Source organism: Mytilus galloprovincialis, chromosome 5, assembly GCF_965363235.1.
Source record: "Mytilus galloprovincialis chromosome 5, xbMytGall1.hap1.1, whole genome shotgun sequence".
NCBI lineage: Eukaryota > Metazoa > Mollusca > Bivalvia > Mytilida > Mytilidae > Mytilus > Mytilus galloprovincialis.
In genome coordinates, this window is record NC_134842.1 from 16,610,142 (window position 1) to 16,754,011 (window position 143,870).

The 143,870-nt window shown below is 31.6% G+C and overlaps 4 protein-coding genes and 1 long non-coding RNA gene across 11 annotated transcripts in view; all 5 read left to right on the plus strand.

Moving 5' to 3' along the window:
• The window catches only part of LOC143074353 (uncharacterized), a 9,955-nt gene extending 7,459 nt beyond the window's left edge, over positions 1–2,496 (plus strand). Inside the window, exons 4-5 of the long non-coding RNA XR_012977816.1 lie at positions 888–1,193; positions 2,268–2,496. This is a non-coding gene — a long non-coding RNA (uncharacterized LOC143074353). The remainder of the gene's footprint in view (positions 1–887; positions 1,194–2,267) is intronic.
• A 4,593-nt stretch (positions 2,497–7,089) lies between these two features.
• LOC143074354 (uncharacterized) lies at positions 7,090–11,734 on the plus strand. 2 transcript variants are annotated; one of them, XM_076249845.1, is made up of 5 exons: positions 7,090–7,412; positions 9,033–9,529; positions 9,814–9,948; positions 10,411–10,502; positions 11,405–11,734. In XM_076249845.1, exons 1-5 carry the CDS (start codon positions 7,322–7,324, stop codon positions 11,460–11,462), a joined length of 873 nt encoding a protein of 290 aa, XP_076105960.1. In that variant the 5' UTR covers positions 7,090–7,321; the 3' UTR covers positions 11,463–11,734. The 2 variants fall into 2 exon arrangements, with proteins under 2 accessions (XP_076105960.1, XP_076105959.1); XM_076249844.1 differs by having other exon boundaries at positions 7,091–7,412; positions 10,408–10,502.
• A 14,274-nt stretch (positions 11,735–26,008) lies between these two features.
• Positions 26,009–38,279, plus strand: LOC143074355 (neural cell adhesion molecule 1-like). Its single transcript, XM_076249846.1, has 9 exons — positions 26,009–26,067; positions 27,178–27,232; positions 27,879–28,006; positions 29,355–29,475; positions 30,898–31,004; positions 33,712–33,785; positions 34,577–34,882; positions 35,972–36,256; positions 38,138–38,279. Exons 1-9 carry the CDS (start codon positions 26,024–26,026, stop codon positions 38,182–38,184), a joined length of 1,167 nt encoding a protein of 388 aa, XP_076105961.1. The 5' UTR covers positions 26,009–26,023; the 3' UTR covers positions 38,185–38,279.
• Positions 38,280–43,901: 5,622 nt separating this feature from the next.
• On the plus strand, positions 43,902–55,172 carry LOC143075276 (uncharacterized). The gene is made up of 10 exons (XM_076250644.1): positions 43,902–44,033; positions 45,973–46,059; positions 46,938–47,044; positions 47,957–48,089; positions 49,095–49,225; positions 49,549–49,628; positions 50,999–51,307; positions 53,411–53,922; positions 54,399–54,493; positions 54,992–55,172. The coding sequence occupies exons 2-10, from the start codon at positions 46,030–46,032 to the stop codon at positions 55,047–55,049; spliced, it is 1,455 nt and encodes a 484-aa protein (XP_076106759.1). The 5' UTR covers positions 43,902–44,033; positions 45,973–46,029; the 3' UTR covers positions 55,050–55,172.
• A 6,825-nt stretch (positions 55,173–61,997) lies between these two features.
• LOC143075277 (cell adhesion molecule DSCAM-like) lies at positions 61,998–105,839 on the plus strand. Of its 6 annotated transcripts, XM_076250645.1 has the most exons (29): positions 62,002–62,184; positions 67,641–67,742; positions 68,551–68,651; positions 68,904–69,033; positions 69,889–70,007; positions 77,063–77,133; positions 78,669–78,977; positions 79,764–80,045; positions 80,351–80,623; positions 81,516–81,800; positions 82,364–82,657; positions 82,782–83,062; positions 83,635–83,738; positions 84,422–84,460; positions 86,370–86,411; positions 87,793–87,828; positions 89,885–89,923; positions 93,058–93,096; positions 96,055–96,093; positions 97,014–97,052; positions 97,563–97,601; positions 98,573–98,605; positions 100,419–100,457; positions 101,094–101,132; positions 102,217–102,252; positions 102,806–102,844; positions 103,558–103,596; positions 104,426–104,464; positions 105,438–105,839. In XM_076250645.1, exons 2-29 carry the CDS (start codon positions 67,713–67,715, stop codon positions 105,493–105,495), a joined length of 2,913 nt encoding a protein of 970 aa, XP_076106760.1. In that variant the 5' UTR covers positions 62,002–62,184; positions 67,641–67,712; the 3' UTR covers positions 105,496–105,839. The 6 variants fall into 6 exon arrangements, with proteins under 6 accessions (XP_076106765.1, XP_076106763.1, XP_076106762.1 ...); XM_076250648.1 differs by lacking the exon at positions 103,558–103,596 and having other exon boundaries at positions 61,999–62,184; XM_076250647.1 differs by lacking the exon at positions 102,806–102,844 and having other exon boundaries at positions 62,000–62,184.
• The last annotated feature ends 38,031 nt before the right edge of the window (positions 105,840–143,870 follow it).

Sequence of the window (143,870 nt, forward strand, 5' to 3'; positions counted from 1 at the left end):
AACCGTTTCACAAATGATATCGGATATGTTCCATACGTCTTAACTACAATCCCCTCCCCTTTCATAAATGTGACCTACCGAAATATACTATTTACCGGAGTTGTTATCTCATAAGAACACGACGGTGCCACATGTGGAGCAGGATCTGCTTACCCTTCCGGATCACCTGAGATCATCCCTAGTTTTTGGTAGGGTTCGTGTTGTTTATTCTTTAGATTTATATGTCGTGTCAAGTGACTATTGTTTGTCTGTTTGTCCTTTTCATTTTTAGCTATGGCGTTGTCAGTTTATCTTCGATTTGTAAGTTTGACTGTCCCGCTGGTTTCTTCCGTCCCTCTTTGATATATGTTTTTGTGATTCTTTGTTAAATATTTGTATGTTTTTGTTGTGATAATGTGACACGGTGATTACTGTTGTACACCAATTTTCACAGTTTTAACTTAAAGTTTTTTTTTGTTCACGCATCGTTGTAAATATTATGAAACTTCATGCCACTGTCATACAAGTGAGAGGTTTAGCGCTATACAACCAGGTTCAAAAATTTGAAAATGTCTGTACCAATTCAATTATTGTCCATTCATTGGATGTGTTTTATCATTTGATTTTGCCATTTGATTAAGGACTTTCCGTTTTGAATTTTCATCGAAGTTCAATGTTTATTGGGATTTTACTTTTATACATATGTGTCAAACATATTAATGTCAAGTAAGACATTATTCGAAATCCGACAAATCTTAATCTGAATATATTCGCAAATGCAAATGTCATTATCCGTCAGTTAAAATATAAACTACATTTGATCTTGTATATTCTTACAGTACTATGTGTGGTATACACAACAGATATACGCTTTTATCTTTGTATTTAATTAATTCTCTGATTTACAGATCCTCAAGCTCCTACTGTAACAGTTCCTCATTCTTGGACAGGTGCGATTGGAGAAATAATTTCAATTCCTTGCAATATTTCACAACTGGATGAATATACAAGTATTCAATGGTTAAAACACAATGGAAGTGTAAATAACACAATTCCGATTCTTGAAAGTGGCAGATTCAGCGGTGGTACATTCAAATCACCAGGTCTTAAAATAGTTTCAGCACAACAACAAGACGAAGGAAATTATTCATGCCACGCAAAAAACTTTAAGAAGGAGGGGTCTAGCCATTTTGTTTGTTTGAGAATTTTTGAACGTAAATATTTATCATTATTTTAAATTGCAAGTGTAATTTTCATTGCATTTAAGTTTTTTGAGCAGACGTTACGTTTTTTATATACTTTTTGTGTACATTTCAAAAATAATATAACCATAGTGCGACTTTACGTGTACATATACATCATTAATATCCAAACGAGTACGTGTAAAACAAATTTTTTTAACCCGGTATGCTACCATTGACCATGTGAAATTTTAAAATTGTTTGTATATACATTGAACGACAAATATATGTGACGTATAAAATTTTCTGACGTCAGACACGTGAATCAATGAATGTGTTTGTAGATAGATATTTTTGTATTCTGTTGAATTGTTCCTTTTAAAATTATTACACGATGATGACTGCTGTACCCAATATATATTATGTCTGTTTAGTTTTAGTTCACTGGGAAGTTAAAATATTGAATAGTTAATAAAAAAAGAAGATATATTTACGTATGCAAATACTATATGGACTAATAATATTGTATTTGAATATAAACTAAATTAGTAAATAAAAAAAAAAACAAAAATGTATTATAATTGGAGATAATTTCACAGATTATAAATATAAGATTAAAAAATTACTGTGACAATTTAATATTATTCCGAGGATTAACTATCACAGCAGAAGAAATAAATCGTTACATATGCACACTGCCACAACCATCTGCGTTTATGGGAATAACGTAAAAATACTACAAAGATGGAAGAAAAACTCATTATTTGCATTAATCTCATGGTGTCTCTGTATATACACATTTCGAAAACCGTGTTATTTTGGAAATTATACATATAAAAAGCGAATACTACTCCTCGAAAAAGGATTATACAGCCATTTCAAAAAAGATCATGTGATTCAGATTTACAAATGAGGATACTCAACATAGCTTGTGTTGACAACATTCCTTTATGTTAAGTATCGACTAATATAAAATTACCACATAGTTAACCGAATACACACAAAACCAAATGTATTATCAACATTATACTTAATAAAAAACTGATTATCATATTTCGAATTCGCATGGTAATGACTGTTTATCAGATGTAAGCTTTTTATTCATAGATCCAAGTGTAAACATTACTTACATTGATCCTGTAGTAGAGGGAACAAACGTCACCATCCAGTGTTATGTTTCCCCTTCGTCTGAAGTAATAAATATCACTTGGGACAGGAATAACAGTACATTAGATATTCAAGGTAATGATCGTTATGATGGTGGAACTATTTCCTCACCATCCTTGGAGATATACTTCGTTCAGGAAAACGACGATGGAAACTACACTTGCAAGGCGGTGAATCCGGTAGGAATTGGTAAAAGTTTACCAATAAGATTGCAAGTTCTACGAGGCAAGTATTATGTACTTTCTAATAGTATTTATAATGTATATATAAAAAGGGAAAAGCGAAAATATTTGACTGATATTTTCTGCGGAGAACATGAGACTGGCATCAATCGAAATCAAATATTTAAGGTGACAGATTTTATCCGCATTAGAAAGAAAATCACAATCTCATTACAAATTAGTATTACAATAATGATGTACGTACAAAAGAGAAAACTACAATTGTTCATACAAATTCAGGAGATTAATTATAGACAATAGGCAGTGATAGAAATCAACTGAAATATTTTTTACTCCTTTTTTTACTTCAAAAATAAGGTTTCAACGTTAAAATACGTTTATTTAAATTTGCAAATGACTGCCAATTGACACAAATATTCATTTAACTCATTTTTATTCTGAAATATTATTTTTTGAGTTGTTCTCAAATGATATATCTTTGTAAAGAAAGGACATACAATCGGAAAACCTTCTTAAAGAGATTTAAGAAAATGCCAATGCATAAAGTAAACTATTAATAAATGATTGTTTATTATTGTTATTTTAAAGGGCACTAGTTGCCAAACTTATGTTCACCGATTTGACTCAAATTCCAAAATTTGATTTATAACAATGTATTTACTTATATGTAATATAAGTATTGTTTATACAAACAGAAAAGCCATTTCAATTTACAAGTAATTAATTTTATGATAAAGATGCTGACATCATGGATGCAATTAATTAACATACACAGACCCCTTGTTATATCTTGAGGTTGATTAGTCTAACATTTGACACTTTGAAGTTACAATTGGAATCTCACTAGGAGGCACACTAATCTTTTCTTAATCAGATACATGTCACAAACAATCACTGTAGGAGAGGAAAGCAGGATATGATACCAGATCTCTTTAATACTGATTACACAATAAATAGTATATTATTTGAGGGTTAGAAGGTCAGTCTCCTCCCCCTGGATGTTAGATGTACCCAATCTGTGTGTAAAGCCAATTGCATGGTCTTTGTATAATCAGTTTCTTGGTTCATAGCAGCCTGACTAGTTGATGGAATTTTACAGTGCTATTATTCAATTTACCTCCCACCTTCCCCTTCCTAACACCTTCAATTTTGTTTCATGACATGAGAAACAACTCAGCTTAAACCAGTGATATATATTTTTCTTTATTTCATTTTTCCCTAATGGAATTTTATCACTGGTCATTTCTAAAATTTCATTCATCCCCAAGCATTTCGGGGACAAATTTTATCAAATTTATTCCAGTGCCAGTTTGATAGACCCCTGCTACTTCCCTAGTACATGGGCTATCCCCCAGGCACACCCTTGCACTACCTTGCTGCCGATGAAACGCATAGTCTCATCACCTAAGTGTAGAACCCTCGCTTCACATTCCCCGGCTGGCGCATTGTCGGGCAGGCAGGTTCTTCCTTACACTGAAGGTTGCAAGCTGACTTGCTCAGGCAGGAACTCAAAATTCCGTTTGTATGCTGAGTGTTTCTCAAGGGCCAAAATTATATGATTTTTTAATAAATATTATTATTTATTCTAACTGTCTTTCTGCTTTAAGCCAGTATGATTTGCTGAGACTATGTTTTGGTTTACACACAGAAACCCCTTATATTTGCCTTGTTTGCAGTTTGTTTTGGAGCAGTTATTTGGTCTTTTTTGCTCATTTATGTGGGCTAGCTATCAAATTACCATGCTGACTTTAATGGAGATTTGCTATATCAGGATCCCTCAACAGTTACACAAACAAAAGATTACACAACTTCCTACTGAAACTACAGAAATAATATTCCCACTATGAGACTACAAGAAATATATAATAAGAGTCTACAAGAAAATACAATAGAACATTACAAGAAACTACAATATGAGACCACAAGAAAATACAATATGAGATAGCAGAATACAAACACCTTTGAAGTTTTGTATAAATACAACATTTATCCAAATAATAATAAGTCTAAAATAAATAATTTTGACAGAGCATGGGGTCGATTATAATTATACACACACAGTTCATGCGTTATCCATCTCTAGCTAAGGGGTTAAATTAAAGTTTACATGAATACGGATTTAATGTGGTCTAATTATTTCCTTGCGAGTGAATATTACATTATCTATGTTTCTTCGCTTATAGTGACAAAACTGAACAATGATGGCAGCTAAAAGCGAATTATTATTTCACTATTTTACTTTCAATATTGATTGACTAATATATCATACATAAAATTATATTTTAGACTCGTAGCTTATGTCCATTTAACAAAGTGAATACTAGTATTGTGAATTGCACTTCTGAGACAGTTCAATCTATCATGTATATTGACTACGCGAGATAACCTTTGATAGCCATTTTACACGAAACCCATAGGTAAAACGAATAACAGCATGGATATAAAATAAAGATAAACTGCATGTTTTAAAAAAATTATTTTCTGACCATTTAAGCTTTTTAAATTGTATGTATACAACATTCTACAATAGGAGGCTCGTATGATTTGCTTGTGTACTTTTTTTTGCATCTTGTGTACAAATTTTTGCATTTTTATTTGATGTAAAAGTATTTTTTTTCGTGCAATTGTATGTCCCTAGTTAAACCAAAAAGAAAAGTAGAATAACAAAAATACCAAACTCAGAAGAAAATTCATCACGGAAAATATGTTATTTGCAAAGGCAACAGTAGTATACCGTTGTTTGAAATTCATAAATCGATTTTGAAAAAAACAAATCTGGGTTACGAACTAAAACTGAGAAAAACACATCAAATATAAGAGGAGAACTACGACACAACAGAAACACAACATTAAAATGTATCACACACAGAAACGAACTATCAAATAACAATTGCCATTTTCCTGACTTGGTATAGGACATTTCAATAAAGAAAATGGTGGGTTGAACCTGGTTTTGTGGCATGCCAAACCTCCCACTTTTATGGCAATGTTAAAATCATATGAAACGAGTGACCGTTGAAAAATAATGTTATTCCAATTCTTGAACCAATGCATACAAACATCACAAACTTAGACTTCTATGCACGATTTTATCTTTTTTTTCGAAAAGATTTCGTATAATGATCGTCAATTTTGTTTTTAATCAGTCAGTGTTGTTGTGAAAATATGGCAGGTAAATAAAGTTCGTGTTTTGAAGCCGAAGTTTAACGTTGTCAACAATCAACAAAAAAGCATGGATAATGAGAACGTGCACATGTACAATCAGATAAAAGTTTATTTTAAGGACATCCACGCGTATTGCGCTCACCGGTTTTTTTACGAGATGTGCCACACTGAGGTCACTTTGCATACGGAAAATATGTCGGGAAATGGCTTGGAAGGAAGCAATTAAAATAAACTTCTTCTAAATATGAACAAATGTAAGAACTTTCTTCAGAAAAAAGTATATGTACATAAGTTTTTTAATGAAAACGATCAATTGAGTTATGAAAATACTTCGCATTATTTTTTTCAATTTGAGGTTTTTTATGACTTTAAATATAACATTAAATGACAACATTACATGATAGGACTACTATACAAATAAATGGGAAAATTATAGGACAAATAGCAAAATTAAAAATTCAAGCATATCAAACGTTTGGAACACAGCTGTCATGAAAAAAGTACGCAAGAAAGTTATACGAGCCTCTTATTGTAGAATGTTGTATGCATACAATTTAAAATGCTTAAATGGTCAGAAAATAATTGTGTCATATTCCTGACCTGTAACAGTTACCGGTGTTTCCTTTAGTAGAAAATGGTGGATTAAATCTGGTTTTATAGCTTAATAAATCTCGCACGTGTATGACAGTCATAACAAATCAACTTTATTGACAACAATGTGTGAGCATTTATACAAGTATCTTCCCTTATTCAGCTAGTATACATGTGTAACCTTAAAGCACATTTAAAATGATAAATAGATACATTTACATCAAATTAAAATGCAAAAAATTTGGATGACCGATTTATGCATTGTCATGAAAAAAGTACGCAAGAAAGTTATACGAGCCTCTTATTGTAGAATGTTGTATACATACAATTTAAAATGCTTAAATGGTCAGAAAATAATTGTGTCATATTCCTGACCTGTAACAGTTACCGGTGTTTCCTTTAGTAGAAAATGGTGGATTAAATCTAGTTTTATAGCTTAGTAAATCTCTCACGTGTATGACAGTCATAACAAATCAACTTTATTGACAACAATGTGTGAGCATTTATACAAGTATCTCCCCTTATACAGCTAGTATACATGTGTAACCTTAAAGCACATTTAAAATGGTAAATAGATAGGTTGTTTGTCAATAAAGAATTCTAATAAACAGTTCATTTGAGTAAATAGAAATAAGCAGATGCTGCAAAGTTAATAGGGGTCTAAGCCGTTAATGTCAACACTTTCATATATAAAGTGTGTAGTGGAACTGAAAGCCAAATCTTCATGACACTCACAGGATTACATTCGATAATATTTTATAGTAACACTTCATACATTTGTACCGGTTTTGAGATTCAGTTATTCTTTCCCTATAGTATGTCATTTCAACATTCTTAACAGATATACCCAAAGTGCATATATCGAGAATAGAAGCTGTAACCGTAGGAGAGAATGTCATTATCCCGTGTAATATCTCGTCTGTGTCTGAACTGACTAAAGTTGTTTGGTATAAAGATAGCATTGCATTCAACTTGAATGCAAATCGTACCGAAGAAGATAATAGATTTAGTAAGGGAACACTACAAGATCCTTCGTTGACTATTTATTCGGTACAGATGACGGACGAAGGTAACTACACTTGTAATGCAACAAATGCTGCAGAACAAACTGGATGGAACAAGCCAGTTCCTCTTACAGTATTTGAAGGTACGTACAATCTACGTAGTGATAATTTATATGAATTATCGTAAGTCTTGTGCTAGGACATTTCATAGGCTGAATAAAACAACGAAAACCGAAATGAATAGTTTCAGAACTGTAACCTAAGTATAAGTATATTTACATAGTTTATAATGTTTCTGTAACCAGTTTTAACAACTACTAGGTCGATGTCATTGCTGTTGGACGTTTTATCTCCAAAGTATAACAAGTTTGGTAGATATTAACTGTCATTCATATGTTATCTCTGTTAATTTTCTGTTTCTAAAATGAAAACAAAATCACCGATCAAAAGAATATTTAAAAACTTACTATTGTATCACTTTTATATTCTTTAAGATGTTGTAAATTTAACATAACCGTTTATATAAGGATATCCAGTTTTAAATATTTTTACGGTATTCTTTACGTACAGCTTAAACTTCAATACAAATTATTTGTATCTATAAAAGAAATTAGTATAATTTACCGGTAATAGACAATCTGTTCATCGAAATCTGAAATGCCTCTGCATACACACAAAAACAGTAATTTATAATTAGGAACAAACACGATAAATCGTCTCTTTTGCTGCAAATTCTATTATTTTCCTAGTTAAAACTGAGGTATCTTAATCTAGAAAATAATGATTATGGTAAAACAGATATCATATTCCACAGCTTTCTAATCATTGAGCTTTGCTGCTTTAAAGAATGCAATTAAACCAGAAGTGTCAAGGGATAAATCAAAGTCATCCTTCCATGATCACGAACGGCATCATTAGCCGTTCAACGTTATCGAATTTCTGTTTCACATCTGACGACAGCTATGTTCTTATTGTCCTACCTTAATCATGTCCTCTTCTAAAATGTGACCTACCGAATTATATCTAGTATCTGGCAATTACCTACATGACCAACATCACGGATGTCACATCAGAATCAGGATATGTTTACCCTTCTGGATCACATGAGATCATCCTCAGTTTTATTTGGGTTCGTGTTGCTCTTTTTTAAGCTGATTAAGGTTTTGTTACTGATACTTGTCTTTTGATCGTTTTTCGTTCTTTGTAATGGAATTTTCAGGATCATTTTCAACTTAATAGTATTTATTTTTTAATCTCTTTTATTGCTGTTTATATTAGATTTATATAAAAAAAGTTATAAGATTACACGTTATAACTATGATGCGTCCGAACCGCTTTTGGGAATAACCTTCACCAGGAACCAAAAGCCGATTATTTGAAAATCAAGTAATATAAGGACAGAAAACGTGGGAGAGCTATACACCAGAAAAGATTCAAAAATAGCAAATCCCATTTTCGGTCGACTTTGCCTGACTTGAAATCGTAGTTACATTATGACGTCGAAATTTATAAACGGTCAAACTAAAAGTTAGTTTTGTTTATGTTTAGTGTAACAGTTCGAAAAAAATAAAAGAACAAATTATACCAAATTCAAAGGAAAAAAACCGCAACAAAAACAACTGTTATAGTGACTCAGTACATGCATTTCGAATTTTGAATGAAACAACACTGTTTTAACAGAACGATAAATATAAGTCGATTGCTTTATTTCGTAGTTGTGAATATTTGAAATGTTCTTTACACTTTATTCTTCATTTATAAAGCTACAACAGAGAGTTTGCCTACAACGGATCTGATTTTCACTACGTCTGAATTATCAACGCCCTCTTCCGACATAATTTCAACTGATTTCATTTCCCCAACGTCTGATTTAACAACGCTCATTTCCGACACAATGCCCTCAACAATCGAAACAACAAATCCAAACACCGTGTCATCAAGTGTTCAAACCACCATTGCAACCAATTCAGCAAACGTGCCATCAACAATCGAAACAACAAAGCCGAGCACCGTGCCATCAAGTATTAAACCACTTGCAACCACTTCAACACACGTGCCATCAACAAAATATTCTTACAGCTCTTCAACAAGGAAACCGTTTGATACAGCTTCTTCAACATTGACTCCAACAAGGAAATCGACCACTACACTATTTAATTCAAATCCAACTAATACAGTAACGTCTACAGTACGACCAACAACGAAACATATGTCAGTGTCTTCAAGTTACAACCTACCAAAACATACAACTGAGTCAAAAGTAAGTGAATTGCATACATAAATATTTTAACTTACTATGTTTGTTTTTTCTTTAGTTCATTTTAATATTCTTGCAATCTCACTACACAACTTAAAACAACTAAATCATTTCTGCATTTTGAATATTTATCCGTTAGAATTGTAACTGTGTTAGTCACATTTTTTTTATGGATGAATACATATTTATATAAGTATTATTTTCGTCACCTTGTTAAAAAAAATATCAATATAATGTACGATATATATTTATATTCAATATTCTATGAGTTTTGCATATTTCAACAGCCACCAACACAAATTTCCTACAGCTCTTCAACAGTTAAAACGTCTACTACAACTTCTTCAACAGTGGACATATCTACTAAAACTTCTTCCACAAGTGACTCTCCCGTCACATCGGCAAGTGCAGTTGGATCAGCAGTAAGTGAATTGCATAATAAGAAAGACTCAGAAATACGACAAAAACCCACACCTGACACAAAAAACATAAGTTTAATATATATCTCTCAAAAAATTAAACATTCAAACATACTACGGAACATAATTTTCAACAATCAATGTTATTATTTAAGTACAACTACAGCACTGAAAATGAACTTGCAGCTTTATATTATAAAGTTATAACTTTCAAGATCAGGCTATCTTGAAGTGAAATAAATAATTATTTGGGTGTGTATGTTTTTTTATATATATGTCGATAAATATTACAGGAAACATATAAACTTACCATACTTTAAAATCATTACAACATTCAAATTATTCTTGTACTGTAACGACATACTTTCTATAGACTAAATCACATCTGAATATTCTGTGATATATTTATATTGATATATAACTTAAATACTCTTTGACTTACATTTTGTCTATCTTCAACAGCAGAATAGTGAGAATCTAAATGCTTGGGTAATAACAACAACAGTGATTTGTGTAGTGGAATTCATTGTCATTGTATTAGTGATATATATAATGTGGTAAGTTGTGTAGCTGAATGGTTTTGTGTTAAAAAAAATCAAAAATGTTTCTCGCTTGGTAATAAGTAGTTAAACGTTTGTTGTAACCTACTATAGTCTAGGATTATTTTGCATGTATATAAGACAAGGCGAAAGATACCAGAGGGACAGTCAAACTCATAAATCGAAAATAAACTGACAACGCAATGGCTTAGAAATAAACAGACAAACAGATAAATAATAGTTCGCAAGACACAACATAGAAAACTAAAGACTAAGGAATACGTAACATACCAAAAAAGGGTGATCTCAGGTACTACACCTGAAGGGTAAGCAGATCCTGCTCCACACTTGGCACCAATAAGTTGTGTAAATATACATTGTAATCAATGTGCCTGAATAAGTATAGATACCAGTACTGTAGCACATGTTTGAATAGCCTGTATAACTTGATTTTCTTTATTTAAATTGAGTGCACAGGCGAATTATTGATAATTTGCTACTAATTAACTGAAGAAAAAAATAAATTCACAGGAACGCCAATGTTTAATTTTTTATACTGATTTTATACGCCTGTACTAGTTGCATTTTTTTTCTGTGAATAACATTTGCCAAGTGGTATTGTTTTGACAAGAACATGGCCAATTGAATACATGAATTTATAAAAAAAAAAAATCTAACATTTTATTAAATTTTTCTTTCTAAATTCCTAAACTCTCGAACAAAAATCCAGGAATTTATCAATATTTAACTTTTTTGTTGTGTTTGTATTTAATGTGTATTAAGAGAAAACGTCTTTCAACGTGTTTCATATGGTTAGCAAATAAAAAAAAATTGAACAAATAAACATGATTTGCTTCAAAGATAGCAATAATAATTTGCAATCACTAATCATACTGATGAAAGTAACTTCTTTTCTAAAGGCTTCGAAAACAACGACGCTTAGCCATGCAGTATGAAAAGGAAGAAACAGCCTTTTAGGAAAGTAAAATATTGCTGCATGATTTAATCTGCTGCTTTAAGCAGATCCTTGTACAAACGTAAAAGTGGAAAGATCTACATTGTGACATTAACAGTTTGATGATTTTGTGAACTTTCTTTTTAGAAATTTGCTATTTGTTTTATGTGTGTCAATTTTTGCAAGTATTTTGTTATATTTTCTAAGTTATTATTTTTGTATTCAACATGTAAATTTATTTGAATGCATCTATACTATTAATAAAAAAGGGACAATAAAATAATATTAAAATGAACTTAGTGGTGCTCTATGCAATCCATTTCCTGTAATAAACTTCACCGAGACTCCCGACATATTTTTCAATGTAAACTCTTAAGTTTGGAAAGAAAAGAGGCTAAACACAATACCCAAAATGGCAAAGGCAGGTTTTAGATAGTTGGGTATTGGCTGCCAAATTCATTGTCACCGATTTGACAAGAGTTCTAATATTTGAGTTATAAAAAAGTAAAACATATATCTAGATTATAAAAAAAATCTAAAATATACAATTTAAAATTTTCAAGGCATAGATAAAGGCAACAGTAGTATACCGCTGTTCAAACTCATAAATCCATGGACAAAAAACAAAATCGGGGTAACAAACTAAAACTGAGGGAAACGCATAAATATAAGAGGAGAACAATGACACAACACTACAATGTAACTAACACACACAGAAACGGAGCAAGCATCAGACAAAATCCCACGATAAGTAATAGTAAAAGTTCAATGATAAGTTAATATTGATATTAAAAGGCCTCCGAACAAAAAGGGGTGTTCAGATCCCCGAGCCCGAAGGGCGAGGGGATTTGAACAGCCCTTTTTGTGAGGAGGTCTTTTTAATGTCAATATTAACTTAATCATTGAACTTTTACTGACTTACAAACCGTCAAAAACATATGAAAAGTACATAAAAAGCACTTGCAGAAACCTAATTCCCCTGAACTGGACGAGTCTAAATATGCCAAACTTAAATGATAGTTAAACAGTGCTCAGACTGATACATACAATTAACAGTTACCAAATTAAAATGAAAACGGACCAATTTAATGCCATTACATCATAGAATTATTTATTTATGATAAAAAAAAAAATAGCATCTAAATAACACCAAATGATAGTTTTACAAAAATAGGGGGTAAATTTATATTTTTTAGCCAACTTTTCAAAATATCGATTTCTTATTTAATTAATCAGCAATCAAAACCCCCGTACAGACCTCATTTATAACTGACCAATGAATATTATGCCCAACAACTTCATGCTATATATACTTGATGTTTTCGATCTGTCAGTAATCATGAAATAGAATCGTAAAGATCAGACCTTAGAAAACAGTAAGTAAACTCTTCCAACAATTAGCTTTTTAAACAGCTTGTTTAAGAACTTTTAATCGGACAGTCCTAGATGCATAAGGTCCTTCACAATATTTATCCGGCAAATGTTCCTTTTGTTTCTGATTTGGTAATTTTCCTACATTAAGATACATGCGAATGCAGAATAATTAGTTTTGTCTATTCAGTCCAATTAATTAATAGATCTTGCTTTATTTGTGTGGTTTTTTTTTTAAATAAGAACTATGCGTGCAAACTTCAATGAATAAAACCGTATTGAACTAGGTTTCACTGTCCCGATCAAAACGTGTTGGGTGAGATATATTCGCAAGTTCAATATATTATATGAAAACAAACACTTTAATTTAGTCGTCCGTTATTCCCTTTTCGTGTCTAAATGAAGCAAAAACACCCGAAAAAAACTTTTATCTTTCTTAGTTTTATCCTTGCCCGACAAAAAAAAATCATATGTTATAAATCGTATTTAAACATTAGATAAGAACAATAGTAAAAAAATATCTAGAACTTTTGAATAAGCAGTCATTTATGTGATAAACTGAAGAGACCCCCCCCCCCCCCCCCAAAAAAAAAGGAAAAAAAAACAACATAAAAATTTAAATGAAAATTGTAAATTATGGCATTTTACAAGATCTTGTCTTTGTGTGCCAAGTACTAGTACTGTAACAGAGATATTAATCAAATTGATTGATGGTTGTTTGCTTTAAGTCCAGTAGCAAATAGTTTATGCCTGTTAATGACTATAACACATAAATTTCAAATACAATAGGTAGGTCGTACAATAGGTGCAAGAGTTTTTAATTTGATTCATAAAATCTACCCTGAAGTCGATCATCCATGTTTACGTGTAGTTTACAATATCATTTCACGCATCCAATTTAGGTTAGATACTTTTAGCTCGCTTTAGTAACTGTGAGAATTCTGTGAAACTGTATTGTGTATTGTACTTTAGTTTTTGGTATGATATTCTGTACTTCCGATCACTACTGCTCTCCTGGTTGGTCTCGTGTGGGGTGTTCGCCTCGAGAGCGGGAGGTCATTAAATTTGTTCGAATCTCGAACGGGTCAAACAAAGACGTTAATTAAATTCGTATTCCATTTCAACGCTTAACACGTGGCATCATAAAAGTAAGAGCACAGACTGGCCGGCTCAGCGTCGGAAATGTGTCCTGGTCGGGTGACTTTTCTTCCTGCGAACTAATATCTTGTGAACTTACACGATAAAAAAAAGACTCAGCTTGTCAGTCTAGTAAAAAACGGGGTTAATGCTCTTATTATATTTCACGTAATCGTCCTGAATATTAACTTTATTCGCCGCTGGTCGTCATTCATTATCATTATTTATTTTACCGTTTAATCATACAGTGTAGTGTTTTTCTTTTGCTACATGTAGTATATATTAAAACTTCTTAAATTTTCACCAATCAAAATTAAAAAATGGCAGGTGAATTGTTTCAAAACACTTGTGATTGTTGGGATTATTATCTTTCACGGTAATTAATAGTAAATCAAATGTGCCTTTTCGGATATATAATATTTGACAGAAAATATTGAATTAGCTCCGTATAACTATTATTTAGTCATGGGTGGCGGTTTTGAGCTTATTATTCTGTATACGGAATGTTCTATAAAAAAAAGACCGAATGTTGACTCTAAATATTTTTATTTATCTGTCTTTGGGTTGCTGTCGCATTAATGTATACCTTTATCTCCTTTTATTCAAAACCAAGATTTGATTGGGTATAGAAATATTTACATCTCTAGACCTCTCCCGTTCCACAGTATACCCTTTCTAAATGGGTGCGTTCGTTTGGCTTATTGGTTATATAAATACACAGCTTTGTCCGATCAAAATATAATAGGAATGTATATCAGATGCCTGGTGCAGTGAGAATTCCACGTTATCTTTACCTTAAAAAAAAAAACATCAGAGGGAAAGACAATCTACACGCGAGTTAAATGATTGAAATGTGTAAACAACAAGAAAAGTCAGCTTAATCTTTTTAAATAATTATAAGTCGCATGGCTGATTTTAACAACATTTTTGTGACTTTTGCTAGAACAATAGTAGATGAAAAAAAAATATAACAAAACCGATCAGCAAGACAATATAAAAAGAAATGAAACGCTCAAAATAAGTTGAATCTTTTTTTATAAATTGTTGCCAACCTTTTTTTTTATCATTCCCCCCCCCCCCCTTTTATGACAACTATTATACCAGTCTGAGATATAAATAAACTTCAAACAGCAAATGTTGTCACCTAGACGAGGGAGCCGTCATTGTATGCTTCAATATATGAGTTATTGCCACTCAATGAAGATTGTTTTTCTGATGTAGTCCCTCCCCTGTAAGTTTTGCTGGAAATTATACAATGTAACCCCTGGTGTGAACTATGACAACGTTTTTTTAATATTAAAGAAAAAAAGATTAAATGCAAAGAGAAAAATGATGGAAGAAATGCTAAGATTTACGCATAAAAATTCAAATGTAAATAAAAATGAAATATATAAAAATTGGAAAACTGTTTGAGACTATAATCAACTGAGGACAAATTATTATAAATCACTACGTGAATCTGATTAATTTATTGCTCCTTTGTGTCCAGTGGCAAATATGTCATGCATATTCACGACTAGATTCAAAGTGGATCAATTTGAAGCAAATGTTTACAAATTTAGAGTGGCACATTTTACAATAAGGCAGAGCGTTCGCTAGAGGTAAAACGTATGCCGTACTAGAATAGATTTGAACCATAATGATCGAACTCGTTAAGTTAAGTAAGCCCTCCTTCTTTTTTTTCTCCACGATAGACGAATGTCATATACAAAACGTCATGAATTTACAAACAATAACGGCCACTATAAGTAAATGAGATATGGACTTTTTTATAAATTAATTCCTACATCTCCCGGTTCGGGACAGGTTATTTACTTACACAAAATACCGCCTGATTATTGATCGAAGATATTTAAGCAACCAGAAGCACTTGACAAATTCTTGAAATAGTAAATTAAGGTATTTTGTAGGGTGTTTTTCCCAATCCTATTTCGGACCCCCTGATTTAAAGAGGGCGTATCTAATTAGTCATGTCCGATTAACTTTAAGTAAATTGAACCTCAACTTAAAGACCTACATCGGGTAAATAAGTTCGAGGTACAATAAGTAGACAATAGAAATCCTTTGTGAAATACGATCGTCCCAGGTATCTTAGAAAATAAATTTGCGTTGAATAACAAGGAAAAATGCACGAGCAGGTTTGTAATAACAAATATAACATCAAAACCAAATACATGAATTTGGGATAGACAAGTACCGTGACACGTCTTATCGCAATGTCAATTTACACTAAAAAATAAGAGAAAACAAACGACGCAACGTTAAATTGTAACACACACAGAAACGAACTATAATATAACAATGGCCATATTCCTGACTTGGTACAGGACATTTCCAAAGGAAAAAAATGGTGGGTTGAACCTGGTTTTGTGGCATGCCAAACCTCGCATTTTAATGGTAATGTTAAATATAACATAAAAATGACAACATAATATTACAGCACTACAATACAAATAAATATGAAAACGTATTAGACAAAGAAACACATGATTAATGAATAACAAAAAGCATCAGGTTTAAAATTTAATACGCCAAAAACGCGCCTCGTCCACACAAGACTCACCAGTGACGCCCAGATATAAAAGATCGAAAGCGAAAAAAAGTACAAAGTTGTACAGCACTGAAGATCAAAAGTTGAAAAAGGTTGTGTCAAATACGGCTAAGTTTTTATGCTTGGGATAAGAACATCCTTATTATTTAGAACAATTAATGCTATTGCAAACAGTAAATTTTATCAAATGAATATAACAGATATACATAATGAAACTGAAGTATTAACTCATTACATAAAACAAACACGAATACATAATGAATGACCAACACAGAATAGACACACCCGACTCAGTCCAGGCCTCAACGCAGTAAATTATGCAAACGACGTCACATACGATGGTATAAAGGCATTAAAAATTACGTCACATACGATGGTGAAAAGGCATTAAAAATTACGTGACATTTGAATATATGAAATTTCTGAAACAGCAGAAAAATTACGTCACATATGAAAAACTATATCTCAAAAGTAAGATAGAATTAGGATTGATTAAAGATTAAAATAGAACTAAATACTGATATTGCATTGAAACACAATGCATATTGCAATACTTATTAATAGCAATTAACTATGATATATATATATATATATGTGCAGTTTGTTATGAATCCAACTTCAAACGTAAATTATCGTACAGATTATGTTGACCAAAATTAAATCTAATAAATGACGGCGGTGATTTATTTTTGTTTCCATAACACATAAATAGAAAAGATAGCATAAATCATCGTTTTATGTGTATTTTAGTCTGAACGCCATCTAATTAACTATCGAAGTGACATCCGAAGACTGACAACAGTCATGCATATAACCGATATAAACATAAATATAGATATCAATAAATAGCGAACTTGTGCAGTAGGATTTTTTACAGTTCAAAATGTTAAATGTACTTATGTCATTGGTTGCAATAAATTACATTGATTTCCAAGTGTAATAAAAATCGATAATTTCACATGTGAAATAAACGTGGTAATTTCACTCCTATGACGTCAGGCAACAGTAGGCGTTGTCTAGACGTCGATAACGTCGGATTAAACAAATTGTGAATGCGTAGGAAAAAAATTAGTTCCTTAAATTTTCTACATTAATTTCATAAAAAAATATCAATATGCCAATGTCATAAAAAGAATAATTAATCAAACTAGGATTGAAATATCGAATAAATGTTCTTCTCAAAGACCGAACAACACTGATAATTAGCTCATGCGCTACGCGCATTCGTAAATTAATATGTTGTTCGGTCACTCGTTCAATATTTTCCTCTATTTGCATTCTTCGATTAGTTATTATTTAAATTCGGCCAAATCACTTACATTATTTAATACGTGTGTCTAATTTTTCTCGTATGTAACACTAAGTTAGTCCCCTTCTACAAAATATGGATGGCAATGACAAGGACTGTTTATAAGGGATTTCATCGGCACTAGATTTTGTCAGATCTGTTGTCATTATCACTCGATACGTCTGTGGCATACTTTTCTACAACAGTAATAGCTTTTTATTTTTTTTTACGAGTACATATAAGGGTGTCACAGACTCAATTAAACCATGTAGCGTGATAATGTGGTGTTCAGTAACAATCAACTCTCTATCATTAACAGAAATATAAAAGCACGAACATTGAAAAGTAAAATAAACACAAATATTGAACGTCCATGAAATTAAAACTATAAGTCCTTTACCAAATGTCAAAATCAAGCTCATAACATCAAACGAATGGAATCAACTGACAAATTCCTTATGTGAAAAAAATTTCCTTCTGCAAATATGTTGGATTAAACCTGGTTGTGTATCTATCTAAACATGTAACTTGTATGACAGTTGCATATAATTCGACAATGACGACAATGTGTTACCTAATAAAACAGACAGAATAGGTAAACAGTCAATACTGTGTTATAATCTTAATCCCTTTATAAAAGTTCAAACATCAAATTTACGGAAAACAACTTTTTCCTGATTTGGTACAGACATTTTCTTATGTGAATGATGGTTTGAAAGCTAGTCAAACCTCTCACAAGACAAAAGACAAAAAAAAAAAGAATACTATAACACGTTGTTAAGATTTTAAACAATGTCAGTATATATAGCTAACATCTAAGATCAAAGATCATTGTTTACTATTTGTGAAGATGAAACTGAAACAAAGTCTAGGTAATTTCCAATTAACTTTTTTACAAAAAGGACGTGACGTTTTTTTTTCACATATTCCTGGCTCCTCAACTTTCTCCTCAGACACTGATGACGTATTTCCAAAGTAGCAGCTGCAAGCTCTTGAATAAGGTGGGAAATGTATATCCCATATGTAGGTGAGGTTGGTATATTGCTATTAAGGTGGTATGGGAGTCTAAAATAAAAATGATAGAATTTGTTCATACTTTGCCAAAACGTTGTATCTATTGATACATGTTGAAAAATATAATAAAAATGATAGGTCACCGCGCATTTTTTCAAGCTACAGGACGGGACAAAATGACACATTTTGTATGGATTATACAGAAAAAAACACCATTTTGTGATTAGAAACTAAACAAAATGATAGAATTATTAAATACTTCAGGAAAAGATAGCTTTCAGACACTGCTTTGAGAATACCAAAAGAAAAGATAGGGTCACCGTACGTTTATTCTGGCTAAAATACAAAATAGGAAAATTCCTTACAGAATCCTTCAGAAAATGCACTTTTTTAGAGTTACCTCCCCTTAAAATGCCAATTTAAAAAAAAAATAAAAACAACCAAAAAAAATTAACATTTGCAAAAATATCAATATTTAGAAGTTATATTCTTATAAATTGGTACTTTTAAATGAAAATGTACATTAAACATCTCTATTCCCTGCTTCAAATTTTGCTAACTTGATGGAAAATCTGGACCTTTGATTCTCTGTTTTTTACAATCCAAGATGGAGGAAGACACCCATACCACCTTAAGGGTGAGGAAATTGATCATTTCAAAATTAAAATCGTTTGTCATAGATTATTGTACTGGGATGACCATGTATGTTGGAACCTTTTATTTCAATATTTCAAATATTTGTTTAAACAATCGCCGAGATTGAGATAAAGTGAACCGGTCTAATTAAATAAAACGTCTTTGTTACACCAAACACTTTGCTTGTGTTTCTGACCGTTTCTACTGTGTCTTTATTTTACGGTGACATACATTTCGATCCTTCATGTCGTGCATCCCACTTCCCAGGGTATATTTTTTGTATTTATCTATACTTATATTCCTTCCTAAATAGGCATTCACTTAGAAAAAAGTAATTTATCAATCAATAAAACACATGAAAATAGATATGAAATCGTCATAGACAAAACAAAAAAATGTATTCGCCAGATGCACATTTCGTCTACAAAGACTTATCGGTTACACGGGAATAAAAAGTTAAAAAGGTCACACAAAGTACGAAGTTGAAGACCATTAAGGACTCAAATTCAAAAAGTTTTGTAAATAGAGCTCTTATAATTTAATCCTGGGGTAGAAACTCCTCAGTTTTTTTAATAATTCTTCGTTTTATGAATACTAATCCGTATGAACAAATCAGTATGAACAAACAAATGATACATGTTTGTAATTAATATCGACACAGAAGTACTTTCTATTGGGTCTGTAATTGTTTAGTGATACCATCCAGGAGGTAACTTCATCACCGGTTGCATCGACACAGTGATTGTTATAAAATCATCATAGATTGATTAATTGTTGGTTGCATTACGCCGCATTATCACAACAAGGCTAAATCGTGGCGAGAGCTCATTCGAATATTTTATTACAATTTTAATCAGCATAGATAACAGACTTACAAATTAAGAATATCAAACGGAATTCATCAGTGACGCTTGAATACAACAAAAGATCAAAAGTACTCAATGTCGAAAAGCATTGCGGACCCAAAAATCTGAAATAGCTGGAGAATTATAAGTTGTTGAAATCATTTGGCTGTTACTGCTTGAACACATATGGAAGATGCATCACAAAGTCAACATGTATATTTTGTCAAGCATTCCAATTTTGCAAAAATCCTACATTATTCTCTTTGAAATTTGATGGTTTTTTTTTCAATATTTCTATTGTTATGTGTGTTGTAATATCCTTTTATAATACTTGATATAATTTGTTGAACTTTGCATCTTTTGTTAGATTAGTATGTTTTATTTTGTTCAATTGTTCATGAAATTTGTCTTGCTTATAATATTACAGCTTTCTTTTTTATTGTAAGTTCATTTTAAGGATGTATTCTTTTGACATTTCAGTCTCGTTCAGTCTCATTGAAATCTCGTTCTGGAATTATTTCCAAAACATGTGATATAAGTGGACAATAGCAATGAATTTGATAATTATAATAATCAAACTTAACTCTGTGAAAGAATTGTGCATTTCCAATAAGAAGTTTTTGAATAATGAAATTTTCAAATTTTATTACTAATCAAGTCAATCTTTTTTAGTGAAATTTTGAGAAAAATTGGTGAGGGATACACAAAATGATTTTACCAGAAATATAAACATCCTGTGTAATTTTTTCCACAAGTTTCATAGATATGTATTTTTTTTCAATCATTTATAACCAGGAACTTGAAAAATATGCATTTTGTTCTTTAAACAGAGAAAAATCACAAATTTAAAAAATTTACAACATGGTAAATTCGACACGAAAAAGCATCAAAATATGATAAACTTTCTTATATTAACACCTACCTATAGTTTTTTGCAGGTGAATTTATTCAGATTGGCCCCTTCATCTTTATACATGTAGAGAGTATGAAAAGAAGTGTAATTGTGGAACTGGGATTTTTTCACGATAATAGCCCAAAAATGGGTAAAACTTTTGTGATGAAAACTGGAAAACTCATCAAAATTGGGTACTTTCAGAGGGCCGTAGCAAAAAAAAAAGAAGTGCACCACCATATGAATTTTTTCTTTACCAATTATTTGTTTACAGTCATATAAACCCAAAAAATCAGGTTTAGAAAAAAAGTTTAATTCTAGAAATTTTTGGCTCCTCAGAGGTGTACATCCTTAACTAATAAATTAATCAAAATGATATGTAATTTAATAAATATCTTATATCCCTTATTTAGTTTAAAATCTTTGACTAGAATATATTTAACATTTCTAATATGTCTTATGTTGATAAACATTTTCCGTTCTCAATTTTATCTTTTTGTTTTAATAAAAAGTAATCAATTTTTTCTTTATTTTTTTGAAACTCATGTTCACCACAAAATCTACAATTTTTTTTTTTTTTTCAAATTGTTATCAACAGGTACCAAGATTATAATCTAGTACACCAGACGTGCGTTTCGTTACAGAAGACCAACCCGTGACGCTCAGATCAAAATAATTATAATGCCAAAGAAGTACAAAGTTGAACATGTTGAAGAGCATTTATGACCCAAAATTCCAAAACTTTGTTCCGAATACGCTAATTATATATAAGGTAAAGTGATGAAATGTTGCAATTTTATCAAGTTCACAATATTAGTATAGTTATTCATTGCGCCTATTGTTATTATACAAACATCAATTGAAAATATTTTGTTGGCGTTCAAGGAATAGGTACCATATAATATGTTGACCTTAATGGAAGATTAGTGTTTGGTGTGACTATTAGTTGTCACTTTTGTGCTGAAACGCGTACTATGAACCACAGAATAACTTATTTTGTAAAAATATTTCTGTCCTCTATTACTGTATACCTTACCACAAAACTATCCTTATTTACCTTTATTGATTAACAGCACATCTTTTATTCTATTGGATTCGTATTTACATTATGTCATAGATCATATTTGTTCGTAATGTTTTGTTAACTTATCTTTCTATGTTGTAATGTTACACTATTGTTTCATGTAGGGTGACGGGTGATACGTATTAACAAATTCAAACCCATATGCGTGATATTTAAATCGTTAATATGAACTTTCAAAATAAGGACGACGCAAAAGGAGTAGGTCCGGTAAAGATCGATTTTGGCCTCAAATTTCAGATTCATCTGACGAAAGATTTTGACCACATTTCAAACACTTCAAAGTGTCTATTTCATTTAAATCAATTAGTGTATGTGAAACATTTGAACTGATTTAGTCATTAAAAACGATCCGATTCAAGCTCAAATATGAAAAATCAGCCAAATATGCCGAAAAATGTCACTTTTCGGATGGTTTTTGTAAAAAATGAAAGTGACCGCATCCGTGTTTATCCTCAACCTTTATATGTGTTATGTATTATCATAAAATACAACTTTCATTTCAATATTAAGGATGAACACGAATGCGGCAACTTTCGTTTTACACGAAAACCGTCTAAAATTTAACTAAAATGCTAGAATTGTGAAGAATTCAGTAATTTAGCATGACTTTAAGGTGCCAGTACCCGATATATGTTCATTGTATAGTCAAAAATAGCACATATGTTTGTAGCAGAAGCACCCTTCTGTTCAATAAATAACTAAAAGTTTACATTATATCAATTTTGTAAAACTGCTATATTTTGAGGCCAAAAAGGGGTCTTACCGGACCTACTCCTTTCTTAAAAAAGAAAAGGCTAAGGCTTCCACTATACAGGAGGGTTTTTTAAATGATGTAAAAATGCAAAATGGTAGGTCTGTGTGACATAAAAGAACACCGAGAATTGCAGAGTAGACAGTTCAAAGTTTAATAGTTTTAAAAAGGTTGACAACTGAAGTACCCTCCAACTACTTTCTGCGACTGAAGTGTTGTTTGCAGATTATTACGTTTAAACTTATATATCAAGCAACAAAATATTTTAATACATTTCTTACAACGCGTGTAGTAATAAGTTTGGCAGGTATGGTGAATGACTCAATTCGAATACAAACTATAAAGAAAACATCAACTTTCTATTTAGGTCTATTGGCATATCTGTAGTACCTAGTTTCCGCATTTAATCGCCTTCATTTGAAGTATTTATATTTGAGTCATCTTTAGATCATTTTAAAAACACACTTTAAACAATTAGAATGTTTTTATTTTATAAAAAAAACATTCTTGTACACTTAACAACATGATATGGTTGAAATGAGATAAACGAGACAGTGAAGAATAATGGTAACTGAAATTGTGTGTAAACTGTACACAAATTGATCAATAACCCACAATTTTTACTTTTACAATGTTACCGGAGCGTCCAAAAGTAGTACATCAAACACAAGTAAATCAGAATTCAATATCTAATCAGAAAGATAATGGCTCATACTTCGTCATCTTCAACGTAGTTAATACCGTCATAATACTGACTACTCTGTCACTGTTTGTGTGCGCTGGCATACTTACAGAAAGAAAATTTGTGGTGTACAAAACGTTTATGCATAATGCAAAATTAAAACATGGGATTTGAATGTAAGGAGCATGCAGTATTCTCTTGAACAAGTCAAGACTTCATTAGCAGTCTTCGAGGCAATATAAGGTATTCCAGTCTCTTTCATGAGTAAACTAACTCTTTTCTTATGCTGGTCGGACAAAATAGTTGTTGACTCGGTCAAAAAGAGTGAACTTTGGTATGTCTTGCTAATTTGTCTAGTGGAACAAGTTTGTTTGTACATCAATCATACCTTCCTCGTTTTTAAAATTTGTATCAGGTGGTTCTTTCTTCTTTCCTCTGGTGTTGGCTTTTATCATTTTTGTAGCATGGTTTCTAGTGATTCCAGAATTAAGGGAGAATACAAACATGATGAAGTTTATACTTGAATATATAAAAAAGAAGATGTGGTATGATTGCCAATGAGACAACTACCCACAAAAGACCAAAATGACACAGACATTAACAAATATAGGTCACCGCACGGCCTTCAACAATAAGCACAGCCCATACCGTATAGTCAGCTATAATAGGCCCGAAAAGACAATGTAAAACAATTCAAACGAGAAAACTAACGGCCTTATTTATGTAAAAAATGAACGAAAAACAAATATGTGACATATAAACAAACGACAACCACTGAATTACAGGCTCCTGACTTGGGACAGGCACATACATAAATAATGTGGCGGGGTTAAACATGTTAGCGGGATCCCAACCCTCCCCCTAACCTGGGACAGTGGTATAACAGTACAACATAAGAACGAACTATAAAAATCAGTTGAAAAAGGCTTAACTCATCAGATGGACAAAAATACAAGTGGACGTGGCCGGGTACTTATACATCCCGACACAAAAAGACACAATGAACAGATCTGCGAGTACATGCAGTTATCTGACAGCTAGTTCAAAGCCACTAACAACTAATAAAAAAATCATGCATCTAAGACTGACCTGTCAATCCGTACACATCCAACATCCATAGGATTTAGTGTAAAGACGTCATAAACAGCCAGAGAAAAACATGACCATGTATCGACAGATTGTAGATCCATGAATATGTATATGTTTATAACATACTAGTAATATTTAGTTAGCTTTTAATTTACTGATAACAAAATCAATATTTATACCAATAAAAACAATATCCAATGATCTTATTACAGTGTTGAATAGGTAACCTTTTAAAATAAGTTTATTTAAAGGAGCGACAAGTTTACATGGATCATTTCTAAATTTCCGGAGTCGTCCACACAAAAATCATGGACTGAAAGTTAGAAGATATGTTTTTTGGTGACGCAATACCTTTTAATTATTTAACTAAGTTCTCTAAAAATTTAGATACATGATCTGTTAATGCAGAGTACGATGAAACTGTCAAAGAGCACGATCAATATTATTAGAGCATGACAGTGAAAGGTATGAAAGAAAATCTCACCAATGCATTGGAAAACCACCGGTCTAATCTAAATAAACAAATGTGTACGAGAAACACCTATGAACCCCTTTGACAAACGACAATCACTCAACAACAGGCACTCCTACTAAACTTTATATGTTCCATTGCATTCACAATAAAAAATTTCATTAAAACATTTTCTATGTGGTAAGCTTTTCTTGTTTTATTTTGTTTGCACACCCAAAGTCTAATTATGCTTCCCAGTCAAGTTGTCATTAATGTTAAGATCGTTTTAACTGATGTATGTTCCTCGTCATTGTTTTTATTCACTTACAAATAAAATCATTATATATACCAGGATTACATTTTGTATTTACGCCAGACGTACGATTTGTCTACAAAAGACTCATCAGTGACGCTCGAATCCACAAAAGTTAAAAACCCCAAATAAAGTACGAAGTTGACGCGCATTGAGGACCAAAATTCCTGAACGTTTTGCCAAATACAGATAAGTTATTCTATTCCTGGGGTAAAAAAGTCTTAATATTTCAAAAATTCAAAAGTTTTGTAAACAGTAAATTTATAAATATGACCACATAAATGATAATTCATGTCAGCATAGAAGTGCTGACTACTGGGCTGGTGATACATGTACCCTTGAGGAATTAAGACTCCACCAGCAGTGATTCAGAACAAAGTGCATATCTAATGCGGAAGTTGGGAGCAAATATGTTTGTGATGACGATGATGTGAATTAAAACCCGTGTATTGTACTTGTTATCTTAACATCTATCGGTGCATGATAAAGATATCAGATCCTTCTCACAGACACAGACGTCAAAGGTAAGACTTGTGATTCTGTATACGGATAAAAAGGTTTCATAACATAAGATTGATGAGATTGACAATTGAAAAATACGAAAAGAAAATATTGTTCAGTAGTCAAACCATTGATATTAAGGATAGGTATGGTATCAAGTTCTTTTTTTTTTATTTATTGCAAATTACATTTATTGAGATGCAACCATTGATATTAAGGATAGGTATGGTATCAAGTTCTTTTTTTTATTTATTGCAAATTACATTTATTGAGATGCAGTTTCATAACTTTATCATAGACATAAGAAGATTTGGTATGAGTTTCAATGAGACAACTCTGAATGTATATTTGTGCAGAGACAAGAACTAATGAGTATAAGCTACGAAGTTTCACTTCAATGGTAAAAATGTAAACTTTGCTTATACACCTTAACGAAAAAAGTCAAGAATGTATTATTATATGTATTGCAAATAAACTAGGAATAAAACCTACGCCTTTTCTATTTTGTTCGTACAGAAACTGGGTTATTAACCTGAGGTCAAGCAAGAGTAAATTATGTTATTTCAATAATCACCATGATGTTTAATCTTATACTAAGCAATCGGTACTAAGAAACACTAAAATGAACTTTGAGATTTTATTTAGAAACTTTTTGTCCAAGGTAGGTTGTCTTTCTGATATTGTTTAACATCTCACCCCTTATTTTATTGATGTTGTATTTAGTACATTGCGCCATAGATCAAATTTATCCGTTCAATGAATAGATATAAAAAGATGTGGATCGAGTGCCAATGAAACAACTCTGAAATCAAGTCACAATTTATAGAGGTAACCATTTATAGAGGTAACCATTATAGATCGAAGTACGGTCTTCAACGCGGAGCCTTGGCATACAATTTATGAAAGACTGTTGCCTGTGAACACAGAAAAATTAAAGATAAACAACCAATGTGCATTTGAAGAAAACAGAATATCGATGTTAAAGGTCATCATTAACATATAAGCAGACAAATGAGTCGCCAATTTTTTTTTTTAAATCTTCTAATTATTAAATATTAGTCTTTTCACCTTTTTATTTAAACTTTATAATTTTGTGGATTTTAGATGAATACATAAACTATTTATATTGCCAGATATTCCAGAGTCATAGCATATGGAATGGATTTAATTATTATTATAGTCCTGTTGGTATGTTATGAAATTGTACTAGCTATATTATGGTTAATATCCACATTTTTGTATTAGGAAATGTGAATTCTCAGCTGACAACAATATCGAAATAAAATAATTAAAAAAATAAATAATAAAGAACAAAACAACTCATAGAGCCAATTCATATTCTTCATGTGCGGTAACGAATATAAATCATAGATTGAATTCATTATTTATACAGACAAGTACTCAGGTGGAATAACTTAAATAGAGAAATAAAAATCACTTCTTATGATATATGTATGACATCATGTTAGAGTTAACTGCCAACATGTCCTTTATGACTGAAATGTTTCCGATGTGACACTGTAAGTAACATCAGAATATATTGACTAAATAATAAAATAACAACAGTTAAAAAGAGAAAAAAAATGTGAACTTTCATAAGCATCTCAAACTCTGAATTATATGTGAAACTTATTTACAAACACGTACAATGTTTTCCCTTGTTTGAACTTTACGATTTTTAAATTATCTGTCTGTAAAATCTGTAAATCGAAAAACCGATGATATTTATATGATAAAGAATTTATTCACATGTTCCCCTTTCTTTTTGATAATGGGTTCTCATTTTAAAAAAGGCCATTTATGACAGGAATAAATTTTTTTCATTTTTTAACAGGGAAGTTCAACAAAATGCCTGGTAAATGGGAATGGCATGTTTACGATTGATCTAAAAGTAATGAATTCTACTTGTGACGGAAAAAGTTGTGATGGTTATGAATTTAAAATATGCTATGCTCAAAATGGGTGAGTAGTATAGATTCTGCGTACTGACGTTGTTTATCATCTTAAAGTGTTCTATTTTTTGTCTTTATTAATATTACTTTTACTGTTTGGTCTGTTATAGGTGATATCTAAAAATCGTGGCTCTGTACTTATGCATCCCATCATTGTGTTGTTTGTGTTATCTGATTATCTTTCAGTTTTGCTTTATTTTGTCCGTGTGACTTTTTATGTATTTTCGTTGATAATTATGACGTGGCTCTATACTTAAACATCCCCCTATTGTTTTATTGTTATATTATAATTTTTGTATCCTGGTCTTTCATATTTGCTAATGCTTTGTCTATATGCTATATCAAAGAAATTCTTCTAGACCTACCCGAAGACATCATTATACCTTGTTCATTGTTGGTTACATTACGGCAACATTTACATACATGTGTTGAGATCTCATAAACATGTTTAACCCCGCCGCAATTTTGCGCCTGTCCCAAGTCAGGAGCCTCTGGCCTTTGTTAGTCTTGTATGATTTTAAATTTTAGTTTCTTGTGTATAATTCGGAGTTTAGTATGACGTCCATTATCACTGTACTATTATGCATATTTTAGGGGCCAGCTGAAGGACACCTACGGATGCGGGAATTCTCGCTACATTGAAGACCCATTGGTTGCCTTCGGCTGTTGTTTGCTCTATGGTCGGGTGGTTGTCGTTTTGACATATTCACCATTTCCTTTCTCAATTTTATGTAGTTTCTTACATTCACGTAATTTGGACATCTGGTCATTGATTGTAAGAAATTTACATCAACGACGGCCATTCTACATCGCCTTATTTTATGTCATGTTTAGTTACAATAAAATCATTATATATATTTATTTTAGAAATCCAGTGATTTCATTGACGTCATATGTCTCCTGAAACTTTTTTTACCTAATCTTCCCGCTTAGTCGTACATTATAATCAGGCTCGACAATTGTAATAGTTATCAAAAGTACCAGGATTATAATTTAGTACGCCAGACGCGCGTTTCGTCTACATAAGACTCATCAGTGACGCTCAAATCGAAATATTGATAAAGCCAAACATGTACAAAGTTGAAGAGCATTGAGGATCCAAAATTCCAAAAAGTTGTGCCAAATACGGCTAAGGTAATCTATGCCTGGAATAAGAAAATCCTTAGTTTTTCGAAAAATTCAAACTTTTGTAAACAGGAAATTTATAAAAATGACCACATTATTGATATTCATGTCAACACCGAACCGTCGCTAAAATAATATAATTATGTCTTAATTATTCATACCGTTTGATGTTTTCTCTTTTGTTATAGATTTTGTAAACAATACAGACAACAACTATTTCTTAATATTTATAGGGAAACACTACATTCAAAATGTTTAGAGTTATATGATACCTTATCGATCAATTATGAGCCAGCTTTCTACCAAAGATTCGACACTGAATTGAAGCCTTTATATGGTATAGATTTAACAGCCGTGAGTATCAGATAGCTGATAATGATGTTTTTTTATTATCTTGTATTTAAACCATAAGGAATATTCAAACTCATAACACGAGAACATACTGACAATGTAATAGCTAAGAAAAAGAAAGATGATTAACTTAGAGACATATACTAGAATACAAAACCCTTCGTAGAACACTAAATCTGAGCAACACGAACCCCATAAAAACTTGTGGTGAGCGCAGGTTATAAGTACGGTAAACAAACAGACCCTGCTTCATTTGTTGCACCCGTTGTGGCGCTCACGTAACTTAAAACCCGGTGATTTGTCTCATTCGAGAAGAAAAGGACGAGATTTGGGCTACGGCACTTGGAACATACCCGTAGACATCCATAACATAATATTCTTTAAATGTTAGTACTTGTCAAAGTTTTTTTATTATTGTTTTTAATATATTCATGAAATAAGAACGAATTACATCAATTGTTAGTGTTATTTTATACATTGAAATCAATCAATCTTCCAAATTGTAGAGTTTAATCACTTCTTACATTTTTTTTATGAACATATGCAATCTATAGCATATCTTTATTATTTTATATTTTGCAATATCCTTTATCGTTCCACTTGAATCAGTTTCCAAATGACTGTCTGATTGATTTATTTAATTATGAGAAACGTACAATAAGATAATCAGATTTTAGATAGATCAGTAGAAGAAAAGGTTACAAAACACTCTTCGTTTTGTAGAAGAAAAGTCCTATTCCTTTTGATGTCTGTATTGGATTTTTGATTTAGTTTTTTTCTTATAGAATTTGTTAACCTCTGTAGTATCAATTACCAACCTACTAGAACTACTATTTCTCCTTTCCATGATTGCAACTTATTTTATCTCACATTTATGTGTAAATAGTTATCAAATGTAACAGTATTATAATTTAGTACGCCATTCGCGCGTTTCGTCTACATAAGACTCATCAATGACGCTCAAATCAAAATATTTATAAAGCCAAACAAGTACAAAGCCGAAGAGCATTAATGATCCAAATTTCCAAAGAGTTGTGCCAAATACGGCTAAGGTAATCAATCTATGCCTGGGATAAGAAAATCTTTAGTTTTTCGAAAAACTCAAAGTTTTGTAAACAGGAAATTTATTAAAATTACCACATTATTGATATTCATGTCAACACAGACATGTTGACTACTGGGCTGGTGATATCTTCGGGGACGCAACGTCCACCAGCAGTGGCATTGACTCAGTAGTGTAAATAGTTATCAAAGGTACCAGTATTATAATTTAGTACGCCAGACGCGCGTTTCATCTACATAAGACTCACCAGTACGCAATTCAACAAAAGCGAAAATATTTCGAGACATGATACAAACACTTAAAACAATTGTCTGTATCATTCAAGTTCTTTAAATTGTGAATAATTGATATTATCTTTTCAGCTACCTTACACATTCATTCTATATTTTAACGACGAAGCTTTGTACGATAGCAATATTAGACCTCAGAACGGAACAACTATGGTTTTGACGTTTCAGTCAGATAGAAGGTAATACATAGTGAACAACTGTGAAGTAAATTGATCTAAAAAAAATAGCTGTTCTATATTTGAATCCTTGTTGATTGTATTATAAAAAGGAAAATGCGGTATGAACCTCAATGTAACAATTATGCATCAAAGTCATAATGTTTTAAACGTTAACAACTATAAGTCAAAGTGCGGCCTTCAACACGTAGCTTTGGTTCAAAACGATCATTTAAGTAAAAAACTGACTAGTGTGAAACATTTCAAAGAATTCGAGTAAGTGAGAAAGTTATTTATTAAGTACATTTTATTAAGAGTCGGGCATGATATTTACAAATTACCACAGTAAACATGAGCTCTATAGAGCTCTTAACCGACTTAAATTAAATATTTAATAACAAATAACAAATTATAAGCACAGACTTCCGAAGAACACCATGTTGAAATTCAATGTTTGAACTGATCTTAAATTGAGAGTCTTCGTACATGATTAGGCATGGTGTTCCACATCTTTGCTGCCTAAAAGCTAAAACATGTTTTGCCATACCTTGTAGTTCTTTGTTGTGGTAAATCAACTATAAGTTTATATCTAAAATTATATAAGTTATCTTTAAAATTTAATATATTGAGTAATAACTCTTGACTGGATTTTGTCATAATTTTGTTAGTTTCTAATGCCATGGTTCTCATGCGTTTGATTTCATGTGTTGGTAGTTTAGATTGTTCGAGTAATTGTTCATATGATTCATTGTAGTCATTGTAGAGGAATCTGAGCGCTTGTTCGTGCATTGTACACATATTTTTGGTGTTGCGCTGGCTAAAAAAAATGCCATAAGATTGGGCAGTAACTGAGGTTTGACATGATGAAAGAACGGTAAATTGTCATTTTTGCCAGTTTGTGTGATCAAATTCTTTTCAGAACGTTTACCTGTCTGGCTATTCTTTTCAGATGTTAGATATATGTTTGTAAAAGTCGAGGATAAAATCAATGGTTGCTCAAAGTTATTTTACTTCGTCATCGCATTTGATAATGTTTCCGTTTAGGTTGAAGACTATGTTGGTTTTATGTGTTTTACTACCAATCGCTATGGCTTGAAAATTTTCTGGATTAGCCTGCATTTTATTTTGTGAGAAACTTAAATTAGCGAACCACTGTCTTCCTCCAACTATCGAAGAAAAACCTATGATCCACACCAACAAATGGCAACCACTGAACTTCAGGCTGCTAACTTATTGCGTTTAACGTTTAAGTTTGTCCAAATACATGTCACAATGTGTAAAACGTAAACCCCTATAGTTTAAAGTATGGCCATCAACACGGAACCTTGGCTCACACCGAACAGCAAGCTATTAGGGACCCAAAATGACTACTGTAAACGAATTCAAACAGGAAAACCAACGGTCTAATCTATATAAAAGACGAGAAACATAAAACACATCGTTCAAACCTGTGATTGTGTTTGGATAACAGCCGCTAGTCAGAATATTACATGTGAAGACAGTCGGTATGATAAATTCGTTACACGGTGTACTAGTGAACTAATTCGATATATAAGGGGTCAGTAAATACATGGAATTTACTGACCTCATATATATCGTTTTAGGTCACTAACACACAATGTAACTAATAATATGATTAAAGAGTTTTGTTAAAGAATTGAATGTACTATTTTTTACATACCAAACTGTAAGTAATTCATTTTTATCGAAATGCAACCATAAACTTACGACAACAAAAATCACTAAATAGAAAAAAAATCCGCCATATTTCTAAATTATGTTTAATTGTTCTTATGGTTGAAGCTGGTGGATAAATGTATGCGAAATTTTAGAAAGGGTAAATACTTCTCCTCGTCAAGAGAATCTAAAGTTGTGACATAGTTTAGATATTTATTATATTAGGCATGATTATGTAATTCATTGCAGATAAGATTAATATCTATCGTAAAGTATCGCATGATACAACCACAGAAATGATCAGTATGATAATAAGTATTAACAAGAGACACCTCCTTGACAGATCCATCAATTGGATCACCAGTGAAGGTGTTAAACGACTGAAACTACTATAAATATCAGCACAACAATGTTCAATCTGCTTGTTCTTCCCTCGCCAGGATTCGAACTCAGGAACAGCTGTATACTACTGTTGCCTTCATTATTTACACAGTTGGGATATCGAAATATCGAGAAAACTACGCCTGCACTATGTTCACTCGACTAGCTAGGCTGAACAACATTCGGTATATATATATATATATATATATATAAGTACGTCTGAGTCAGTGACAACTCTACAACAGATGTATCCATCGGATCGCCATCAATGATGGTGATACATGGCTGTGTACATAATGTATATACAACTCGTCTAAACATCAACCCAACAATGTTAGATCTGTAAATTTTTGGTTCTTCCCTCGCCGGGATTCGAACCCATGCACGATATCACAGTAGCATGGGTTCGAATCCCGGCGAGGGAAGAACCAAAAGTTTGCGAAAGCAAATTTACAGATCTAACATTGTTGGGTTGATGTTTAGACGAGTTGTATATATATATATACACACACACAATCCATCTTTAACTTTGTTAATTATTGCATGAGGTTAAAGGGAGAGTTTCATATTTCGTAATCAGTTGCATTATTGCTCTGATCAAATAGACTATTCCATGCAGATTCTAAGGGTCAAGCTACAGTTTTCTGTATTAGACTATGTTTTTCTCTTTCAGTTTCATACAAATAAGTTTAACATCAGAGTGTTTTGACGTACGACATTGTACTGGTTTTCTGTGTAACAAATGTTGTAAGTTATAAGTTATTATTGTATGTTATTATGATAAATCAACATAAGGGGATGTAGCATGAATGCAAATAAGACACCTAACTATCGGTCAGAAAAGAGCGAAAGTGGATGTATCAAAGCGCTATTCGGCCCTCAACAACGAGTTAAACCGATACAGTATTGTAAACTATATGATGTTCAATTACCTCTCGCTTGAGATAAAATTGTTTGAAAATGTTTAAGATGGAACAGGAACATATGAGTATTGACATAATGTTAAACAGGTTATACAATGTAACTGAGAATTATAAACAATGGAGTAAAATGTGATTCATATTATCAAACATTCACTACTTCATTCATTTTGTTGTCTCTTCAAAATGATGGTATTAACATAACATATATGTATGTCTAATATATATTTATAATTGAATGGTTATGTTAAAAAATTAAGATAACAATTTCTGCATTTCAAACTGTAGGTATAGAATTTTTATCATAATGTTACTGAATAGTTAAAACAATAAAGCATCACTTAAACGTAGGAATCGGACATAGTCTCTAAACTATATTTAATTATTTATATGGTTGACGCTGGTGAATGATTGTATTCGAACTTTAAGAAAGGGTATTCAATCGGTACTCTTCGTTTGTCGCCATTTTTATTCGTTTATGAATATTTGAAATGATGAATAAGATATATTGTGGGGTAATTTGATAATAAGTATGCGATATCTTTTTGAGATCTGTGTGCAAAATATAAAAGGTATTTGCCAACTCATATTGACCTTCGTATATTTGTTTGATTTCAGTTACCGAACCACCTATTGTAACAGTACCTGACTCTAAGACAGGTTCAATAGGAGGGAACCTAACCATTCCATGCAATGTTTCTGAACTGAACAGTGATACCGTAATCAGATGGTTTAAAAATGACGGAAGTTTTAGTACCCCAATAAATATTCGTGAAAGAGAAAGATTCTTCGGTGGAACAAACAAATCACCTGATCTTATAATAATATCAGTTCAAAAGGAAGACGAGGGAAACTATATATGTCAAGCAATAAATTTAGAATTCGAAGGGTCAAGTCAACCTGTCTATCTGAGTATTTTGGAATGTATGTATTAATTTTCTTACTTCTAATTAGAATGTGTAGTTGTTACTAGGCGTATCTTTATTGAAACACCCCTAAACTTGTAAAATTTGATGAACTTTAATAAATAGTATCCAAAACCATATACTGTATTTGGAATTTTTGTTCTCAATGCTCTTCAACTTCGTACTTTATTTGGCCTTTTAAACATTTTTGGATTCGAGCGTCACTGATGAATCTTTTGTAGACGAAACGCGCGTCTGGCGTATATATTAAATTTAGTCCTGGTATCTATGATGAGTTTATATACTATTTAGAAGCTAAACAAAGTATATGCATATTATTATTATATGTGTTCGGTGTGAGCCAAGGCTCCGTGTTGAAGGCCGTACCTTGACCTATGATTGTTTACTTCTATAAATTATTATTTGGATGGAGAGTTGTCTCATTGGCACTAATACCTCATCTTCCTATACCAAAGTAAAGGCACGCCAAAATTAATTACATTAATTAATCGTACGTTAAGATACTGTCCTTACGGCATGAGAATACATTAAGAGTTAAAACATATATAAGCATGGTTTTTACACAAAGCCTTTGGTGTATTGCGAAGATCCACTTTAAAACATTATGGTTGCAGAGTCAAGTGACGCAGATATTTTGCATCAATGAAATGTGTTTTTCATAGTAAGCAATAATGCATAGAACAAAAACGTAACATTTAGTTTTTAATAGAATAGGGCATCTCATTTGCTTTACGTGAGAGTAAAGCTAGATATCACAGTATATGAAAGTGAGTTAGCAACCCCATCACAAAATTAATTAAAAGAATTTACGAGGTTAATTTTTTTATTCTTATTTTCGTAAAATTATTCAACCTGATAATAGAAACACATTTTAGTATACCGGAATATGGAAAATAGTATATACTTTTTCTAAATAACCCAGTTTCATACAGAAAGATCGTTATTCTAAAAAAAAGAAATTCTCACAGTATACCACTTACAATTATAAACAAATTAGGATTATGTACCTATAAATAAATAGATTTTGAATCTGAATTTGATTTAATGAATTTCAATTTCAAGTTTGAAATGTTATTTTCATTAATAGATCCTGTTGTAAACGTACCTAACATTGAACCAGCAATAGAGGGAACTAACATCACCATACCCTGTTATGTATCTCCTACGTCTGAAGTGACTAGAATAACTTGGTACAAAAATAACAGTATATTATATATTTATGGTAACGATCGATTCAGTGGTGGAACTATTTCCGCACCTTCTTTGAAGATATACTTTGTTGAAGAAAACGACGAAGGAAACTATACTTGCCAGGCGATGAATCCAGTAGGATTTGGCAAAAGTGTACCCACATTCTTGCAAGTTCTCCCAGGTAACAGCGGTTGTGCATTTTATAAATCATATATCAAACACTTCGGTGTTGACATGAATATCAATAATGTGGTCATTTAAATAAATGTCCTGTTACAAAACTGAAATTTTGAGTCCAGTGGGACTGGGGTATTATGCAGACGAAACGCGCGTCTGGCGTACTAAATTATAATTCTGGTACCTTTGATAACTATTAACGTCACAATGAATAAGAGAAAAGGTATGAATGAAATGTTCATCAAATAATAACTATAATTAAGACAGATAACAACAATCATATCTATATCTAAAAGAATAAAAGTATAACAAAAATATTGAACTCCAATGAAAATGCAAAAATAGGAAATCCATAAAAACAGACAGTATCAAACGCCATCAATCAAAGTAATAAATAAAAACAGACAGTATCAAAGGTCTTCAATCAAAGGAATAAAAAAAACCAGACAGTATCAAACGCCATCAATCAAAGGAATAAATAAAAACAGACAGTATCAAAGGTCTTCAATCAAAGGAATAAAAAAAACCAGACAGTATCAAACGCCATCAATCAAAGAAATAAATAAAAACAGACAGTATCAAAGGTCTTCAATCAAAGGAATAAAAAAAACCAGACAGTATCAGACGCCATCAATCAAAGGAATAAATAAAAACCAAAACAATATAACAGGCTTGATAAAGACATTTTTCGAAGACAATGGTGGCTAAAACCTGGTTTTATATTTAGCGAAACCTCATATTTGTACGACAAATATTTATCGTCCCGTTATATTGCCAAAGAGTTAGGGATTCCAAAACAGACACAATGTGGCTCGGATTGTGACCCAACATTCAAAACAGAATAACATCAGAGACATAAGTTTAACGTTTTTTACCTTTAAAACAGTACTATCCTGACAATGTCGAAAAACAAATAATTTGGTAATACTTTTCAAACTAAAGATGAATTTGACAACTTTATATTTGGTCTACAACATGAATGTGGTGATGTGTTACGTCAGAGCGCTCTTATGATCTGTTCTTAATTCTTCGTTCTGATATTTTACAGTTCTATCTAATATTCTAAGATAATGTTAAGTGAAAACAATGAGTCCCTTTTTTGTGTTGATACATAACATATACAAGTACACACCCGTGATATCGCGGGTCCGTGACTGAATTAAAGTATATAACTATGCCTAAGCCTTATTTTAGTAATTGGTATTGTCATCTGATAAAGTCATGTCGATTATAAGATACACATTTTTCTCTGCTTTCAAATCTTTCTGTTTGAACCCGTCGACCTGGAACTTATCAATTATTGGAAATATTAATTATTTGGAAAACAAAAGGTCCAGGCTATCCAGAAATGGGTATTTTTTTAATCAACAGCATTGTCCTATATTAGTTATCTTAGAAAGTCTTGCTGATTGCTGAATAAAGCTACAATAGGGAATAATTTGACAATGATTGAATTTAGTAGTGTCAGCCCTTTGAGTATGATCCGTGTATATAGCAAAATCCTAAATACACCGTTTGGTGGTGCGCCTGTCAAATGCGGAACGTACAGATAAGGTAATAGCTAACAGGTGAATATACTATTGGTATCGGTATCGGATTAGACCCGGAACTTGTTAATTATTGGCAATATTAATTATGTGGAAAACAAAAGGGTCTGGAGTGGTGTAATTTTTAATCTACACCATTGTCCTATATTAGTTATATATAAAGTTGAATTCTTTGATTTGTCGTTTTTACCCGATGACGGCTGACAAATTGGACCTCGTAATTTTAGTATTATAGATAAGGATATTTCTTACAACATTTTGTTCACTATGTTTCGTAGATGTAATACTTCATTTCGTTAGATATATTAAACTATTCATATTTCATATGATTGCTGTAGACAAACCAAAAGTACATCTTCAAAGAATTGAACCTGTCGTCATTTGAAGCAATATAATTGTTCGATGTTACATTTCATCTGTTTCTATATTAATATCAGTCACCTTGGTTAACAACAATGTAACCATTTACACCTCAAATGCTTCCAATGTAATAACAATATTTGGTAAAGATACTGAAATAAAAGATTAACAGTTTACAGCAATGAGCAGCTGCTTGGTATTATTGATTTATATGTATACATCAAACTGCATTCAAAAGTTTGTTTATAGATGAGCCGGATTTTAACTTCTACATTTTTTCTATATTTTACACGAATTTTCCTAAATGAAATGGTTTCGCATTCATTTGGTGGCATGTATTTGTCGTGAATGTATTGCTTGATTTAAACTATGATATTTTTCATATGACTTCTGTAGACAAACCAAAAGTACATCTTCAAAGAATTGAACCTGTCGTCATTGGAAGCAATATAACTGTTCGATGTTACATTTCATCTGTTTCTACATTAATGTCAGTCATCTTGGTTAACAATAATGTAACAATTTACACCTCAAATGCTTCAAAGTTGGGGAAAATATTTGGTAATGAATCCAAGATGTATGTTTCTCTGACAATTTGCTTAGTGAAAAAAGAACACGAGGGAACAGTTATATGCCGAGCACATAACACAGCAGGATATGATGGATATAGTCAACCATTTCAACTAATAGTTCACGAAGGTAAACTTGAATATTATTATATTTGCAACAATTGTTTTGAAAAAAAAATAAATCTGAAATTATGAAAAATATATTTGACAGTCTTCAGAATATTAATAGAGAAAAATTATTTTAGATGGTAGGGGAATTGGATCCCAAATTTGATTTAGCCAAGGTATTGACGATAATTACTTCAGCAGTTTTATATGTTCGCAATATAGATAATTTTTACTTCGTTTTCGTTTGTTTAAACTGTTGGTTACCAATGTTATATTGGAGAACAGCTAATTTGGATATTAAAAAATAGTATTTAAAAAAAAAAAAAAAAAAAAGTTTAAACGAACGCCTTACTTTAAGTTGTTTCGTGTCCTATGAGATTTGAACACCAGTACCTTAATTCAATGATAAGAAAACTAAATAATTTCCTTGCAAATAATGTGAACTGCACAAGCTAATATAGTATAAATTATTGTATACGCGAGATAACTCTTGATAGACATTTCATACAGAACATATTGGGTAAACGAAAAGTAGTATCAGAAAGTTCGAAATAAAAAATAAGATAAACTGCATCTTCGACCAAATTCTTTCTGACCATTTAGTCTAATTTAAGCATTCTAATGTTTATGTAAATTATAGAAGATTGTATAAAGCTCAAATAAATACATGCTTACTTTTTCATAATGCATTACGCTCTGGTTACTTAAAATTATATATCAATAGGGTATGTGATATTGTTTCTATTTTGTTTTGTACATGTTCATACTTAATCATTTTTATCATGCATATACTAGTTATACCATTTAGGGCGCTTTGATCGATATTAGTAGCTGTAAATATTGAAGAAAAGGTTACTACATCATGTAAAACTTCATCTGTATTTTTACTGACGAAATCATTTCGTTCTAAAATGACCTTGACTTGAAGTTGTATCACAATGGCAATAAAGATGATGATAGATTGAGGAGCGGAACACTTTAATCTCGTCGTTGAATATTTATGCGGTTAAAAAAAGATGAAGGGAGCAATACTTGTGATGCAACTAATGCTGCAGAAAAAAACTGGATGGAGCAAATCTGTACCGGTAAATGTTGCTGAAGGTAAGTATAATTTTTTATCAAATTTGTTTAACGAAGCAATGCCTACATTGAATTATCGCAAGCTTTATACATTTCATATATCGAAGAAGCACCTAAGATTACCCTATTTTTTCAGATAACAATAATAACAATCACAATATCATTACAAAACTAATAAAAGATAACAAACTCACAAATTAAGTACGGAACACGCTCATTTTTTCTTCAAAAGACTTTATGAGTGACGCTTGGATAGAAAGAAAGGTCAAATGATGTTCAATGTTAAAGATCATTGCAGACTCAAAATTCAAAAATCGTTTGAGATATAGAACTTAATTTATTTCGGGGTCGGTAAATTCTTAGCATTTCGTCAAATTCAAAGTTAATATATAAATATAACGATATCAATAATAATGTCTCAACACGGAAGTTGTGACAACTGGGCTGGTGTTACTATTGTGGAGGAACCTCCATCAGTAGTGACATCGACCCGGTAACTTTAAATCAAGTCATCGTAAATAGCAACACGCCCGTTTTGTCCTTAAACAAAGGAGTGTTAAGATATTTGATGTATTGTCGCTTTTCTTTTGTTCCTTATAGGAGTGCCCACAATCAAAGGTAAAATAAATCAATACTTGAACAGGTGACTTTCAATTAAACGGTATTAGACGTGAACAGCATAGTATGAATGGTGTATGATGCTTTTTCTAATGGACTTCAATTAAATTATAATCAATCACAATGTTGTTTACAATTGGTAGATAAGTGCAGAAAGACTAGTATGGGGCAGATGATACGTTTGGGAACAACGAAACTATTATCCCAGTTGTACATACACTTAAACGATATGTTTATCAGATAAGTTATACAATGTAATGCATAAGAAAACATCGCAATCATGCATTCCACCATTAGTTTGTTTGCATAGATAAATTCTTTTTTTTTTCTACAATTTTCTACCTTGAACACGTAAATACGAAACATTATTTTTGACAACAAAATTATGATAGATTAAAAAGTAAGAAAAACTATTTCAATTTAAAGGTGAATGATGATTATTATAGGTCTTTCCATATCTTAACGGAGCAAGACCAGATACGTCAACGGCTAAGACTATTACATTATTGACTGCATCACCGTTGAATATCCAGAATGATTTGCAAGACTACTCTCAGTAAAGACCCGTCGAAATTACATTTAATTGATTAATTCAACAACACTTACCGTTATCTTCAGGATATTTTTTCGTTAAATAATCAAGAATTTTCTCAATATACTGCTGAAATTTATCCCATGGAACTTACTTTAAATAAATCAAATTTATACCGTCATAACTGTCCTTTCCTGGATTTTGATATTTTGGTTTTAAACGGGAAACTCCACAGTAAAAATTACGACAAAAGGGACGATTTTTCGTTCCCTATTGTTAATTTTCCAATTTTAGTTGGGGATATTCCTTTGGTACCATCTGACGATGTTTATATTTCACAGCTCGTTCGCTATACCCGTGTCTGTTGTGACGATTATGATTTTAACGAACGCAATCTATGTATTACTGGTAAATTATTAAACCAGGGATATTGTTACAATAAATTACTTAAAACCTTTACTACATTTTTCCATAGATATAAAAATTTGGTTTTGAATACAATTGAGAATGGAAATGGGGAATGTGTCAAATAATCCCCGCACCCGAAGGCGTCCTTCAGCTGGCCCCTAAACAAATAGATATACTTGTTCAGTGATAATGAACGCCATACTAAACTCCAAATTGTACACAAGAAACTAAAATTAAAAATAATACAAGACTAACAAAGGTCAGAGGCTCCTAACTTGGGACAGGCACAAAAATGCGGCGGGGTTAAACATGTTTATGAGATCTCAACCCTCCCATATACCTCTAGCCAATGCAGATAAGTAAACGCATAACGATTCGCAAATTAAAATTCAGCTGAAGAGAAGTCCGAGTCTGATGACAGAAGATGTAACCTAAGAAAATAAACCAAATGACAGTAATACATAAATAACATCAGACTACTAGCAGTAAACTGACATGCCAGCTCCAGACTTCAATTAAACTGATTGAAAGATTATGTCTTCATCATATGAATATCAGGCACAATCCTTCCCGTGAGGGGTTTAGTATCATACCATCATAACATATATGAGAAGAACATAACCCGTGTCATGCCAACAACTGGGTTTTAAATAAATGTGTTTAGTTCCGATGCAAAGACCCTATAAGTGAATCAATATTTACGCCAATATATGCAATCTTTAATGACCTGACAACAGTATCGTAACTATATATTTTCTTTATAATTCTATTTAAAGGTTTTGTTAGCTTCTGAGGTGAATACTGACATTTTTGTGCTTTATAAAGAATATTTCCATAAAATATTGGATGTGAAATACCTGAACGTATAAGAAGTCTGCATGTTGAGTTATATTTACGAATGGTGTCCTTATACCGATGATAAAATTTAGTAAAAGTTCTGACAAGTTTGTGATATCGAAAACCCTGGTGTAATAATTTTTCAGTAATACATAAATTTCTTTCGTTAAAATCTAAAACATTGAAGTTAGGTTGTTCCTGTAGAAAACTTATTTCAAACGGGATAGCACATCCAATTTTTACGGAAATGTTGTTAACCGTGCCAGGTTTTTAGAAATGATCCTTGTAAAGTGGTGGCTCCTTTAAATAAACTTATTCTAAAAGGTTATCAACTCAACGCTGTAATAAGATCATTGAATATTATTTTTATTGGTATATTTATTGATTTTGTTATCAGTAAATTTAAAGCAAACTAAATAATACTAGTATGTTATATACATATACAAATTCATGGATCTACAATCTGTCGATACATGTTACTTGGCATTGCGCAAGGTCATGTTTTTTCTCTGTCTGTTTATGACGTCTTTACACTAAATCCAATGGATGTTGGATGTGTACGGATTGATAGTTTAGTCTTAGATGCATGATTATTTTTAATTAGTTGTTAGTGGCTTTGAACTAGCTTTCAGATAACTACGAGTACTCTGAGATCTGTTCCTAGTGTCTTTTTGTTGTCGGGATGTACAAGTACCCGGCCACGTCCACTTGTATTTTTCTCCATCTAATGAGTTAAGCCTTTTTCAACTTATTTGTAAAGTTCGTTTTTATGTTGTTCTTTTATACCACTGTCCCAGGTTAGGGGGAGGGTTGGGATCCCGCTAACATATTAAACCCCGCCACATTATTTATGTATGTGCCTGTCCCAAGTCAGGAACCCGTAATTCAGTGGTTGTCGTTTGTTTATATGTTACATATTTGTCTTTCGTTCATTTTATATACAAATAAGGCCGTTAGTTTTCTCGTTTGAATTGTTTTACATTGTCATATCGGGGTCTTTTGTAGCTGACTATGTGGTTTGGGCTTTGCGCATTGTTAAAGGCCGTACGGTGACCTATAGTTGTTAATGTCTGTGTAATGTTGGTCTCTTGTGGATAGTTGTCTCATTGGCAATCATACTACATCTTCTTTTTTTATATATACATAGCAGGCTAATAATATAATACGCCAGATGAGCGTTCATCGACTATAAATATATTAATTCTAAAACAAGACCAACTATGACATAAAAAAAAAGTGTTTAGAAGACGAAAAAAATATTAATAATACCATAATCGACATATCGAAAAAAGCTTGAAAATATCTGCTGATGTTTGAGGGTTATCTTTTAAGATCGACCGATTTGAAATTGTTATAAGTTGTAACGTAATAGACTTCGTTGAAATGACTTGTGACAGATGTATATTACAATATAAATTCCTGATAGCCTGCATGGTATTCATTGCCTTGACCTTCGTAAAATAAGTACCGACAAAGATATAACTTTATGTGTTATCTGTAAGAAATAAAATCCCAAAATAATATAGATGATAAATTGCACTTCGGTTTTAATATACATTTTATGCGTTCATATGCGGCTCGCACAAAGTGCAAAGATATGAAGGTCAGAAGATAAGAGAAGAACCAATGTCAAGAATGATCGTGTTATCATAACGATTGTATTTTGAACAAGATAAATAATTTATAATCAGACTGATTAAAACAAACAAGACAATTTGCAAGGTAAGAAAATATTATTTGTAATTTATTCATGTTTTAATTTAAAATTAGTAATGGAAATTAAGAATGTACAAAAAGACAACAACCTACACAAAGAGCAGGAAATAGCTGACGGTTACCAATGGCTCTTCACATGTTCAATACATCGAGAATAATTCCACAACCGGAGGCGTGCTTCAGCTGGCCCCTAAGCAAACATATGTACTAGTTCAGTGATAATGGACGTTTTACTTAACTCAAAAACATTTAAAGACACTAAAATTAAAAATCATTTATGTCTAATAAAGGCCAAAAGCTCTTGACTTGGTACAGGCGCAAAAATGCGGCGGGGTTAAACATGTTTTTTTTATATCTCAATCCTCCATCTTTACTGTTTATTTTAACAACAACGTTAGTTTCAAGAGTTGAGTATTTTAATGACTACTTTGATTGAGCAATTAACCCCAAGCATTTAATTAAGTATTCAAAATTACCATAGACAATTAAAATTGAACAGACTCCGAAGATTGAAATATACACAATAATTTCCTAAAAAAAGAACCCACTGGCAATTAACGTTCAGTAACTAAACATTCTCGGTTCTTTATGTCTTTTGTTATTTTGTAAACTGATGTTTTGATTTGAATCAATCTAATGAGTCAATCATGTATGTGATTGATTTGTTCTATTGTTGGGCTGTTACAACATCGTTTGAGTGTGTAGCGGTTTCATGCATGTTTTACCCCGCCAGATACTGTATTTGCCAGAACTACGACAGAAACCTGTATTTCAGTTGTTGTAGAATGTCTCTGTATGTAATATTAGTATTTTGTTAATTGAATTCAATATATATATGTATCATGCCATTGAAGTATATTTTTGGTCATAAACTGAACTGTCAATACTTAATTTCATTAACAATCAACCTATTCAATTTGTAAATTAAGCATTCTAATAGGCGGTTATAACAACAATTATAATGTGATTGAATATTTCCCGATAAATTCTATTGATGAATATACAATCACATATTTGGCTGTTTGTTTTCATTACATTACAGAGACATGATTTTCTATCTAGATTATGACCTCATATTATGTCTACTCCATTGTAATCTTACCACGAAAAACTACTTCGATAGCCTTTTTCCTACGGGTATCCTTTTGAATAACAGGGTATATAAGCACTTAATTCCATGAACTGACTACATATGTAGCAGCATGCAGTTGGGATTTATCTAGAACTGATTCTACAGTTTAGACCTAAAACAATCATTTTTTGACATTTTTAATTACATGTACAACTCGCAGTTGACGCGATATGTCACAGCTTGTGTATCCTGTGATAATTTCCGTTATCGATGGTTACAGCTTACAATAAAAGTATTGCATCAAGGGTTTCAAATGGTAAAGTTGAGGTCATTCTTTAAATATTTTATAGACAACATCATAACTACAACATGTATCAAAATTTATCGGTTCATAAATAATGATAGTCTGTTTGTGACATTTTGAGTGATGGAGGATTTGGTTGACGCATGAATAACAGGATACGCTTTACCCTTCGACGGATGCACCAAATCTGTTGTTTCTTTGGGTTCAAATCACAGATGTTATTTGTACCGTCATTTGTAAGGGATTTGACCTTTGGTATAATATTGTCAGATATACATACAACAAAATGACAGTTTGATACAATGGACGTAAAATAGCGATATTACGTCATGACTATATAACTGGTACAGGTATGTGTTTGGAAATAAGGCTCATAATCGGTGCAAATTTCTTTCTTTAACTCGTATTTAAATTTGCCAGTCCTTATCATGCTCTTTTATTTGGTTTGAAATTCTGCACAAAAAGTTTGAATATTTTATTCGACCTGCCCGGATGCACTGATAAAATATTAGTTTAAAGATGGCATTCTGGATGACGATGATTTTGTACAATATTTATCATTATTATAGGGTTGAAGATTCAGAATGGTACAATGATGCGATGCCAATCTCTAAAAAATAGGAAAGATGAGTTTGATACAGTACATGCTAATACTGGTAATACTAAAATTGAGAATGGAAATGGAGAATGTGCCAAAGAGACAACAACCCGACCATTGAAAAAAAAACAACAGCAGAAGGTCATCAACGGGTCTTCAATGTAGCGAGAAATTCCCTCACCCAGAGGCGTCCCTCAGCCGGCCCCTAAACAAATATATACCAGTTCAGTGATAATGAACGACATACTAATTTCCAAATTGTACACAAGAAACTAAAAATAAAATAATACAAGACTAACAAAGGCCAGAGGCTCCTGACTTCGGATGCAAAAATGCGGCGGGGTTAAACATGTTTGTAATATCTCAACCCTCCCCTATACCTCTAGCCAATGTAGAAAAGTAAACGCATAACAATACGCACATTAAAAATACTGCATTGTTAGAAAGCTAAAATAAAAAATAAAAAAATTCTGCCCTTCGAATCATTCAAAATCGTTCTCAATTGCAATCGAAAATTGTTTTTCCTACATTTTTAAATAAACGGTAATTTATCGTCGTTATTTAGCACAGATTAATTACATATTGAATTGTTGGCAGATAGGGAACCACAATGAATTGTATTATTGACAGATATTAAACCAATCAACCGATACTCGACAATATTAGGCAATGACTGCAAGTATCAGTGCAGTACAGTTAAGTGTACATGTCCATCTGTCCATCTGTATCAATTTATGAAATACACGCGACGTCATTCATATAACATGTACAACCGAACAACTATCCATTTTTTATGAGTAATATATTTATCACGGAACAAAAAAAGTAAAACGATATTTTACAAATAAAGTACTTTCTTTTTATTTAAATGTTTATTTGTATAGTGCAGAAACTTAATTATTCAGAAAACTATTAAAAACTATTTTTTTTAAACAGGTAAAGTTGGCAGGAATTGGAGCATACTTCATTAATCTAAAAGTGATGAATTTTCCATGCAACGCAACACAATGTAAATCAATGAAGATATGTTACTCTTATGATAAGTGAGCATTTATTAAAGTCCTATGAAACGAGTGACTGGCGAAACAAAATGTTTTTCAAATCTTGAACCAATGCATGTGTATCTTATAAACTTAGTCTTCTGTGCACAATTTTATGTTTTTTCATCAAACATATCGTATAATCGTCAACTTGTTTTCTCTTAGTCTGTTATGATGTGACAATATGGCAGCTGATTAATTGTCCTGTTTTGAAGCCGTAGTTTACCGATTGCTACCTTATAGAAAACAATCAAAAAGAAGCATAGATATTGAGCACGTTTATATCATGTACAAGCAGACAATAGTCTATTTCAATTACAGACCCATGCGTATTGCGATCACCGGGTTTTTTACGAGAGGGTCACGCTTAGGTCACTTACACACAGATAATATGTCGACTAAGTCTTCCTGGAAGCAAGCAATAAAAAAAAATAAACTTCTTCTAAATGTGGACAAATTAAAGAATTTTCTTCAGAATAAAGTATATGTACGTAAGTTTTATAATGAAAACTTTTCATTTAGTTATAAAAAAATCTTTTTTTTTTTAGGTTTCATATGACTTTAAACATCAACATTTAAATTAAACACGTGGTTTCGATGATATTATATTAATAGCACTTTGTTTTACAATGTTACATTGATTGGTAGCGTTGATTTTGTCAGTTGTTTTAAGACTGCATCCTTTTTGAATTTGTCTTGGATTTCGTTTTTTTTGTTGGTATATTGCAGTTCTGACATGGTTTATGCGTTATCCAAAATGGTGAGTTAAACTAAGGTTTACAGCTAGCTAAACCTGCTACTTACATAACAAAGAGTTAAATTGTACTGTATTATTTAATGGTGATGAGTGATAATAAAAATGCAAATAAAATGAAAGTATTGTTAGTATTAAGTGCTTCTTTTTTAATATTGTAGGTTTTGTAATACTGGATTGCAACTCAAATACTGTTTAATGGATATGACCAACAACATGATCGATATAAATACAACCTCTGCATTAAAAGGCAACTCTAGTTTTTATGAATTTAAAAAGGAGCATAATTCAGGGGTAAGTTTTAATTTAAAAGTAAATTTCTGATCTTCAAATCTCACAATTAGGAAAATACAAAGAAAGGTCATAAATAAAAATAAAGGCAGTCGTAAGAACTCTAAAAGGAATAACAATGATATGCAACTCATGCTATGTATGCTTTATCTACCATGCCAATTGATACTCAGATAATACGGCACAATTTGGAATGACCCGGGCCATAAACCGTAAAATTACTGAAAAGAGTAGACCTCTGTTAACGATGTACGTTCAGTCTTTTCATGCACGATTTATTTCTGAATTGATTTATATAAACGCCATACTATGAGTTTGATTCTAGTGAGATATTGGAAGTTGACAATTTGAAAGTTCTCATCTTAAAATATGTCATATACTTAATTTGTAAGTCGTAAATATTTGCTATTATCGATTCGTTGTGCATCAAAATGAAATCCACATCTCACACACAATTGAGAGACCATAATACTACATTTAGAATACATGCAAGGTTCAATTAACACATCCATATCATAAATAAATCATTAAAGCTTGTGAAATAAATAAATTGCGCATTAAACCAATAGATAATTCGAAAAGATGCATCGTTTTATTTGAAAGATTACAATCATATCCAGTGTTTTTGAAAATTATAACGCTATTCGAGTGTGATTGATCTCTTAAAAAAAGATTGCCAGCTGAGGGACGCCTCCGGGTGCGGGAATTTCTCGCTACATTGAAGACCTGTTGGTGACCCTCTGCTCTTGTTTTTTATTTGGTCGGGTTGTTGTCTCTTTGACACATTCCCCATTTCCATTCTCAATTTTATACTTAAACTATTTCGTTTTTTATTTTACTTTTACGGGTCTTTTGATTGGTTGTATGACGAAAATTTGCAAAAGAATAATACCATTCCTTCGATATCCAATTTTCCTAATATCTTTTAAAAAAAAACTTATTTTAAATACAGGTGAAATGAGCATATTTATCTCCTTAACTGTGTATTTCATTTTCTAATCTGAAAAGGATTCACCGACAGTGTTGTCTGTTTTACTAAACCAACAAGGAGAGGATGTTGTATACTGTGAGGATCCAGCATCTAGAAATGAGTCAGGAAGTGCCATGCTTGTTCATTTTGAAAGCATGACGACCATTAAGTATGAATATAAAGGTCGTTAGAGATTAAAGAAATTGGGTTTGAGAATATTTTACCGTCTTGCATGCTACAATTATTGAAAAATAATTTACAAAAGTATAGAAAAATATTTTTTTATATTTCCTCCGGTCTTTTGCTTATGTGTTTTGTCTATACAGTATGAACATGCCATTTTCTACATTTTTTTATGTTTGTATATTGATAAAGGCGATGCTAAAATAGTTAAAAAAAACACGATTTCATTACAACAAAAATACAAATACTGCCATTTCATTTTAAACTGTCTGTATGTCGTACTGTACTTATATAGACGATTGTTTCTAGTTTTAGCTCCATCGACATTGAGTTAAAATCAAATTGTGATGATAATGAACGTTGTACTGGAGCTTACTGTAACAGATGCTGTATGTTATTTCTATAACATAGAATTTGTTTTTTTTTTATTGTGCTTACATTGTAACAACAAATGAAAAAAATAAAATCAACAAGGTTATTACAAAATATTCAAAAAGTAATCATTTCTCAACAAAATGTCGGATGTTTTTGTATCTTATAAGGAATATAAGTATTACAAACATAAAATAATCGTAAAATCGAATGTTTCTGTTATTTTCCATGTCTCATTTAGCATAGGTTTCATAGTGATCTAGTTTGTTTCTTAGAATATGTAACCCGTCAGATCACTCCTTTATTAGCCGACATCTTTTTTTTGTTTAGTTCTCATTGACAGTAGTGATCACAATTAATAAATTTAGCTCATCAAAGCACCATGAAAAGGTTCCATCTGTCCAAAAATGTACTTGATCAGAATGAATTCAATAGAAACGGAAGTTTCGTCATGTATTTCTAACATCGATATTCATACGTTCATAGTAACTTTAAAAGATTGGAGCTGCTCAACATATCAACTTTTCATCTATAGCAGTATAACATAATGCACTATTATCGTTTTCTTCATATGGTTGATAGTTTACGATGCGTTTTTATTTATCATTTATAAGAGGAAGATATAATTTTAAGACCTATACTTGTAAAAGTCCGTTTTATACCAGGTTTCTGCTTTTATTTAAGCTGTACTGTACATACCACTGTTGTAAACGCCATTTGAAAAATCCAATGTGACAACATAAAAAAATATTTAAACAAATAGATGGAAGTTATGATTCACATTGATATTTTTACTTGTAATTAAGCTGTGATTTTCATGCTATTTTACTTTACAAACAATAGACTAATTATAAACACTGCCGGTCATGTGGTCATGTCAACGTCGAAAACAGTTTAATTTTTTTTATAAAAGATAAGGATTCAAAATAGCTGAAAAATAAACATGCAGAGTAAACACATGTTTTTGTCGACTTGCATTTGCCAATATCACCTACTGTGCGTTAATCTTTGCTACCTTAAGGATATGTAAATTAAACAAAGTACTTTTCATTTATTTTCCAACGCCTACCCATCTACGATTCTGGTTAACATTTACTGGTTATGAGCATCACCATTATTTGTCAACATTTGAATTTTGTGTCACCTGCATGTTATTTTATACGTAAATAGAACTCGTCCTAATACTTTACCACTTCTGAGATGTGTCATTATTATTTAAGGGTTATAGTACATCTCAACCTTGAAGTTTTTGCGTTGTTAAGTTTATTACTTATGATGTGAACATCATTGTTTTGTTTAAGTATTTTGATTACTTATATAACGTTTTCTATTGTTCACTAGAACTGTCGCATGCTTATTCATAAATGTTGTTCATATTGTTTCGTAGATTTTAGTCCTCCAGTTGTTACAATATCAGTTCGAGAGCCTGTCATCATTGACGATAATGCTACTATTGTTTGTCGTATTTTACCTCTGACTAGAGATACACAGATTTTGTGGTTAATTAGTAATGGAACGTTTTCTAAAACAATACACTCGAATGATAAATACCAAGTATCAACCAGCACTTCAATAAATTCGTCAATTCTGACTATATACTCAGTACAGCATGAAGATGAATTAAAATATTCATGCCAGGCAACAAATTTTAGGCAAACAGGGACAAGCAAAGAAGTGAGATTTAATGCTACTGTATGTAAGTTTGTTTTTGTATTATTATAAAGATACATATATTTTTTACGTACATGTAATAGTTATCATGTATACCCTCTTTTAGAAGATATATTTTGCTTCATATCTTATTGAACTCTTCTAAAGGGATTTTTTTATGTATAGTGTTGAAGTCTGTACCTTTGGTATGTTGTCTTATATGTCTGATATTTACCACACTGTAAAATCTCCTAATATAGATCTTTTAATAACATAAGATAGAAAACATTCTGTTAGAGATCAATTACCCCCTTTATTTTAAAAGAATAACGATTCAGAAAAAGAAAAAAAAATATATCAAATTTTTACTTCGGACTTAAAAAACGATAATCTTGAACTCAGCTGACGTAACTTCAATTACAAATGTATTATGTAAATTTCTCATTCACATTTTATTTTAAAGCGTGTGTAAAATTAATTACATATCATTATCAGTGGTAGAATAAATGAAGAGAAAATTCCTTTCCAAAAGGTTCAATCATATAAACAAGTTTTAAGTCAAACCTTTCACTATCCATATCAATTTAGTTCTTTGTTCAAGGCATTACTAATGCAAAAAATGCATGAAAATACATATCTTAGCATAACTGTCAATTAAAAAAAATCACAAAAAAAAACTGAACTCCGAGGAAAATTCAAAACGGATAGTCCCTTATCAAATGGCAAAATCAAAAGCTCAAATACATCAAACGAATGGATAGCAACCGTCACATCTCTGACTTGCTACAGGCATTTTCCTATGTAGAAAATGGTGAATCTAACCTTGTTTATAGTTAGCAAAACCTCTCAGTTGTATGACAGTCGCATCAAATTCCTATGTTTGGTCTGATTCCTTGTTCATATTTTGCTATAGTTTAGGTTTCTTTTGGACGGCTCTTTAAAGATCGGATACATTTCGTCAAATTGTCATTTTTTCTGTATTTTGCGGTGATATTGTCCAGAAATTTAAGAGATTGTTTGCTCGGTACTCTTATATATTTGTTGATATTACACCACAACTAGGTTCTTTAATACTGCATTTGTTTAAGTTATGACATATCAATAAATACCACATACCGATGTGTTTTATCTGTTATAATTAATCGACGCATACAAGTGTTATAAGTCGCAGCATGAACTGGTTGCCCTTTGGAAGTCAATTGTTTGAATACAACCTCTTGAAAAAGAAATATCAGGCAGTATTGACTCTAATAGATCTTTGGAGTTTGTATTACATGGTAACGAGTACTCCCTGTTAAAAATGTTGACAGGTTTAGGTAAAAATATCTAAGATTCTATGGGATAAAAAAACATAATATATAGGACAACCTCAAGACAAAAATAATAAAGAAAAAGAAAACACATCATGTTTACCAAACACATCGACGGAAAAAACACAAAAATAGTAACACAAAAAATTGAGTTGCACGTATGTGTATTGAAAGAATTAAAAGTTCCCGTTTTACTTCGGCAACAGTGGTAAAGCTCAAAACGGCTACATGACGATGGTTACATTGAATTAGTGATTTGTTGTGAAGTTACGTGGAAATATGTGATGAATAGTTCAATACGAACTACATGCTTTTGTATTTACTTGCATCATATGCATTTAAGACCATGAGTTTTATGTTAAAAACCTACAACATTTTCATAACACCAACATAGTTTTCAAATTGAAGCAAGGGGGAAATATTATTTGTATGAGCGAGATGGACGCTCTGTTTTACAGAGGAATATACGGTTTGCACCGAAATAGGTCGACAATTTCAAAATCTCAATTGCCTCGTGCTTATTGCAGAAGCAGCAAATAATAATTATCCGTTATTGGCTTGACTCAGCCAACATCCCGCAAAAAGGAGAACAAGTTACCACGGGACAATTGTGCCAGTGTTTTTTATTCAATCAATTAGAATTTAATAGAACAAAAGTTGCATATATCTTAAGTTTAAGATTATACACATTTCATTTATATGTATTTATTAAGATACGATGTTTGATTTAATCATTAAATAAATAAGGTACAGTCTCTACTAGAAAACCGATTTGGCAATTTTGCATCTCATTAAAATGTGTACCAGTATTTTTAGTCTAATTTGATTTCTTTCTTCAGTTTCAACTGATAATATAACTTCAACAGATCACAATTTGACAACACCGGAATCAGTGTCCACCATGAAGTTTGTTACAACCCCTGGAATAACCCCTTCAAACCAGTTGCTAAGCACAAATCCCACAAGGACCTCTTCAATCATATCAATTCGTAATCTCACCACATTGAAATTAAGTTCAACAAGCAAGCATATCACAATATCATCAAGTGCAAAAGGAGCCAGCACTACCATTTCAGTAACAAGTCCAACGACCAAGTCAAGTACTATATTGACAAATATAAAATCCGTAAATACTACCATCACAAAGTATTCAATTTTTCATTCAAGTGTAACAATACCTGGTAGGAACACTTCACCAGCTGTTAGTTCAACAGGAAATTCTGCAACACCAATACCAACTGTAAAAACAATTGGTTCAACAGATCCAACAGTTAGTCAAATTACAAAAACACCAACAGCTTCGTTATGTGATAAAGCTAGTAGTTCAAGTTTTGAAGCAATTCGATCAAAAGTAGGTTCAAAACTGTATACATATTATATGTTATGTAAGAATTGAAGTGTATTGAAACTTGAATTGAGAGTGGTGTCATTGACATCATATCATATCTTCTCATTCTAATATGAATGCATATTGAACTCAAAACTATGTTACTATCATCAGTAAAACTGAACTACAAATCTAAATATAATAAATACAAGCAGGCGAGTGAAAACCTCCATGGTTGTCAAGACAATAAATCTAGTATTTGTTCATGCATAATTATGAGCTAAAAATTGGACTTTTAAACTCTTCAGCAAAAAACTAAAAAGATCAAATGACAAACAACAGTATACAAACATAGAAAAATAACGATAACTTAATTTTAAAGGCCTTATGTCTATAGTTGTTTAAATACGTGTAATAATTGTATCCAATCTATTTAATTTTCATAAAGCTGATTGTGGATTGGTGTCATCTAATAAATATTTTATGTATGTTGTTTTCAGGAAGAAGCCTATTTTCAAAAACTGGTGATAATAGCAACTTGTGCGATCGTTTTTGTAGAATTGGTTATCATTGCATTACTGATATTGCTTGTTCGGTAAGTACACATGTATGAATAGAGCAATTGAAAATAATGAAAACAGATAAAGTATTTCCGAAGTTTGAGAGACTCGTAAATAATAACAGTTATTATTTGAATAGCTGCCATCGTCAATTCCTAAATCTACGATAGTCTCTTCAAATACAGTAGTATTATTCAATTTGCAAAATATTAAAAACACAAAATAAAATATCTCTTACCATAACAGACTGGATAAATGTTACAAGGCCCATATATGTATCAAATAAAATGACGGACAAAATAAAAGTTTCAATCACGTACATGTACTGAACAATTGTTTCAATCACATGCTAACTAAGATTATCAAAAATGCACACAAGACCAAAGCGAGAAAATAATAAAACAATATTTTCAACAATTACTTGCTCCTATTCGAAATACTATAAGTTCCATTCTGTTGTATCCTTCAATTGGTCTTTTTGTAAAACATTTTCAGAACTGACAACCAATACCATACATAACTTTCTTTTTCAGTCGACAAAAACGATGGCGTTTAGAGAAGAAAACTGACAAAGCCGTCACACAGTTCTAGAAGAGTTCTACGTGAAACAATGTTAACTAATTCAAATATATTGTCAATTGATAATATGTTTAATGTAAGAAATAGCCAATCTCGAAAAAAAAATCTGTCAATTAAAATATATAGTTTGTGTTAGACATGATTTAAGAAGTATTTAAACTAGAGATTATAAAAAAACATTTTGCCTAAAGTTGACAATACTTATAAGCAGCCTACTCGTATTAATTTTCTTTTGTGTTTTGATTTATAAGTTTTAAAGTTGATTTTTTTCATTATATAAATAAAACATACTTTAGAAGAAAAAAAATACATCATGATTACAAAAAAAATATATAAAAAAAAAAATTCTTGTTGAGGCAGCTTCAATTCCCTAATTCAGTATTCATCAAACTAATGCATATCTAGACTCAAATAATCATAAACGACAAACAGTAGACATGGTTTACTATTTTATTCCAGATGCTTTTTTAGCAGAGGCATGCAACGTATATATAATCTGTACCAACATAGTTATACGGAAGAACGACACATTTTTTCACATCCTAAGACTTTTAGATTCCCGAATTTTCGTCAAATTTGTTTTGTCTCCAAATTGAATCTTGTTCTAGCTTCTTATCGAGTATGTATTAACATGTTGTATCATATATTCATATAAAGGCACACTTACCATGACGGTTCACCAAGTCTCGCCTTTCCCAGTTCATGCAATTACGTTAGCTTTTATTTGATACCTTGATAAAACTTCTAAATCTATATATCAGATTTGAGAATCGGTAAACTACGGTTTTCTAAATTTGGTTATTTATTTATTTTATTTAATCCACCAACGTTTCTACCATTTACATTTGTAAAAACGGTGCTCAAGTGTGTGCATGTATAAACTTTATAAAAGAATAACGAAGACGTTGTGTTTATTACAAATGAAAAAAATAACCTGATTAAATCATATTCATATAGAACACATATAGAACACATTAATCAGCCTTGTCACATATAGAACACATTAATCAGTCTTATTTTCTACCCGTTCCCTTACTTGATATTCTTATATAGAATGTAGTACGGGTACTCTCATGATTCAGTAGGACGTATTGAAACATTGTGGTCCAAGGTGATCAAGGATATTGTCTCACTATTGTAGACACAGCCCTGTGCTATGTTGTACAACCTTAGGTTTATTTGTAGTGTTTTATAAATTGTAGCAGTGCATGCGTATATAAAAAAGAAAATGTGGTATGACTAAAAGCCCTAAAATTATAAATTTAAAACAATTAAAACGAGAAAAATAACGACTTTATGTAAAAACAATTGAATGACAAACAAATATGTAACACAATAACTAACGAAAACCACTGAATTACAGGCTCCTGTCGCTATTGATTGTCAACTTTGATTGATTTTTAAACATCCCATACAAAATGAAAGATGTTTTGTTTTGTATTTAAACAATTACAGATACATAATTCGTAAAGCGTTTTTTTTTTAACATAAGCTATGATAACATATGTATTGATATTCATTCGTTGAGGTTGATTTCGACGAAGCTCATATCTGTACTTTAAACTAGATGGAACTGTTCCGACGCACTTAACACATGTATCTCCTACATATCTATAACGGCAGTATAAATGTTAGACACGTACACATTTGAGAAAGTAATTGTCGGAGAAAATCTCTTATAACTATTTATGGCATGAAGAATGTGGACGTAACCTCATAGGTTTGGTGTGACAAAAATGTCCTGTCATACAAATAAAGAAAAATGCATGTGCGTAACTTGGGCGTATAGACAGTTGTACATGATGCATGAACCCCAGAATAAAACCTGGTTTCATCATATGAAAAATCAGAATATAGTATGTTATTTAAGCAAGAAACTAAACCTTTTAGTATTATTTGACTTTTTACATAGTAACCTTCGTGACCGCAAAACTACTTTAACAAGCATCATTTCTTTTGTGACAAGTAAAGGGGTTGAAAATTGAAATCGAATAGAAAAAAACAAAGAGACAAAGCAATTACGAACACAAATAATAACGCAATATGACAAAAGGTTAACAACAAAATATCATCTCATACAAAACTAAAAACTGAGCAACTCGAATATCAACATAACACTGGGATGAACGCAGGTTTTCCTGAGAGTGAGATAATCCCACCTTTTATATGGAGCCTTGCTTTTACTTAAGCTAAGTAACTATACTGTCGGCATTGTGTTTCATTCAGTAGTTCAACACCTGCAGGAAAAATTAATTGGAAACTCTTCGGGGTATCTGAGAAATAGAAATTACCTAAATGGCCAACCAATCAGCAACGGCTATCTTAAAACTTGAGGAAGTGTCTTCAACGAAACACCATTTCGTCCAAACGCCTTCTTTCATGCAGCAATCCTATGAAAAGAAAAAAGGAATGGGAACACGTGTATACTGCTAACTTAACATTTTACAATTCCTGTAAACGTGAAAAATATATACATGGGTGCCCGATTTTTTTTTTTTTTTTTATCAAAAACAAAAAACAACCCACCAACATGAAATGTTCAGTTTGCTTGTGAATAATTTACCAGTTTGCTTATATCAATGATTGAAATGATTTTATTGTATTTTTAAAATGAGGAATGTTACAGCCCACGATTTGCCCTCATGGCGTTATACTATTTGATTTTATATTATTAACAGCTTTATAAATTACTCTAATGCAAATTAATAACTTTCAATGAACGGCGGTCTTTTAAGATGTTTGACTTTAGGAATAATGAATTTCAATAACATTTTAAAAAATGTTGGATACCAGATGTAATTTTATCAGTACGATCGGATATTATGCAAAGTACAATGACAGGCTAACGAAAATGGGCGACTAGTGTTACGCAGAAAAAGAATGTCGACATATTAATCAGATAAGTTACGTTACTTAATGCAGGCATGCAAACAATGATATCTGTAAAAAGATAAAATGATTCACGAGAAATCAATTGTGTACCATCATTCGATACATTAACATATTTTGGGTGGGGAGAGATAACGAATACTTATTGATAACGTTACTTCCTGCACCCTGTCAACAAAATGATAAATTATTAAAGAAAAGCTTTAAAGCAGAAAATACAACATTATTAACATATGAATTGTGCAATTAAAACAAACGTATTTTTACCGAAATTTATACTTCAATATTAAAATCTCATATTATGAAACAAATTATATTCAAGACTTTATATATGTTTTAAAAATTAATTTATGTATACATATTGATAAAATTTAACCACTGCGACTTATCTGTTGAAACCAAACGATTGAATTTATTGTCATTTTTTTATGTTTATTATAATACAATATAAAAACTCTTCCTTTTAAATATTGTTTAAATAATTTTATTATAATACAATATAAAAACTCTTCCTTTTAAATATTTTCGTCCCCGATAATATCACCAGCCCAGTAGTCAGCACTTCGGTGTTGACATGAATATCAATTATATGGTCATTTTTATAAATTTTCTGTTTACAAAACGTTTGAATTTTTCGAAAAACTAAGGATTTTCTTACCCCAGGAGTAGATTACCTTAGCCGTATTTTGCACAACTTTTAGGAATTTTGGGTCCTCAATGCTCTTCAACTTTGTATTTGTTTGGCTTTTTAACTATTTTGATCTGAGCGTCACTGATGAGTCTTATGTAGACGAAACGCGCGTCTGGCGTATAAAATTATAATCCTGGTACTTTTGATAACTATTTACACCACTGGGTCGATGCCACTGCTGGTGGACGTTTCGTCCCCGAGGGTATCACCAGCCCAGTAGTCAGCACTTCGGTGTTGACATGAATATCAATTATATGGTCATTTTTATAAATTTTCTGTTTACAAAACTTTTGAATTTTTCGAAAAACTAAGGATTTTCTTACCCCAGGAGTAGATTACCTTAGCCGTATTTTGCACAACTTTTAGGAATTTTGGGTCCTCAATGCTCTTCAACTTTGTATTTGTTTGGCTTTTTAACTATTTTGATCTGAGCGTCACTGATGAGTCTTATGTAGACGAAACGCGCGTCTGGCGTATAAAATTATAATCCTGGTACTTTTGATAACTATTTACACCACTGGGTCGATGCCACTGCTGGTGGACGTTTCGTCCCCGAGGGTATCACCAGCCCAGTAGTCAGCACTTCGGTGTTGACATGATTATCAATTATATGGTCATTTTTATAAATTTTCTGTTTACAAAACTTTTGAATTTTTCGAAAAACTTAGGATTTTCTTACCCCAGGAGTAGATTACCTTAGCCGTATTTGGCACAACTTTTAGGAATTTTGGGTCCTCAATGCTCTTCAACTTTGTATTTGTTTGTCTTTTTAACTATTTTGATCTGAGCGTCACTGATGAGTCTTATGTAGACGAAACGCTCATCTGGCGTATAAAATTATAATCCTGGTACTTTTGATAACTATTGGACTTTCAACTGGTTCTTACTACTAATTCAAAGGAGTGTCTGATGATTAGATGTGCGGTAGATTGATGCTTATGATTTACTTACTTCATGTCCTCACTAAAACAATTTAAAAGAGGAATGTAGAAAGCATACAGTTGTTAAAACTTCAATTTTATCTCAAGTTTTTACCCATGTGATTCATATAGGAAGGATTATCCCCTACAGCTGCAGGAATATAACTAACAGTGTCATTTTGCGATAGTTATTTATCTTTATATTTCATACCAGGAAAACAGTCAAGGAAATATCTTTTAAATCTTCCTTTCGGTTTTATTTATGAGGATTATAATTTAGCTCAGATGTTTCAATTATTGAGTATTGTATTTATAAGGATATCATATCTCAACATTGTTTATGTTTAGTTTGAATCAACACACAATGGTTTTGGTTTTTTTTTCCTTCACCAACATTCTTTACAGTTTTTCTTAAAGCAATGGTCATATTCATGTCTATATTGACTTTTGATGTTGATGCCTAACTAACTCTTTCACGATGACACTTATAGTTCGCTCCGAAAAAAAAGGCATTTACTAAGTGAAAGTATTGAATAACTTTTTCTTGATTATCATGGGTGTATTTAATCATTACTATTTTGCTTTTCTTAACAACTATTAACGCTATCCACTCCTCCCAGTTGATTGCGAACAAATATGAGAATAGTGTAACTCGACAACATATGTATAAGCCTACTCTAAACGAAGCAGCTCAACAGTTCACATGGCTATTAATTAAATCTTATTTGAGTTGTTTAATATAATAAAGTTTTTTTTTGTTGGCTATTTAACTGATTCTAAACTTATTTTGACTTCACTGCCTAAATGTTGTTTATAACACTACTCTTGGATAACTATGTTACTGTATGTATCAGATGAACAGTTTAATCCCATTCTATTGTTGAGAAAACATTAAGCTTCTCAATGATCAAAACTACTATTTATTTAATGAAACTTGTCCGAAAAAGTGTATGTTTCATTCTACATATGTTCAATATTTTTGTCAAAGGATTAAAAATAATATTTTGTCAAAAGTTTATGAAAAAAAAGTGAGCTGCATTAGTTTTAGTTGAGGTGTTTGGTACCCCTTTTAGAAAAGGACACATTTATAGACGCTTTACTGTTACTGTTTCATTTTTTGTATTCTGAGATATCTTTTATTCATAATTAAAAAAATGATATGCATTTAATCGATTTTAGCTTGCATAGAACGCTTTTTCTTCGTGAACTGTACAACTTTTTTCCCGGTCAAATTTATACGCTTTATTATTTAAAACGTCCAGAATCGTAGCTCAAAGACAACTCAAACAAGTCGATTAAAATAAAAAAAAAGAACAATATCAATGGACGTACATCCTATATTTAGTTCCTAATTTTGTTGTTCTTTAAAGCAAAACGGATGCATATACTTAAATATTTTAATCATATTTCGTCTTATAATACAACTAAATAAAATTTCGTATGTACAGAAATAAACCTTAGAAAAAACAGTATATATTAGGTATTCATCATGACACAAAATTAGTACATGAACATCAGAAAGCAAAGACACCCCACTTTTATTGTTGTTCTTCATTTCAAAGTCCCAGTAATACTTTCAACACGCACGAAGCAAACAAAAACTAACACTTAATTCCAAGTTTAAGACGAGCCACATCACCAGCTTTAGCAGAATTCTTTGTAAAAATGATATAGGTAGACTTTGTGAGATTAACACAACCAAATCGAGCATGGTCAAAAATTAAAATACTGAAAATTGATATATATTGAAAACAAAACAAATCCTGGGCATAGGCTTTTGGAATTTTGGTTACTCAATGCTTTTCAACTTTGTACCTTTACAACTAATTGATCAGAGCGTCAATGTAAACGAAACGCGCGTCTGACGTATTAAATTATAATCCTTGTACCTATAACTATTTTCAAATATTATTGAAATAAGTCCAATATGCTTGGTAAACATTCTATTGTTATAAATTGTTATGGGAGAAGACTATATAAGTTTGATTAACTTGTGTTTCATCCCATTTTGTGTCTCATCCATTTTGCATATTTAAGCAAATAAATTATGTTTACACTAAACACATTTCTTGAACCAATTTGTACCGGCCCAACATAATATGTTGTGGTTAACAATTTTATTTTTAATCCAGTTCAATCAAACTATGAATATGAATAAGAGCCAATAATTCACACCTTTAACACAATTTTGATGTTTTAATAACCGTCACTTATTATTAACAACACAATGTTTTGGACATTCCTCCACGTTTTAAAAGGTATTAACCATAACTCCATCGTTTTATGTATAAAAAAAACCTTGCAAAAATACGTTCTCAAAATGTCATGTTTTATTTAGTTCTACATTAAAAAAAAAGAGATTACAGGAATTGGTACAAGCACAATACATGTTGAAAATAGACAAGGTAAGTCCACCAATTGATAAGAATGATTAAAAGCAAACGTGGCACACCTTAAAACACAATTTACAAAATTCAAAATTTCGTAGTTTAGAAAACAATTTACTGACAATCCTTTTCGTTTAAAAAGGTAGTGATCATTAGATTACAGATTGAGAGGAACAATGTCAAGAGCTATACCGTTATCGATTGCAGGTTACGATAGCTTGTAATCAGACAGATAGGACAAGGAAGAGACGCATTGTAAAGTAAGAAATTATTACTAGTCAGCTATAACTGTGTAATCTTTAATCACCTATAATTATGTTTCTTAATATGCACTTTATTTGAACTCATGCCTTAAACTCAGCGGAAGTCATCTTATAACAACTACATTTTTGTTATAAGTCTTTATTTGCCTTCACTTGTAAACGGAACTATTTCCTTTCAGAACGATTCTTTTTTTATTAAGAAACAACAAGGAAAATATTTAGTTTCAATAAAATGTGTTCCAAGGCTTTACATAATAACCTGTGTAAGGTAATTTTAACCAACGAATATAAAAAAAAAAACTACGAATTGTTGAAACATGTTTTTCTTATGATGGTAATCGTGTTTTTTTTTTTAATTTTTTCTTTGCAATGTTTTATATTTTACAAATTCTTAAAAAAGGTTTTAGTCAGAAAACATTTATTCCCCTCTTTATTAGATTGAAATGCAGTCAAGTACTTAGTCTCAGTAAACGCCTCAAACGCACACTTTGCCTATCGAATAAAACCTGACCGTGCAAGACCCTCAGGAGTAGTCATCATTATCTTTGGACAAAAATAGGTTATGTTCTGTTGATATTTATCGCTTCATTACATGAAAATTATGTGAACTTATGGAAACTATATTGCCAGGGAAAAGAGGGGTAAAACTTATTTTCATTATTAATAAAATTGAGAATGGAAATGGGGAATGTGTCAAAGAGACAACAACCCGACCAAATAAAAAACAACAGCAGAGGGTCACCAACAGGTCTTCAATGTAGCGAGAAATTCCCGCACCCGGAGGCGTCCTTCAGCTGGCCCCTAAACAAATATATACTAGTCCAGTGATAATGAACGCCATACTAATTTCCAAATTGTACACAAGAAACTAAAATTAAAATTATTAAGAATGATTTCCTCTTAACTTAAAATTAAAAAAAAATAATTTGCATTTCCACCGTTAAAAAAAAATATCATTAAACGAGAGAAAAAAACATGCAATTCTCCATTCATTATCATGATAATATATAATAAATGATGGATTAAGTTACTATGAATTATTTTTCGTTTCATTCATTTAAAGATTTTATTTTCAAATCTGATAATTAAGCTGTTAAACATTTTTGTAACCTAAACTAACGAGAAAAGAAAATTCAACTTTGACATGATATGTAAAATGGGAAAAGTCTTAGCAATTTTTTTATAGTCTTAATATTTTATGACCTAACTGTTCATTCTTCGGTTTTACTTGTCGTATCACACTCCTCGGGGTGACATAATTGCCCCCCCCCCCCCAAAAAAAAAGACCTACATACGTTTGGTTTTTAAATTCATATATACCATAATCGTGTTGTACGACAAGCGAAATCTCAAAATGTATTTTATTTTGTAGAACACAAATGAATTATAATATTTGTATAAATACTAATTGATGACCTGTAGATGTCTCTACACCTTTTAAAAGACTTTAAATTACATTCTCATTTCTGTAGTGATTTAATCGCTTTTGTTTCTCAATGACCGTATCAAAACATTTGAAATACAAATTCAAAAGTAATCTTGCCTGGTCTTGATATTCTCAGGCGAAAATGTTTGTACAATTACAACGTTCGTATCAATCAGGCCATGACGTCTTCATTTTATCTACGAACTATGTACTATGAATGTCCCCGATTTTTGTAACATTATGCTTCATTCAAATATAAGCATATTGTCGACTAATAAAATTTAAATATTACAACAAAAAGAATGAATTAATAAATGTATCCATTAAATGAATAAATAAGTTAATTAAATAAATAAATGATTAATAAATTAATTAATTGATTAATAAATAAATTAATTGATTAATAAATTAATTAACTGATTAATAAATTAATTAATTGATTAATAAATTAATTAATTGATTAATAACTTAATTAATTCATTCATTAATAAATTTAAAAATAAAATTGATAAATTAATAAATCAATTAATTAATAAATGATAAAATAATAAATTAATTAACAAGTTGATAATAAATCAATAAGAATAAGTCAATACATAAACCAATCAAATTTGGAGGCCGTACGGTTATATAGATATAGGAAGATCTGGTATGAGTGTCTATATGACAACTCAACACCCAAGTAACAATTTATAAAAGTATTTATGTACATGTATCCTGACTTACAATCATGATCCTAAGTCTTATGTCTTAGTTAATCTTATTGTCAATCATTCCTCCTTTCCTCCCTTTTATATTGCTTTGTGCAACTTTACTCATATTGATTTTTATTGTATCGTAATAAACTTCGAGACGACAAAGTGTAACTAAACAGGTTTCATACATGTTATATGGTGAAGTTTTGATAAACTGTTGTATTGTAAGATCACAATGTACATCGGTTGTGAAATTTTATTCTACTCAATACTTTTAAATCCGTAAGATGATTGGGCTTTCATTTCATATTCTTGTTAATTCTTTATATACAATTTTAATATTTGATAAGCGCATGCAACTGCTGTCAACTTTCGAAATAATAAGAAATATATCCGTTTCATGATCAATACTATACATTCTTCAATCAAGCTAGGATACTTTTTTATCCGAACGCAAGAATACTACGAAATATCTATTTTAACTTGGATAAACGACGGACAATTGTGTTGGATCCATGAAGAATGAATCAGTGATTGTCTTTTTGAAGTAGCATAACATAAGTAATTGATAAGATAAGGTTATCAATGGAATTATATCCGGATGGTGTTTTTCAATTTAGTTTCGATTGTTTTTGTGCAAGTTCTGCATTAATTACAGGAAACACCTACGTATTTTAAAATAAAATAAATGAAATGTTTGCACAACATGATTATATGGGTACAATTTTCAACGCTCATATGCTGATATATCGATTTGAATTAAATAAATTAGTTCTGAATTTCAAATACGGTGTGGTGATCAAACATACATTGGTTGTAACAACCTGTTATCCAAGTTATTACATAATAATGAGGCCTGATACAACAACAAAAAATTTAACGCTGCATTAGCAAAAATCACTCCATCTGATATAAATTTAAGCTTCAAACTATCTCAAGTTCGTGCTTTGGATAATGTGACAATGGCTTTTCCCTTTTTGCTTATATGTAAAAAAAAAAGCAAAAATGTTCTGAAGTAGTACCATAGAAACATATAGAAATGCATGTTTCCTTCCGTAAGATACTAGTAAATGGGGGTTAAAATCAAAAACGATAAAATTTCTTAATTATTTGCTTAAATGTTATTAATGATATGCCTTTTTTTCAAAAACACTATCAAAAGTATGAATCATTGACCTTTTTAAAATTCACAAATTGTTCGAAACTGTTTAAAAAAGATTATAAATGGAAAAACCCCTTGTGTGCCAAAAATAGCTTTAAATTATTTGAAAATAACTGTTATTAAGTGTTTTCAAAAAATAAAGATTAAAATTTGGTCATGCGATTGGCTGTCTTGCTTCAAACAAATGTAGGAGCCTTTACTGTACATTCAATTATAAAAGTTAGATTATCCTAGTTATCTTCCAATATATAAATTGGATGAAAAAAAAAAAAAAAAAAAACAAACAAAACATATTTTGAAAGGGAAAATTCATTTTAAATAAAGCCATAGTTATGTGTTGAAGACCGTACTCTGACCTATAATAGTTTCCTTTTATAAATTGTGACTTGGATGGAGAGTTGTCTCATTTGCACTTTTTCTTATATCTATCTGACAAACGAAATGATTTCTCTTTTACCTATGATTGTTTACTTTTTATACATTATGATTTTGATAAAGATTTTCCTCATTACCACTCTTACCACATTCTCTTATTTCAATGTTTATTTTCAAAAGATATTTATGCTTATCATTTTCTGCTATAATTGCACAACCCAACGGTTAAATGACACCCTGTCTACCCAAATATAGTTATTATCAATTTCATCGTTATCTCAAAAATATTTGTTTACCAGGTACTAAATGTACTAAGGTACTTTTGAATATGAACGAAATTTTCTGCAAAATTCAAATATCTCTGTTTCCTTGGTACTTTTATATAAACAAGGAATGATCTTTCTTAGTAAATACTTGAAATAAAACCATAAAAAAGTGATGCGTTATAACACTCAAATTATAGATATAATGGTTTTCGCACAAGCATGTCTTGTGTACCTGCTGTGATGGTTTTGTCTAAAACAAATATGATCTTCTTTCCTACAATATAATAAAATTGAAAATGGAAATAGGGAATGTGCCAAAGAGACAACAACCCAAGCATAGAAAAAAACAACAACAGAAGGTCACTAACAGGTCCTCAATGTAGCGAGAAATTCCCGCACCCGGAGGCGTCCTTTAACTGGCCCCTAAACAAAGAATAAAAAAATGCCAACGAGAATTAATGGAGCAAGATTTTCTTACACTTCTATTACTCCTGAGATCATCCATATATTTTATGTATGTTTTTTTATTGATAATCGTACCAGATCTCCTTTTTTGTTAGAAGCGTCATAAAATGGGAACGATGAACATTTGTTGTTAACATTTCAACTTCTCCTCCATATTATCTGCTATATATTTATTAAAGTTAGCAGGCTTATAATTTGATTCACCAGACGCGCGTTTCTTCTTCATAAGGCTCATTCGGGACACTCAGAGCAACATAGTTAGAAAGCCAGAACAAGTACAAAGTTAAAGAGCAGTGAGGTCCAAAAAATTTGAAAAATAATCTTTTTATAAAAACAATCGGGTGGGTTCAACGGATTCTAAATAGAAACATTATTGTTTTATAACTAAAATATATAAAGTTGATAGGAAAATAATCAAACAAATTCAAGGAAAATATTTCAGTTTGTTGAACGTTTTCGTCTTCCGCAGTCACCATCACCACATTGTTGTCACCAGTAACACGCCTTCACGTTTAATGAACTATTCATCAAATTTTTATAAAGGTTTTCACTTTTGAAACACATGACAAGTTATAAAATAAGGGAAATCTTTTATGAGGAAATATTTTTTGGAACAGGAACTTATAATCTTGTCGCCTGGGTAGCGGTTTCATTTCCTTTACCAGAACTTTTTCAAATTTTAAGACATGTTCCGCCATAATAAAATGTCTGGTATGTCTCTTTTTTTTCAATCGTACTATTTTCTTTTCTATGAAACACTAATCCAGCAGCACCTTTTTGTTGACAATACATTTCGATTCTTATAACAACAGTAAGACAAATTTTGACATTAACAAATGTTTAAAATTATTGTGTGAAAAAAACGACTGTTGACACCTGTCAAAAAAAAATATTACTCGTCTAGTACAACGCAGTTCACGCACATTTTTTGACTAATCTTTATTCTTTATAAAACGTGTTAATTTGCGTTTCTACTATTACATTGTGACAAAAAATTATTTATAACAGGCAAAGATTTCTTTCATTAAGTTTAGCATGGCATATTAAATAACTTATTTATTTAGGTATTGGTGTTTTAAACAAGTCAGATTAGCACAATGGTATAATGTATTGTCTCAAGCTGAAGATCAACTAAAATGATGTTGTTAATATACATTTTAATGATGGTAATATATGATTAAGTATACTTGCATATCTTGAAAACTAAAAAGAAAGTATCGTTTCTGTCGTCAATTTAGTTCAATAGAAAAACTTAATAGTGGATCTACTAAATAACTGTTTGATAATGTGGTTCTTCTGAAAAAAATATATGCATATATACAGTGAAACTACTATGATATAAAAACACAATCAAGGTCAACGTATAAATCGTGAAACACTAACACATTTGTTTTCATGATATTAAAACAACCAGTTTTCACTTTCCCAAAATATAAATAAGAACGGTGTCGAATGATCAACATCAAACGTCCTATGCGTTTAAATTGACGACAATGTTACTACAACTAGCCTTTATACACACAAATCATAAAACTGATTTTGATTTTAATTATTTTGTGAATAATATCAATTCCGAGCAAGCAATATTTTGTTGACCATGTTCATGCCAACAAATACACTAAAGAAAAACCAGAACCCTAGAATTTACTAGACATTTATATATGTTTTTTATACTGCGTGCACGTGGTTAAGAGACATGTAATTCGTCCTAGTTTTCAAGTATAGCCACATTTTATGAGTGATTTTTTGTATTGAAAATCCTATCGAACGATATTTGTCAACAAAAAGAATAAAAAGAAATATAGAATATAATTAATCGATGATGTGTTTGTGTATGGGGTATTATTAATATGAAAAATGGGATTGAAAAATGAACTGTAAATTTTCAGAAACCTGCTACCATTTAAGTTGTTTCCAATTTGACGTCCTGCTATATAATTGCATTACTCATGCAAATGAATACATATGTTTCAGTTGAAATTAGCAGCAGTTAGCGCATACCATATTGAATTAAAAAGATTTCCTACCATAAATCCAGAACCAAAATACATAACATTATGTTATTCATATGATAAGTAAGTATGTTAAATGATTAGGTAGAATTAAGTTGCAACTTAAAAAGTAACATAATTATAAGTATTTCGCAAGGAAGTTGCAAGTTGCAGATTGTTTGTACCATAACTTGTAAGTGGATTTTTTTAATGGTACCACCACACTTATGAGAAACTTGTGTACATATAAGGCGAACCATGGATAGCCTTGCACCAAAAACCCGTTTAATTTAGAAGGAGCTTTTTAACAACTTCTTGTATTTTATATAATTGTAGCTTTTGTGGTAATGGGAATAAAATGAAGAAATGTTTAGAGTCCTCTAACGACAATGAAATAAAGATAAACATTACATCGGCGAGGAGTGGTAATACTACATTTTACGCATATCAAATGAATAAAGAACATGTGAGTTTATATTAGCCTGAAATATACAAAATATTGCAATATCAAAAAGTAGTATAGAAAAAATAAATTTTTAAGTTCAACTGTAAATATATTCTTTGTTGATTTCTTTTGACATACGATTTAAAAATGAAAATACTTGTTTAAATCATTTGAAATCTTTTTTAATAATTAGTACCAACAAGAATTTCGTTTGTTAAATTTAAAAAAATCGCTTGTAAACTTTGAATAGATTCTTTTATTTGAATATCGTTTGTTAGATACAGAAAATTGTTGGAAGATTATTATTCTGTGTTATTATATGGTATGAGTACTCTATTGTACCAACAAGAACATAGATATATCTTTATTTATGAAACTAAATGTATGTATTGAAAATAATAAGTCGTTGTTTAAATAGTTATCAAAGGTACCAGGATTATAATTTAGTACGCCAGACGCGCGTTTCGTCTACATAAGACTCATCAGTGACGCTCATATCCAAATATTTATAAAACCAAACAAGTACAAAGTTGAAGAGCATTGAGGATCCAAAATTCCAAAAAATTGCGCCAAATACGACTAAGATAAACCAGATAAAAAATCCTGAATAACTGGCATCACTAATGACTTCAGAAAGTTTAGGAACAAACTCTCATGAGTGGCATTATTGACTTGGTGCTCACGAAATATGCGTAAGAAAAAAATTGTTTCACACTGAACGTTGATTGTTGTATTGAAATCAAATATTTCGACTAGATATCAAATAATCACTCGTTATGAAACCTGTAAACAAAATGCATTTACTAACACAGATTGATCATGGTATTTATTCACCTTACTACATATGTATATGGTGTTTGATTTTGTTCTGTTAAGAGAGCACCATCAAGGTTTGCACTAACAACTAATCAAGGAGGCAAAGACGTAGAATATTGTGAAAACACCAATAAAAGGAATGAATCTGGAAATACAGTATCTGTCCATTTCAACAACGGGTATGATAGAAAATATTTAGGCGCGCAATATAATACACTATGGAGCATTTGTTTTTAATTCAAAGTATTTCAAATTACTTGTATAATAGCATTAACATTCCTATTATTTGTTGCATTTGACTATTAAGACAACTATATATATATGACAAGCAAACAGAAAACACAAGTTGTATAAATATTATATAAATAACACATAACTGAGAGGGTGATAGAGCAGATCGTTACCCCGAGAAAGCATTGTCAACCGCGGCGAAGCCAACGTTGACAAATCTTTTTCGAGGGATACTAATCTGCTCTATCACCCTCTCAGCTATGTGTTATTTAATTTATTATACTGAATGTCCTATCGTTATTGTCTTTAACAGAATAATTTTATTTTAAAAGTATTTCCTATGGACGTCACATTACTATCAACTTTACGGGTATAAGAAAAAACAACAAAAGTGAGGCAAGGTGTTTTTTTTTTTTTTTTTTTTGACAGTCAAATAATAAAATCTGAGCCAAAACGTAGAAATTAAGCATTGTATTTATTGAAAATTCAATTCATTGTCCTTTAAATTATCTATTTTTGATTGGTCTGGACGAGAGGGTGACATTCATAAAAAATTGTCACCCGCTCAGCCATATGATAGAGAAAATTAACACCCTCGTATTAGCCAATCAAAATGTAGCATTTTTACGTGAGGTATTATAAAAGCAAATATTATAACAATGGCAACGCTGATACGAGAGACCGATAAGCGGTTGTTATGATATTGTAATTATTATGTTTATTTATGTTGGCCTAATTTGTGTTGTATGGCCTGATAGTTGTTTACCAAATAATCTTATAACTGTGCAGTTTAGGAATGATTGGAACTTTCTAGAATGATCCTTATAAAAGATGCGTAATTTAAACTTCTACGTTATTCCAGAAACTTCCGTTGTAACTTTCCAGGATTTTCCACAATGTTCCATTATAGAGTGTTCTAGAATTTTCCATGACAACACTATATATACAGACACTAAAGTTAAACTCTCATAATTAAACTTGGACATAGACATTGATAGACATTAGTATTCACAGCATTTGGATTGACACTTTTATTCTACAAACAACATCATACTGGATTGTGACATTAGTAGTGAACGTAATATTCAAATTGGATTCCGAAAGATTTCCGAATACAGATAAAGATAACAGATTGGACTCATATTTTGACAGTTAAGTTAACAGTAATATTTGTGTAATACCTTTTGTAAACTTTTGTATATTAAATATTGTTAAATTTTACTATTGATTTGTGTCTTTTGTTGGCTACAATTTAAAGGCGATTTCTGGCCGTAACAGAAATTGGGGGCTCGTCCGGGAGAACGTTAATATCTTCATAGAAATTTGTTCAATATTTTTATTATAACTAGCCAACAAAATTCTACAAAATGGCATTTGATGCCGGTAAATTTTTGAAAACGCCAGACCTGGAGAGTTTTGATAATTTAAAGAAAGAGGAATTAGTGTTGCTTGCTAAACATCTGAAATTAGATTTTAGAGTATCTATGAGAAAACAAATCATAAAAAATTTGCCAATAGACAAATTAGTTGATGCAGAAATTTTAGGTGAAGAGGCTCTTGAACTTAAGGTCGAAACTGTTGACGCTATCAAATTAAAACAGCTTGCATTAGAACATGAACTTAAATTAAAAGAACTGGAAATGAAGGAAAGGTTGGAAATGGAGAAAATAAAAGAAAAAGAAGATGAATTTAAGTTAAAACAGGCAGAACTTGAAATGAGGGAAAGACTAGAGATGGAGAAACTGAAAATTGAAATGGTCAAAGAAGAAAGCAACACTAAAGTCCAGCAGAAATCAGAATATTTTGATGCAGCAAAAAATATACGTTTGGTTCCCAGATTTTGCGAAAAAACAGTCGATAAATATTTTCCACAGTTTGAGAAAATTGCTCATAATTTGAATTGGCCAAAGCCATATTGGACTACAATGCTACAAAGTGTTTTTGAGGGCAAGGCCGCTGAAATATACTCCGCACTTCCATCAGAAAAAAGTTCCGATTATGACACTGTGAAACAGGAAGTTTTGAAAGCTTATGAGCTAGTACCAGAAGCATATAGACAGAAATTTAGATCTTATAAAAAGTTTGATTCACAAACCTATGTGGAATTTGCTCGGGAAAAAGAAGATCTATTTGATAAATGGCTTACTTCAAAGAAAACAGATAACAATTTTGATAACCTAAGACAATTGATGTTATTACAAGAGTTCAAACAATGTGTTCATTTAGACTTAAAAACACATTTAGACGACAAAACTGTTGGGACAATACATGATGCAGCTGTAATTTCAGATAATTATACCCTTTCACATAAAAGAAGTTTCAAGGGTCAAAATTTTAATACTTCAAGTGGAAATTACAAAAATCAAAGCACTGAGCGTACTGATAGTAAGCCTGTTGCACAGAATAAGAGTCAGTCCAGTTATAATATGTCTAGTCCAAAATTTGATACCTTTGAGAAGAAGTCACTGATTTGTGCTTATTGTAAGAAAAATGGTCACCTGATGGCTGATTGTTTTAGACTCCAGAAGAAGAATGAACGAGATAATAAGCCGAAGTCCAGTGCTTGTACGACACCTTATATTACCAGTACGTTGGAATGTCCTGCGAGTCAGGCTTTTAAGTCCAGTTTTTGTGATTACATGGAGGAATATAAACCCTTTATGTCTGATGGGTTTATTTCTATTGTTGATGATACCACTCTTCAGCCTATTAAGATTTTACGGGACACTGGAGCTTCTCAGTCTTTATTGTTAGAAGGTGTGTTGCCTTTGTCCGAGAAGACTTCTGTTGGTGCCTCCGTTTTGTTACAAGGTGTAGAGTTGGGTTGTATAGATGTTCCTCTCCATCGTATTTATCTGAAGTCAGATTTGATAACTGGACCAGTTATTGTGGGTGTTCGTCCTAATCTCCCTGTTGAGGGTGTTACGTTATTGCTAGGAAATGATCTAGCTAGGAACAAAGTGGTTGCTGAACCAATTGTTACCAGTGAACCAGTGGTGGATGTTAAATCACCTGAAGATGATGCTGAATTGTATCCAGCTTGTGTTGTTACTAGGGCGATGGCTAGAAAACAACAAGATGAGAATTTGCAAGAAGACCAGTTTGATTACATGGACCTTTCTGACACTTTCCTAGCTGACATTGAAGGTCCTGGTAGCTCAGAAAAGGCCATAATAAGACCACCTAGTGTTACCAAGAATGTTATTATGCCATGGCCAAATGTAAACTGCCATTCATTAGACCGAAAGAATTTATTCGAAGAACAACATAAAGACCCTGAGGTTCTTCAGCTCAACCAGCGGGCTCAACCACAGGAGGAAGCGGACAAAGTGGCCGAATGCTATTTCCATCAGGGCGGCATTTTAATGAGGAAGTGGAGGCCTCCTGATGCTACCCCAGAAGAGGAATGGAGAGTGGTATATCAAGTGGTGGTGCCTAAAGTATATAGGCAAGAAATTATTGGTCTTGCCCATGACACCCCCTTGGCTGGACACTTAGGTATAAGAAAGACTTGCCTTAAAATCTTGCAGCATTTTTACTGGCCTAAACTTAGAAATGATGTTGCAGAATACTGCAAATCATGTCATATATGCCAGGTTGTTGGTAAACCTAACCAGAAAATACCACCAGCACCACTTCTGCCTATTCCAGCCTTTGACGAACCTTTCAGCAGAGTTCTAATTGACTGTGTTGGACCTTTACCAAAGACCAAGACTGGAAATGCATATTTATTGACAATCATGTGTACATCTACCCGCTTTCCTGAAGCTATTCCGCTAAGAAATATCAAGACACCTACTATCGTCAAAGCTTTGATCAAATTTTTCACATTAGTAGGACTTCCTAAGTCTATACAGTCCGACCAGGGATCAAATTTCATGTCAGGATTATTTCAGCAAGTCGTGTACCAGTTAGGGATTGCTCAGTATAGATCAAGTGCGTACCATCCAGAATCTCAAGGTGCCTTAGAACGTTTTCATCAAACATTGAAGAACATGATTAGAACTTTTTGTCTTCAATTTGACAGAGACTGGGATGATGGAGTTCACTTTCTACTTTTTGCAGTCCGAGAGGCTGTTCAAGAATCCCTTGGATTTAGTCCCTTTGAGTTGGTATTTGGCCATACTGTAAGGGGACCGTTAAAATTGATTAAGGAAAAGTAGCTTACTGAACATACTGACTTGAATCTTTTAGACTATGTATCTAGATTTAAAGAAAAATTGTATACTGCTTGTCAAATTGCTCAGAAAAACTTAAAAAATGTACAGATTAAGATGAAAATATGGTATGATAAAGATGCCAGGGACAGAGTTTTTGAGCCTGGTGATAAGGTACTTGTATTTCTGCCTGTCCCTGGACATCCTTTACAGGCTAAATATTGTGGTCCTTATACAATAGAGAGTAAAATTAATGATTTGAATTATATTGTAAAAACTCCAGGTCGGCGCAAACAAAATAGAGTGTGTCATATTAATATGTTAAAACCATATTTTGAGCGTACTAATGTACTATGTGATAGTAAACCAGTTGCCACTTTAGGCATGGTTAAATTTGAGAACAATCATGACAAACCAGATGTAATTGAACCAACTTTTAGTTGTAAAACTATGGAAGAGACAGTTAGATTGAAAAATTCAGAAATTTTGTCAAATTTAGATTCAAAACTTGCACATCTGTCTTTTGATCGTAGAGAAGAAATAAAAACTTTGGTATTTTCTTTTAAAAATCTTTTTCCAGATGTGCCAAACAAAACCACTGCTGTTTGTCATGATGTTGATGTAGGAGATGCTTCTCCAATTAAGCAACATCCTTACAGGCTCAATCCACTCAAACTTGAAGTTATGAGAAAAGAAATTAAATATATGCTTGACAATGATATTATTGAGCCGAGTAACAGTGAATGGAGCTCTCCTTGTCTCCTTGTGCCAAAACCAGATAAAACCTTTCGTTTCGTGACTGATTTCAGAAAAGTAAATTCAGTCTCAAAATCTGATTCCTATCCGATTCCAAGGATAGACGATTGTATTGACAACATTGGTCAAGCAAAATTTGTGAGCAAATTTGATTTGTTGAAAGGTTATTGGCAAGTTCCATTGACACAGAGAGCTCGTGAAATATCAGCTTTTGTTACACCAGATGGCTTATTTCAATATACTGTAATGCCGTTTGGCATGAAAAGTGCACCAGCTACATTTCAAAGAATGATCAATAATGTTATAAAAGATTTAAACTGTTGTTATGCTTATATTGATGATCTAATTGTATGTAGTGATAGCTGGGAACAGCATTTAACACATTTGTATGATACTTTTGATAGATTGTCACAATCAAATTTGACGGTTAATCTTGGTAAAAGTGAATTTTGTCAGGCCACTGTTGATTATTTAGGGCATACAGTTGGCCAAGGTCAAGTGAAACCTATTGTGGCTAAAGTGGAAGCTATTTCCAAATTTCCTCCTCCTACAAATAGAAAACAACTTATGAGATATTTAGGCATGATTGGATTTTACAGAAAATTTTGTTCAAATTTTGCTACTGTGGTTCAACCACTGACTCATCTTTTACGAAAAGATTCTAAATTTATCTGGAGTGAAAATTGTCAAAACGCTTTTGAAAATAGCAAATCACTTTTAATTAATAGTCCAGTTCTGATTACTCCAGACTTTGAAAAACAATTTAAACTTGCCGTTGATGCAAGCGATGTAGGAATTGGAGATGTTTTATATCAAGAGACAGATGATAATGTTGAGAAACCTATATCATATTTTTCTAAGAAATTAGATAAACATCAGAAAAATTATTCAACTATGGAAAAGAGTGTTTTGCAATGTTGTCAGCACTTCAACATTTTGATGTATATTTGAATCCCACTGTATATCCTATTCTTGTTTGTACTGATCATAATCCTCTCACCTTCATACATAAAATGAGAAACAAGAATCAGAGGTTGACTAGGTGGAGTTTATTGTTACAGGAATATGATGTAATTGTAAAACATATTAAGGGTAAAGATAATGTAATAGCTGATGCTTTATCTAGAGCTTATTAAATCACTTTGTATATATTATGTATTTTTGTTCATATTATTCATGATAAGTTTTTGTTACACTAAAACTTCTTTTAAGGGGGGAGGTGTTATGATATTGTAATTATTATGTTTATTTATGTTGGCCTAATTTGTGTTGTATGGCCTGATAGTTGTTTACCAAATAATCTTATAACTGTGCAGTTTAGGAATGATTGGAACTTTCTAGAATGATCCTTATAAAAGATGCGTAATTTAAACTTCTACGTTATTCCAGAAACTTCCGTTGTAACTTTCCAGGATTTTCCACAATGTTCCATTATAGAGTGTTCTAGAATTTTCCATGACAACACTATATATACAGACACTAAAGTTAAACTCTCATAATTAAACTTGGACATAGACATTGATAGACATTAGTATTCACAGCATTTGGATTGACACTTTTATTCTACAAACAACATCATACTGGATTGTGACATTAGTAGTGAACGTAATATTCAAATTGGATTCCGAAAGATTTCCGAATACAGATAAAGATAACAGATTGGACTCATATTTTGACAGTTAAGTTAACAGTAATATTTGTGTAATACCTTTTGTAAACTTTTGTATATTAAATATTGTTAAATTTTACTATTGATTTGTGTCTTTTGTTGGCTACAATTTAAAGGCGATTTCTGGCCGTAACACGGTCAATATAGAGAGATTTCAGAATTTGGAGATGTATAAATGTTAAGCATAACATTTTTCATTTTGTAAATATTTGCGCACTCTATAATAAGCCAGGTGTAAAAACATTGTGTTACTTTTAAAATAATTACTTAAAATCCGTTACTATGTATTTTAAAGAAATTACAGTAAGAAAAATTGTACATTTTATGTGCATTCCCACCAAAACATAGTATTTATATCGTTATCTTTAAATAATAATTGTTGTATACATAAATGAAATTATCAACTATTTTTTCTCTACAGAGCAATTGCATTTGAATTGAAATCAGTATGTGAAAATAAAAACTGTACTGGAGTTGTTTGTGAACCATGCTGTAAGTTTTAAATAATCTTAAGGAGCATTTCATTATTTAATTATAGAAAATAAACGTATTATAAGATCATCAAGTTTTATCTAATATATTATGACGGTTGACTGCAAATAGAAACACTGACCACTTTTTAAGATACAGATTTGATCAGCGATATTTTCTAGAAGATACTAACTATACAAATAAACTTATCATATATCACAGGATTGAAATTTTGTATTTGCACCAAATGCACATTTCGTCTACACACGACTCATCAGTGACACACGAATCAAAAAAAGTTTAAAAAAAAATGTCAAATATAGTACGAAGTTAAAGATCATTGAGAACTAAAATTCCGAAAATATTTGCTAATGACATTAATGACGAGAACATGAAATAATAATGCCATAACATCAACTGCTAACCAAGATTCAAGATGTCTGTGTTTTCAAAAGCCAAAAATTGATTGAGTGAAAACAAAACAGGGTTACAAACCAAAACAGAAGGAAACACATCAACTATAAGAGTAAATCACCTGAGTGCAACAAAATAAAACACCAACACACATAAAACGAATTATTTGTTATCAACTGCCATATTCCTAACTTGGTGGCAAAGGCCAAATAAGAAGTGACAATTTAGAACCAAAACATGTACAATAGAACTGGTTGATTTTTCTATCCGTTGTTTGGGCAGGCGTTGTTGAAAAGTCATCTCTACCTTTGATTGTAAAACCTCCATTGATAAGGAGAAAAACAGGGTTTAAGTGCAAACCACATGATTTGCCATAGCGTTGCTATTTTCGTTTGAATGGCCCTTTGGTATCTTTCGTCTCTTTGGTGTATCTGCAAGTAAGATGGTACATGTGTATATACAACATGTTTACTATCATGTGCATCATATATTTTAAAGTTAATTATAGAATAACTAATCGAAGAATTCAAATAGAGAAAAATATTCAACGAGTGACTAAATAACACATTAAGTTGATGAATGCGCGTAGCGAATGAGTTTTAAAATTATCAGTGTTGTTCCGTCGCGAGTTGAATATTTTTCTATATTTAAATTCTTTGATTAGTTATTCTTTATATACATTGGCACATTGCGTTTTTTATGAAATTAAAGTAGATATTGTAAGGAACTATATTATGTACTACGCATTCACAGTTTGTTTTGATCCGACGTCTTGACAACGGCTAGTGTTGTATGACGTCAGAAGAGTGAAATAAACACGTTTATTTGACATATGAAAGTATCGGTTTTTATTTCAATGGGAATTTAATATAATTCATTGCTAACAATGTATAATATATAATTTTAATGATCCTGTACTTTCTGGCAAAGAAGGTACTATGTTTAAACATACCTTTTTAGTTAAATATGACCAAGTCATCTAATATTATCGTCATTGTATACCTTGTGTAGTTTTACAAATATATGGTTCAGGGACAAATATTGTTTTATGTATTTGTATTTGATCCTTTTGATTCTTGATTTAAACACTTAAAACGCTCTTCTGAATCACTTTGCTTACATTTATATTTCTTATTATGTAGATAATTCCCCTCCAGTTGTTAAAATTTCTGTTAAAGAGCCTGTCGTAATGGATGATAATGTAACTCTCACTTGTCATATAACTGCCTTGACTGATGACACAAAAATAATGTGGTTCGTGCAAAATGAAACGTTTTTGATAGCAATAAACAACAATGATAAGTACAAGGTAACAACCAGCAAGTCACAGCAGCTGTCTAACTTAACAATAACATCTGTTAGGCACGAAGACGAAATGAATTATACGTGCAAGGCAACAAATTTTATACAGACAGGGAAAAGTTATCCAATGCATTTGAGTGTATTTGAAAGTAAGACTTTATTCATATATGTACCATGCAAGTATGCTATACCAGTTACGAATACTACTTCTTTATTCATTCAATCGTGCTGAGAAAATACTTTTTTACATGTCATAAAATATTGTACAGACAACTTGACTTCATGCAAATATACCTGATTTTAAAAACTGATCGGTTCCAGAATTGGCAAAATAAAGGCAAAAGAAGTATACCGCTTTATAAAAGTCATACATCGATTGAGAGAAATTAAATCCGGAATACAAACAACAACCGAGTGTAACATATTAACTTAAAGAGGATGTATGTCATTTGTTTTGCTGAATATTGCTTTGTGTTGTGGAGCTTACATTACAATATGATTACATTTAAAATAACGAGATAGAAAGCTAGGTAAACATAAGTCAAATACGAATCGAGATTGACCTGCATTGAAGTACTGTAATTTTGATTACATCTTCATCTCTGGCTGATATTTTTCTTAAGGCGTTTATACCACAGCTTTTAAATTGTACGTATAATGATTCACTCTTAAAAAAACCTCAAATCCTAATTACAGCAATTAATTATATATAAGGGCAGTAAGAACATAACACAAATATTCAAATATTTGACAGAACACGCAGTTTTCAATATATGAAAGATTCCATCCGTTTCCTTATTGGGAACAAAATGTACTTTAGTTAGATAATATCCGTACAAAAAGTATGCACGCATATATAGCAGGACATATCCTGATGCTCTCAATGACCTTTTGCGATTTCCCAATTTTTGTAAATCCTGATTGTGATTTTACAGATCCTATTGTAAACGTTTCGAAAATTATTGCGGCTAAAGCTGGAACTAACACAACAATATGGTGTGAAGTGCCTACATCATCTAAAGTAACAGGTATCTCCTGGATAAAGAATGGTCGTGTCATACAAATTACAAATAGTACAAAATATGGTGGAGGAACCATATCGTCTCCTTCTCTGGAGATCTCCAACGTACAACAGGTGGAAGAAGGGAATTATACATGTCTGGCAACAAATCCGATAGGAACAGGGAATCAAACTGTGTTTTTGGCTATTGTTTTAGGTAAATTATTGAAATCAATATATTTCGTTTAATTGGTATCATTATAAGTATTGCAAATGTTTAATAACATTCGCCATTCAATATTATCATTCGACTATATTATCTGAGATGTTCAAGAAAATATCTTAGTATTTGTCATTAAAACGAACATAACCAAGTTTTAATTTATAATATTTTACATAATAACCTTTATGTAAATATTAGAAAGTTTGAAGATAAAAAAAACAGTTCATACGTAATGCCAACAAAGCATATAGTGTTGACTTAAATGTATGTTTCATAATATCTATCCTTTCTATTAATAGATCCTATCGCAAACATTTCGAGTGAGTCTGTTATACTGGGGAATAACATAACCGTATCCTGTTATGTTCATTTGTCAATTAAAGAGACAAAAATCACGTGGCTGAAAAATGACAAAATAATACAAATAAAAGGAAATGAGAAATATGATGCCGGAACTTTTTCATATGAGATATACCATGTGCAACTGGAAGATGAAGGACACTATACATGTCAAGCATCAAGCCCTATAGGAATAGTGACAAGTCAACCTGTATCCTTGAGCGTTATTACATGTAAGTCATCATTATAATATTTATAATAATTATTTCGTTGTATGCCACCCTTGCAATAGTAACGAAACATTATATTTTCTAATATAGTGGTCTATCAGTAGAACATACGATATTGGCCTTCTGCGTTCATGCCAAATAAGAGGTTATTATGTTGAACTGTTACACTATTGTCCAAAGTAAACGGAGATTTGAGCACTTGTAGACATGTTTAAACCCGACAAAATCATTGTTTTGACTTTTCAAATGAAGAGCCTGTTATTAAGTGGACATCATTCGTTGCTGTCTATCATATATGTTCTAAATAAATTGATTTACATATGAATCTGGTAGTTGGTGTGCTCGTTTATACTGTAACGTATTACATATATATATAAAATCACACTAAACGTTTAATTCCTGGAAATGATCTGATATTTATAAACTTCTCTTTTGCGGGAAATAATTCGGTAGTAAAAACAATGTATTTATCTTGTTGATTGAAAGTGTGTTCCTGCTATTTTAGAAATAATGTTAGGTTTATATCATATATAATTTATCGGGAAAAATCCCTACTAGCACGCGAATATCAACCACTTAGCTTGATAATTGTTGACATGAATAAGTAGCAAATTGATTTAAAAAATATATCGGCAATTATGTGTTAGTAAGATCAGATTTATTTTCGATACTAGATTTCTGCAGAACTATGTTTTCAATTTGTTCTTCATACGATCATACGATGTACTGTATGGCACGATATTTACTTTTATTCACCTTTTTGTTTGTTTTTTTCTTTGATGTGAAAAAACAAGAAAGTAATGATGAATTCACTTTCTGAAAATATTTACTTAAAGAGTGTCAAGTGTGTACTGAGAACAACTAGTTGAAAATCATTTTTCATTTCTATTATCAGTTCCAATCGCTAATATATCGGATATTGCACCTGCAAAAGCTGGAACTAACATTACTATATCATGTTATGTTCCGTCTTCGTCTAAAGCAACAAATATTACCTGGTTAAAGGATGGTGTTATAATAAATATCACCAGAAATAGGAAGTATGGTGGAGGAACTGTGTCATCTCCCTCCCTTCTTATTTACCACCTACGACTTGCAGATGAAGGAAATTATACATGTCAGGCAACAAATATTATAGACATAGGGAGGAGTCAACCTGTCTTCCTAACAGTAAATTTGGGTACGTTGTTTTCTTTTTTAGTAAAATATTATTATTAATATTATAATAACAATTGTTTGCTTGATGCACTAGGGGGAGAGGGGACTCGATGGCCAAGTAGTCTAAGTAGTTCTACTACTGTAATCAATAGTCAATTTAACACTGTGGTTGTGAATCCAAACCCCGCTCATGCGTTTGCACTCAATTCACATCTTAATTGACTAGAATTGTCATTAAAGTTTAATATTCAAGGAATCTAAACCAAGTCGAATACACAATGCAAACATTGTTGCGTAATGGTTAATGACAAAAAAATTGACTACATGTTTTCACTGGTAGTTTTGCTTAAGTACTAAATAGTCAAGCTATTCATTTATATTAATTTGTTATATCTGTATCAAAGCTACAATAAAAATATCTCTAAAAATGGAAATAATGCGTTATTAAATTACTTGGGTATGTAAGAATCTTGATTATATTTCTTTCTACATAGGTACATAGCAAGTAAATTATATAGTACATAAAGACTCGTGTCCGAATAAGCTTTAAAGCTTAATAATATGTTTTGTATTTGTTATTAAAAGTTCCACCAGTTGTTAGTATATCGGAGATCAAACCTGCTGTCATGGGAACAAATATAACTTTGATTTGTAATATAAATTCTTTGACTGAAGAAATAAATGTCACATGGTTTAAGAACAGTGTAATCTTAAATATACACGATACTGATACGTCACATACAATCGGAGGATCTGTTTTTCATCAAACCCTGACTTTAAATTTCCTTGAGGTAGACGACGGGGGAAACTATAGTTGTAAAGCTACAAATAAAGCAGGCGATGGGTTGAGTAAGCTTGTACATCTAAGTCTGTTTGAAAGTAAGTAGAAGATTCATTTATCGGTTAACAACTCTAGAATATAATCAATCAACATACTAATATTTAAGTGAGATTATAAATGTATAATGTCCCTCGTCATAATTTATTTTATTGTCTTTTTCAGATGTTACAAAGGAAACATCATCATTACATACCAGTGGAGCACACATATTCTCATCATATCCGTTATATTCAACTGAAACATTTGAGTCTTCGAAAACAACATACCTAAGTTCATATGAATCTCCAAAAAGGACATTGACTTCCACAAAAATCTTACAATCAATTAGCAAAATACCAGTACCAACAGCTAGTGTAAAACACATTGAACCAACTTATTTCGTGCAAACAAGTGCTACAACTTTATATAATATTCACCCTTCTTCAACCAGTTTAACACTACAGGTAATTTTAAAAGTTCATATAGCTGCAAATAATGAAATCCGAAGTTAAAGAGATGATATTAATTCAAATTGAACCAAAATACAGCTACTTTATAAATATGCTAAGATATGGTTTGAGTGCCAATGAGACAACTCTCCATTCAGGTCACAATTTGTAAAAGTAAAGTATTATAGGTCAAAGTACGGTTTTCAACACGTAGCCTTGCCTCGCATATAACAGCAAGATATAAAGGGCCCAAAAAAGTGTAAACAATGTTTATTTATGACACAAACGAAATATTAGAATCATTAATTTGAACAGCAGTTAAAGTATATTTGATATTCAAACCAAAAGTACTGAACACAAAGAATTAACCCGTTCATCACATTCGTTGTATTGAAATGAAACAAGCAATTCTTCGAAAACAACGTATATATGTTCCATGATTTCATGAATTTAATATTCAACAATAAGTCATATATTTAACATAGAGCATCCTTTGATTTTGTTTTGAATTATTTTTGAATAAAATATATATTGTTATTTGTAACCTAGACCCTTATTTTCAATTTCTGCTATTTTTTTATTTTTAGGCAAATAGTGATAATCGAACAAATGTAAATGCTTGGATTATAACGACTGTCATCATTTGTATTGTGGAAGCAATTGTTATTACCCTAGTCGTCTATATAAGATGGTAAGTTTATGTTAGACTGGCATTGTTTCAAAGTATATGCATATAGCTCTATACATCGTAGGGTACTGCTTCCAAGGGTTAACTAAACACATGTAACGAGGATGTATCACATTTGAAGTATTCTATAAAATAATATAAATCTATCTGGGCAATATATATCTAAAAAATATTGATAGGTTAAAATAAATCTTAATAAATTTATCAGGTTGATGTTTATCTTAACTTATGTAACCGGGGGATATCACTCATTGAACATTTAACAGATTAATACTAGTCTTAACACATGCACAATTAACATGGTAATATTAATCGCAACAAATGTTATAGGGAAATATACATCTAAATTTTACGTCTAGCATCTACATAAAGAAATGGTTTTAATATATCAATCTTATCACATTTTTCAGATGTTGACGGAACATTATCTTGTTAAATACTTGTACATTACTTTTTTCTTTACTTATTGCAATTACTAATGATAAGAACTGTTAACTGTCAAAGCGTTATCATAAACTGTTAACTGTACAAGCTTTATTTATAGATTTTGTTATAGACTATTATATTGAGTATAATTCTTTTTCTCCGACTTTTTTCAGCAAAGAAAAATGTAATTTGATTCAAATTATTGTGTGCAAAGAATTTCGCCTATAGGATAGTAATACTAATGTAACAATCTTTTGTAGGTTAAAAAGAAAACAGAATATTAAAGATGAGATGCACAGGTTAGTTGTTAAGTCTTTTTAAGCACGTTTCTTTAAAAAATATCTTTAATGAACATCGACTGAAATTGTTTTTTTCTCAAGTTTTATGGTTACAATCATACATTGCTTGCTATGCACATATGTAAGTGTGTTTGCTCTCAAACGTTTTCATGTCTTTGAATACAAGAATACTCGTCTAATCTGTTAATTCTCCTATTATTTCATTTTTGATCGTGTCCTAATATTTGATTATGAATTGTCACGACGTGTGATGCATAAATGGCAGAAGACGCATTTCTATTTTCGCATCTGCATTTGGAGTTCAACGTTATTCCGTCATATTCCTGACTTGGTACAGGTATTTTCTTATTTGGATTAAACCTGGCTATATATCTAGCTAAACATTTTACCTCGCATAAAATTCCATTATATCGACAACGATGTTGAAATAAAACAGACAGACATAATAGGTAAATATGTCAACAATATGAATACAGCAATCAACATTGTGTTATTTACTTAATCACAATAAAAAAAAAATTATGTAAACAAACATTTACCATGTCACAAATACAAAGAGGGGATATGCAAGTACAGAGTACGTAGTCTTATGTATAAAAAATAAGACAAAAAGTCATATATACAAAGCATTTTATCAAAAATGAAAGACAAGAACACAAATAATATACTAAAACAATAACATAATGACGGGGTGTATAAGTATAGAGCCATGTCATATAAGAGAAAAGAAACGTAAACGTACAATTACACAATAACGAGATGTATAAGTACATAGCCAAATCAAATTGATTACACCAGAATCGACTAAACAGTAAAAGTCATAGTCATAGTATCCAGAATCTATACTACAAGACAATCGTATATGGTTTGTGAAGTTGATACGGAAACGTATCATCATGGTCTTGCTACCTTCCTATGAACTTTTTTACAAAAAGAACGGGACGTTCTTAATCATACCCCTGATTCATAAACTTTCTACTCAAACACCGGTGACGTTTAACAAAGTCTGAGTAGTTGCTGCATGCTCTTGAATACCGAATAAGTTGGGACATGTATATCCCATATGCAGGTACAGTTGGTATATTGGGAATACGGAATCTTGGCTCACACCGAATGCTAAGATATAAAGAACCCCATAAATGACTACTGTAAAATAATTCAAACACGAAAACCAACTGTCTAATTTTTATGAAAAAAGAACGAAAAACGAGAACCACTTATGAACCACACCAACAAACGACAACCACTAAACATCAGGCTATGTACGTAGGTCAGGTGAATACGCATGCAGCAGATTTACACGGTTAAACAGGTTCCAACCATTTCACTAAACTGAAATAATATATGTTTATCAATACTAAATCTTTATTAGATGGAACTAGGTCAGTTAAACAGTTACTTTTAAAGCTTTTTTTTTTTTTTTTATCTTATACAAGAATAAAGCAATATTTCATGTTATAAAAATCATAGATAACAGAATTCTAAATGTGCACGACAGACGCGCGTCCGGCCTACAAAAGACAATGATGCACAAATCAAAACATTATAAAAAGGCAAAATAAAGAACCTAGTAATAGACCATCGAGAACTTTACTGGAAGGTTTTTCCTGATAAAGCTAAGGTTATCTATGACTTAGGTCAAAAATCCTTAGTATTTTTAAAATTCAAAGTGTTGTAAACAGATGATGTACAATTTTGACAATATCAATGATCATTTGTGACAACACACAGAAGTACTGACTACTGGGCTGATGAACCCGTCTAGAACCTCCATCAACAGTGGCATATAAATAGACTCATCATATATACCAGAATTAAAATAGTTAGAACTTAGTTTCAATATGAAAGACTCATTATTGACGATCAAATCACAACGTTAAATAATTACATGCAATATCCTTACTTTTAGGAAAATAAGAGATCAACAACAGGAAATGATGGATAATTTAACGTAAGTAATTTAATTTAAAAATAACTTAAGTCCATTTTAATGTCTATATGCCACTGTTCATTACAATTCTGTTACGAATAGGTATTTGTTTTAGAGATATCAAAATCAATGTGAATCAACCCACCATTTTTGTTTGAAAAGGCTTTTTCTAAGTCCGTTATTTAGTTCTACAAATTTAACTTTCTAACACTCATGTTTGATATCGAACTAATATGTGATAACTTGATCGTTCCTTTTTTACACATGTATGAATAGAATTCAAATTATCAGCATACAATATAAAGTGTTGCAAATCCATATTACAAGATCAAATATCAAATTATTATACCAAGTCGGAAACAACTGACAACGCCATCAAAATATAAAATAAGTTAAACAAAAGATATAAAGAAATTTCATCATACGACAAGTTGAACTACTTCATTAAAAGAACGATCTGCAGCTTTTTGACTGTCTACTTACTTCTTATAAATAAGTTGATCATTTCATCAAAAGAAATATAGAACAAAATCACTGAATCCGCTATTCCGAGGTTGATTCTTGCCACTATTTTTTGATGAAATTCAATAATCTGTTATCTTGTACTTTTGTTGAACAAAAAATAAACCATATAAATCAATTTTGAACGATTATATTCCTGTTAAAACTCTTCTGATATCTCATACGTGTATATATGTCTACATATAGAGATTTGATGATTGTTTATTCAAAGATTTATTGTTATCAAACAAATAGACCTATCTACATTTTATTTATATGCCATAGTCACACCTCACCATATCGTCTTCTTGTTTTCTATAGGATTCTAATGTAGAATCAAAATTATTTTTAAACGTTTTACAGCATTCAAAATGGTATAACAAAAATATTGAAAGTGCGCTTAAACCAGTTTCTCAACATGCTAAACGTAATATTTCTATATCAACAGTCAATGAAAAACATTTTCGCCTTGCAGTCGAATAAAAGTGAAAAGTAAATTAACAAACATATAGAACACCGACGTTATGATTGCTTTACGCATGTTTATTATATTATTCGTTAGAACTGAAGCATTTGGTACACAATGTAAATATGATATAGGGGCCAGCAGTATCAACCATCCATGAAATCAATTCAGCAACACAATTTTAATTCGTTTGATCAATGGTGTATGCAAAAAGGCCCACAACTGATCTGCGCGAACAATCTGTTTACATAAACTACAAATCTACCTAATGAATTATGAAATGGTCTTATGTTTATTTTGCTGTTTGTTTAAGGTTAGGACTACAAAATTGCAATGGGTTTCCTGGCTAATTGAAGTTAGACAATTCCGTCATAACTTTGTAAATTATTCCTTTTTATAATGCAATATGACTTATTATGAATTATTCATTACTAGGATCGGGACGCAAAGTGTTATATTGGGTAACGGAACGTAAGTAATTAAGTTACAAAAAAAGATATATATTCTAAAGAAAGCATTCAGTTGGTCTCACATTAATAGCCTTAATTTGGGAACACTTGGATAACTCAAATGAAGCGCTATATGGTGCGTCGACAGGTTAAGCTTCTCTACCTACTGGGCATGCATCACCCGCCATGCAGGTGCACATTCAAGCAAAGTGTCACAATCGAGAATAGGACAATTGTCTAGAATTTGCATTACTTCACAATCGGGAATACGACACAGTTCAACTAATTCTAATGGGATATTTCTGTGTATATATATTATAAACATAAAGGAGTAGGTTCGATAAGACCCCTTTTTGCCCCAAAATTTAGCAGTTTTACAAAGTTGTAAAAACGCAATCTTTTAGCTATTTATTGGAAAGAAGAATGCTCCTGCTACACAAATATGGGCTGTTTTTGACTATACAATGCACATATATCGGGTACTAACATCATTAAGTCGTGCTAAATTACTGAAATCTTCACAATTTTAGCATTTTAGTTAAATCTTAGACGGTTTCCGTCTGAAATAAATGTGGCCGCATTCGTGTTCATTCAAAACATTGAAATATAAGTTGTATTTGATGATAATACATTACATATACAAAGGTTGGGGATGAACACGGATGCGGCCACTTTCATTTTTGACAAAAACCATCTGAAAAGTGACGTTTTTTTGCATATTTGATTGATTTTTCATATTTAAGCTTGAATCGGAGCGTTTTTTTAATGACTTAATCAGTTAAAATCTTTTACATAAACTAATTGAATCAATTGAAATAGATACTTAAGTGTTTAAAAAGTGTTCAAAATCTTTCGTTAGATGAACCTGAAATTTGAGCCCAAAATCGGTCCTTACGGTACCGGACCTACTCCTAGCGTTTACTTAATTGTAATTTAGAATTAGAAATTGTTTCACTATGTATTCAGTTTATGGTTTTACTTTCTAACTATGATACTCAAAGGTATGCTTGAGGATGTGTTGGGTTGTTGTCTCTTTGACACATTGCCCATTTCCATTCTTGATTTTATAAGGTGAATTAAAAAAAAACTTGAATTTTAAATTGATACCATAAGTAAAAAGAAAATAAGCTAAAAAGATTTATAGGTTTGACTTCATTTCGAGGTACAAATGTATGTGATATTTAAAATATGGCGGTAAAAGGCTGACTCGGACCTTATATTTGCATTTGTATTACTTGGGTTTCAAATTGAAAGAAAATAAATCTATTGTCTGCTTAAAATTTTGACAAATAATCGCTTATGAGAAGAAGAGGTCTTATATGAAAAGAAAAATAAATGGGGGTTATTGGGCAAATGATTTCCTTTGTGTTGGAATGAAAAAATCCAAGGAGTCCAAACATCTGTAAACAAATCTTACACCTCACCCAAGTACATCCGTAAATTTGTCAGACTTTGATGATATTAAACATATAAAGAGGGAGACCAAATAAGGAATAGAGCAAACTAGAAATCGATAAACAATAGGCAATATCAATTGTTGTTAGTTCACATACATTGCCATATGAATGAACAGGTAAATAGATATAAGAAGATGTTGTATGAGCGCCAATGCGACAACTCTAGATCCAAGTCACAGTTAGTCAAATTAACCATTATATGACAAAGTACACCGAACATCAAACACACATTATGGAGGTTTAAAATAAAGGCAACAGTAGTATACCGCTGTTCAAAACTCATAAATCGAAAGAAAAAAACAAATCCGGGTTACAAAACTTAAACTGAGGGAAACGCATTAATTATAAGAGAACAACGACACAACATTAAAATGTAACACATACAGAAACGAACTAAGCATTATATAAAATCAAATGAGAATAACAAATATAACATCAAAACTAAATGCATGACAACTTTATAGCTCGCACTGTACGCACCTTAACTTTTCGTCATAACTATGACATTTGTGACAATTTATGTACATGTCTTTATCAGTAATAAGTATAATTTAGCACATATATATGAAATACTTTCTTATATTGAAGCAATTAGACACATATGGTATTATGTTTTGATAGGTATAGAGGAACGCCAAGTTTTATAATGGACAACGGAACGTAAGTGATTGGTTGTATTAATAAAGGCACATGTTGCGCCTCACCCTTATTTGCTAGAAAAGACGTTACTTAAATATACACGTCATGAAATACCACCTCATTGAAGTTAAATTTATAAAAAAGCTGAATTCCCATCTAAAGTTTTTACATATATATGTATATTAAGCTGTTACTTAATATCATTTGATACGCTGGTGTCAATATAAGTTATGCGTATGCCTTTTCATGAATAAATTCAAAGAAGGTTATTTGTTGCATGATTTTGAAGCACTTTTCGTGATTTTCCTTCACCAGAAACGCTCAGCGAGAAACATTAACTTGTCGATCTTAACTTGATCAGACTTTTAATTTTTACATTAATTACCTTTTGCCAACAAAATGTAGATATTCAATTAAATATTTGTGATATTCGAATGCTTTATAAAGACGAAATAAAATTGAGAATGGAAATGGGGAATGTGCCAAAGAGACAACAATCCGACTATAGAAAAAAACAACAGCAGAAGGTCACCAACAGGTCTTCAATGGAGTGAGAAATTCCCGCAACCGGACGCGTCCTTCAGCTGGCCCCTAAACAAATATATACTAGTTCAGTGATAATGAACGCCATACTAATTTCCAAATTGTACACAAGAAACTAAAATTAAAATAATACAAGACTAACGAAGGCCAGAGGCTCCTGACTTGGGACAGGCGCAAAAATGCGACGGGGTTAAACATGTTTGTGAGATCTCAACCCTCCCCCTATACCTCTAGCCAATGAAGAAAAGTAAACGCATAACAATACGCACATTAAAATTCCGTTCAAGAGAAGTCCGAGTCTGATGTCAGAAGATGTAACCAAAGAAAATAAGCAATATGACAATAATACATAAATAACAACAGACTACTAGCAGTTAACTGACATGCCAGCTCCAGACTTCAATTAAACTGACTGAAAGATTATGATTTCATCATATGAACATCAGGCACAATCCTTCCCGTTAGGGGTTTAGTATCATACAATCATAACATATATGAGAAGCACATAACCCGTGTCATGCCAACAACTGGTTTTTGAATAAATGTGTTTAGTTCCGATGCAAAGACCCTATAAGTTAATCAATATTAACGCCAAAATATGCAATCTTTAATGACCTGACACCAGTATCGTAACTATATCCCTTCTTAATAAGTCTATTCAAAGGTTTTGTTAGTTTTTGAGGTGAATACTGACATCTTTGTGCTTTTTAAAGAATATTCCCATAAAAAATTGGATGTGAAATACCTGAACGTATAAGAAGTCTGCATGTTGAGCTATATTTACGAATGATGTCCTTATACCGATGATAAAATTTAGTAAATGTTTTGACTAGTTTGTGATACCGAAAACCCTGGTGTAATAATTTTTCAGTAATACATAAATTTCTCTCGTTAAAATCTAAAACATTGTTACATACACGAGCGAATCGTACAAGTTGAGATATATAAACACCGTAAGATGGTGACAAGGGAACGTCACCATCTAAAAATGGATAATTAACGATAGGAAATGAAAAATCATCTCTTTTATTTAAAGTAAGTACAACAGGATAAATTTCTAAGACTACGAAAAGACAAAAGGAAAATGCTTTAAACCTAGACAGAACGAATAGATCCATCATAAACTTGTAGTTATCTAAGGCCGTGTTCACATTGACCTACACTCGATGTGGTGTTAGTGTAACTCGCACATAAACTAAACATAATTACGTTCCCATTGATAAAACTCAATGTTTACATGTAGTTTAAATCATGTTTTGTCTACATGCATTCGATAGTTGATGTTAGCCTTGTGTAGGTTAAGTGTACACAAAACTAGGTATTCAGAACTTTAATTGCCCCATGTATATTTCAAAAAGAAACTATTTTTATAAAAAATTGATACTTATAACACTTATTAATAAAGTTCTTTACAGAAATATTTGACTAAACTTGATATATTTATTTGTTATTAAAACACTTTACGTGGCCTTATTAACCCCTAATCAAGACTTATCCATCATCATTACCGAACACATAATTTATTTGAAAAGGTCTTCCCGAATCGATTGGACGTACACCCTGACAAAAATATTTGCCACTGGTCTTTATACTCAAACAACGATTCACACTTAAATGCATTACTGAAAAAAGGGTGAGGTTAATTGTTTGTTTGTGTAGTATCTCAGATCCGTTAAAATGCAATTAGAAATAAAAAAAAAACATCCCCCCCCTCCCTTGGCCAAATACTCCTTGGTGAAAAAATAACATTTGAAACAAACAGAAAAGATAGAAATGTAGTGATCCTTAACATCGCAATTCTTTTTCTTCGACTTTAAACACGCCGATTGCGTACCTACGTCTTAAATGCGTAGTCGAGACATCTTTAAACTACTGCAAATCATCCAAAATGACTTTCTTAAAGGAGCTTTACTTAAAAAAAGGGTGGGGGTCTAAGTCAGAATTTTTCTAGCGCAAAAATTTATAATTAGCTTGTTTTTTTCGATGGTGCCATTCAATATTTAACACTATAATGTATGGGGAAACTTTGGATTCAGAATATTTGTTCATTCTAGTCATCTGAATGACCCGATGTTTTTTTTTTTTAATCAAATTGTGGAAAAATCCCCCTTTTATAAAATCAAATGGTCGTTCCCTAACTGCTAGAAAGGTTGTTTCAAAATTTGAATTCGGTTTTACGTAATGATCATTTAAATGACATATAGTTTACAAGTGTGAACAAATGTTATGTACAGGTAGCTAAACAAGGTGTATAGATGTGAACAAATTTAATGTAAAACTAGTGTACATTACATTAAACCAAATGTAAACATGTTTAATGTACACGGCGTTTGGTGTGAACAAGGCCTAAGGTACACCAAAATGGTTAGTATTCCCTACTTCAGTAGTTACGCATGTTCATGGTTACTACAAATGCGGAGTTAAGTCTTATAAAGTGATGTCACAATCAAGAAAGAGAAGACGGGATTACCGTTATAATGATAAGAACATGTTTGCTGTCATCTGTGACACATATGTTTTGTAACAAGGAGCCATCTCGTTCATGAACCAGGTATACTATTTCTTTTATAAATATAATGTGTTTTGAAAATCAATAAATTTTGTTTTCACAGATTGAGGACACAGCGCAGCATACTACCACTATATGCAACGTATGTAATTTAAAATAATTGTATAACGCTTATAATAGATCTACTTTGACACCATGTTACAAACTAAAAATACCAATTAACATATTAGTTAATTTGTAAATGGAACTCACTTCATGCTTAATATAATACAAATGACACACATTAAGACGTACAATGTGTGCTATATTTAATTATGAAAAGTTAGGCCGTGTTCCCATTGACCTAAACTCGGTGTTGTGTTAGTGTAATTCACAGATAAACTGAACACAATTAGGCCGTGTTCACACCAAACGTCATGTACAGTAAACATGTTTACAATTAGTTCAATGTAATGTACACTGGTTTCGCATTAAATTTGTTCACATCTATACACCTTGTCTAACTACCTGTACATAAGATTTGTTCACATTTTTAAACTGTATGTCATTTAAATGTTCATTACTTAGAACTGAATGCAAATTTTTCGGACAACTTTTCTAGCAGTTAGGGATAGACCATTTGACTTAACAAAATGGGGGGGATGGATTTTTCCTTGAAAAATATTCTGACCCCCCAATTTGATAAAAAAAAAAATATTCTGGTTATACAGATGAAAAACAAATCTTAATCCGAAGTTCCCCCATTCATTGTAGTGTTAAATATTTTTAAAAATTTGATTGTTAGCATAAAAAAACCGTTCTTCTCTAAGGAGTATTTAGCAAAAGGAGGGGGTAATGTTTTTTTTATTTCTCAGATCTGAGATACTAGACAAACAATACAATTTACCTCACACTTTTTTAGTATTGCAGTTATGAGTGAATGGTTGATTAAGTAAAGACCAGTGGCAAATAATTCAGTGTACGTCCAGTCGACTCGGGAAGACCTTTTGAGGGGCGGATCCAGCCATTTTAAAAAAAGGGGGTTCCCATCCCACGACAAAATGGGGGTTCCAACTATATGTCTCCATTCAAATACATTGATTGTCAAAAAAAGGGGGCTCCAACCCCTGGAAACCCACCCCCTGGATCCGCCACTGCTTTTCAAATGAATTATGTGTTCGGTAATGATGATGCTTTGAGTCTTAATAAGGGGTTAATAAAGCTACCTAAAGGTTTTTTTTTATAACAAATTCATATATAAAGTTTAGAAAAATATAAAGAACTTTATTAATAATTGTTATAAATATCAATTTTATTAAAAAATTTTCTTCCTTGAATATAAAATTGAGAATGGAAATGGGGAATGTGCCAAAGAGACAACAACCCGACCACAGAGCAGACAACAGCAGAAGATCACCAACAGGTCTTCAATGCAACGAGAAATTCCCGCACCCGGAGGTGTTCTTCCGCTGGCCCCTCAACAAATATATACTAGCTCAGTGATAATGAACGCCATACTAAACTCCAAATTGTACACAAGAAACTAAAAGTTAAAATAATACAAGACTAACATAGGCCAGAGTCTCCTGACTTGGGACAGGCGAAAAAATGCGGCGGGGCTAAACATATTTGTGAGATCTCAACCCTCCCCCTATACCTCTAGCCAATGCAGAAAAGTAAACGCATAACAATACGCACATTAAAATTAAGTTCAAGAGAAGTCCGAGTCTGCTGTCAGACGATGTAACCAAAGAAAATAAACAAAATGACAATAATACATAAATAACATCAGACTACTAGCAGTTAACTGACATGCCAGCTCCAGACTTCAATTAAACTGATTGAAAAATTATGTCTTCATCATATGAATATCAGACACAATCCTCCCCGTGAGGGGTTTAGTATCATACCATCATAACATATTTGAGAATACATGGTAAAATTCATGTTCTAAATGCCTAGATTTGTGTACATTTAACCCACACAAGGCTTACATTGACTATCGAATGCATGTAGACAAAACATGATTTACACTACATGTAAACATTGAGTTTTATCAATGGGAACGTAATTGTGTTTAGTTTACGTGTGAGTTACACTAACACAACACCAAGTTTAGGTCAATGTGAACACGGCCTTACTCAGACAGCAACCAACTACACTACCCTGTACATATGCAAGGCTATGAAACATGTCATTAAGGTGGTATGGGAGTCTAGCATAAAAATGTTCATACTTTGCCAAAACGTAGTATCTATTGATATATGTTGAAAAATATAATAAAAATGATAGGTCACCGCGAATTTTCTAAAGCTACAGGACGTGATAAAATGGCACATTTTGTATGGATTATACAGGAAAAAACACCATTTTGTGATAAGAAACTAAACAAATTTATAGAATTGTTAAATACTTAATGAAAAGATAGCTTTCAGACAATGCTATGAGAATATTAAAAGAAACGATAGGGTCACCGTACGTTTTTTCCGGCTAAAATACAAAATTTCATGAAGAATCCTTCAGAAAATGCACTGTTTTAGAGTTACCTCGCCTTAAAAAGCTCCCCTTTTTTTAAACAACCAAAAATAATCAACATTCTAAAAATATTAATATTTATAAGTTAAATTGTTATAAATTAGTTCATTTAAATGAAAATTCACATTAAATATCTGCATTTCTGCATCAAATTTTGCTAACTTGATAGAACATCTGGACCTTTGCTTCTCTGTATTTTACAATCCAAAATGGAGGAAGACACCCATACCACCTTAAGATGAGAAAAAAATAACAAACTTTATTATTTAGCGTCTGGCGTACTAAATTATAATCCTGGTACCGTCGATAACTGTTTTAAACCTTATGTAACAAAATTAATTGCGATCAACGTCTAACATCTAATGATACACTTATCAAACTAATGCACTGTTGCAATAACTGTTTCAAATTTGGTTTTAAATAAAATTAACATTCATATTAAGGTTTTCATGTATTTACATAAAGTTACTATCTTGCATCTAATATAAGGAACGCATCTGTCTGTTAACCGTTATATGATTTGTCAGGTCACGATAAGTCAGTAAAAAAACCAGATCAATACAAATAAACTATGTTTTCTTTCCAGAATGGGAAGACACCATAGCACTTTGATGGAAACAGACAAGTATGTTCAAAAATACTTCGACTTCAGATTAATTTGAATAAAATTGAAAATGGAAATGGGGAATGTGTCAAAGAGACAACAACCCGACCATATAGCAGACAACAGCCGAAGGACACAGATGGGTCTTCAATGCAGCGAGAAACTCCCACACCCGGAGGTGTTCTTCAGCTGACTCCTTGACTTATATGTATACTAGGTCAGATATAACGGACATCATTCTAAACTGCGAATTATACTCAAGAAACTAAAATTAAAAATCATGCAAGACTAAAAAAGGCCAGAGGCTCGTAACTTGAGTCAGGCGCAAAAATGCGGCGTAGGTTAAACATTTAAACATGTTTTGTGAGATCACAACCCTCCCCCTGAATGTATTTGTCATGTACACGATCAAAACACTTATCCAATTATAAATATATAAACTTTTGTTTCGAAGGTAAACGTATAAACAGATGGACAAATAATGTGTTGTTTTTATTAAACATATTGGCGTTAAAGACAATAAGCGAAAAATTTAAAACAAACCATGAAAGATGCTAACTAAAGGTTTTAATACTAAAATGTATATAAAGATAATCAGACAGTTTTGTAACATCAACATTCGTTTTCCAATGTGCCAAAAAAAATCAACATGCGTTTTAATATACAGATGTATAACAGAAAAACGCAAACAAATACCCAATCAATATTTTCATATATAACGAGAACAGATCAAAAGATTTTTCGTGCAATTGGAATGAAAATGAAAAAAACACCATAGAAATATCTTCATAAAGAATTTGCTCCATAAATGCCACAACGTCTGCAAATGTTAAAAAACTCCAATCATTTGCCAAATGTTCTTATTCTGATATAAACTAGTTATTTCTTTTGTTTTTGTTTTTATTTCTAATAACACGTGGAATTATAATATTTTCTTTTAGTCCCATGTCAGAAGACTACCTGTATTCAGAAATCAATAAGTATGTATAATTATATGTTAACGAACATTATTTGAAATTCTCGACAAATCCTTATTTCAGCCAATGTCTCTTGAAATTCAGGACAAATCATGAAATCAACTCGTTGTATTTATATAATTATGGTTCTTGTACGTATTTTTCATCAAGTACAAACTTAATGGTGGTTAGCTTTGTCAGTGGAATTGCCATATGAACCCTTGTAAATACTTTTCAACTAAAGAATACAAAAATCAAGAAATAAGTGCCACGAAGTGTATTGGAATTTAATGAAAAAAAAGGAAATATAAAGTACGATAAACTTTGACATTAAATTGAATAAATATGATCTGTTAGGAAACTTGTTCCTTGAACTACTCCATGAGAAGAGGTAAGAGGAAAGAAAGTAAATAATACTAAAGCTTAACTATTGATATGATAACATGGTAGAAGATTGTAAATGATAAGTTAAATTTTGTGACAATCATGACATTTATCGACTGACAAAATACAAACCTTTATGTTATTTTGTAGAGTTCCTAGTGATAACCATCCTGATATTCCAAATGGAGGGTATGCATTAGTTTTAAACAATGATTTCAAATTATAACTTCGTATTTGAAATTATTAATTGTGCAAATTGTGCATTTAAGACAAAGTATCGGGAAACATTAGTCAGAACATCAAGATTAAGTTACTGCTTATTACAAAACAGAACTTCAGAAAACATTTGATTTGAGATTGGCTGGCTACATCAGTCGATACTTTATCTTCTGTATTTTTCGGGGGGAAAAAATAAACGGGTTTTACTATTGTGTAGGTAGTGATTTGTCCCACCGATACTGACGATAGTCAGGTATTCCAGATGTGAACAAATTGCTTGTCAGCTTCCTGATAAAATAGTCAGAAAGGGGTTTTTAATGCTATCAAATGATCAGGTGACATTTTCTAGCACTTTGTCTATACCGTAGCATGTTTCTGAATGTATCATTATATTCTTGTTTTAACCCAACTGCGACGTGATTTATATTCTATCTCCCTAAAAAATCTATGTTGAAAAATTTAAAAATCATTAACAGGCTACAACCTCAGGTATCCATATATTTATAGACCCTTGTTTTTTTTTATACTGAACACGTAAAGCTCTATGGACTAAAATCATTTATAAGGTAGTATTTCGAATTGTTAAACCATGTTATAACTGTGCAGATGATAAGCAAGACAATATAAAAAAAATACGTCTTATTACCGAAAAGACGCCTTAGATAATCCTTTAAATGATGTTTTGTCTAATACAACACTGTATTAGTGATTTCCTATTATTATGAATTTTATTAAAGCCTGCAATATATCAGCAACACATGATTTTGGCTCATTATTATATAAATAATTTTGTGAAAAAAAAGGATTTAAAAGAATCATGTACATAGAAACAGCTTTTGATTGTTCACAAGATTATTTCTACCAACTTTAAACAAAGGGGTTTAAAAATACAGAAATATGTATTCAAGGCCTTTCTGTGCATATTGTTTTACCTTTTCCAGTCCAAGAATAGAAACAAGTCATGTTATAGAACAGTAAGTATATTTAATATTTAATATAAGAATAAGAATAAGCTCCTTTCATTCGATATTTGTATATGTTGCTATTAAATTTGACAACAGTCATACCATGTATGAATTAAGAGGATCTGTTTGACAAAATTACAAATGTAAGGTAACATTTAATACTATAACGTAACGGTACCCAAATTGCACCGAGTACCCAAATTGCACCTATTAAGCAAAAATAGCAGCAGAAATCTTACAAGATTTCCTAGAGACGAAACAATTTGCAGTTTTATGACTTGATACTATGCACGCCTTTCAACATAGGTAAACATATTTAGATATTCACAAAACGTTCACAGTATTTATCAACAGATGAAGTGTTTACTGAAAAAGCAAAATGTACCGAAACGTCGCCATGCGACGTCATCAAAACGTCATCTTTTTAAAATTAGCAAATACAATGTGTTTCAAGTATTCATCTCTTAAAAAATGAAGAGTAAGCATGGACAAATATCCAATTGTTCAAAATATTTGAAAAAAACTAAACAAAAGCTCTGTTTTTCGACTTTTGACGATGGAAATTTAAGCATGGATGCAATTTGGGTACTTCTCATAACAGAATCATTGATGGTTTGGAGGTTAGTTCAGACCAATTTTTTTATGATTCCATATGGATTGAAAATTAAATTGGTGTACCAATATAATAAAGAAGGATACGGCTACAAAATAAACACAATTTGAATTTTTTTCTCTTGATCATAAAAAAACGTAGGTGGAAAAACTGTCAAAATAGGTGCAATTTGGGTACCGTCACGTTAGATATGTCAACAATTTTGATATTTTTCACATATAAATTTGTAACAATTTAGCTTACTTAAAAGCGGTTTATGTTTTGAAAAATCATGAAATGCTTTGGCTTTGGCTTAAGTAAATAAATTTATATAATTTGTTTAAAAACCGTTAATTGTCGAATCCAGTCAAAACAATTCTATAGTTTATACAATTTAATTCACAAATCGGAGTCTTGATATTCTATCACTGGTTAAAAAAATAGTCCTTTGACACATTCGACACATAATTGCACTTTTATTAACCGCTCGTGTCGAACGAGGATAGGTATACACTTTGCATGTTTGTTTAAGACGACGTCTTTCAGAAATTTGCGTTAAATGCGATAAGTTTGAACATGCAATGCAATCATTGAAGTGCAATATACTGAAATCCGTTTTAAGGCAATATAATATGTGTCTGACCACCAATTACATATATCAATTTCATGCATCTAATATTTTATAACGATTATTATACGTATAACAGGGGTCATTCAAATATAAAGATAGCAGTATTTTAGAGGTTCTCGTATATAACACCTTCATTGATTGATACACATCGATGTATCAACCGTACAAACAACTGAATAAAATCGCTTAAAATCCAATGGTTGCGACAAGTTTAACCATCTCCTATAGTAGAGGCATCACTAACTATGCAAATGCACACTTTGTCAAAATGTCAAAATTAATACAACTACAGATCAAAAGATCAGTCTGATTTCGCAAAACACTTTTACAAAAGAGACATTAAATGAACAACATATATTCAATGAATAACTACACTAAATCAAAAAGGTTGAACACCACAAAAATGTATCTAAAATAATTAACTTAAGTAACTGAACGGGTTAGGAAAGTTTGTTACATTGATTTAACTCGTTGTTATTTTCATTGCAAGCAAAAGGCTGTTCATCAATTTAAGTGCAAGTACTTGCCTGATTTTTCGTTATACATACTACATAATCTTAAATTTGTGGAAGCTATCAAGTTTATATTTATTGTTTTAGTCCGGCATCGGAAGACTACCACTATACAGAAATCAACAAGTATGTGTAGTTGTATACATTAATCAACAAAGTTTAAATAACTTTTATAATCCATATCTACCCTTATTAGGTCAAGACATTATTATTCTTATTGAATGTTAACGATGGTCAGTCATAGTTCTGAAAAGGTTCCGTCGGTATTTTAATGAAATGAAATGCTCCATAGTATGTATGCAGATATAACCTGTATCTGTGGATTCGACATATATCAATGCATTTCCTTCTTCGTCCTTTTTAGTTCAAAAATTGACACCAGAATGTAGAGGTACATTTTTTGTACGGGTACTAAAATTATTAAAAAGAAATACTATCTTTGCGAAAAGAGGAACAATGAAATTACACAATCGATATATTTTGCCATTTGAATTTGAATGTTCTTGTGGTCATGATGTACAACGGCAACTTTTGAGCTTCTTCGATAGACTTCAGTTTGGTAAAGAATAAGAAGAAGGGAAAACTAGTAGATTGAAACTCCTGATAATAGTGCATGAATGCTAATAACAGGTAAGGCAATTGGAATGCTAACCTTGAATATAAGGTAAAATCGCTAAATGTATTGACTCAAATGCTTACGCTATAAGTTTGAATTTTACTTTTTGACATGCATGATTTTTAATTTTGTATAATATTTTGTAGAGTTCGCAGATATAACAATCCGGTTGTTGCAAATGGAGTGTACGTATATATTACAAACATTATTTACCTATTATGAATTATTAGTATGACACTTTACCTTGAAAATATACTACGGTACAGATTAATAGCGAAAGAATATTTTTTGGTTTGCTTTTATATTTAAAAAAAGGAGGCTTAAGGTATACGATTATAATATCCCTTGTTGTCAATTGAAGTGATTTACCTTATGTTTTGAAACATTATTACACGACTTAAACTTTGAACACAAAAAAGGGTTAGTAAATTAAAGCAAGTGTTTAGCTCATATTCTTATTTTTCTACAGAAACATACTTGTTGTATTTCATACAAAGAACACCGGATGATCGAAACTTGACAATTGAAGCTTTCCTTTTGAGATTCGTTGTTTATTTAGATATTTTAAAGGCTTTTTCTTCCTTTTCTTCCTTTTCTTAATTTAGGTATTTTATTGTTTTCTTTTCTTTGTTTCTGCGTTGTTATTTGTTCTTTGCTTTGTTTGTAATTGGGTTTAGTTTTATTATGTTCTTGTTTTATTTGTAATGTCTTCTATCAAAATGCATTTCTAACACCAGTTCTTTAAGTTAAATAAATTGATGGTCATTAGCAAATGATTTATAATGCACATGTGAAATACGCTTTATCAGTTTAAATCGAGTATCGCATAACATTACTTTAAATAAGCAGTAACGAAAATGACACCGTCATGGAAAAAATAAAAATGACTTACAATCATTTAGCACTGTACAAGATTTAACAATTCCAAAATCCATACCGCATAGCAAGCTACAAAGACACGCTTTAAAAGGCCCAGACATGATAAAAGTAAAAAAAATTCAAACGAGAAAACAAATGACAGAGATTATGTTCATAACAACAAATGAAGACATATACCATCTACAACAAAAAACTATACCCACTGAATAACCTTAAAAATACGACAAAATAAAGACAAAAGTTACTAAGTACCTACCTAAGATATCGGAGATTACTCGCATATCAAACATTTTAACTTTAATGACAAGCAGCCTGATAAATACATTCACTGCTTTTGCTGAATATTATATGATCATTTTATTATAATGTATTTCTTTATTTGTTTTATAGAATACACAGCAATCATACAGACATGTCTAATGAAACGTATGTTGCATAGTTTGAAAATGATTTTCTTTTTTTAGTGTTATTGTATTTTTGATTGTATACTTCAATATTCAAGTAAATTTAGCAAACTGTAAATGTTCAAATATAATTATCTGAAATAAGTATACATTATGTATGTTTTTTCCATTTATACAATTTTATTTTTGAATGATATAATTTCTTATTTAAAACTGCTTGAACTAGGCTCCTACTATGCTAGGTACAAACGAAAGGCTTATTAAATAGATATACATGGGCTTTTCTCATTGTTGAACACCGTACGGCGAACTGTAGTTGTTACTCTCTGTGTCATTTGTGCTCTTGTTGAGGGTTATCTTATTGGCAATTATATCACATATTCTGTTTTATATATACAGACTGTATATGCTACCACATTTGGGGCAGGCAGTTTTTTTTTTTTTTTTTTTTGGTTTTTTTTTGTCATTAGAGCTTGAGGTTTAAAGGAAATTTTATGCTTGAAATTGAATACTTTTAATTAGACTTCATAACTCCGTTGTGTTGTTATTAGCTTTCACGTTTTTGTTCCTTGTAGTGCCATATCGGACGGCAAACAACAAACAGAAAAAGATAAGTACGTATACAGTATAAAGTATTACAAACCTCAAAACAAAAGTTGGATTATATATGAAAAATACTAGATCGGTCTAGTTCTTTGCGTAATCAGCAATTTAATGTTTATAAACTTCACTAAATATAAAAAAGAAGATGTGGTATGATTGCCAACGAGACAACTCTCCACATGAGACCAAAATGACACAGACATTAACAACTATAGGTCACCGTACGGCCTTCAACAATCAACAATCAAGCCCATACCATCAGCTATAAAAGGTCCCGAAAGGACAATGTAAAACATTTCAAACGAAAAAACTTACGGCCTAATTTATATACGAGTTGTTGTAAGCAATAATTTTCTAAAACACCTAGAGCGTAGCTCTCGTCCTACTCTGTTTTAAACTGTAATAAAAACAAAAACAAAACGGAAAGCCCCTAATCAAATGGCATAATCAAGTGACAAAATACATCCAGCGAATGGACAAATGTCATATATTCCTGACTAGTTATAGGCATTTTCAAATGTTACCATTTTTTTATTTCAATACTCAAGTTACTCTTGAAAACTATGTAAATGATAGAATATGATATTCTGAAATAAACATACACTGATTCATAGTTTTCAAATAATATTCTTTAAAATGTTTTCAAAAGGTTTACCTTTGGATCTTGAAATTCATATCAAAACTTGATTATGATATCATAGAAATGTTCGTTTGTTCTTTGTAGTCCCATATCGGACGAGAAACAACAACAAAGAAATGACAAGTACGTACAGAATATAAAGAATTCAAACTCATAAGACACCGAAACTAGATTGCAAAGTATTCTTTAATGTTGATAAAATGTGAACCTCTATCTTGGGTTGTAAAATAGCAGAATAGCAGTAGTGATTCGTTTTAATCTTTGGACTGCAACTGGAAATGCTGGAAAAAAGCAGAACACTTGCATGGCAACAGACCTCTTACAGACTCCACTAAACCCTTATAGTATAACTCTCCCTACATGAGGCTTCGGATTTATCCTTCACTTTCTAAACGAACTTTATATACTTATACATTCTACGCATTGTAACAGACTCTTTTTTTCTCTTTAGCAAGGCGTAAATACTTGTCTTTACAGATAATTGCTTTATATGCAATTTCCGTTTTTTTGTCCTAACATAGGAGTAAAAACTTAATGAAAATGTCTATAAAGCTTCATATGTGCATTTTTGTTAAGAATTCAGATTAAGATTCGGTGTAAGTTATTGTACTATTTACAAATCTTTATATATAAATGTTCATCCGTATAAATAATCGAATCGTTGACTTTCAAATGTAAAAACATAGTCAGAAACATATAAATAATAGTATGTTAAAAATGGCATTTAAAAGTTAATAAGAAGTTAAAGTCCAGGCTATAGGAAGTATTGTATTATTTCTTTATCTTATACATGAGTCCGAAACTGGTTCGATCGTCAACAAATAACAAAGGTGTAAGTATGAACATTTAATATGAACATCGATGTTGGATTTAGATATTCACATAAATTCGTATGTACAATCATCAGGAAACTTTCATTCTATAAACTGAAATAATTCTCTTTTTTTTGTAGATTGTGCAAAGATGAAAGTCCTGCTATTCCAAATAGAATGTATGTTTAATTTATTTTATTCATATGAATCATTATCTAACTAGAACTATGGCAATCGATAACCATGTACGTAAAAATTACGTAATTCCACAAGTTTAATTAGTTTAAACATATTTATTTATAGTGGATTGGGAAACAAGTTTTGCAACTTTCATTAATTCCTTTCCACTTTGCGGGTGCGAATGCTTCCCTGTAGCGGCATTAGTCTACTTTTTTTCGAAATCTACAAAGGTGTCTTTAACGTGCAAGAGATATGGCTCTCTCTTAACACGAGTCAGCCATTTATCGTCCCCTTGCGACGGACTATCATCGTTTCCTCAAAACCATACTTCCAAATGGTGTCAAGGGAGAGCCGAAAATTGAGTTCCTAAAATTTTCATCCCGAACGGGAATCGAACCAGGAACCTTTGTGTTAGTAGTCCGATGCACTAACCACTACACCACGGCACAAGTTTTATGTTTCGATAATACCCATAATCAATCTTAAGATAGTTCATTAAACTATACAGTGATGTATTTCAGACAATATAAAGAAAATTAAAGAAAAATGTGATTTGACTGTCATCATCAATCATAGAAAGGATCAGGCACATATAGTCTATACATATAAAAAAAGAAGATAGTTTGTACCACTTAACTTATTCCTTTCAGATTATAACTTAATACTGTCGATTCTTTTATTTTCGTGGGTACCAGAATTGGTTGATCAAGGAAAACTGGCATATTCGTGGATATTTAATTTTGTGGTTTTGCCTAAGTCTGCATACAAGCATATATAAAATTTGTAATTCGTTGAACCTTTAATTTCATGGTTAACCTGTTCCAACGGAATCCACGAAAAGTGGTATCCCATGAATAATAATGAATCCACAGTATTATATTCATAACTTCTTCATTTGCCACTGTATTCAAAAATTTTGACATCTTTTGTATAATTGTTACATAAAAATAATGTTCGATGTTCTTTATTTAGGTTGCCTGAAGAACCAAGCGATGATGCTTTAAATGAGACGGAAGTGACGTCATTGTGAGGTTGAAATTTTTACGAAAATGCAAAGAAATGTTCCCGTCATGTCAATATATGTGAAAAACTAAGAAAAAATAACTGTGTTTGTTATTCGCTTTGAAAGTTATATGTGTTTTTCATTTACATCATACTAATACATGTTTCATGTTTTACATACAATAGTTGTGCAATCAATGCTTTAAATCAATTGTATACAGCTCATTGTTGTTGTAGCATTTATGTATAGTCAGACAAATAGATATCAATTGTTTTAAAAATCAATTAGATTGTGTGTGTTTTTTTTATACATGGTAAGATACGATGTGTTCTATTTTTCCTTATAGCTATAATAGATTTGTAAATATGTTATTTTTGTTTTTCTTTTCGTCCCTTTAGATTTGTTTATAGTGTTGTCTGTTTGATTGGATTTATACAAAGAAATACTGAGATGTCGTGAGAGTATGACTTTTGATTCTAATGGTTTCTTGTCTCTCCGTTTGCAAGAGAAACAGAAAATATTTCAACTTTCTTTTCATGTTTTATCCTTATATTTTCAACGTCATATTTAGTTTATGCAAATTTATTAAACTGAGTTGCAAAATTAAGGTTGTAGGGCATTAATTCCCTTCTTACTTGATTGTTTCAAGTAAAATAAAACAAGTAGAAAGAAGAAGACATCGACAAAACACGAATTAAATGTAAATACAGAAATTATGAGGACAAAATTAAATGAAGCATGCCTGCTTGTATGGGTGGAACACGAAAATCATCATCAAACTATTGTGATGTTTGAGGTGGTATGAACCCACATACAAAGTGCCCATGCCGAATTAAAATCATAACCTGAGTTTCCTCAGTATTGACAAGGTAGCGATTCGGCAATTGAACTACTTAGACCAGTCGATGTCCCTCATCAGCAAATGAATAATATATTCAAGCATATAACACTGATACTTAAACAAAATCAAACAATTTAAACAAAGAAACAAGATGTTCTAGTATGTTATGCATTTTGCTACGCATGTTCCATACCAACTATATTTATTAATTTACTTCAAAACGCGTGGAAGTATATACAATTATTCATTAAACGACCATCGCCTGTAAATCAAATACAAAGGTCTTTGTAATAGATGGTGTAGCATATCTTAACTTTTAAAATAAATACACTGAACTATAATTATAGTCAACAATTGTCTTTTTTCATAGACATGCTTATAGATATAGGAAGATGTGGTACGGGTGCAAATGAAACAACTTTCCATCCAAATAAAAATTTATAAAAGTAAACTATCAAAAGTCAAGATACGGCCTTCAACACGGAGCCTTGTCTTTTTTTAAAACTTCTACTAGTATATTGTGCATTTTAGAAATAACACCAACGTTATTCTTTTAACATTATGTATCAAAAATGATTATAGAATAACTAATGGAAGAATTCAAATAGAGAAAAATATTCAACGAGTGACCAAACAACACATTAATTCACGAATGCGCGTAGCGCATGAGTTAATTATCAGTGTTGTTCGGTCACGAGTTGAATATTTTCGATATTTGAATTCTTTAATTAGTTATTCTTTTTATTACATTGGCAAATGGCTTTTTTAAAGAAATTAATATTAAACATGTAAGGAACTATTTTCTACGCATGCACCATTTGTTTCCATCCACCGTTATCGACGTCTTGACAACGCCTATTTCTGTATGACGTCAGAGAGTGAAATAACCACGTTTATTTCACATGTGAAATTATCGGTTTTTATTTAACTGGGAAATCAATGTAATTCATTGCAACCAATGTAATAATTATAAATATCTATGCAGCGCCAGTAAAACCTCGTTCAAATATATTTTGGTTAAACTCTCCCTATATATTGCACACATGATCCAATTTAAAGCATGTTCCACGTACATCCATATTTCGACTACTTACACCACTCGGACACCGTTGCTCCTCATCAGCAAATACAAAGTAAAATTGAGAATGGAAATGGGGACTGTGTCAAGGAGACAACAACCCGACCATAGAGCAGACAACAGCAGAAGGTCACCAATAGGTCTTCAATGGAGCGAGAAATTCCCGCACCGGGAGGCGTCCTTCAGGTGGCCCCTAAACAAATATATTAATGTACGTTTTTTTATTTAGTTAAGCCTGCCGATTGATATTTTATCGTGTGTTGTTCTTTGTTGTGATGTAATTCTATTGTTTCAGAAAAGAGAGAAGGTTTGGATCCATTAAAACGTTTAATCCCGCTGCAAATGTTTGCACCTGTCCTAAGTCAGGAATCTGATGTACAGTAGTTGTCGTTTGTTTATGTAATTCATACGTGTTTCTCGTTTCTCTTTTTTTGATTTTATATAGATAAGACCGTTGGTTTTCCCGTTTGAATTGTTTTACACTAGTTATTTTGGGGCCCTTTATAGCTTGTTGTTCGGTGTGAGCCAAGGCTCCGTGTTGAAGGCCGTACATTGACCTATAATGGTTTACTTTTTTAAAATTGTTATTTGAATGGAGAGTTGTCTCATTGGGACTCACACCAAGTTTTCCTATATCTATATATACTAGTTCAGTGATAATGAACGCCATACTAAACTCCAAATTGTACACAAGAAACTAAAAGTTCAAAAAATACAAGACTAACAAAGGCCAGAGGCTCCTGACTAAGGACAGGCGCAAAAATGCGGCGGGGTTTAACATGTTTACGAGATCTCAACCCTCCCCCTATACATCTAGCCAAACAGAAAAGTAAACGCGTAACAATACGCACACTAAAATTCAGTTCAAAAGAAGTCCGAGTCTGAAGTCAGAAGATGTAACCAAAGAAAATAAACAAAATGACAATAATACATAAATAACATCAGACTACTAGCAGTTAACTGACATGCCAGCTCCAGACTTCAATTAAGCTGATTGAAAAATGTTGTCTTCATCATATGAATAACAGGCACAATCCTCCCCGTGAGGGGTTTAGTATCATACCATCATAACATATATGAGAAGAACATAACCCGTGTCATGCCAACAACTGGTTTTTGAATAAATGTTTTTAGTTCCGATGCAAAGACCCTATAAGTGAATCAATATTTACGCCAAAATATGCAATCTTTAAATTCTGTATGATAGTTCTTGTAGCATCTCTCGATTTTTCAAATAAATACACTTAACTATTGTAACTATAATACACAGTTGTCTTTCTTTTCATTTAAATGTATTGGTTGCCTAAATTACTATTTGTATATTGTGCATGTAAGAAATAACGCAAACCTACTTTTTCAACATTATTCATCACTAATGATTTTAGATATGCATTTCGCGCTATAGTGTTTCCTCGTTCAAATGTATCTTAGTTACAATCTTTCTGGATATTGCAAACATGATATAATTTGAATTATGTTCCACGTGAATTCATATTCAATCTTTTGATAATTTTGAATTGTAAGTTATAAGTGTATTTCGAGTTCCACGACCACGATCACGATGACTACTCCTCTATTAGATGGACAACTCAAATTTAATAAATCACAGAAAGGTGTTAGAATAAAACATCAATAGTCATTATCAAATTTTTATATTTGAAGCAAATGAACCTCAAATGTTTTCAATTTGAACAGTGAATATCAGATGCTCAAATACTATTACTTATAAATGAACTCACTATAGTAAAAGTGTACAGTTCAGGTAAAGGAGTGCAATTATACATGAATAAATCTTTTTCTGTCTTCAAAAACATAGGAAGCATACTTTTTGGATTTAATTATGTTACCAGTAAGACAACATTACTTTCCTTTCAAACATCAAATCCCAAATGATTACATATACCACATATTATATTATGTTATAGTACAATCATAGTGTCTGGTTTCTATAAATGTCAGTATCAAGGCAAGACAGTTGATTTACGCATGTTGTTAGAGCATATAATGTAATGACTGATGGATTCTTTATAAGATATATAACCACTCATTCGGCGGTATTTAGTTTAATAGTGGTCAATTTAGAGGTTAATTTATAAATACAATTTAATTACAAACCATTAATCACCAACATGTGTGTTACTACATTATAAAATGCCCACACAAGATGTAATGTGATTGTCGAAATCAGAACAGTATAATTAATTATATCATATCAATTGTTTAACTTAAAGAAATATAAATAATCTGATATTTGTAAGAGATATCAATAACACTGCAACGTTACAACACGAGGAAATCATAACAAATTATCATGCTAGCTAGTAGACAGAAATGTTTAATTATTTACAATTTAACATCGGTCAGTTTTATTGGTGATTCTGGGAAAAACTACCTGAAACATATTATTCGTAAATATAAATAAACGTATAGCAATCTCAATAAGCTTATACGTTCAGATATTTAATATCCAATCTTTTATGGTGCATTTTGTTCTATTTTACTCCCTCCCCAAAAAAAACCCCAACAAAACCAGTTATTTGTCATTTACCTCAATTGTTAACCAAAACTATAAACAGACATGTTCACACGACATATATATATAGTTACGATAATGTTTTCAAGATTTTATGGATCTAGATCCGATATACTCATAATGTCTCCGGAGGGGGGGGGGGGGGGTTACTTCCTATATTTTTAGTGGTTCCAGTGTGCTGCAAAGCAGAGTCATTTTTTCATGCCCTGCTGGTTATAAAAGGGTGGCTATTATTTGTCCTGCTGATGAGAACTGTGACTTTTTTTTTATATTTATCTAGAACAGGATCGTTGTTAAAGATACAGTCTTGAATCCGGGTCAAAAACAGCATATATTTCATACGGTCTAGCACAAGATCATATTTTAGAAACATTTTCTGATTATGTCTAGAACATAGTATGTGTTTCAATATATCTGTTTAGAACAGGGTATGCTTTTCAATGTTTTACTGGTTAGAACAGGGTATGTTTTTCAATGTTTACTGGTTATAACAGGTCATTTTTTTTTTACATAAATAAGGCCGTTAGTTTTCTCGTATGAATTGTTTTATATTGTCTTATCGGGGCCTTTTATAGCTTACTATGCGGTATGGGCTTTGCTCATTGTTGAAGGCCGTACGGTGACCTATAGTTGTTAATGTCTGTGTCATTTTGGTCTTTTGTGGATAGTTGTCTAATTGGCAATCATACCACATCTTCTTTTTTACATAATTTGCCAAGGCACAATTATACCCGAAAGGATATTCAGCAACCTCCTTAACCCCAACCCCCAACTCCCAACCCCATCCCCCGGATAATGTCTATCCATCGGAACAAACACATGTATGCTCAGTTGTTGGCATGATACGGGTTATATTCTTCGGATGTTGCATAACTTATGTTAATTATTCTTTAGTTTTTTATGGTGTTTCATGTGTTCTAATATCTGTTTGTCTTCTTTCATTTTTAGCCAGGCGTTGTCAGTTTATTTTCGATTTATGAGTTTGACTGTCCCGCTGTTATCTTTCGTCCCTCTTTTATGATGACATGATAGTTAACCCCTAATGGGCGGATATGATGGAGACATTATCTGTCGATCAATTGAGGTCTAACTGCTAGTAGTCCTCTGTTAATGTATGTTGATCGTTGTAATTTTCGTATTCGGACTCCTTTTAAACTATGTTTTTCATGGCGTCATTGTGTGTTTGTTGATTCCAAGTGTGGCTAAAGCTATCAAGGTAGGGTTGGACGGTTCTAAATTAGGACGCATTTGCCTTTGTTAGTCTTGTGTGTTTTTCTTTTTTTTTTTTAAATTTTGGTTTATTTGTAGGTGTGGGAATGTTCAATTCGCTTTTTTTTTAATTGTAAAGAAAGATGGTTCTCCATTACATGTGTTTTTCCTTTTATTTTATTTCCTATAAAGGAAATACAGTACCGCTTTATACTACAATTGACCACGTTCAAGGCTGTATAATTACAAGAGGCATTCAATTCTGATAGTTACATACGAATCAAGCCTATAGTTTGTTAAATTTTACATTGCCTTAACGTTGTCACGGATAATAAGTGCAGTCATAGATATAGCATTTTATACGATATTAAAATAAAGCGTTTTGTATACATGTATCTTCATTATTTTAATAGGCAATTTGCAGCCAATTTACAGAACAATATCATCTATTCTATAAAATATAAACAACCTCAACATGCTCGAAGTAAGAGAAAATCTCATGAAAAGCAATCTTCTCTTTTTTGTAATTTATCACCATAAAGTCTCCAGTGTAATACGGCAGGATTTGAAGCATAATCCACCCAAAAAAAGTATGAAATAGTTTCAGATAATAGACTGCAGAGTTTTGTAATAATAAATAGATAAAAGGATTTGAAAAAATCAACCGGCAGATAAAGACAAATCTGATATTTTAGTCACTGTTTAATTATACAGGATTAATTCGGCTTTTCAACCTTTTAAATAGTAATCAGCACAAATACAATTTGTGTTATGTAAATCATGTGTCCTATCTCAATTCTACCACTGCTGGTCTATACAATATTAGATAGTGGTTTCTGCTGACGACAGTATTGGCAGTAATTTATTTATATTTGATATGATGATGTAACAATTGTATATACAGTTCTTTTCCATATTTATTTGTGTTTCGTACCGAAAACCAATGTAACTTAATTATTTCTATAGTTTTATATTTCATAATGATTAGTTACTACACTGGTTAACTCTCATAAACTGCTTCCTTTTATCACCCAAAACATTTCCCACCTTTATCAAGGATCATTATTGGCAGTATCAAAAGTAAAAGAATCTTATATATTTTCAATAATAACGTGTTGTTTTAGACAAAGAGTACAGAGATTATACTGTTTCCAAAAGAACATGTACCAGTTAACGTCTGTAGTTGTTCCAGATAAACATGTACAGAAAGTACCATCAAGCTCGTAAAATGTATGTTTAGTTATAATTGTTTTCTGGCAAACAAATGTCATATTAGGTATGTACAGAGGTAAACAAAATATGAAAAAACATAGCTGAAAACAACAATTATATTGAAAAAGAGAGATAGAGAAGGGGAAAATGAGAGAGAAAAAGAGAGATAGAGAAGGGGAAGAGGAGGGAGAAAAAGAGAGATAGAGAAGGGGAAGAGGAGAGAGAAAAAGAGAGATAGAGAAGGGGAAGAGGAGAGAGAAAAAGAGAGATAGAGAAGGGGAAGAGGAGAGAGAAAAAGAGAGATAGAGAAGGGGAAGAGGAGGGAGAAAAAGAGGGATAGAGAAGGGGAAGAGTAGAGAGAAAAAGAGAGATAGAGAAGGGGAAGAGGAGAGAGAAAACGGGAACATGTAAAGAAAAGATAAATATGGACAGGTAATGTTGTTCAAGAGACTTATCCTTTTTGATAAATTGTCCTCATAAACCAACGTATTTTTGTTTTTGTCTTAATTTTACGAATGAAAAACAACTGTCATGTTTGCTATTTTCCCTCTAGTTATCATATTAGATGATACAGTTGCCATTCACAGTATTTAAACAGAAAAGGTCAGAAATAGTTTATCCAAGAAGATAGCCTTCAATTTTGACGTACTGGATATCAACAAAAGATCAAAAGAGTGATACCAATCCTCCTTTCCCTCGTAAACAATATCAATTAAATATGACCTAAAGCAATAAAACTGATCAATAAAAAACATGAAACTTTAATGACCAGTTGATGCTTAATATCATAATTATTAAATTGAGCTATATATTATTTATGTTCCGGAATGTGGGAGCATTTACATAATTCCTTAGTTTTTGTTGTGTGTTTTGGTAATGTATAATTCCTTCCATTGGGAGGGGAGTTCAGACTATATATGTTTTGCAATAAAATGATGGCTTGTTTCCAAATAAAAATCCATTAAAGTTTGGGTGTTATGTCCGATGTATCATACAAGTGGTTTTTTTCGAAATTGAAAAACCAAATAATATGCAACGTCTCCCGATGAAAAGCTCAATGTTAACTCAGTGCTTTTTTTTTTGTTTTGTAAACACGAAATAATTTAAGTTATTTACATGATTTGTCTAGTTCACCTCTATTTCTGTTAACAAAGCTAACGAATTCAAATACTTTCGTATAATTGCAAGTATCTCAATTTGATCTCCCATCGCTTACGATACTAAACTTTGTAAAGTATCTTAGTTATTTCGAACTTTCCCTTGAAATATATTAAAAGAAATTCTTCAAATAATAACCGTGATGTAAGACTGGGTGGTGTCAATTCCTGATGATACAATAATTAAAACTGATAAACATCTTCATATAGAAATTGTTTCTGACAGAGTATCATTTTATTTACAAGAAGTTCTAATGTATTTCCACTTTTCGAAAGATAAAATTGGAAACGAATGACACCGATGATCTTCATATGTTACTGGCACATGTCAATTACATCACTCAACTAAAACCTAGATCTATATGAAAGAAGGGCTAAAGACTATACTTTATTTGACGGATCCTTCTCTTTATACTTATGTTAACGTTCGTTCAGCAGTTTTTGTATCCAGTTTATAGTTTTTAATGTTCATGAACGTCACATCACATGCACTTGTCTCGGCAAATTTGTTTACCTATGTGTTATATTAAGGAAAGTATACAGGTTATATTTTTCAGAGACAAGCCTCCAAACGTCTCATTTTTAAAATAAGTCAATTTTTAAATCAAAAGCGCATTTATTTTAACCACTGATAGTTTCGTTGTAAATAGTTTAAAGATCTTAAATTGCTTATTATTTAAATTCTGTAGATCTTATATTTGATAGCCAACATATGACATTATAGAATCGAGAATCATTTTACGTATGTATGTAATTATTTTAATAATTTCAAAGAAAGATTTCAATTTCAAGAAAAATATTAAGCACCACTGTGGATTCATTTGTTTTCGTAGATATCAATTTTCGTGAATTGTTGAAAACTTCCATTTTGTGGATACTTGAATTTTTCATTATGATTTAGTCCGCACATATTATGATATACAATTTGTAATTCGTTGAACATTTAAATGTGTGGGTTTCCTGTACCCAAGAAATACTCGGGAATTGGTATCAAACAAATTTATAAGATGCTCTTCAACTTTGTTCTTGTTTGGCTTTATAAATATTTTGATATGAGCGTCACTGATGAGTCTTATGTAGACGAAACGCGCGTCTGGCGTATTAAATTATAATCCTTGTACCTGGTAATTATAATGAATCCACAGTAACAAAAGTTTATACCATACCAACAACTAGTAACGGACTATCTTAAATAGTCATGTAATATTTTTATCAATCAGCTACAATAGTAAAAAAGGGACGAAAGATACCAAAGGGACAGTCAAACGAAAATAAACTGAAAACGCCATGGCTAAAAATGAAAAAGACAAACAGACAAGTCTACAATTTCATGTGTCAATGAGAATTTGTATTTTTTTAAAGATGACGTCGCCACTCAGATCATACAAGTGGTGAAATAGACAAATTTTAGGCGGCAAGATTGAGACATTTGTCACCTTTCATGTATCTTGTAATGTCATCTCCATTCGGCTAAAAATGATACTGATCAACATGCTTAAACAAAAGGGATGAAAGATACCAGAGGGACAATCAAACTGATAGATCGAAAATAAACTGACAACGCCGATCAAAAGTGCTGGTTAAATTTTACTTAATCTTCGTGATTTTCTTTTAAGTACGAGTTGATTTCAACTGAACGATTATTAGTAACTCATTTTGTAAATATTAACCTTTCAATTCATTGAAGATGGTTAAATAATATACTTTAAAGTTGTTATGACTTTAGAAGCAATTCAATTGTAATTTAAACCTAATTGCAGTACAGCAGTAAATGTCTAGCAAATTTCTGCTTACTCAATAGTACAATTGAACCGATATAAAGTCCTCACACTGGGATGTTCAACTCTATGATGTCGCGAAGATTACTCACTGAAAGTTTCGATTGTTTCTCAATAAAACTTATAAACTTAAAACCATGCTGTGTAAATAAATTACTATGATCAAATTATCTGCTATAATCAAGTGCACATCTAATGCCAAACATGTATTGCACCCATTGCATAATAACATGCAACAAACGTATTCATTGATAAATAATCTAAAGGGTAAAGTTTCCTTGCCAAGAAATAAAAAAAGTCTTTTAAAATTAAGAAATTTAAAATTGTAACGAAACTGTGAATCGTAATCCGAGTTTTTCGTAAATTCACACCCCTAACTTTAAATTTGTTTTTTGTTCTTGTTTCAAGCGCTCTTGATGAAGGTTAATCCAGAGAAAAAAAACCGCACCTTATCTGTATAAAATGTTATTGTTAATTGTTTTAGTTGAAACAACGAATCAATTCATGACACACCGTTTTCCATATAATGCAATTTTATGCAACTGTCATATTAGTAAGAACTTGCTATAAAACCAGTTTAAATCCACCATTGTCTATATTAGGAAATGGCTGTTCAAATTCAGTTGTTATCGATTCTCTTTAAGCTTTATACTTTGCAATTTGATTACGGCCTATCCGTTTAGAATTTTCCTCGCAGTTCGGTATTTCTGTTATTTTACTTTTTACACACAATCAAAATTTAAATAAAAATGTTCGCTGCTCGTTTCAAAATAAATAACTTTTCATAAAACTAGTATGTATTGATAGGGAATAAATTGAGGATTCAAAATAGCAAAACAAATATAGGGGTCAATGTGCTTGTTTCCGAGATGTTAGCCATTGGAATTTTGGCGGGAAAATGTTCTCTCATGATTTTTCATAGCTTTATCATTGACCATTTAAAGTTCTCAAATACTATTAGAAAATAAATAAAATTTTATAAGACTTTTACAAATGACTTATAATTATACATGTAAAAGATTTATAAAAAGAAAAATGGGGGTTCATGGGGAATTTTTTTAAAGGCATTCAAATGGATAAAACCAGAGATTTCCAAAAATCTCAAAAAATTCCAAAACATGACAAGCAGACATCCTTAAATAACTATCAAGACCGTCCTACAACATAGAATTAAAAAATGTTCTATGTAGCAGTTGTGTTTGAGTTATTAGTGATAAGATTAGAGACCCTATGCTTGATATAGATAAAACATTAAGAAAATGCTAACATTAGATTTATATTCACCAAGTTTTGACACAGAGTTACATACACCTGCATTTCATTTTGATAATTACAATGTCAATAAAATACCAGGTAAATAGTTTAAAACATTGTGTGAGAAGAAACAACCAAATTATATCTTAATGAATATGAGATGTGCTTATGTTGATCAACTGAATACCAAATGTAACTCAACGACTAATAGGGTAGAAGATTTACAGTTTTGTTTACCTATTTTATTTCTCAATACTTTCAACATATCAATATTTTGTTATTTCGAAATGAAGGCACATTATCACAAAAGTATTTTATTAATTAATACGTTTTTGTAACATCATCGTATGCAAAGGATGATATAAATGATTGGCAGAAGACGAGCACTTGTTTATGGCACACACTTTGATCAATTCGTACTTCCAATACAATCTACACTTTCGATGAGATATCTCTGCGACATCATATCATACACAGCTTAATCGCCTTCTGTGAGGATTCTCTCTCAGTTGAATTGTACTTCTCAATACTTAACACATTGTATTATATCTATCGATGCACTACAATCGAGATCAACTTTAAACTGAAAGGCTCCTGTACCAAGTCATGAATATGACAGTTATTATAAATTCGTCTGATATGTTTGAGCTTTTGATTTTGCCTTTTGATTTAGGACTTTCCGTTTTGTATTTTCCTCGGAGTGCTTTATTTTTCTGATTTTACTTTTCCCTAGATCGAAACAACTTGGAAAAAAACGAATTTGAAAAATTTCTTAGTTTATTATTGATAACAATCTTACATAAGTGTGTGTGTTATTAAGCTTTTTTTTAAATTCTAAATCGTAATTACAGCAATCATATTTCAGGGAAAGTCTTTAGTTACATTGAAATTGACACATCCCTGTTTATTTTTCTTTAAACATGAATTATTTGTAGATTAAAACAGTCCATCTGCTTCAAACGCAAAACATATTATAGCCTGTCATACTACTCTACATATACATGTGTATGATTGAATAGTTCTGGTGCATTCATTCAAGTGCATATGAAGTAATGTCAGATTTCAGCATTTTGATAGGGGTCTTTGTTTAGCTCTATGAAAAAACATCATCTACTTATATAACCATTATAATTCGTTTTTTCTTAAATTGACATGATCATAAATTGTTAACGATGCCACCGAACGCCTGAAAACAACACAACGAAGTCTGGCCTTCCTGGTATCTTGAAATCTTGTATAAGTACCAATACGGTATATTCCACTGAAAGATCAGTACCCGAGAGTTCTAACGCCTGTCGGTAGTCAGCACTTTTATACTAGTATGATATTTTAGAAATTGGGGAATGTAAGTTTTTAGTTCAAAGCATTGTTTGGATATTTCTAAAATGTACATTCATGAATTTCCATCCCCACCCTCTAACAGATCAGCTTTGATCTTCAGTTACATACTGTATGCATTGTAAAATGTGTGAGGTCTAAAGCCTTTTAGTTTATTATACTTGCTAGCAAAAACATTGAAATCAAAATATCGATAGATAAAGTAACATAGTTATTGATATATGTGTACAATATATCAAATGCACCAAGCATATGTTTTGATCTATTGTTATTTCCATAGGGGTATGGTTTGATGTTAAATGATCTACACAAAGCATATAAATGATTTATATCCATGTCTGACCTTTCGATACATGTAAACGTTTATTTCTTCTCCTTCAAAACAGAGTTATGAGTTTTAAGTTCACCCTTCCAAACCATTTATGAAAAGTTCTGTTTAACTGAATGTCAGCATTCAAATTCTGCATGCTAAATATTAATGTTTTAAAAAAAAAGATCGATTTAAGGTTAAACAGTTTAGTACACCAGCATCAATATCACTCCATTAAAAGTTCGCACATAAATAAAAGAAAAAGTGCATTGTGAATAGAAATCTATTTGTTGAATACATTAGTAAATCAGCCACGATGAAGGTATTATAAAGCCAAAATTAATCTCATATCTACATTATGCTTACTTGTTTCTCCCTTGTAATATTAATGTATAACACACTCTTATCAGTATATTGGTGCAGATTGAGGAGGGATTATAGTACCTCGTCTGTCTTAGTTATAGTAGAGAGATACTAAAACAATATACTGCTAAAAAAAAACTTAGTATAACACACTGTAATCAGTGTATTGGTGCAGATTGATGAGTCATTATAGTACCTCGTCTGTCTCAGTTTTAGAAGAGAGATAAGCGATATACTGCTAAAAATCTAGTTAAATCCAGTCACTTTTTCTTTCTTATTTATTTGGTCAATCTAGATACGATGAATTAGTACAAACAAACAATGGTATTTCTCCCAATGAAAAGATAATCGTAGCTGTCTTTATTTGGCAAAAACCTTCGTATTTTTGGTCCTCAATGCTCTTCAATTTGGCATTTTATTTTATGCTTTTTAAACATCTGTCCTGTGTCCTTTGTTGACGAAACTTGCGTCTGGCGTACAAAATCATAAGCAAGGTAATTTGGTGAGTTTTATTTACATGTACATGTACGTGCGCACAAACCGATCATGTATGGGAAAATCGATCATCTGTGTGGTATATAGGCAACAGTAGTATACCGGTGTTCTAAAGTCACCAATTGATTGAGAGAAAACAAATCCAGGTACAAACTAAAACCAAGGAAAACACATCAACTTTAAGAGGGAAAAAGGGACAACAGGAAAACTGAAGTGCAACAAACCAGGACGCAAACATACATATATATAACCGATATATTTGACAACAATTGCCGTCTTCCTGACTCGATACAGACATTTTTAGAAAACAAAATTGTAGTTAAATCTGGTTTATGAGCTAGCCGAATCTCCTGCTTTATGACAATGTTAAAAATTATCGCTTAAATGACAATACTACGTGATAGAAATACAGCACAAACCCACGTAAGGCCATTCATCACTGAGAAACGCACACAAACATATTATGTTATAGTCGACACAACATGCAAACAACAGAACAACAATGAATATATTCAATCAACGGAAGACACCACAGCATTTCAGAAACAGTGACGCGCTTATGTAACTAGCATGCAAGCAAAACTTTTTTTATGAAAATACTTGATATGCCTTTCTGTATAGCTATTTATTATTTAAAAAAAACCACACATTTTCTATTGTATATAGACATGTTTCATATATATATATTATTGTATGAAGTATGTAAGCTATTGCTGTGATTTAAGCCTATTCATAAAGAAGGTACTAAAATGCAAACCGCGTATAATCTAAAATCGTATATCGCAAGTTAATAGCATTAGCCCAGTAGTCAGCACTTGATATGTTCATAATAATGAATTAACTGTTAACAAAACTTTGATATTTTGGAAATACTACGCCTTTTCTACCTCAGGAACAATTTGCCTTAGCTGTATTTTGCAAAACTTTAAGGAATTTTTGGCCCTCAATGCTCTCCAACTTCGTTCTTTGTTTGGCCTGTTTAATATTTTTTTTATTCTAGCGTCACTGATGAGTCTTTTGAATACGAAATGCGCATGGGCGTACATATACATTTTAATCCTGGTATCTATGATGAGTTATCAAAACAGTTGACCGATAATCAGGCACATTTGTACTTGAGAATTTATCATGTTTATTAATATACAATAAGATTGTGGTTGTCTTTAAGCGTGCATCGGGAATGTGTATGAGTTATGTGTTTTTCATAACATTTTAGTTGTCTTTAGCATCAATGATACATATATATGAGGTCTGTTAAAACTTCGTAAGATATATATTGTTGAGTCATAATATGTTTTGTATTATTTGGTCTTCAATTGGCTTTAGTTTCCGATTTAATTGCTTAAAAACACATTTAAGTTTAATGTTATACTGAATCAAGTTTAGCTCATAGTTATTTAGAGTAGTAATCTTCTCACGAGGGAATCAGAATTATAAACTCAAATTATACCTATTTTTGTGAATATTAATTGAACATCTAACATAAGAAAATTAAATAGATCTTATGTTTAAGACACTTCAAAGTGCAGAGTAATTAATCACCAAAATTATACCCATAGTGTTGCCGCGTTTATATATTTTAGCAATTATTTTTCATAAAATTAATCCTGAAAGAGCATGTTTCATTTTAAGAACCCTATGAAATCACTTATCATTAGCGAGTGCAATGTTTAATTTCAAATGTTAATGTAATAAAAATAGACATTTTTTAACAAGTGTTAGAATCATTAGGGGAGAAACTCAACTTGTACACACAAAACTAAATATAAGCGCTCTTCCTCCTACCATCTAACTAAAAAACTAAGAAAGCGTAAATTTTGTTCTTGAATTCAAATAATGGTTGCTTTAAACACTGCAATATTGATGAATTAACCAAAAACCATAATCCGGCAAAAAATGAAAAATGGTTTGGAATTTTCCTTACATCCAGTTGCAAATTTTTTATACAAGTTTAAAATGACAATCGATCAATAAATTCCAATATAAGTTCTTCAATGGTGATTGAACTGGATTAGGCCAAAAAAATTTGAAATGATACTGGAAATATTATAAGTTGGATATGTTTCCTTGTAACACGACTCTTACCCGTGTCCTTAGAAGATATCGTTAACGAACACACATCGTGACACTATTCATTAAAAGGCTGCTCCACTCCGAACCCCCAAGGGTAGAAAATGATATGTATGTGAAAAACAGTTATTCCTATATGACAGTGGGTTTTGTTTATAGATATAGTCGAGAGTTTGATTTTGTCATTTTTTATTTACCTCCCCCTTTTTTATATTTACCTTCCCCTTTTTTTAATTTACCGCGGTATTTTTTGTAATACTTTTTTCTTTGGACTTCTCCCAGTCCATCAGTTCACCTTTGCTAAGCCATTGAAGTCATTTTGCTAGTGGTTTATAGAAAACGAAAAATCTACCCACATTTGTAAGTTTTTTTTCGTACTCTTATAGCCATGCCCTAAATAGTTATTCCAAACTTATGCATTTAGACAAAAGATTATCAGACTGATTGACTTGTCTTTTGTGCTTACAGTGAAATTTCATTGAAATGACAAAAAGAATGACAGGGGTTAATTGAAGAACACGCAAACTGGTCCCATGGATGGCAATTTCGATCGTAATAGAACAATAGATAAATAGAGATCAATTATTTATCGTATACATAAACAGAACTTTCACACCCATCACAATTGCAGACATTTAATCCTATTCTGTTAGTATCGAATGTGTTGCACGAAACATTTACTTCGCCACGCTATCCGATTTATTGTGGGTTTAAATTGCTTAATCTTAATTTTCATTTGAAGTAGGTCGTAGCCTGTAGCTTATATTGTTGGTCGTCGTTTTATCTTTGCCATGATAGTGTCTGGCTGTCTACGACAAATTGCTTTTACAGTTGTTGAAAATAAATCAGCATTCAAAGAGTGTTAATAGCTCACTGCATTAATCATTGATACATCAGCATTACTTAGACGTATTCAACATGGAATGAATGACCAACATGATAATCCAAAACAGCTTAAGTTTAATGTGTTTTACGAAATTGTTTGAAAAAAGTAAAATCACAAAAATACTGGACTCCGAGGAAAATTCAATAAAGATAGTCCCTAATCAAATGTCAAAAGCTCATACACATCAAACGAATGGATGACATATTCTTGAATGAATTGATCTTCTTATGTTTTGTTGATTTTCCTTTGCATCATGACCTGTTGTATTTGTTTTTGTCATTCCTTTATAGGATATCTTCTTTCCTGCAGTTTTATTGTACAGTATTTGAATCTATATAATAGAAATGATACACAGCAATAAACAACAAACTCTGAATTGCTGATTCTAGTCTTGGAGCAGGCAAGTTCAGAACGCTTAAATTTCGTACAGTGGTGTAACAACACAACGTACAAATAAAATGGAAAAATCAGATGGAAATAATTTGAATCATCAGGTACGAAGCACAAAAAAATTACGAAGACTTTTATCCCTCATACCTCATTTTCAAATGGAGTAAAGCGTCATCGTATACAACCTTTGTTCACTTTTTAACCATTATATATTTCCTACACCAACAAACTGGATCATTACATCTTACTTACCTATCTAAATATTTTACGTTAGTTCTCTAATCTATTTGAAGATCAGCCAATGTGGTATGTTTAACATTACATGCCAGAATGATGATTTTTATTATGCATACTTATCTCTCCCCCGCAATCATAATTGGCTATACATTATAATCGACAAGTACATCTATATGGGTGTCAGAATAAGTAAGTATTGTGTTTTGCAGGTGATTAGTACATAGACAACAATCTGACCTCAGATACAATTTGTTCTTTTCACTATATTCTTTTTTTATATATTGTGGCTTTCTTTGTTTAAGCTTTAATCGTATAGCTTTAAAGATTGTTTTATCTACACACAAACGTAATAAAAAACTTGAAAGCTATTCAGTTTTAGTTAACGATGAACAAGCTTGACATATATTTGTCACATTTTTCTTTTTAGCTACAAATCAAAACTTAATATTAGTAACTTGTTATGCGTGACTGTTTTTTTTTTTATTATTGTAACTAATCAACTTTTTCATACATGTTTTTTTTTTTTCTACAGGTCAAATATTTTTTTCGTCAAATTTATCTTGCAACTAAAAATCATTTTTATTGGTACCTAACCTCGTTTGATACAGTTTAACCATGCGCCACATGTTCTTTTCTGTTTGTTAGTCGGATATACATAATTATACTTTTTTACACTGATGCATAGATACCATTAAGACTGTGTTGTTGCATGCATATCTGTTTCTTGTAAACTTAGAATAGCATCCTGATAATACTATTTAATGTAATAATCAGCTTTCTGTTGTCTGCTTCAAAAGAGGGACGAAAGCCAAAGGGACAGTCAAACTCATAAATCTAAAACAAACTGACAACGCCATGGCTAAAAATGAAAAAGACAAACAGAAAAACAATAGTACACATGACACAACATAGAAAACTAAAGAATAAACAACACGAACCCCACAAAAAACTAGGGGTGATCTTAGGTGCTCCGGAAGGGTAAGCAGATCCTGCTCCACATGTGGCACCCGTCGTGTTGCTTATGTCATTACAAATCCGGTAAATAGTCTAATTCGGTAGGTCACATTCATGAAAGGGAAGGGGGTTGTAGTTACGACGTAAGGAACATATCCGATATCATTTGTGAAACGGTTATTCCATAACGGTCAACCAACTCGTGATGGCGTCCTTAAAATTTACGAAGGGATGATTTTAACTTCACCATTTGGAACTCTTGGTTTAATAGCTTCCTTGTGAGCAGTAACCCTCTATCAAGAAAATCATGATAGGAAATGCAAGCACGGGAATATCGTATCAATTGGGAGATATATACCCCGTATGCAGGTGCTGCTGGAATATTGCTACTTAGAAATGGAAAGTTCACAATTGGAAAGCTGAAATCATCTCTTTTGTCGTAAAGTTTTGTTTTCAACATAATTATGCCCCATTCACTAAAATGAAGAGCATCAGCAAGCATAATGAGTATTAGCTTGGACTAAGTATGGTTATATTATGAAAGCATCTCTGATTTTAGCACAATTGTCAATCTAGTACAATAGAATTCAATTTACTTACGTTTCAATCATGGTTTTGGTTGGATTTGTGGTGCTGGAAATTAAATATTCTATCTTTCGTATTGTTTTCATTTCGTCTTTCTTCCTTTGTTCATTCACATTTGCCTTGTGCTATGTATGCCTACCTTGCATCTGGTTACACAAAATATACTTTTTAGTGAAATAACGAAGGGAACAACTACTAGTATATGTACCGACAATTGACAATGGGGCATATTCTTAGTAACAGTGGTATACCGGTATGTTACAGATATCACTGACTTGACATTTGTACATTATAAATCTTAGATATAGGATGATGTGGTGTGAGTGCCAATGAGACAACTCTCCATCCAAATAACAATTTAAAAAGTAGACCACTATAAGTCAATGTACGGCCTTCAACACAGAGTCTTGGCTCACACCGAACAACAAGCTATAAAAGGCCCCAAAATTACTAGGTGTAAAACCATTCAAACGTGAAAAACAACGGTCTAGTCTATATAAAAAAACGAGAAACGAGAAACACGTATAAATTACATAAACAAACGACAACTACTGTACATTAGATTCCTGACTTAGGACGGGTGCAACCATTTGCAGCGGGATTAAACGTTTTAATGGTACCAAACCTTCTACCTTTTTCTGAATCAATTTTTTTGACTATGACACATATTGACACCCTGTATGTCATAGTCGCAAAAAATGATATTAAGTATTTTCACATGTTTATAGTACTAGAGGAACTACAATGTAATCACAGATAAATATAAAGGATATATGTGAAGCAGGAAATACCGAATTCACATTTATTTTGTAGTGATTCATCTACCGTCTTACGGTGTAGATATCTCAGATTAAATTGTTAGTGTCTGCTCTCTGTTTTATTTTTTAAGTAGGGTTTGTCTAACGATGTCGTTTTCCATGTTTCAGTATAAAGTTTATTTAGTCTTTTATGGATATAAACTCTTTGTTCAAGACTATGAAATATAATAAGAAAGCCGAATGGGATAACGAAAGCTCTAACATCAACATTGAATACTAACATTGCAAATGATAAATAGAACTAATATTTTACAAAACATGACAAGGAAACCCCAGAAGATCACCCCTAGTCAAAACGGACAAAAAAACACGCTGATAGCATAAAAGTTTCGCGAGAACCAACCTAAGTCAATATTGATAAAGTTTCGCCAAGGAATTTGCGTAAAATAAGAATCAGTGATAAAAAAATTACGCAACTGAAAATTACAAGGATCACCAAAATATTAGAATGTACATTCGACCATCCATACCCTAACACCAAAGAAACCAACAACAAGGAACAGCACATGGTTCAGATCATTCGACTAGATATCTAAACACAATGTGGTGAAGTTAATATAATTTTCCTCAAAAACAAATCTCCTGTCGGCCTATCTAGACCATAAGTTATAAAAATGAAACACACAATAAAAAATATGCACATTCAAGCTACAACAGGATCACAACAGATTTGAACGACACCACAATATTGGAGAGCTGAGTCAATTTTATAATAATCATCATAATCATTATAAGATATCATAGGAGCAAAGTCACGAGAACAAACAAAATAATAGCAGAAGATACTGCAAAGAATGTTCACAGAGAATGAAAATAGAGTTCAAACAACCTAATCTCTAATATGAAATTAAACCGTCGTAGAATCTGATATCGTTGGCTGTACATTAGAGAGAAATTCAAAAACATCCACGTTATAAATTGTACAGGCAGACAAGTTTTCAATGTTTTTGCCAGTTTATTTATTTTTAAAAAGTTTACACTCTTTACATGACAAACCCCACTAAAAATGTAAAAACCTTGCAAATAAATAACTTCCATTTATTTTCTATTTCTGTAAATGCTTACATAGTGTACTATTGAGTTAAAATTCTGCGCTCAATTACACGTATATTATGTTTGTTTATTATCACAAAAAATTATGAGCCAATATATCTCTAAAATTACTGTGATAAATTCATCGCATCACTGTGCATTTCCTTCAGCAATTAATAATCAGAAATCTGAAAAATATGATCATATAACATTGTGTGATTGATATTGGAATATTTTCCAGCTTTTACTTTGTAAGTGTTTGCTTTTATAAGCTATAATTTTCATTTATTAACAATATTTAACAAATGTTATTAGATATTTGCGACATATAAAATTTTAATGATCGTTTATTATATGAGACAGGTAGACCACAAAACACACTAATGATTTACGTTAAAGTATTTATGTCATATGAAAAAGCCTTATTGTCAATATTGGTTCCAAACTCTGAAGACCTTGCGTTAGTTATAGTATTCATGAATTGTTTTTATGAAAATACATTTAAATACTTGTTTTATTGAAAATAAAATTAAATCAATTTTATAAATGTTCTGGTCAGAATATTACGTGCTGCTTTTGCGTGGTATTTACTGTTTCTTATGTTGACCATTGTGCTTTAATGAATAAGAAAACAAGAGAAACCAAAGACGAGCAGATAAGCTAGTTAGTTCAGAAAACGGGTCACATGATATATAAATTGCACTCATAACAAGCGTCAGGAAGGATTTACATGGGAAATGAAGAAAATAGTCACATGATATGCAAATTACATTTATTACGTCAGGATCACATGCATAATCCAGAAAATAGTCACCTAGTTATTCTGCATTTGGATATATAAAATGAAAACTTTACGTCATATGTTTTTATAAAAATACATTTAAATATCGTTTTATTGAAAATGAAAATTAAATCAACTCTATAAGTGTTCTGTTCACGAATTTACGTGTTATATTATCTGCTGATATTCCTCTATGAGTGTTCTGTTGAGGACTTTACGTGTTAGCTAAACTGTTCTTACTTTTTTTTAATCTTATTCATAAAAAGCAAAATTGAAAGCACCAGAAACTATTTATACCACACATAAATAATTTCATCATAGATACCAGGACTAAATTTTATATATGCGTCAGACGCGCGTTTCGTCTACAAAAGACTCATCAGTGACGCTCGAATCCAAAAAAGTTAAAAAAAAAAAAAAAAAAAAAACAACAAATAAAGTACGAAGTGGAAGAGCATTGAGATCCAAAATTCCTAAAAGTGTTTAAGCTTTTTCTGAAATTCCTAAAAGTGTATAAGCTTTTTTTTCCTGAAATTCCTAAAACTGTATAAGCTATTTCTGAAATTCCTAAAAGTGTATAAGCTATTTCTGATTTCAAAACTGTCTGCAGCAACATGCATCATGCATCCAGCATGACCAGTCGCCAAAGTATCGCAATGTATTTGAAATATGAAAGACGGAAGATACCAAAGTGAATTTCAAAACTCTGATCCTATCTGTATTATTAGGCAAAAGAAATAATTATGAACTAGTACTTTTTTCTCAACCACTTTCCTTATGTTTGCTTTGTAGCGTTCGTGTATTGCCCTTTGAATGTGGTTTTCATTTTCAATAGTTTAATAAAAGTATTCTTACTTTGATTAATTAAATTTGAAGAAAAATAAATTGTTCTATAAAATGCATTGTTTGATGAATGCATAAATTGGATTTAGCCAAAGGAGAAAAAGAGGGACGAAAGATACCAAAGGGACAGAGAAGGTACGATAAAAACTAATATCTAGCCCTTGACATTTATCTAAAGATTAATGACAACATCTAAGTAAACAGGGTATTGTGGAAGTTTTCAAATCAACGAAAGAAGGAAGTCACAAGGCAAACAGCTAGCAAAATAAAAAAAAATACAAACACAGATCATGATATCAGTCAAATCCTATGTCTTGTTAATCATCCCGGGGTATTATTTGATCCATTTACAATCGATGTTTTTTATTCGTAAGTTCTAGGGGCCATAAAGTGGCATTATTATACCTTCACCTTTCAGATTTTTTTAGTCTGTTTATACATGCTTTGATTTACTTTTAGTTTCAAACACATCAAAACAGTAACTTCTGAAGTGAAACGTATGAAATTAGTTAAATTGTCATATACCTCTATAATCAACACAATTATCAAGACGGTTGTACTATTTCAATCATTTTGACCATAACAGAGTTTTTCCCCGTTTTTGGTTGGTGAATTAGTGGTGATCGGTATTATGTGTACTGTTTTTGTGTGCATTGGTTTTCTTTTGTTCATCAACTTCTCTGATTCTCCATTGTTTCTCATGCTTTTACTTCCCATCTACCATCTTTTTTCTTAAAAATTATAAATCTATGGTTAATTTGCTCTGAAATAACGTAGAGAAAACCTATCTGTATTCACAGTTGTCAAAGTGTATATTCGTAGTAAGAATAGTATACCGGTATTCACACGTTACAGATATCATTGAGTTGGTATTTGTTCAGTACATATCTTAGTTTTGCAATTAAGAACGCGTGCGTCAAATAAACGAGAAGATACCCGCATAAGTGACATTTCAAAAATACTACCCTTTGATGTTGATTTATTGTATGCATATCAGGCTGATAATCAGGGCGAAAATGTGTGTCACAAAAAATACAACAGACAAAAAATAGGTACCACTTTTTTTTTATACATGTTCAAACTACAAGGTAATCACATGTGAATATAGATAATACATGTACAATTGAAGCAAGAATGACCGATTTCACTTTCAGTTTGTAATGATTCTTTTACCGTCTATCGTCTGTTGCGGAGGTTTGCGATCGACTGCTGTCTAATCTTGTAGTGCAAACCAGTTTAGAGATTATCCCCCAAGTCAATCTCGATTAAGTTATACAAAAGAATTCGTGTAGAATTAGAAGCAGTAAGTAAAATGATACAATTAAAGATTACCATAAATACCAAAGTATTGGAAAGTACATTCGATCACAACCACCCATTTCTGTAAATGCTGACACAGTCTATTACGGATTCTAAATTCTACGCTTAATTATATGTATATTATGTTTGTTTATTATCATAAAATGATAAGCCAATAATTTACTGTAAAACTATTGGGATAAATTCATCGCATCACTGTGCATTTCCTCTTCAATTTAGTAATCAGAAATCTGAGAAATCTTATCATATAACATTATGTGAACGTGTGAAGATTGAAATTGGAATACTTTCCAGCTTTAACTTTATAAGTGTTTACTTTCATAAGCTATACGTTTCATTTTTTAACAATATTAATGTGATTATGTATATTATATGCGACAAACAGAGAAATAATATTAAACACGACACAACATAAAGAACTAAAGACTAAGCAACACAAACCCCACCCATAACTGGCTATGATCGCAATGTTCCGGAAGGGTAAGCAGCTCCTGTTTCATATGTGGTACCCGTCGTGTTGTTCATGTTATTTCTAACCCGGTAGATAGTCCAATGCTAGTGAAGTCTATCTAACCATCAATGAAATATCTAAAAAAAAAAAAAAAAAATCAGGCTACAGTCACTCTGGAAGTTTTCCAATCAATGGAAAAAAGACTCCATAAGGCAAACATTTAACGCGAAATTAAAAAATATATAAAAATTGATCATAATATCTGTCGGATCAAATGTATTGTAAATATCTGAAGGGTGTAATTTGATAGATAATTTTGCTTTTTAATCGATACTTTTCATTTTTAAGTTCTATGGGCCATTAAGTGGTCTGGACTTATTATATATTCCGTTTATAGATTTATTAAGCCTGTTTATACACGCTTTGGGTTATTTTCAGTTTCAAACACATTAAGAAAAGTAACTAGTAAGGTGAAACGTATGAAATTAGTTAGATTGTCATATACCTCTATAATCAACACAATTTTCAATATGGTAAAACTAATTCAAATCTTCTGACATTTCATAGTTCCTCAATGCCCTTCAACTTTGTACTTGATGGCTTTATACCTATTTTCATCTAGGCGTCACTGATGTGTTTTATGTAGACTAAACGTGCGTCTGGGGTTTTAAATTATAAGACTAATACCTTTGATAACTATCTACCACGTTTTTTTGGATTGTGGATTCGTGGTGATCAAAATTTAGTATTATGTCTACTGTTTTGTATTCGACTTTCTTCCTTTGTTCATCCAAATGTCTGTTTCTCCATTGATCTATGTTTTCACTGTCTACCTTGTATCTTTTCTAATTTTTGTATAATTTTGATAACTTTTAGCTATAAAAATTAAAAAGAAAAAGAAGACATATCTCTATCCAATTTGCAGTTGTCAAAGTGCATGTATTATTAGCAGTAGTCAAATGCCAGTATATTCATACATTAACATACTTGACACTTGTCAGCACATATCTAAGCTTATTTGCGTGAATGTATGATCGCTAGCATAATTAAAAAAACGATGAGATACTCACATACGTGACATTTCGTGAATACTACCTTTTGATGTAAATTTATTGTACATATATACGGCTGATTTGCAGGGCGTAAATGTGTGTCATAGTCACAAAAATCGGTACCACTTATGAAGATATAATAATACAGGTGATGCAGAAATAACCTAATTCCCTATATCTTGTGGTGATTTTACTATTGTCTTACTGTTTTTCACAGAGATTTCCGATCGTTTGCTGTCCAATCTTGGACAGCAAACCAGTTTCACGATAATAATCCAGCAAGTTAATTTAGATAAAGTTTCACAAAAGAACTTGCGTAAAATAAGAATCCAGTGAGTAAAAATAATACAATTAATTAACAAAATATTGGAAAGTACATTCGACAACCCCTTCAAACAACACCTGACTCAACCGAAAGCAGACAAACTAAAAACCAACAACAATGAACAGCACACGGTTCAGATAGTTAGCCTGACCTTTCATATAATGTGGTGGTTTAAATCAGTTTTCCTTATGAAAACGTCTCCTCTTGACCTATCTAGACTATATGTCATAAAATAAAACACACAATAACAAGTATGCACCTTCAAGCTAAAACAGGATGACAAGCACAAACAAAACAACGGCGGAAGATACCGCAACAAAGAATACTCACAGAGAATGAAAAAAGGTGTTCGAACAACTAAACCGCTAATATTCAGAAAAGATTAATTATCATCATAACTAGCAATATGCAAAGTTTTGTGTTTTTATTTTCAAATGATAAATAATACTATATTATTATATTACTCTGCTTCATGACTGTTAAGAGCCATTCTGAAATTGGAGGCCATTGTTGATTTTTTTTTTATGGCTCCATATCCAAAAATATTTATAAGCATCATAACTAACACTGTGCAAAGTTTCATGCTTTTACAACAAAGTGATCAATTGTCCCAAAATATTAGACTTAGCTGCTGGACTATAATATGAAAGTATACCTTCCTGCAATCTTGATATCAGTGGCTGGGCTTAATAGAAGATTAAAAACACCAATAATACAAACAGTGCAGGCAATTTTACAATGTTTTGGCGATTTACTGTTCACTAAGCAGTTTACACTCCGTAAATGGCACACCACATCGAAAATGTATTTAACTTTAGCAAATAATTAACTTCCCATTTCTGTTTCTATTTCTGTTAATATGTTTGGTTTGTAGCCCTTTAGATGTGGTTTTCAAATCCAATAGTTTAATAAAATTATTCTTACTTTGATATATTAAATTTGAAGAAAACAAATTGTACTAATTGCATAGTTTGATGAATGCATAAATTGGATTTAGACAAAGGAGAAAGTACGATAAAAACTAATATCTGGTCCTTGACAATTATCTAAAGAATAATGACATCTTCTAAAACTCAGGCTACTGTTGATTTTTTTCCAATTGATGAAAGAAGGAAGCGATGAGGCAAATATCTACCGCAAAACAAAAAAATACGAAGAATGATCATTATATCTGTCAAATGCAATGTCTTGTAATTATCCGAAGGATATTATTTGATAGATTTATAGTCGATGCTTTTATTCTTAGGGCCATAAAGTGGCATTATTATACCTTCACATTTTAGATTTATGTAGTTGTTCTAGACATGCTTTGTGGTTTTTTCAGTTTCAAAGGCATCAAAAAAGTAACTTGTGAAGTAATACGTATCATGTCAGTTAAATTTTGGAGTTCTACCCCGTTTTGGATGGGTGAAATCGACTTCGTGGAGATTAAAATAAGGTATTATGTCTACTGCTTTTGTGTACATTGGTTTTTTGCTCGTTTTAATTCTTTTGTTCATATACATGTCTGATTTTCCATTATCTTAGGGTTTTACTGCCTATCTTCTTTCTGTTTCTAGAAAAAATATAGTTATGGTAATTTTGCAGTGGAATGAAGAAAGGAACTGGTATCAGTACTGACAGTTGTCAAAGCTCATATTCTAAGTAACAGTGGGTTACCGTTACTGACGTGGCATTTGTACTGTACATATCTTAGTTTATTTCCGTGCAATTAAGAACGATGAAAAACTTGCATAAGTGACATTTCGAAAATACTAGCATTCGATGTAGAATTATTGTATGTATATAAAAATGATACTCGGGGCGTAAATGTGTGTCATAGTCATAAAAATTAATACCACTTATTTACATATGTCTATAGTACCAGAGGAACTACAATGTGCTCACAGGTGAATATATAGTCCTTAGTCAGGAATCTGATGTACAGTAGTTGTCGTTTGTTTGTGTAACTTATACGTGTTTCTCGTTTCTCGTTTTTTTTATTTATATAGATTAGACCGTTGGTTTTCCTATTTGAATGGTTTAACACTAGTAATTTTAGGGCCCTTTATAGCTTGTTGTTCGGTGTGAGCCAAGGTTGCGTGTTGAAGTCCGAGCATTGGCCTATAATGGTTTACTTTTTTTTTTAAATTGTTGTTTGGATGGAGAGTTGTCTCATTGGCGCTCACACCACATCTTTCTATATCTATATTGAATACGAATGAAGCAGGAATAACCGAATTCACTTCAATTTGGTAGTGACTCATCTTTCGGTGTACAATTCACAAATGCTTACGAGAATCTGCTTTTCAGTGTTGTAGTTCTCTTAGTGGTTTTTGTTTTTCCGTCTGGAGATGTACTTTCCCGTGTTCAATGGTAACGTTAATTTGGTTTGTTATCGGCATGAACACTTTGTTTAGGAAATATGAAATATATTGATAAAGCGAAATAAAAGCATGTAAGCTCTATCATCATCACTACACACTGGCACTCCAAATGTCATAAAATAGAGTCTAGACAAAACATGACATGAACCACAGATGAGCTGCCATATTCGGAAAGGACAAACAAACATGCTAATAGCAAACCGATTTTAAAAGATTCACCCCAATCAATCTTGATAAAATCACCAAAGGAATTTGTGTAAAATAAGGATCACCATGTAAAAAATTAAAATAAAAGCATATAAGAATTACCAAAATGTTGGAAAGTACAAATGAACACTGCACCCACCAACACCTGCCTCCCCCGAACACAAAAAAACTAAAAACCAACAACAATTAACAGCACACAGTTCAGATAGTTTGACTGTGTACCTACAAACAATGTGTCGGGGTTAAACCAGTGCTCCTAAAAACAAGTTTCATATCGGCCTATCTAGACCATATGTCATAAAAATGAAACACATAATAAAATGTATGCAAATTCCAGCTACAACAATAACATCGACTTTAATTACGGAAAGTTATTTGAGAGCAGACTCTTCTTTATAATAATGATCAAATAGGAAAGCACAAAAGAACAACCAAAACAATAACCAAAGATACCGCATCAACGAATCCTCACAGTGAATGAAAAACTAGTACGAACAACTTAACCTCTGTTATGAATTTATATCGTCCTGCAATTCAAATATATCGGTGGCTGTACTTTAGAGTTGATTCGAAGCAGCAATGTTATAAATAATACAGAAATACATTTCATCATATTTGTAGGTTTGCTATTCACTGAGCAGTTTCACGTGTAAAATGGCACCCTACCAAAAAAATTAAACTCTTGCAAATAAATAACTTCCCGTTTCTGTTTATATTTCTGTAAATGCTAACATAGTTTATTACGGATTCTAAATTATACACTCAATTACATGTATATTATGTTTGTTAATTATCACAAAATGATCAGCCAATATTACTGTAATAAATTCATTGCATCACTGTGCATTGCCTTCTGCAATTTAAGAAATATGAGAAATATGATCATATAACAAACATTATGTTAGCATGCGAAGATTTAAATACTTTCCAGCTTTTACTTTGTAAGTGTTTGTTTTTAAAAGCTATAAGTTTTTTTTATGTTTGAACGAGTATCGTATTGAATTCCGTATAGTTTTATTATATCTATCTTTGACACATACCCCATTTCCATTGAATTTCTCTATTTTAAGCTAGTAAATTATATGCGACAAGTTTTTCTTTATATGCGACAGATAGACACAAAAACACACTTAAAATTTTATTTAAATTTATAATGTCCGACGAAACTGTTGTGTTTCCAATATCGGGTTCAAAACTTTTAGACTTAAAGGCAGTAAGTAGCATTCGTTAAAGGTTCACATAAAATAATTTTAATATTTTTTTTTTACCGAAAATGAAATTAATTTTATTCTATACACATACAACGTCACGTTAGAAATAAATATCACTAAAAGTATAGCACGCATGCAACAAACAACAAGGAAAAGTAAAGATTGGACAACACAATCCCGATAAAAAATGTGTCTTAGTATTTGGAGAATATGCTTTCCTGGTTTGGGACTTGCACCCTTCACTGGGGGTAAATGGGTGATCTAAGTAGATCCTGCTTCACATGTGACCTTCTTCTCATTATTTTACCTTCACCTCATTTACCTTCCAAAGCCACATATTTTCATATTTACATTGTATCAAGCGTTTATCTTTACTAAGGTTAGAATTTATACCTAGTGTATATGCATGCTTAATCAAATGTATCATTGCTATCTTTGTGCATATAAAAGACTTCAAAGGTAGCTGATCCTACCTGTATCATTATTGAAATCAAATAGTATGAACTGAACCTGTTTTGTTTCTGTTTTTCATGCACTAAGTTATGCTGGTTTGTGTTGTTCATGTTTTGCCTTCTTGATTTTTTGGTTTTCAATTCCACTGGTTTAGCCTATAACCGAATATATTGATTACTAGATTAAACTCGTAAGACAAAGACGGACAAATACTTTATTAAAATCTCACCTTATGTACATACATCTAAAACATATAAATATACAAACAACAGCGTATACAAAAGCCACTCTAAAGGTGTAATACCACCAAACGTCACATCCGGTTGTATACGAAAGTAGGTCGAAAAAAAATATTGCCTTGAATTTGACATTTGAAGGTTATTAATCCTAAATGTTATTGCAGTAAAACATTTCTGTGTCATAAACAAACGTCTTGGGTATTTCAAAACACCATTATCTTTTAGTTGGGATTTCTATAGAATATTTTGTAATCTTGAGGTTACTTGGTGACTAAACCTTATATACAGATAAATAAGGGGAGAAATATTTGATAGGTTAACTTCCAATGATGGTTATTTTCTTATATGCAATGAAATGCTATTTGATTTTTTTTTCTATAGTACTGGACAAGATAAAACTTTACTCATGTCAAGTATTTCTTTATTTGAAACAAAGATAAATGCAGAACATTTTTTTGAAAAGTGCAAATTTAACAAGGACTAATAAAGGAAAATCAATGGTGGTATTACACCTAAAAAGAGTTACAAGAGACTGATTACGTACGACAGTTTTAATTCACATGTACCGATTTTAACATTAACAGTAAATTATTCAGTCGTGTTGACTTTTAGATATAATACTTCGAATACTGATGAACCGAATTGCTGTCTCATTGACTTATTATCCACACCTTTTGTAATTCATATGTTTTTATTATCGAATAAGTTTCTATGAAGTTCCCACACAAGCTTTCTTAGCATTTTGGTACTATTTAAATAGCTCAATGACCGTCATATGGAATGTTTACAGCATATTTTAAAAGTAGATATCTGAAGATGTGGTATGAGTGCCAATAAGACAACTCTCCATCAAAGTAACAATTTTTATTTTTAAACCATTATAGGTCAAGGTACGGCCTTCAACATTGAGCCTTGACTCAAGCCGAACAGCAAACTACTAGTGTAAAACCATTCAAACGAGAAAAACAACGGTCTAATCTATATAAAATATTTATGTATATATAGATGTGTATCATCTAAATAAACATGTATGTCCAGAACGGTTTTGTTTTTCAATATCCATTTAAGGATTAAAGTCTTTATTCTGTCAAATGATTTAATAATTTTTCCGTTAACATTCGTGAAAAGAATGCCAAATCTAAACTGCAATATTTTATAGATATTTTGATTGTTTTGCTTAACCTTTGACATGATATATTGACATCAGTTGATTACTTTCACCCCAAATCCTTGCAAGTCTCGTAAAATATCGTGGATACCGGTAATTATGTAATTTCATTTCCGTATCTTCGAGATTGTAATCGTCCAAGGGTTAACACGTGACATTACTCCATGTTTTACTCCAAGCATTGCGTAATCTTGACAAAAACTATAACGCTTTAGTTGGAGGTTATAAAAGTTATCACTTTGTGTTTATCATGATTAATATTATAAAAATTAGTAATATTAGTGATATCTTTCGTTGACATATAATATTGCTGCATGGCGCCTTCATAAACATTATCATTGTCTGGGTATACAGAAGCATTTCACGACAAGCCACTATGGGTTTCAAACAAATTAATATATATATATTCTTTGAATTTTTAAATCTAAAGGTTAGGTTTTCTCCATGGATAATTTAAGTGTGCATGTGAGTGGAGGGATGAATACGTGCTATCTTTAGAATGTGCATATACTTATATTATAACATACCAACGGTATTTAAAAATGTTGAAGATAAATGCATTTTTTCTAAGAGATATGCTTTCTTTAATTAGTTGCTAGTGGCTTTGAACTAGATGTCAGTAACAGCGAGTACTCTCAGATCTGTACTTAGTGTTTTTTGTTGTTCGGATATACAAGTACCTGGCCACGTCCACTCTGTGTTGTATTTCTATTTGTTGTCAGCTGATAAGTTAAGCCTATTTCAACTCTGGTTTCAATAGTTCGTTCTAGTGTTGTTCTGTTACACCACTGTCCCAGATTAGGGGAGGGTTGGTATCTCGCTAATATGTTTAACCCCGCCACATTCTGTTTGTATGTAAAATTGAGAATGGAAATGGGGAATGTGCCTAAGAGACAACAACCCGACCATAAAAAAAAACAACAGCAGAAGGTCACCAACAGGTCTTCAATGTAGCGAGAAATTCCCGCACCCGGAGGCCTGTCCAAAGTCAGGAGCCTATTATTCAGTGGTTGTTTTTTTGTACATATATTAGGTCGTTAGTTTTCGCGTTTGAATCGTTTTACTTTTGTCATTTCGGGACATTTTAAAACTGACTATGCGGTATGGGCTTTGTCCGTTGTTGAAGGCCGTACGGTGACCTATAAGTGTGAATTTCTGTGCCATGTGTGTTCTTGTGGAGAGTTGTCTCATTGTCAATCATGCCACAGCTTCCTTTTTATAATTACTTTGACCAGAAGACAAATTAAAGACAAATAAAAAGTTAAAACAAATTAAATACATATAGAAACAGTAACTGGTATAAAAAGTTGATATAGATCCAGTGTAAATCTTGTACGGTAAACAGATTTGGAAGAAACCCGTAAATTAAGATTATATGTTTTGTAAGATATTTTGTCTTTCGAAGTGTAAGTCTGTCTAACTATGCAACAAGCTGTTTAGATAGTCAACGTTCTCTACGTTTTTCAGTAATACATGCATTAGTATGTCAATTCACAATATACATGTTTGAATATTGTTCGTATGTCTCATAGGAAAACGGAATACATCGGCTTCATATCTGTTGCATTTAACTGGATGAGATTTACGAAACTTCTATAGATATAGCCTGTCATTTACTATATTTGTCGTTTCAACAATCCATCTTTGTCTAGTAATTTTATATATTTTGAAAGAAGTTGATTAGAATAAAATAAAAGCAAAAGCAAAACAATTAACGAACTAAATGTAGAACAAGAGAAAACATGTTAACTGTTAAAACGTATCATCTGGTTTTGAGCAATGCTGATGTGTATATTGTTTTAACAAGAAACTTACTCCTAAACCTAAAAGGTCAGAGATCTTCTGGTAAAATTCATGTATCACTTAATTGTTTTTTGCAAAAGGTTGCACCTGGGTCATTAAACTTTAATTGAATAATTAACTTTATTATGTTTAAACATATCTATGATGAGGATCGAATGTGCAAATGTCAATCTCTTGAAACAGACATCGTATTGTTTTTGTTACTAGTATTCATCAATTAATATGGAAATCATATATTTTATTCGTTGATAACTGGAACGATTTCAACTGTTTATGTTTTACAGTATTCTTTTGAAAAAAAATGTTCAGCTGTTTGAATATGCAATACATGTTAATAAAAGCAGCAATTGTTAAATGTTCAAAATTTACAAAAAAAGCATAAAAACACATTATACCCCGATATATTAGTAAAATTATTAGCAGTGTCTGAACATGTTTTAACACTGCCGCTTTTTCACGGCTGTCCTGAGTCAAGATCATCTGGCTTTTATTAGTCTTCAAGTTGTATGTTTTTTTGGGGGTTTTTTTTTTTGGTTTTTTTTTTTTTTAATTTTAGATCTTTATATATTATGGAGTTTAGTATAACATCTATTTTCACTGGACTTATACACGTTTTGGTTTAGAGGCTAGCTGAGGCCCACTTCCGGTTGCGGGATTTTCTCGCTGCGTTAAAGGCCCATTGGCTGTTATCTGCTTTTTGGTCGGGTTGTTTTGCTGTAAATTATTCCCCATTTCCGTTCTCAATTTTATGTATATAATGATTCTACCAAAACATCACACTACGACATGCACGCGAGAATGTTAAAATTTCTAACATTAAATGCGAGGTTTACCGAGTGGATAAATAGTTAAGTCAACGGCATTTATGTGGTATCTGTTTACTAAGTGTAGTGTTCCGATGGGTATAGTCGCAGTTCTACGAGACAAATCAAATCAAAGTCATCATACTGTTTATAACTAGTTAAAATCCATACAGAATGAGATAAAGCCTAGGACCAACCAGTATAGCTCCTTATTCTATATGACCATAATACGTATGATAGAAATATTTGGAACTTTGCAATCATACAAAGTTTCTTATTGACAAACTGACATAGGTGAAAAGGCCAAAAGATACTAATTTATGTAGAAGATTTATTCACAGTAAACTAATTTTGGAAAGCGTATTCCCTCTACAGCTATTTCTGGTGAAACGAAATTTGTCTTGAGCTATTAGATTAATCATAGATCTGAGTAAAGATAGAGAGAGATAGTTATGTACAGGCAAATTTTCTTGAAGTGTTTGATGTAAGCCTGGCTCTTACACGATTACAGAATTTAAAGCTGGTTAATTTGCACAAGATTAGAACGGTGGTTACAATTTAAAACTAAATGTTTCAATAATTCTCTGATAAATATTTGCTTTTGAATAAATAAAAAAGGTGACAGCTTGGGAAATCTGCTTCGTTAAAAAGATAAAACTATTCCAAATTTATCACAAAGTATGATACCGATCTCAGTACGCATCACCGTGACTGTTTCTGAAATTACCAGTTTCACAGAGGACTGAGATTTTAGAAAGACAATAAACCGACAACAATGTGCTTGGTAAGCCTGGTTTTAGTTCTTAACATAGCGAGGCATTGAGGTTTATTTCGATATATTAATTTACCATTCAGTAAATGTACGTGGTCGTATATGTGTTGCAGTTTAGTTGTACCATAGTAATTGATAGATGTCTAAAACAACTTCATTGTCTAATTTTGTTTGAGTTTGTTATTTTCCAGTGCAAGAAAGCACTTATCTTGCAAGGTACATTTTATAACCTATATCTAGCATTTATGGTTTATTAAACATGCACTTCCGTGTGCATATAGGAACAGGACTTGCACTACAGTGTTGAGTTTCGAAATATCATTTGATGAATACCTACATTAATGGAACAACACTTTATACATGTTATGGATGCAGAAGTTTATAGCGCAATAGGGTGATAATGTTGTAATTAACATTACATGTATGCATGGTGATCCGTTTCTGCAATGTAAGAAAAATCAATTGATAAATTTGACTACATTATGGACGAACATTTTAATTTGGTGCTGAAAGAATATCAAAAGCATGCCATTATGTAAAATCGATCAGTTAATCCAAATATATACACTTTCATGTAAAGAAAGTCTATAAAAAAATGTACCTTCATTGACTAGGTCACATATGTAGTCACAGTGTACATAAGTACAACAGCTAAACTTTATATTTATAAAAGTGAGAATGGAAATTGGGAATTTGTCAAAGAAAACACAACCCGAACAATGACCAGAAAACAAAAGAATTTAAGCAACATGACAATGAAACCTAGCAGTTATACTGACATGCTTTTTGTTGGGAGTTCATGTGGATCAGTTGGGTTTTTTTTTTTAGGTTTTTTTTTTTGTTGTTGTTGTTGGTCCGTTCATCGTGTCCCTGATTATTCATTGTCTCCTTATAACTTGTGATCCCTTTTCGTATTAAATATTGTTGTTAACAGTATTAAGATTGATACTTTCCCCTTTATTTGCTCAAACACAGTCATTATCAATAATTTATCGATGCTACTGAAATTATTGATGTTACCGAAATAAATATATTAAAAAATACCAAAAGGTATAGTGTTTATAGATTGTTTGTTGTTTGGTAACATACAGTGTTAACTGCGTAGTGCATCTTCGGGACAATACATGTTTGAACATGTTTCACTCAGGAATAAAACATTCAACTAGACACAAAGAGAAATAGAAGACATGTCAATCTTACATCATCACATTGAAAAAGAAAAGATTTTATTATTTTCATTTCCAAAAAAAAAAGAATTGAATAAAAATGTTAAACTGTCATGGTAAGGTTGAGAAATGATTTTTTTCTTGTAAACCTCTTTTAAATTAGTTACCTCCTACGAAGATATATACATTGTTTTGTTAACTTAAGCAATTGAAAGTTATAAGGTAAACAGGACTCTTGTAGACGATCACCTTAAAGTAAAATCTGTCATTGCTTGTGTAGTGAAATTTAAACAGACTTCTGAACTATCAGCACCAAAACTTAAACTTTAATATAAACAATCCTGAGAGTGCATATAAAAAGAATATAATGTATAAGAAAACGATATGTAAAATAGTAAAACAATCTAAGTCTAATATATTCATTTTAGTGTCCTCAAATCATTGAATTAACTCTACCACGGTGACCTTTTAATCATAATGTATTATATACAAAAAAATAATGCAGAGTTAAGTGGTTAACCCGTACATTCATTGTCAATAAGAAGATATACATTGTAATTCTGCTATAGATAAAGACTTTATTCTTTTGATTGGAATCTACAATGGCGAATATTTGGTTCAGTAATGTCAACGTATGCATGGCTTTGTACCAAACTGACAGACTACATCCGTAGACAGGAATTAGTGTAATACCATGATTTGAAATGTCCCATCTCATAGAGGAATAAGAATGAAATTAATGTGTATATTTTTGCTGAAGCTTTGTTTTCCCTTTTTCCTGTTTCCAGATCAAATCAATAGTTAGAAATGAATAAAAGAAATTATGGGATATACATCTATACGACAGAAACCCCGCGACGAAAACACCAAACAACGTCTAGAGGTTAACGCAAGGTCGTTAAAATTATAATAATGTCTATGCAACTTGACAGTTATTAGTTCTATACAAAGCACGATACAAATACTGATACTTGAAAATGTTTGTTTTTGTGCAAAATTCATTAAGTCCAGGGTATAATTATTTGCAGTTACTAGCATTGGGTTGATACTACCAAGGAGGTTAATATAACCTCCTTGATATTAACCTCCTTGATACTACTGACGGTGGACTGCAAGTCCACGAGGGTGCCGTCAGCTTAGCAGTCAGACCTTAGACTTGACATGATTTATAGATATGTTTATGAAATTGATAATTTAAGAATATTCCAACTCATTAAAGCAAAGTAAATCATGAATAGATTTGACAATTTGTTGTAGATCACTGTAGGTCATATATATAGCACTAAAGGTTTCAACGTACTTACACATCCTTCAATTTCGGGTTGGGCTCAAGCGACCCTAGTATGGAAGGTCAATCCAGAAAAGAGAATAGCAATCAATCAATTCAAGAATTGACAACAAATCTTCGATATAAAACTACATGTATATTCGTTCTAAATCAACGATTTATTTGTACTAATACGTCCATGAAAGTGTTAGTAATGTTGGGTATATCTAATTTGCACCAAAATAGTACGAGTAAAGCAAAACAATGGTTTTAAAAATTCAGGCGTGGAATCTTAAATATGCAATTTTATCTAAATGTTTGGTTATGCTAGATTCTGTTGATGCGTGATACTAGTACACAAATTCATTTAATGACATATTTGTGTAAATAAACTACCGGTTTATAGAAAATTTAAATTAATATAAAATATTTGGATGATAAACATATGAAACATACAGTAAACTATATCTTGACTGTTAACGTCAGACAAAAGATCAAGGTTTCCTTTGCTATTCAATATTTTTCTTATTATTTTCTTTTTCGTTTTATGAATATATGCAGACCTCCAATAATACATCGTCTATTTCAGCCTGAGAAACAGATGTTCGCAGCTTCATCATAATAAACAATACAAGTTAACTGGATAAGATAATAACATTCTCTGTCATATTTAATTAACTATATCATATCATATATTCATTTAAATTGTTTAAAATAGAAAGATAATCTAATCCTTAACTCAAACTAGATATTTATAGAAATGTCAGGTATATTTCAACATAACTGATTTGAAAAGAAAGGAAAACTATTCTAGATCTTAATAATTATTTCCAAATACTTAACAAAAATAGAAGAGAGAGTTATGAAATAACCGTTTCACAGATGATATCGGATATGTTCCTTATGCCGTAAATACAATCCACTTCCCTTTTCACCACGAATGTGACCTACCGAATTAGACTATTTCCCGGGTTTGAAATAACATGAGCAAAACGACGGATGCCACATGTAGAGCAGGATCGTATTACCCTTCCGGAGCACATGAGATCACCCCCAGGTTTTGGTGGGCTTCGTGTTTCTAAGTCTTTAGTTTTCTATGTTATGTACTGTCCCTCTAGTATCTATTACTCCTCTTAAACATATTTTTTCTACTTCTTTTCTAAATGATTTTCAGTTGTCGACATAAGACATCAACAACTGTATACTTTTAATTAAGAATTGACGAGAATGAAAGCAATAAAACATTGAATATGTTTTTACACTGAGTACTGAAAATAAACATATGACAAAAAAGAATCAATTTATCGTTTTTAATTATATTTGTAATTATTTATATACTTTTCTTCATTTTTCAAACCATTATAAAGATTATGATGAAGAGCCTTTTATTGAAGGAAAACACTATTTACTATATGCTTATTATTTATAACCTCTATTACGACTCTCAAATCATAATATTAATTTACTCCTTAATTCGTTTATAAATCACCAAAGTAGCTTTATTGGACAACCAATCCTCATTCCATTCCGATAAGATAAAGGGCGATCAATTAATAACTTTCATCTTTGCGGCTTAATTATAAGCTCGTGCCTTCTAATTTAACACGTGATTTATAGCCTTTCTGCAGATTATTG

Bases quoted from the DNA above. Each gene is read 5' to 3' on its own strand.
- LOC143075276 (XM_076250644.1), top strand. From the start codon at position 46,030: ATGAGTTTGATACAGTACATGCTAATACTG. The intron at 47,045-47,956 runs GTGAGCATTTAT...TTAATATTGTAG, and splicing joins ATATGTTACTCTTATGATAA to GTTTTGTAATACTGGATTGC. The intron at 48,090-49,094 runs GTAAGTTTTAAT...TAATCTGAAAAG, and splicing joins AAAAGGAGCATAATTCAGGG to GATTCACCGACAGTGTTGTC.
- LOC143074355 (XM_076249846.1), top strand. From the start codon at position 26,024: ATGATAAAGATATCAGATCCTTCTCACAGACACAGACGTCAAAG. The intron at 33,786-34,576 runs GTAAGTTATAAG...GTTTGATTTCAG, and splicing joins TTTTCTGTGTAACAAATGTT to TTACCGAACCACCTATTGTA. The intron at 36,257-38,137 runs GTAACAGCGGTT...TGATTGCTGTAG, and splicing joins ATTCTTGCAAGTTCTCCCAG to ACAAACCAAAAGTACATCTT.
- LOC143075277 (XM_076250645.1), top strand. From the start codon at position 67,713: ATGATGTTGTTAATATACATTTTAATGATG. The intron at 80,624-81,515 runs GTAAGTCATCAT...TTCTATTATCAG, and splicing joins ATCCTTGAGCGTTATTACAT to TTCCAATCGCTAATATATCG. The intron at 101,133-102,216 runs GTACGTATATAT...TTTGTTTTATAG, and splicing joins CCGGTTGTTGCAAATGGAGT to AATACACAGCAATCATACAG.
- LOC143074354 (XM_076249844.1), top strand. From the start codon at position 7,322: ATGACGGACGAAGGTAACTACACTTGTAATGCAACAAATGCTGCAGAA. The intron at 9,530-9,813 runs GTAAGTGAATTG...ATATTTCAACAG, and splicing joins AACATACAACTGAGTCAAAA to CCACCAACACAAATTTCCTA. The intron at 10,503-11,404 runs GTAAGTTGTGTA...TCTTTTCTAAAG, and splicing joins TTAGTGATATATATAATGTG to GCTTCGAAAACAACGACGCT.